This window comes from Peromyscus californicus, unplaced genomic scaffold, assembly GCF_007827085.1.
Source record: "Peromyscus californicus insignis strain IS unplaced genomic scaffold, ASM782708v3 Scaffold_15__1_contigs__length_86483966, whole genome shotgun sequence".
Lineage (NCBI taxonomy): Eukaryota > Metazoa > Chordata > Mammalia > Rodentia > Cricetidae > Peromyscus > Peromyscus californicus.
In genome coordinates this window covers 79,072,008-79,202,007 of record NW_026294447.1, presented here as the reverse complement: position 1 = coordinate 79,202,007, position 130,000 = coordinate 79,072,008, and the positions used below count along the sequence as shown (strand labels likewise).

The 130,000-nt window shown below is 45.6% G+C and overlaps 6 protein-coding genes and 1 long non-coding RNA gene across 26 annotated transcripts in view; 5 read left to right on the top strand and 2 right to left on the bottom strand.

Annotated features, from left to right (window-relative positions):
* Mthfd1 (methylenetetrahydrofolate dehydrogenase, cyclohydrolase and formyltetrahydrofolate synthetase 1) overlaps window positions 1-27,756 on the top strand; it is a 74,128-nt gene extending 46,372 nt beyond the window's left edge. For all 3 annotated transcript variants that reach the window (XM_052739549.1, XM_052739550.1, XM_052739551.1), the window contains 13 exons: window positions 2,535-2,637; window positions 5,699-5,775; window positions 6,767-6,907; window positions 8,591-8,659; window positions 9,732-9,843; window positions 9,943-10,082; window positions 12,831-12,872; window positions 17,414-17,514; window positions 18,342-18,519; window positions 21,032-21,139; window positions 21,596-21,748; window positions 25,507-25,600; window positions 27,525-27,756. In XM_052739549.1, coding sequence (XP_052595509.1) covers window positions 2,535-2,637; window positions 5,699-5,775; window positions 6,767-6,907; window positions 8,591-8,659; window positions 9,732-9,843; window positions 9,943-10,082; window positions 12,831-12,872; window positions 17,414-17,514; window positions 18,342-18,519; window positions 21,032-21,139; window positions 21,596-21,748; window positions 25,507-25,596 — 1,314 coding nt within the window. In that variant the 3' untranslated portion in view covers window positions 25,597-25,600; window positions 27,525-27,756. The remainder of the gene's footprint in view (window positions 1-2,534; window positions 2,638-5,698; window positions 5,776-6,766; window positions 6,908-8,590; window positions 8,660-9,731; window positions 9,844-9,942; window positions 10,083-12,830; window positions 12,873-17,413; window positions 17,515-18,341; window positions 18,520-21,031; window positions 21,140-21,595; window positions 21,749-25,506; window positions 25,601-27,524) is intronic.
* A 6,610-nt stretch (window positions 27,757-34,366) lies between these two features.
* Akap5 (A-kinase anchoring protein 5) lies at window positions 34,367-42,940 on the top strand. Of its 3 annotated transcripts, none has more exons than XM_052739558.1 (2): window positions 34,367-34,511; window positions 36,918-42,940. In XM_052739558.1, exon 2 carries the CDS (start codon window positions 37,147-37,149, stop codon window positions 39,148-39,150), a length of 2,004 nt encoding a protein of 667 aa, XP_052595518.1. In that variant the 5' UTR covers window positions 34,367-34,511; window positions 36,918-37,146; the 3' UTR covers window positions 39,151-42,940. The 3 variants fall into 3 exon arrangements, with proteins under 3 accessions (XP_052595518.1, XP_052595519.1, XP_052595520.1); XM_052739559.1 differs by lacking the exon at window positions 34,367-34,511 and adding an exon at window positions 34,528-34,658; XM_052739560.1 differs by lacking the exon at window positions 34,367-34,511 and adding an exon at window positions 34,924-35,252.
* Window positions 42,941-52,674: 9,734 nt separating this feature from the next.
* On the bottom strand, window positions 52,675-78,974 carry Zbtb25 (zinc finger and BTB domain containing 25). Of its 7 annotated transcripts, none has more exons than XM_052739565.1 (4): window positions 78,882-78,900; window positions 77,737-77,988; window positions 63,566-63,745; window positions 52,675-59,083 (listed from the first exon to the last, which is right to left on the bottom strand). In XM_052739565.1, exons 2-4 carry the CDS (start codon window positions 77,772-77,774, stop codon window positions 57,937-57,939), a joined length of 1,365 nt encoding a protein of 454 aa, XP_052595525.1. In that variant the 5' UTR covers window positions 77,775-77,988; window positions 78,882-78,900; the 3' UTR covers window positions 52,675-57,936. The 7 variants fall into 7 exon arrangements, with proteins under 7 accessions (XP_052595525.1, XP_052595524.1, XP_052595529.1 ...); XM_052739564.1 differs by lacking the exon at window positions 78,882-78,900 and adding an exon at window positions 78,401-78,755; XM_052739569.1 differs by lacking the exon at window positions 78,882-78,900 and having other exon boundaries at window positions 52,675-57,664; window positions 58,128-59,083; window positions 77,737-78,375.
* Window positions 78,975-79,985: 1,011 nt separating this feature from the next.
* On the top strand, window positions 79,986-111,665 carry Zbtb1 (zinc finger and BTB domain containing 1). 6 transcript variants are annotated; one of them, XM_052739557.1, is made up of 3 exons: window positions 79,986-80,200; window positions 94,652-96,565; window positions 104,355-111,665. In XM_052739557.1, exons 2-3 carry the CDS (start codon window positions 94,668-94,670, stop codon window positions 104,389-104,391), a joined length of 1,935 nt encoding a protein of 644 aa, XP_052595517.1. In that variant the 5' UTR covers window positions 79,986-80,200; window positions 94,652-94,667; the 3' UTR covers window positions 104,392-111,665. The 6 variants fall into 6 exon arrangements, with proteins under 6 accessions (XP_052595517.1, XP_052595512.1, XP_052595516.1 ...); XM_052739552.1 differs by having other exon boundaries at window positions 94,652-106,555; XM_052739556.1 differs by lacking the exon at window positions 79,986-80,200 and adding an exon at window positions 80,323-80,719 and having other exon boundaries at window positions 94,652-106,555.
* On the bottom strand, window positions 81,016-94,665 carry LOC128111205 (uncharacterized). Of its 2 annotated transcripts, none has more exons than XR_008218526.1 (4): window positions 87,959-94,665; window positions 85,617-86,246; window positions 83,830-83,909; window positions 81,016-81,688 (listed from the first exon to the last, which is right to left on the bottom strand). It is a non-coding gene; the product is annotated as an uncharacterized LOC128111205 (long non-coding RNA). The 2 variants fall into 2 exon arrangements; XR_008218527.1 differs by having other exon boundaries at window positions 81,016-81,670.
* A 1,402-nt stretch (window positions 111,666-113,067) lies between the features above and the next one.
* Hspa2 (heat shock protein family A (Hsp70) member 2) lies at window positions 113,068-116,700 on the top strand. 2 transcript variants are annotated; one of them, XM_052739563.1, is made up of 2 exons: window positions 113,068-113,374; window positions 114,303-116,700. In XM_052739563.1, exon 2 carries the CDS (start codon window positions 114,308-114,310, stop codon window positions 116,213-116,215), a length of 1,908 nt encoding a protein of 635 aa, XP_052595523.1. In that variant the 5' UTR covers window positions 113,068-113,374; window positions 114,303-114,307; the 3' UTR covers window positions 116,216-116,700. The 2 variants fall into 2 exon arrangements, with proteins under 2 accessions (XP_052595523.1, XP_052595521.1); XM_052739561.1 differs by lacking the exon at window positions 113,068-113,374 and adding an exon at window positions 113,886-114,015.
* A 9,266-nt stretch (window positions 116,701-125,966) lies between these two features.
* The window catches only part of Ppp1r36 (protein phosphatase 1 regulatory subunit 36), a 20,700-nt gene continuing 16,666 nt past the window's right edge, over window positions 125,967-130,000 (top strand). Inside the window, exons 1-2 of one of the 3 annotated variants that reach the window (XM_052739547.1) lie at window positions 125,970-126,105; window positions 127,618-127,682. In XM_052739547.1, the coding sequence (XP_052595507.1) occupies window positions 126,037-126,105; window positions 127,618-127,682 (134 nt within the window). In that variant the 5' untranslated portion in view covers window positions 125,970-126,036. Of the gene's footprint in view, window positions 126,106-127,617; window positions 127,683-130,000 lie in introns of all 3 variants that reach the window. The other 2 variants (XM_052739545.1, XM_052739546.1) reach the window with 2 other exon arrangements.

Here is a 130,000-nt window from a genome sequence, read left to right as displayed (position 1 = left end):
GCTGCCATATGGGTGCTGGGAACTGAACCTGGGTCCTCTGTAAGAACAGCAAGTATTCTTAACCTGAGCCGTCTATCCAGCCCTGAGCAACTCTGTATTTTGATGCTGCAAGAGTAACCCATGGAGAGATCTTTAGCATATGTGTTGTTTACATGTTGCTCTACTTACAGTTCTGTTGATAGTTCATTATCAGGGTTTTTGTTTGTTGCTTTTGTTTTGCTGACCACTGAGAATATACTAAGTAGCTTTTAAGCAGTTTGATATTCCTTAGCTGTTTGCCTCCCCAGAAACCTGGCCATCAGGTACATCAAGTGTTACATGTTACTCCATCACAGCATATATCATGTGAGGTGGTGGGGTACTATGGAAAGAGCAGATGACTTGTTACCTTACCTTTCCTAATGGGACCTCCTGTCAGAGAGAGGGGACAATTCACTCAAGGATTTTTTTTTTTTTTTTTTTTTTTTTTTTTTTTTTTTTTTTTTTTTTGGTTTTTCGAGACAGGGTTTCTCTGTGTAGTTTTGGGCCTTTCCTGGAACTTACTCTGTAGCCCAGGCTGGCCTCAAACTCACAGAGATCCGCCGCCTACCTCTGCCTCCCGAGTGCTGTCACTCAAGGATTTTAAATCAGATTTGCCCAGTGTTACAGTTCCCTTTACAAGGATCAAACTAGGGCCCAGGTTCCTGTCCCTCTCTCCCAGGCACTCCCCACTGCATAGTACTTCGTTGGTGGTGGTGGAGTGTGTGTGTGTGTGTGTGTGTGTGTGTGTGTGTGTGTGTGTTTGAGATAGGGTCTCACCGTATAGCCCTGACTGACCTGGAACTCACTCTGTAGCCCAGGCTGGCCTCGAACTCACAGAGATCCACCTGGCTCTGCCTCCCGAGTGCTGGGATTAAAGGCGTGTGCCACCATACCCTGCTACCTAGTGTTTTCATAGTCTGCCCAGAGTGCTCAGTCAAAAGTGGGTTACTATGACTTAAAAAAAAATAAAATACCCAGACAAAAGCAAGTGAGGAGGGAAGGCTCTGTTTTGGCGCACAGTTGGAAATTACAGTCCAATCATGGTGGGAAAGTCACCGCAGGGGAGCATAGGCAGCTGGTCACCTTTTAGCCTCCTGGAGAAGCTAAGAAGGCTGTGGATGTTTGCCTGGCTCCCTTGTTCCTTTTTGTGCAATGCAGGGTCATAACTCAAAGTCTGTCACCCCCTCCATTAACTTAATCATGACAATTCCCCGTGGGCGTGCCATCTCCAGGATGGACGGTTGAGATGGACCATCGCCTCCAAGAGCCGGTTGTTGAGGGGTTTGTGGGTTTCTTTGAACAGTAGCAGGTTCTAGGCTCGTGGGGCACCTGACAACACCAGAGACCCACCTGACGTTTCCACGTTCTCATATGTAAGAAAAGAACCGTGGTGGCGCACGCCTTTAATCCCAACACTCGGGAGGCAGAGGCAGGGGGATCTCTGTGAGTTCGAGGCCAGCCTGGGCTACAGAGTGAGCTCCAGGACAGCCAGGAATGCACAGAGGAAACCCTGTCTCGGAAAACCAAAATAACAGTAATAACAATAACAATAAAAGGAAAAAGAAAAGGAAAGAGCCACAGGCAGAGTGGGTCCTGCTCGGGCTCACTGACTCATGACTGCCGCGAGGAAGAGGACAATTTTATAACCATTTTCCATTTTGAAAAGTGACCTGTGTAGACACTGTATGTAAATAAATTTTAAAAGTACCTAAATTCTGTAAGGAAGAAAATCTTTAAAAAGCCTTTTTTTTATGCCTTTTTAGAACAATAAGAAGTCAGCAAAATTATTGAGCCGTATAAAAACGTATAAAGGAGTTTTAATAGATTTTTTTTATTGATTGCTGCTCGTTTTTGCCTTTCCTAAAATTGGACTTCAACTGGGTTTCTCGGTAGTCTGATTTTTAAAGCTTTGCATGTTGCTTTTCATTTCAATAGATTTGATGAATCCAGAGGTGCCCTGATACTTCTCCACTGGGGCCGTTTTCTGCCATGTTGAGGGAAATCTCTGGAGTGGAGTTATAGGAGCAGAAATACCATTTGGGAATAGGAAAGACCCTCCAGGCTTAGCCAGAGAGTCGTGATCTTAAGATGCTGGCATTCCAAGGGTGTGCCACAGACTGGATTCATGGTCCTTATTTCCTAGGGGAGACCCTACCTCCAGATAAAGGTTGATTTTAAAAAACAAAGAGCATGCTTCTCTGTTTTTCTTTCTTTCTTTTTTTAAGGGAGAAAGCATTTATTTTAGCTTACAGTTCAAAGTATTGTCCCTTATAGTGGGGAAATGAGGGCGGCGGGGCTTGAAGCAAATGCTGACATCACATCCACAGTCAGGAAACAGCTCTCCTCCGAGTTTTGGTTTTGTTTTGTTTTGTTGATCAGGGTCTGGCTATACAGCCCTGGGTGTCTTGCAACATGCTGTGTAGACCAGACTGCCTCAGACTCAGAGATCTGTCTGCCTCTGCCTCCTCTGTCTCATTTTATGTTTTAATTTCCTTCCCCACCCCCACCCCCAGAGGTTAGGCATTGAAAAGACTGACCCCACGACACTGACGGATGATGAGATCAACAGATTTGCAAGACTGGATATTGATCCAGAAACCATTACGTGGCAGAGAGGTATGTACCCTGCCCAGGCTGCCAGCCTCCCATGCCCCCAGGATGCCCCACCCCCCATTCAGGTTGCTGTCCAGGATATCCTTGCCAACCTTAGCCACTGTGTAGATGTCCCTTTGTGGGGTTGGTTGAATGTCTTGCTGTCTGTTCGGTGTTGATTAAAATGAGGGTTTCAAGGAAGTTCATGCACAAACCAAAAATAACATTTTTTAAGTTTCAATTTTATGCAGAAAGTTTTGGTGTCGTGAAGTGGGAAAATGATGTTTAATCACTTGAATCATGTGTGCTCTTTATTCTCAGAACTCTTCTGGCACCGGTGACTTTATTTTTCATCTGTCTCTTCAGCCTGCTCATCATTCCTCATTTTATTAACTTGTCTTGTAACGCTCGTCAGCCTTCAGCTTTTCAGACGTCTGCCTGACTTTACCGCCATGTGTTGCCTTTCTCTGTGTACAATTAGCGGGCAGGGCTTGGGATTTTATTTTCTGCCCACCTCCTTTGTCTCCCTGCAGAGAAGAAATTCTCATCTGGTCATGCAGAATGCACTGTAAGGCCAACTTCTTTCTTGTTTTTATTGGCACAATAACTGTCAATGTCCTGTTGAGTTGGAGTTTCTGTTTGTTTTGATCATGTAGCCCAGGCTGGTCTTGAGTCCTCTCTGTAGCCAAGGTTGACTTTGAGCTAGCCCTCTTGTGTCCATGTCCCTGCTGGGATGACAGGTGTGGACCACCATCCTGGCATTTTAAAAATGACATTCTTTAAAAAAAATTTTTTTTTCTTTTTAAATTTGTATGTGTATGAGTGTTTTGGCCTTCATCTGTGTCTATGCATTACATGCATGTAGTGTCTACAGAGACCAGAAGAGGGCATCAGATACCCTGGAACTGAAGTTACCCACAGCTGTGAGCGCCCATGCCTGTTCTGGAACCCAGGTCTTCTGGATGAGCAACCAATGCTCTTGACCTCTGAGCTATCTCTCCAGCCCCCCAAAATGACATTCTTAATATGAAAAACGATACTGGCATTTCTCCTCTTGCCTCAAAAGCTTTAAGCAAATGCTGCGATGTTTTAAATTTCTTAGATATATTTTTATTTATCCTGCGTATGGGTGTTTTTCCTGTATGGATATATGATCACCGTGTCCATGTCTGGTACCCAAGGAGATTGGGAGGAAGCATCAGATCCCCTGGAACTGGAGTTACTCTGGATGCTGGGGAGCTGCCATTTGAGGCTAGGGACTCAGCCCCACTCCTCTGCAATAGCACAAAGTCCTCTGCACCACTGAACCATCTCTCTGGACCGACCCCATCGCAGTATTTTTAGAAGAAAACAAGCTCCCCATATGTTATGAGAATTTAACACGTTGTTTAATCATTTACTTTAGCATGTGTGTGTATGCGGGGGTTATTGGTGTGTAGAGAGAGTGTCTTACGATGTAGCCCACACTGACCTTGAACTCCTGATTCTCAGCCTCTCAAGTGCTAGGATTTACAGGCATGAGGCACCACCCCTGGCTATTTTTTCTTTCCTGATGCTCAGTGGCTTGTTAGAAAGGAAGCAATTAGGGAAGAGCCAGTTGGAGACCTACCTAATAAGATCTATATACCTCGTCTCCCTGTGCCTTCATGTGTTAACCAGCCTGGAAACTCATTGTTTTATACATGTAAATCTGCTGCTGCTGCTGCTGCTGATGATGGTGATGATGATGATGATGATGATGATGGTGGTGGTCGTGGTAATGATGCTGCTGCTGCTAAGGATAATGATGGTGGTGGTGGTGGTGATTTTTATAGGTCTTTACCTCCATCCCTCAATCCATGGGGTGGAGTCAGTTTCTCTGTAGATGGGGTTGAAAGTTCCATCCCTCCAATCGCTTGTCCTTACTGGTCACCGTACCCCTTCTGAGGTGCTCTGTCCCTTTAACATTCCAAGGGCTCTAGGAGACTTGTGCCACGAACCCATGGCAAAGATGAAATATGTTTCCTTGGATCCTGCACATAGGAAAATCAAATGTAGGAGCCCCCTAAATAGCACACAGTAACTAGTCCTGGGAAGTGAGGTTTGGATTGGTTGGTGGCCAACCTTTCCAGGTTCCCTGAAGTTATACAATTGGGTATATATTCTGTCATCACGAGAGAATGTGCTAAGAAGAGGCCAGGCCTGTGGCTTGGAGTGTTTCACAGGCATTTGCACTTGGTCTGAGTGGATGGCCCTTGTGTGGGCGTATGACCAGTGAGTCACCCCACAGAGCAATACACACCTTAGCCTTTTCAAAAACGGGGTTGCTCTGTTTTTGTTTTTCTGCTAATATAGAATGTGCTTTGAAATGGAGTCCAGAATTTATAGTTGTTTGAATTCTTTAGAAGGAATGAAGTTCAACCACTCCACATTCCTTTGCTTTAAGAACCGGAGCTCTACATTTCTGATGTGTGCTGTTTCTTACACTGTATTCCTCCAGCTCATCATCCACTTTGAAATCAAGTATTAATAGGCCATCGTTAGGTTAGATTTGTTATTTTAAAACTGTTGCTAAACTGCACACGCCTTTAATCCCAGCACTCAGGAGACAGAGGCAGGTGGATCTCTCTGAGTTTGAGGCCAGTGTGGTCTACAGAGCAAGTTCCAGGACAGCCAGGGCTACACAGAGCTACATAATAGAGAGACCGTGTCTCAAAATCAAAACAGTAACAGCACACACACACAAACACATACCAAACAAACAAAAACCCCTCTGCTGCTCCCTTTAGCTTTGTGGTCCCTCCATCTTTGTGCAATTATGTATTTACTTTTGAGATAGAGTCATACCATCTAGCCCAGGAAGGCCTTACATCTGAGGCCGTCCCGCCTCCGCCCTCAGCGTCCTGGCCCTACAGGCATATGCCATCTTCCCTAGCATTGTGTTTCTTCTTCTCTTCTTTCTTTCTTCCATTTTTTTTTGGCGGGGGGTGGGGGGCATCAACCCGGAGTCTCCCCGGTGCTAGCCGGCACTACCATCGCACTGGATCTCCATTTATTTACGTATCTTTTCTTAAAAGCCGTTCCTCGCCCTCCCTTTCCACTGTAGTGCTGGACACCAACGACAGATTCCTGAGGAAGATCACGATTGGACAGGCTCCCACGGAGAAAGGCCACACACGCACGGTAACTGTCGGCACCTTGTCTCGGTAATTGCTGGGCGGGAACTAGCTCTGGCCGCTTCCCTCCTCCTCCTTCTCCACCCCTCCTTTGCGACCACAGCGGCAGGTGCTCTTCTGCCTTCTCCTTTTTAAAATGGCAGTGAGTGGGTGTGGCAGTGAGTGCTCTTGACAGCGTTGGCAGCAAATCCATGTGTCACCTGTGTGGTTTTCCCCGCACGCACCGTTCTTTCCTGGAGGTGGAGAACCCCAACTGAATAGTCTTGCATGTAAATTAATCAGAATTGCTCCTCTTCTGTGGCCGTTGGGTAGTATGTATCTTCCGCATAAGAATGACTACCTGTGGTGTTCCTTTTACATACATTAGGGAAACTGTATCCTGTATGTAACCAACTGTAACCAATTCACAGGGATAAAATAATAGCAGATTGGTCGTGCTACAATTTGCAGAGGCAGTAGGAGTGCAGGAAGGGTCTCATGTAGCTCAGGCTGGTCTCAAACATATAGCTGAGGATGACTTTGAATCTGATCCTCCAGCCTCCACCTCCCAAGTTCTGGGATTATAAGCCTGTACTACCACACCCATTTTATGAGGTACTGGGGATCGAACCTGGGGCTTTGTGCATGCTAGGCAAGTTCTTTGCCCCAGTGCTACAACCCCTAAAACATTGAGCTTCTTCTTTTTTTTTTTTTTTTTTTGGTTTTCGAGACAGGGTTTCTCTATGTAGCTTTGGTGCCTGTCCAGGATCTCGCTCTTGTAGACCAGGCTGGCCTCGAACTCACAGAGATCTGCCTGGCTCTGCTTCCTGAATGCTGGGATTAAAGGTGTGTGCCACCACCACCGCCACCGGCTAAAACGTTGAGCTTTTGATTACTCTAGGCATCTGAACAATTACAAATTTTGACTGCTGAAAGATTATTTAGATAGTTCTGTTTCATCCTTGTTAGCTTCTGGTTTGACACAGACACTCTGCCTTTGTCTCTTTGACTGCCCACAGGCCCAGTTTGATATCTCTGTGGCCAGTGAAATCATGGCTGTTCTGGCCCTCACTAGTTCTCTGGAAGACATGAGAGAGAGATTGGGCAAAATGGTGGTGGCATCCAGTAAGAAAGGAGAGCCCATCAGTGCCGAGGATCTGGTAAGTGCCAGGCATGCTGGGGTCTCTCTGTGATTATTGAAAACAAAATTTACACTCTTCTTAAAATGTTATGATTAACTCATTAATTGATTTTGCTCATTGCAAAAGTTATGAAAATTTTTTTTAAGTTCTTCATAGTGAATGATGGCAGTGGTACTGAGCTTTGTAAGGGCCACAAGTGCAGGGTGATTTGAATGATGCTTTCACCCTGCAGGGGTCTTCCTGAGCAAGCTGCAGCTAGAGTTTGTATGGAACACCTATCATCCAAGTGTCGGGTGTTACCTCAGTGCCTCCCTGTACCACTTGGCCTGGAAGGACTCATTGGCCAGTTTGGTTGATGGTCTTCTGGTTAGGTCTTCTTCTGTTCTGTTTTGTTTTGTTGTTTGTTTGGTTTTTGGTGGGTGTTTTGGTTTGGTTTGGTCTTTTGTTGTTGTTGTTGTTGTTACCTTTTCTTTAGACAAGCTCTCTCTATGTATCTCTGATTGCCCTGGAACTCAGTGCAGACTAGGCTGGCGTCAAACTCACAGAAATCCTCCTGCCTCTGCTCCCAAAGTACTGAGATTAAAAGTGGTCGCCACTATGCCCAGCTCTCTATGTACATGATATAAAATTTGAAATAAAACTCCTTAAAGAAAATCTTTTTCCAAACAAGGTCTCAGCCTAACGCTAGCTTGCTTGGAACTCATCACGTGGCCCAGACTATTCTCCAGTCAATAGCAGTCCTCTTAGTTTAGCGCCTGCGTCCTGGGATTATAGCACAGGTTCTCGACCTCGCCAATGCTGCGACCCGTTAATACGGTTCCTCATGGTGTGGTGAGCCGAAACCACAAAATTATTTTCATTGCTACTTCATAACTGTAACTTTGCTACCGTAATGAATCGTAACATAAATATTTTTTTGGAGATAGAGGTTTGCCAGAGGGGTCACGACCCTCAGGTTGAGAACCACTGGATTACACTCACGCGCCACCACGCCTGCTTTAGATCAAAATTTGAAAGGCTTGTTTGTATCAGCACACACCAGCATAGTTGGTGTTATGGCAGACGGATTTAGAAAAGGGAGGAAAATATGAACTTTGTTTTCACAGTTGATAATGTGTTTTAAATTTTAACACCCAGACCGTAAATTTAGAAACACATTAATGTTGAATACAAATGAGAACCATCGCTTAGTTTTCCTTTGCTGGGGGTTTGTTCAGTGATGATAAGAGGGGGAGCTGGATTTAGGAGTCAGAATTAGGCTTCTGGCTAGTAGTTTAGCTTCCGCTCTGGGAAACATACATTGAATTCCATTTATGCCCATTTCTGCTCAGATACCAAAGTTATAAATAACTCATTGCTGTTGGAACTAACATATCTACTCTAAACTGGTCTAAATGGAGCCCCCACATCGGCCAGCCGCAGAGCCTGATTGAGACGCTTGTTTCCAGCGCCGCATGCGTTTTCAGAAATTGTATGAGAGTGCCATTTTCACTCTGCTTCCTCTCCCCGCCAAGATAACTGGTGCCTTCCTAGTGCAGCGGGGAAAAGTAAGCACTAAAGATGAATGGCTGAGATTAGGAGTAAGCTCTAATTGCTCCAAGATGGTCCAAATGAATGAGAAGCCCCGGAGTGCTGAATTTTGGTTTCAAGAGACTGGATTTCTGCTGGCACGAGTTGATGCTTCATGGGCTTGTCTTGCAGGGCGTGAGCGGGGCACTCACAGTGCTGATGAAGGATGCAATCAAGCCCAACCTCATGCAGACCTTAGAGGTGAGCTGGGTAACTCCTGGGGCCCAGAACTCACTTCCTCTGTTCAGAGCCAAGAGAGTAGAAAGCACACTTCCCTTGTAGAATCAGACACCTTTCATCTTTTTTTTGAAAGATTTTAAAAATCTGTTTGGTATAGGAGCGTTGTGTGTGCCCCAGTATGCACGTGGAAGTGAGGGGACGGCTTGGTGGGGTCAGTTCTCTCCTGGTACTTGTACTTGAGCTTTGGGATTTGAACTCAGGTCTCCAAGCCTGTAAGGCAATCACTTCTGCCCAGTGAGCCATATTGCCATCCCATAGAAGCCTTTTCTGTTGCTCATCTCTTTCCTTACTTCCTTTCTTACAGTTGTAGGGAGGGGGTGTTCTAAAATAATATAAAATAAATGGCTTTGGAGCTGGGGATATAGATCAGCGGCATAGCATTTACCCTGGTATGTAAGAGGCCCTGGGTTTGATTCCCAGCACAGCCACAGAAAAGGGGTGTAGCAGGCTTTCTTGGACCACCAGTCCCCAAATCATAACACGGAGACTAATTATTAATTTTGAATGCAGCCTTAGCTTAGGCTTGTTTCTAGCTAGCTCTTATAACTTAAATTAACTCATTTCTATTAATCTGTGTGCTGCCCTGAGGCTCCTTGACCTCATCTATGTACTGTTCATCCTGCTTTCCTGCTTCCTCTGTGGCTGGCTGGCTGATCCCCTGCAGTGGCCAGGGCTGACTGGCTCCCCTTTTCTCTCTGCCCACCAGCCCCACCTATCCTTCCTCTGCCTAGCTATTGGCCAATCAGGTGCCTTAGGCAGGCAAGGTGAAACAGCAACATATCTTTACATAGTTAAACAAATGCAGCATAAATAAATGCAACACATCTTTACACAGTTAAACAAATGCAGCATAAACAAATGCAACACATCTTTACATAGTTAAACAAATATTCTATTCCACAGCAAAGGGGGTGGCCTGGTGTTTTTCTTCCTGGAAGTCTTTTTTCAAACTCCAGCCCCTTCCAATTCCTGGCCCTTTGGCTACTGTGAAGCCGAGTTGGCGCGTTTGCTCACGATGTCTTGGTTTCCACAGGGCACACCAGTGTTTGTCCATGCTGGGCCCTTTGCCAACATTGCACATGGGAATTCCTCCATCATCGCAGACCGGATTGCGCTCAAGCTCGTTGGCCCCGAGGGCTTCGTAGGTGAGTTCTTGTGCCTCCTCCCTCGGTGGAGAGACTCGTGTTTCCTTTAATGTCATGGAGTGGCGGCGGTGATTTTACAGATGCTCGTCTTCCTTGCAGTGACTGAAGCAGGATTCGGCGCAGACATAGGAATGGAGAAGTTCTTCAACATCAAGTGCCGGTATTCTGGTCTCCAGCCACACGTGGTGGTGCTCGTGGCCACTGTCAGGGCTCTTAAGATGCACGGGGGCGGCCCTACGGTGAGGATCAAGGAACCGAGGGAGTGGTTGTCAGGAACGTTCTAGAGGCTCGCAGGAAATTCCAAGACTCGTCCCGGGGTCGGCATTCCATTACACACATTTATCCTCACGATGGATAGGGAGCCAAAGCCAGGGATGGCCAGATAACTCCTGTACAGGCCACCTCACCCTCAGGGGCAGATCCCCTAGCAGCATTTTAAGGGGACCCACACTGGTTTTGTCACCTGCCTATCTAAACCCCTCCAACGGCTTGTGCTTGGCCTTACGGACAGGAAACTCCCTGTCAACCTGTTCTTTATAAATCTGAATCCCATTTTGCTTCTTGATGTTGACACTGGCAGCCAGCCAGCCGACGCTGCGCAGAAGTCATTTGTGAGCCGCAGTTCTTGCTGACAGGGCCCTGATAGAGCCTGTGGTGAGCTGGTGGGACTGCCAGAGGCAGGTGAAAGAGAATGGCAGGTCGCTCAGGACCAGCCGCTGGTGAGGGAAAAGGTGGGCTCGCTCAGGGTCAGCTGCGTCCTGGACTTGATGTGTTTTCCTGAACTCCCATTGCTTAGAAACTAATACTTCTTAGTCTAGTATTTTCGCATCTCTGTTGGTTGGCTGGTTTGCTTTTTGAGGCAGGATCTCACACTGTAGCCCTGGCTGTCCTAGAACTCGCTCTGACTTAGAGAGACCCTCCTGCCTCTGCCTCCCGCGTGCTGGGAGTAAATGTCGCAGCACACCCGGCTGCTTCACACCTCTTCTTCTTCACACTAAAGTGTAAAGTTGCCTGTACTGGTCAGCGGCCATTGTAGTGTTAAATTTCTGTTCTTTAGGCATTGGTGTTGCAACTTGGGGAGCAAGAGCTTGACTCTGTCTCTTGGTGCAGCGACGCCCATTTGTCTAATAGAGCAGTTCTCGGATGTTTTGGATTGTTGTGTGTTTTCAGGATGGGGGTACACTGGGGATTGAACCCAGAGCTTTGCACACACCTGGCAAGTGTTTCACTACCAGGCCCTTAGAGCCTTTTGTACACTTACAAATTACTGAAGGCCTAAAACAGCTTTTCTTTATAGGAGTTACAGCTCTTAGCATTTAGTGTATTAGAACTGAGTTGCACAGTAACATACGTAGTTTTTTAAATGAGAAGTGGCTGTATTTTTCTGAAATAAAATACAGGCGCTGTCTATGTCCTCTCTCTTCAGTCTGGTTCACTAGAGACAGTGGATTGATTCTCTTCTGCACGTGACCTTGTGATGTCCCATGGCACGTAACCGTTGGAGATTTCATGGTCCACTCAGTGAGAGATCGAAGGCCCCATTAAGGAAATCATTTTGGCCTTGGGTGCCCTACCCCCCACCCCCCACCCCCAGGTTAGGTCCCCAGACTGCACAGGCTCTTTCCTAACTCACGTGGCCCCTCTCAGCCCATAGTCTAGTTGCCCCTGAGATAGGAAAGACTTTCCCAACCTTGGACACCCCTTCCTGCCAGGAATGCTAGCTAGGCTGTCTTCGTCCATGCTAGCCAGCATCCCCTGCTCACATGCCCTTCAGTCATTATCCTCACACCATAGCATGACCGACTTGCCTGTGGCCAGGATAGCTGCCAATAAAGCCCCACAAAGCCTTAAACTTACTAAAAATGTTGAGGGTTTTTTTTTGGGGGGGGGGGTGGGTAAGATTATTTTTCCCTTTTGTAACTCGATTGTGTAGTTCTTGAGTGAGAAGTTTGTAGGTGACAGCATAGTGGCAGTGTCAAAAGGTTGGACCGGCCTGGGAGCCTCACTGTGGTGACGCTGGGCCCCTCCCCTGGCAGTCCTGCGAGGAAGCTGTGCCTGTACAGCTCTGTCGGGGAGCCAGACCAGTGGGCAGCTGTGCAGAAGGTCACTGCTTCCTGCCTGTCGTCCACGTGGCCCTTCTAGGGTCATAGTACTGTAGACTGGACACGCAGACCTCGTCTTCCTGCAGAGTAGAAGACCCAGCGAGGGGCTTTTGAATCACTGTGTGTTGTCTACAGTGGCAGTGCATCAACCCTGAGCCCTCTGCATGTGTGTACCTCGCAGCAGAGCTGAGCCAGTTTCCAGATCAGGCCCCAGGCCCAGGCCCCTCCTCTAGTGACAGTGAGTTCATATACCGCTGTAGAGTTCATATACCTCTAAATCTACTATGTAGAGGGAGAAGGGCCTCCACTGTCACCCCTGATCTCCCCCTCCCCTCTTGACAGAGGGTCACATAGCCCAGGCTGGCCCCCACCCCCTATGTTGATGATGACCTTGAACTGATCCTCCTGCCTTTGTCTTCCAAGTGCTAGGGACCGAGACCTCGGGTACCCACTGGCTGTTATCTGCCTCTTATTTGTTCAGTCATCCTTGCTCAGCCCCCACCCACCCCTCCCCCCTCCTGCCAAGTCCTGAGCGGGTGGCGCTCTTCGCGGGCCTGACCTTAGGCATCCATAGTGACCTTGGCGGGGCTGGAGGCTCTCTTTCCCCCCTTTACTTCCATTCCACTGGTGTGAGCTTCCTTCAGTGGGATCACTGTCCTGCCACAGCGTATTCCTGTCCACCGTGGCCTTCATCCCTCGTCTCGGTTCACAAAGGACCACCCCTGGGCTCACAAGCAGCCATTGCCCTGTGCTTTACGGTCTCACGCTCCAAGTCCTTTGGGCGGGAAACAGCTTCACGTGGCCGGCGGCCGTTTATTCTCTGAAGCGTGCAGCCGCTGGCCTCTCAAAATGGAAGCACACCTGACTTTGTCTCCTTCCTTCCAGGTCACTGCTGGACTGCCTCTTCCCAAGGCTTACACAGAGGAGGTAACTATAATGATGTCTGAGCACTTGTCCTAGGAAACCACACCCCAAATCAGCATGTCTTAATCTGGCCATGGAGAATAAGTCACTCTGACCCTGGGCTGTTCCTTGGGATTGGGAATGGGGGGTGACAAAAAAAAAAACCCTTTGGTGCACTGGAAATCATACCAGAGAAGTAGCAATAAGTAGAATTGGCCCAACCAGGATGGCAGGAAGCCCTTGTCCTAGACCAGTGTCTGGTTCTCACCGCTTTACTCCCAGGGAACATTTGGCTGTATCTGGAAGCCTTTTTTGCTGTTTGTTAGAGATAGGGTCTTGCTATATAGATCAGGCTGACCTTGAACTCCAGCCCCGTAAGTGCTGGGATCACCCCATACCCAGCTAGAGAGAGTACGACTCCGGAGGTGTTGCTGGCATCTGATGTGTAGAAGCCAGGGATTGTTGTTAACAGCCCGGGGTGTGTAGCGCCCCCCCCACCCCCCCACCCCCTAGTGATTAAAATGACAGTAGTACCAGAGTTAAGTAGCCATGCCCTAGATGATGCACATTTCTTTCCTTCATTGTCTTTCCTGCACCGAATAAGTCCTAAATGCTATTTAAATCAAGCCAGGAGAGACCTTTAGAAGTAACATTTTCTCTACAAACGCAAAGCTGAGTTACAGACCCCAGACACAGCCACTAAATGCCTCGGTTGGCTTGGCAGGCACATCTTCCATAAGCTGATTTGGTCTACTGGGCAGGAGCTCAAAGAACAGTTCTGAGCTCTTTTTTTTTTCATACTGATATCATTTACCATCAAAGAAACATCCCCAGGGTCACTGTGAGTGCTTACGTAAGAGACGGGCCCATGGCTAAGATGCAGGGTCAGCCACTGTCACTGCTGATTCAATCTCTCTGTCCTTGTGGAGACTTCTCCGTTATCAGGCCGTGCAGGCTCAGTGTGCAGCCCCCAAATGAAGTTTGTGAAATTGCCCAGGAAAGAGCTGGTTGGTGCCTTGAGTCTGCCTGTCTCGGGAGCTGGGACTTGCCTTTTATGGTCATCTGTGATTCAGGCGTGGGAGGGGAATTCACAGTTCTGACCCTCCTGCCACCCCACAGCCTTTCCTGTATCTAATTGCAGTTGAGTGCCCTACACTAGCCCAGCTGGTGTCTTCATTTAAGACATTCAACTTATTTCAAACTGTTCTCGGTTGGTCTTATGTAGTAATTGGTTTTTATGTGGCTAAAGGTAAGAACAGTTAGAGGGCTCTTTAGACCATCAGATAATCCCGATCTCGGATTACAGTTAAGGGGGGCGGGGGAGGTCTCGAACAGTGTTTATAAGGTCTCACTTTATAACCTCCCTACTTTTCCTGCTGCTTTGGGCATCTAGAAACCGGGTAGGGGGGAGGGAGTGGGAGGAGAGGAGGGAGAGCAAACTGCAGTTAGGATGTGAAATAAATTAATTAATTTAATTAAAACAATAACAACAACAACAAGTAACAGTGCTAGGTTTTCCTAGTGATCGAGCATGTTTCTATGAAGACAACCACATTGATTGATTGATTGGTTGGTTGGTTGGTTGGTTGGTTTTTCCTGAGATGTCTTGCTTTATAGCTCTGGCTGACCTGGAACTCACTCTGTAACCCAGGCTGCTTTGAACTCACAAATATATGCTTACCTTTTTTCTCCTGAGTGCTGGGATTAAAGGTGTAGGCCACTACACCTGGCTACATGTTTTATTTTTAAGAGTTCTAATATTTTGAGGTTACAGTTATTTTATTTTGTTTTGCTTTAGTGCTGGGGTCAGGGCCAGGGTCTCATGCATGCTGCTGTGTAGTCTTACTGCCCTTAGTGCATTTTAAATGATATGCCCTTTCTTTACAAAAAGAAAATTAGACGCTATAAGAATAAAAAAAAAAATTGGGGCTGGAGAGATGACTCAGCGGTTAAGAACACTGACTGCTTTTCCAGAGGAGCGGGGTTCAATTCCCGGCACCCACACAGCAGCTCCTCACAGCTGTCTGTAACTCCAGGATCCGACAACTTCACACAAGACATACATGCAGGCAAAACACTATGTATATAAAAATAAGTAAATTATTTAAAAAAATGAAATAAAGAGTTATCCTCTCCCACCCACCCACCCCCAAAAAATTAGCTGGGAGGTGGCGGCACACATCTTTAATCCCAGCACTCGGGAGGCACAGGCAGGCGGATCTCTGTGAGTTTGAGGACAGCCTGGTCTACAGAGTGAGTTCCAGGACAGCCAGGACTGTTGCAGAGAAACCTCTGTCTCCTTGAAAAAACAAACAAACAAATGTAACAAAGTTGGAGTTTGTTGAACAGTTGTTACATATTCTCGTGACCGGAAGTAGCTTGGTTGGTAGTGTGGTTGCCATGCAAATACGAAGCTTTGGGTTTAATCCCTACTACCCCACCAGGCCAGGCATGCCAGTGCACTCCTATAATCCCAGCACTTGCAAAGTAGAAGCAAGAGAACCAGAAATTCAATGTCGTCCTTGACTATATCGCAAGTTTGAGGCAAATCTAGGCAACATGAGACCCTATGTCCATCCATCTATCTATATCTAGATAGTTTTAAATCCTTGGGATACACCTGGTGGGAGAAGAGAACTGACCCCTGCAAGTTGACCTTTGACCTCCACACTCATGCCATGGCACACACAAAGGGACACACACACACAAATAAATGTAATTGGGGGGGGGGGGGGAATTAGCTGGATTTGGTGGCCCATGCCTTTAATCCCAGCACTTGGGAGACAGAGGCAAGCAAATCTCTGTGAGTTCAAGGACAGCCTGGTCTACATAGTAAGTACCAGGCCAGCCAGAGATACATAGTGAGACCCTGTTTCAAAAAACAAAAGGAATTAAATAAATAATAATGTTTCCACAAGTATCTTTAAGTTTTAGATTTTATAGTATTTGTGGGGATGTGTATGGGAAGCGGGATATGAGAATGGAACAGTACACTACCCAGAACAAACTCTTATTTTTAAGATTGACTTATTTTATGTGTGGGACGGTTTTGCCTGCTTCTCTATCTTTTGGTCCCCTTGGGCTCCGTGTCCTCAAGTGCTGGGCTGTAGGTGTGAGCCACCACAGCTGGTTCATGTGGTGCTGAGGGTCCAGCCCGGGGCTTCATGTATGCTGAGCAAGCCTCTGCCAGCTGAACCAGAGCCTCAACCTCTACTGTCTGTTTTCAGGGTGGTTTTGTTGTTGTTTGTTTGGTTGTTTGTTTTTTGATCTGTTTGTATGTGTATGTGGGAGTGCCTACATGTATTTATGTGCACCACATGCATGTCTAGCCCCCTCAGAGGCAGAAGAGGACATCAGATCCCCTGGAACTGGAGTCACGGGTGGTTGTTAGGACCCTCTGCAAGAACAGCCAGTGCCCTTAACTGCTGAGCCATCTCTCCAGCCTTGGTTTTTCTTTTAGAGGCTTATTTTTATTCATGTGTGTCTGTGTGCATGCATGTGCATGGGGGGAGGGGATGCCTGAGGAGACCAGATGACGGTATTCCTTAAAGGTGGAGTTAAGGCTCTTATGAGCTTCCTGACTTGGATTCTAGATCCAGACTTATTTCCTCTGTATGAACAGGAAGTAGTACTCTTTTTATTTTTACTTACTGTTATTTTTTTTGAGACAGGGTTTCTCTGTGTAGCTCTGGCTGTCCTGGAACTCACTCTGTAGAATAGACTGGCCTCGAGCTCACAGATCCTCCTGCCTCTGCCTCCTGAGTGCTAGGATTAAAGGCATGTACCACCACACCTGACTGGAAGTAGTACTCCTAACCACTGAGCTATCTGTCCAGTCCAGTACTTGGGCTTTCCAACTAGTGTTTGCCTTATTTTATTAGCCTTGGGAAGGCTCGTAGTTGAGTTCATTAAATCCTCTGGAACTTCACTGACTTATTGCAGGACCGTATTTATGGCTGTTGGGTATTAAATGCCTTTAGGGTCAGGACCTGTGCCAGGCTCTGTCTTGTGATCCAATGGTTTGCACAGTACTGAGAAGAGTCTCATTGTCTTGTTGCATTACAGGAGTTAATCTGATGTGTCAACACACAATTATAAGTGTAATTTAAGTGGAGGCATCAAACTCATGCCCTTCAAACAATAAAGAGGACATTCATAGGCTGCATAATGATGTCCGATACCCCAGCTGTCCAATTTTCAAGGTGTAGGGAGACAGCACAGCTTCCCTCCAGGGCTGTACGGTCGATCCTCCCTCCGCCAGAAGCATTGTGGGGTGTGCATCAATGGCCTCCTGTTGGCCCACCTTCTTGCCCTCGCTGTGAATGTCTTCCGGCTCAGAGACATGCTGTCCTTTTTTATTTTATGCTGTTTGTTCATTTGAGACAAGGATTCACTGGGTACCCAGGCTGATCTCAACTTCTCCAGCCTCTACCTCCTGAGTGCCGGGGTGACAGATGTGCCCTGCCATGCATGCCCCGGGGAAAGCTTCTGTCTTCAAAAGAAGCAGCAGCTGTTTGCAGGTCTGCTGGCTTTGACCTTACAGGCCTTTTGCTGTTGTTTTACAGGACCTGGACCTGGTTGAGAAGGGCTTCAGTAACTTGAGGAAACAAATAGAAAATGCTAGGATGTTTGGAGTACCTGTAGTCGTGGCCATGAATGTATTCAAGTAAGTGTGAAATCTAGCTAAAGGGGGAGTGTAGAAAATGCTCCTGGGGCATTTAACTTCATTTTGTTCTTCACTTACTGCTGTTGGTTATAGCTTGTGGTTTGGCCTGTGACGAGACAGGCACCGTGTGTGTGTGTGTGTGTGTGTGTGTGTGTGTGTGTGTGTGTGCGCGCGCGTGCGTGCGTGCGTGCGTGCGTGTGCGTGTGTGTATGTGTCACGGCAGACGCTCTACCTCACCACTGAGGTCCGGAAATCAGAATTGCTCCTGAGCAACGGGAAGAACACCCGAGCTTGACAAGAAATGTTCTTTCTGGTCGTTCCAAGGCCTTTTGTCCTAACAGAAGAGCATAGCCTACAGCCTGTCTTTATTTCCCTGGGTCAGGTGGGATGTTGTGTTGAGGGAGTTGGATGTATTGAGCTAGAAAAGTGTTCATGCAAGCACTGTGTGGGCTGTTTGGCACTTTCGCCCTGTTTAAGGTTTCAGAATAATGGCCCTCTCCGCAGCGCAATGGGAAGAAGCAGTTTTTAAAGCTAGTATTTACTGATTCCCGGTGGTGCCCTGGGAATGTTCCAGATACTTTGCATGCATTGCTGTCTAAGCCTCATAATATCCCGGGGCAGCCCTGCCGTGATTCTTTCCAGTTTTTCCTTGTGGGAGCCAAATAAGTACAGATGAAGTAACTGGCCAGAAGTTAGCCCAGCCCATTGGTTACAGAGCTGAGCTTGAAACCAGTGTCCATTTTTTCAGGCGGCAATCCGTGTGGGGCTTCCTAAGCCAGATCTGTCTCCCTTCCCCACCCCCTTTAACATGAAGCTCTCCTGTATAGGACAGATACAGACGCTGAACTGGACCTCATCGGCCGCCTCTCCAGAGAACATGGGGCTTTTGATGCTGTCAAATGCACCCACTGGGCAGAAGGGGGCCGGGGGGCCTTAGCCCTGGCTCAGGCCGTTCAGAGAGCATCACAGGCCCCCAGCAGCTTCCAGCTCCTCTATGACCTCAAGGTGGGTTACTTGCTGTAGGTAACAAAGCCAGAATGGCGTTTGTGTGAAAATGAACTCGGTGTGGTAACTGGGGTGTAGTCAGCAGCATCTACCTCGTGGTCTGATTCCCTCCCGGGTGAGTCACCCCAGCCGCAGCCTGGACTCTCAGCTTGAGACATCTGTCTGACAAGCACAGGGGACTGCTCGTTTGCAAGCAGAACTGCCTGGAGAGCTTAGCTCACACCCCACCTTTTTAAAGCTTGCAGACTTCACTACGGCCTCAGCCAGGTAGGAACGAAGGGGCTGTGTCTGGCTCTGGAAATTTTTCTGACCACCTCTCAGTAATAGAGCAAAGAAGAGTGCTTGCTCCCAAGCCCACTTCCTGGTATAGTGTCGCCCCAAGTTCAGAGAAGCCTTCCAAGCCCAAACCAAAGGACCTCCACAGGCTTCGTCATATTCTCCATCATTGAGTCAGGTGACTTACATCTGGCCTGGCAGAAGCAGCTTATCCCAAGTTGCCTTGAAGAATGCTGTTCCCAGGGTTGAATTTCAGGGTGCGATTGGGTGTTAAGTCTGTGGACAGTGATTGGAAACTTGGTTTGGAACGCTGGGTGTACACTGTACTTCATTCTGCTTGCATGCTCTAGGCTCCTTTTTCCTTGGGTTCTCAAAGACGATCAGAGACTTTGGGAATTAGCCACAAAAAAAGAGTGAAGCCCGGATTCGATGGCTCAGTCAGGAAAGTGTCTGCCACAGAAGCATGAGGACCTGAGTTCAGGTCCACAGCACTGCGTAAGAGCCAGATATGGTAGTGCGTGTCTGCAAGCCCAGTGCTGGAGATGTGTGTGTCTCTAGAGTTGGTTTTCAGCCGGTGTAGCCAAGTCAACGAGCTGCAGGTTCAATAGAGACCCTGACTAAAAAAACAAAGGGAAGAGGGATTGAGGAAAGATACCCGAGGTTATCCTGTGGCCTCCACCTGCACGTGTGTGTGCACACGCACACACCCACCCACACCCACCCACCCACACACACACACACACACACACACACACACTCACTCACGAAAAAAGGAAACTATTATTTTAACTTAAAACATTTCTGCCTTTTCTCTTTGCACTGTGCAGATAGAATACATGGGGAGTTAATTAGCATTCTCCTGTTGAGCGTTGGTTTTGTAAATGGGTCTGAAAATCTGTTCGAACAATCACCCTTCTAGAAAAAGCCATAAACATAGGTGCACACAAATGAAAAGCACTTGTGGGGCCCTTCTCCAAGCCGCTGTCCACGGTGCCCGAGGCAGGAGCCCTAGACCTTCAGGGCCGGCAGGTGACCTGCAGTGAGGGAAGGACCTCAGAAGCCTTTCTCTTGCGGGAGCTCTTCCCTCCTCTGGCAAACAGGAGGCTGCCACTTCTTGTGTTATTCAGCATCTGTGAGTCTTAAATCGCCCCTCAACCAAAGTGTTTTTGCTTCTGAAGTTCTAAATGTGCCTTGGCATTTACCAAGCTCCAATTATAAGCTGCATATGACCGTCATCTGCAGCTTCCTAAAGCCGCTCCCGAGAGCGCTTTCACGTCTGTTTTACGAAGCGCCCTCGGAAGTGGTCACTGTTTAGTAAAAAGTCAAGTCTGTGTTTTTATAGGTAGAGCGTTGCACTTTTTAAAATCTGCCCAATATATTCATTTAGCCTTAGTTGCTAAGGAGGAGAAAACCCAGTATGTGTAGTGTTTATATGTGTGTGTGTGTGTGTGCACATCTACATATCTATATGCATACAGAGACAATAACTGTATCTGTGAGATATTTTCCACTTAACCAAATCTGGAACTTTGTATTAAAAGGGTTCGGTGTGTCAGAGTATTTGTGGCCAACCTGATGAGCTGAGTTCAGTCACCAGAACCCACGTTGCTGAAGGACATAGATGACTCTCTTAACTTGACCTTTGGTCTCCACCCAGAAACAATGAGAAATGCATGCCCATGTGCTATACACACACAATAAATAAATAAAGAGGCTCTTTTAATTCCAAGAAAATGTTTCTAACCCAGGGCTGGAGGTGTAGCTTAGGGGGAGAGTGTTTGCCTAGAACAGTTGCTCTCAACCTGTGGGTCTTGACCCCTTGGGGGTTGAATGACTCTTTAATGGGGGTCACCTAAGACCGTCAGAAAACGCAGATATTTACATTATGATTCATAACAGTAGCAAAATTACAGTTATGAAGTAGCAACAAAAATAATTTTATGGTTGAGGGTCACTACAACATGAGGAACTGTATTAAAGGGTCACAGCATTAGGAAGCTTGAGAACCACTGGTCTAAATGATACAAGACCCTAGGTTTTATTCTCACCACTTCCAATAATCAAATTAAGTTAAATATTTGTGACCCCCCTCCCCCAAAAAAAACCTCAAGTTATTTGCATACCTGTAGTATATAAAATGCAACTTGTATCCCTTTTGGGGACACTGGCCTGGAATGTGCTTGCCAAGAATCCTCATATGTGCCCAGTCACAGTTCCGTTCTCTCTTGTACATCAGCTCTCCGTTGAGGATAAAATCAGGATCATCGCACAGAAGATCTACGGAGCAGATGACATCGAATTGCTCCCCGAAGCACAGAACAAAGCCGAGGTCTACACAAAGCAGGTAGGCGTTCGGAGTCTGAACCCTGAGCTTCCCCAGCCTCCTACACTGCACTCCTCCAGACAGCAGCCTCCGCTCCCAAGATACTGGGTTTGGGTTAAAAGTCGCAGCCCTAGATTCTGTATTTACTTATGGGTGAAGATCTAGACAAGCCAGGAGGAGTACGGAGTGTTTTGCTGGAATGCTGAGACGCCTCTGTAGTGCCTCATCTCTGCTCCAGATACTGTTTTGTTGCTTATAAGGACGCAAATCCAAGAGTCATTTGTAGAATATAGTTAGGTACTTTCCTCCTTCCCTTCCAGGGATTCTTTTTGGTTCTGGTCTGTGATAACTAGGCTGAAGGGGTAGTAAGGTAGAGGTGGCTATGTAGGGAGCTAGCCATCTCAGTCTCCTAATGGTGTCCAGATATGCTTCATTGCATAATCAGTGTTTCCTGTGTCACACCCTTTCTCCCCCCAGGGCTTTGGGAATCTACCCATCTGCATGGCCAAAACACACCTGTCTTTGTCTCACAACCCAGAGCAAAAAGGTGTGCCTACTGGCTTCATTCTGCCCATCCGTGACATCCGTGCCAGCGTTGGTGCCGGTTTTCTGTACCCCTTAGTGGGAACGGTAAGTAGAGGCTGTAAGTGGAGCGCGTGTAAGTGGTGACTGAAATGTGTCACCCGGGCTGTCAGAAAGTGCCAGGTTGCCGTAGTCTAGCAGAAAGTTGTGATTAGGCCTCTCTGGGTTAATCCTGGTACTGATATATATAGATCATGCAATACCCATTCAAGTCTAACACCGATCCTACCTCTGTTGAATGCAATTCTGTTTCCCAGGGGCAGTTTGCTCTTGATTGTGTCCAGAATGGATCTAACTGGCCTTGGGTGATGCCAATATTCAGTCTGCTCTCTGTGTCCATGAGTCAGCATTCACTGATTCAACCGTCTGTGGATTGACAGTAGTAGTTGGGTATGGTGGCACATACCTGTAACCCCAGCACTTGAGATGAGGTCTGTTGCCAGTTGGGAGCCAGCCTGGTCTACATAGTGGGTTGTGGTTCAGCCAGGCTACTTAGAGAGACCCTGTCTCCGTACCCACCGTTGGGTGTGTCCTACTTGCTGCTACTCTTTGGGAAGTCCACAGTCCATTTGACTTTCTCTCACCTCATCCTCCTTTTCCTGTTAATCTTCTTGCTTAGGCCTGTATTAAAATATCTTTAATGGGCTGAAGAGATGGCTCAGGAGTTAAGAGTACTGTGTGCTCTTTCAGAGGTCCTGAGTTAAATTCTCAGCACCCACATGGCAGCTCACAACCATCTGTAATGAGATCTGGTACCCTCTTTTGGCCTACAGGAATACATGCAAGCAGAACATTGTGTACACAATAAATAAATAAATCTTTAAAAATAAAATAAAATGTCTTTAATAAAATCCCTAACTCAGCTTCCAAAACAAAATTGCTAGAGGAAAAAAAAAAAAGTGTCTCTATTAAGTATGCATATCAGCATTAAAGTAATGTGTAACAGCTGTTTATATAGCTTTTAAATTGTATTAGATGTTAAAAGTTGTCAAGAGGTGATTTATAGGGGATGTGTGCATAGGTTATGTGCCATATTAGACCATCTTAAAAAGGACTGAGTACTCAGATTTGGAGATCTCTGGGGTCAGAGAAAGCAACCCCCCTGGGGAGAAACTGCCCTCACAGTTCTGTTGACTGAGCGTGTTCTATAAACCCAGTCTTCCCTGTAGCCCCAACAGCAGAGGCTCTCCCATCCCGTGTCTTGCTAATAGACTTAGAGCTTCTCCTTATGTCCATGTTATTTTGCCTGCAAGTACGTCTGTGCATCATTTATGTGCCTGGTGCCCAAGAAGACCAGTAATGTCGGATCCCCTGGAACCAGAGTTACAGGAGGTTGTGAGCCACCATGTGGGTGCTAGGAATCAAACCCAGGTCCTCTGGAAGAGTAGCCAATGCTCTTACCCACAGAGCAACCTCTCCATCCCATTAGAATTTCTTCTTGAAATTCTGTTAGGTCACTGTCCTTGAAATCAATTAAAATACCAATGGATAAAGCTAGGTGTGGTGTTAAGCTGTTGTAATCCCGCACTTGGGAGGTGGAAGCCGAGAATCAGGGTTTCACCGTGTGGCCCAGACTGGCCCCAAACTTGATATCCCCCTGCCTCAAGGGCTAAGACTGCAGATACATGCCAACCTAGTTTCTTAAGACAAGATTGCTCTGTGTAACCACTGTGGCTGTTCTGGAACTCGATTTGTTGACCAGGCTGGCCTTGAACTCACAGAGATCTGCCTGAGACTAAAGGCATGTGCCATCACCGCCCTGTAATCTTTTTTTTTTTTTAAGCAAAATTGACATTTATTAAAGAAAATGTTTTATTATAGATTTAAATGTGGACAGTAAGAGAAAGAAAGAAGTCAGGCAGTGGTGGCACACGCCTTTAATCCCAGCACTGCACTTGGTAGGCTGAGACAGGCAGATCTCTGAGTTGAGGCCAGCCTAGTCTACAGAGTGAGTTCTAGGACAGCCAGAGAGCTACACAGAGAAACGCTGTCTCGAAATGAATAAATAAATAAATAAATGGCAGAGAGAATAGGAAAAGGCAGTATTATGCACATCTGAGAGTAGGCAGGTTTTTCAAGAAAGTCACCTTAATTCTTTTTTTTTTTTTTGAGCTGAGGATCGAACCCAGGGCCTTGCTCTTGCTAGGCAAGCACTCTACCACTGAGCTAAATCCCCAACCCTCCTTAATTCTTCTTAATGATTGTATTCTAATACGTCCTGGTGTCCGTGGATGTAATTCAGTGGCTGAGCACTTGCCTGGCTAGCACACCCAAGGGCCTGGGCTCAGTCCCAGCACAGCACAACACAACCACCAAATCCAAACAATCTTAGCGATACCTTACTGCTATTGGAATTTCAGCATCTAGGTTTGCATGTGAGTACACGTGCCATCATGGGTTTGTTTTTTCTGATTATCAGTGACCCGTGTTTACAGGGGCAGATCTTCCTCTGAGAAAAAATAAAAGTTATGAAATTGCTGTTCTAAGGAACCATCTCGAGTTTTCTGTGAGCACACACATGCATGTCTGGGTCAGTGTCGTCCATCCTTTACCTTTCTAGTGCTGTCTGCTGGGTTGTTCTGAGCCTGAAGACCAGATCTCCCCTTCCCCTACTGCCCCCCCCCCCACGCACCCCTTTCTTACAGAATGCATTAGTGGAATCCAGTTGTCAGATCCCTAGAGCTTGCCTTGGAGACTATTGTTGGGTGCTCAGATGTCAGCATTTGGTTTTCCTCAAATATTGATGTTTTGTGTTATAGAAAATGACTCATCTAGTTTATGACATTTTTATAGTGAAGTTTTAGGACTTCAGTCTGAGCTGTCTTCCTTTCTGGGTCTGCTCTGGAACGTGTGTATATTCATTATAGAGGCAGTATGACGGGGGAAAAAATACCACATTTTCAGTTACAAACCATACAAATTTGCAGATAAGTGGCAAAGCCAAGTCTTCAGAAAAGGAGCAAGCACAAATATAGCGCCGAAGATTCGGGTTTAGCTTTAGAAAGCCTGAGATCGGTAAGAATAGAGACCGTAAACGCGTCTAGGCTATATACAGCAATGTCTTGGCCCGAGTTAAAGGATGTGGATTGTAATGCCATGTCACTGCAATCCCAGAAATCACATGGGCCTCTACGCGAGATTCACTGAAAGAAAATTGCACAACAGACGCCTCCTCTGGTTGCTTGGTTTAGCTGTCTTGAGAGATGGTTTTGCTAGGTAGCCCTGGTTTGTGTTCAACTCACTGTGTACCCCAGGCTGGTCTGAAGCTTTGACAAGTCCTACCTGAGCCCCCCCAGTGCTGGGGTTACAGGGTGTCCCACCTTCCTGTGGTCATGTGGTCCTCGCTCACTGCCTCAGCCATGAGCTGTTCAGCTCCAGCACCTGCCAAGGCAGGCTAGGGAAGGGACCGTGCTTCCCCTGCCTCTTCAGCTACAGCTGTCCTGCACAGGATCCGAATGAGGCCTTCGGCTTGCAGAGGGACATGAGGGTTTCTTGTTCATATCAGGAATCAATGGCTGGGTTTTTAATATGTACCAAGAACAGCACCTCTTTCATTGATAACTTAAAAGGTGTGTCTGGTTCTGTGGCTGCTGCAAGGCACAAAGGGGAGTGAGTCATTATATTGTGTGTGTATCACAGTAAGCATGTAGCGTTCAGAGGATCACTTGAACCAGCTGATTGTTGCCTTCCACCCTGTGGGTCCCGGGATCAAACTCAGGTCATCAGCTTTGGCGGCAAGCACCTCTACCCACTGAGGCATCTTGCTGGTCCCTGAAGTTCATTTGTACTGCTGTTTTATCTCTCAGATGAGCACAATGCCTGGACTCCCTACCCGGCCCTGTTTTTATGACATCGATTTGGACCCTGAAACCGAACAAGTGAATGGATTGTTTTAAACAGGTGAGCTGTTACTGGGCAAGAGTTTCCTTGTTTGCTTTTATTTTAAAATTACATTTATTTATTTGTTTACTTCATGGAGCAGGGAGGGATGTGTGACTGGTGTGTGTCAGGGTCAGAGGGGTCAGTATTCTCCCACCATATGGATCCTGGGTTTTCAGCTTCGGTAGCAAGTGCCTTTACCAGTTAAACTGTCTTGCCCTGCAAAAAGTTTGGGCTTTCTTTCTTTTTTTTTTTTTTAACTTTGAGATTATTCATGAATTTTTTTTTTTTTCCAAGACAGAGTTTCTCTGTGTGGCTTTGGAGCCTGTCCTGGAACTCACTCTGTAGCTCGGGCTGTATTCATGAATTTCTAAGGCTCGAACAAAGTCTACAAACACTCAAATTCTAGTGATTTCCAAATAATCCTTTCCATATTTCACTGAGAGGAGGTAGTCAGGAAAGAGAATTAACAGTAATCGATGAATGAAATGTTCCTCATCAGTCTGGAAGAGCAGGGCTCCATGCAGGAGGAAGGGCAGGGAGATAGGTGCAGCCTAGTCACCATAGAGCCTGCAGGGGTGTTAACTCCCCTCTGAAGGAGCCCCATGAGGCTTGGGGTTCAGAATTGATGACCTAGGAGAAGCAGGAGCAGCCCCAAGTCCGTTGTATAACTTGAAAAGACAGAAGCCAGGTGGTGGTGGTGCACACCTTTAATCCCAGTACTCAGGAGGCAGAGGCAGGCAAATCTCCAAGTTCAAGGCCAGCCTGGTCTATAGAGCAAGTTCCAGGACAGCAGGGCCACACAGATAAACCCTGTCTCGAAAAACCAAAAGAAAAAAGGAAAAGAAAAGATAGAAGGCAAGCATTGGCTGGGGTGTAGCTGATGGTGGAGCTAAGCCTGTGTGAGAGCCGTGTTTGGCCCCCAGGAAAGCACAGACATACACTCACAGAGACATTAATTGGGTAATCATTCAGAAAGCAGAGAAAAGAAGGAGCAGGACCAATTCTGGAGTTCTTGGGCCCTGCATAACAGGGCCCCAGGTACTCACCTGTGTGACGCATTCAATTCAGATCTCAAAAATGTCAAGCAGGAAAATCCTCAGCATCCCTCTCCAAGGAATTAAAAAGCAGCCTGCCTGTGAAAGAATGGCCTGTGGACTGCCTGTCTGGAGCAGCCAGGGTGTTGGTGCACTCAGGGCCATGGAATGAGAAGAGAACAGAATGCCTGTCTTATCAGCAATAAGGAGCTTTTAAGGAATGTCCCCAAGTATGTGAGGGGAAGATAGCTTTCATCCTGTGTTTATCCCTGGCCAAATCTGCCAAGGTATTTTCAGACGGCCAAGGGCTGCCGCCCCCACTTCTGCTAGGAAGGTATTTAACAATGTGGTGTACTCCAGCAAAATGAGGAACTAAACCAAGAGAGGGAAAGATGGGAGTTTTAGGGAACTGGATTTGGACAGTAGTGAAGGGGTTCTCACAAGAGCACACGACTGAGTTTCGGATCTAGTACAGAACATGGGGGGAGGCTGGAAAGAGCTGGGAGACCCTGGGGTGGTACCAGGTAGTAAAAAAGCAAACCTCCTGCCCTGAGAAAGTGAAGGTCCAGGTGGCAGGATGTCTTCATTCTGACCACTGTGAGGAGGCTTAGGGTTTGGGCGAGGGAAGAAGCACTTGCTGCAGAGTGGGAATGTGCTATGGGACTTGTCCTGGCTCCCTGCTCAGTGTGGCGTGGTATTCACACAACCATCGTGCTACGGGTTGTCTTTCAAGTTCATCTGTGGACAGACCCTAGAAGAAAGACTCACCCGGAGGGAAGGGTGTACGTGTGAACAGTTTTGGAGATGCAGCTGGACAATGATGAAGTGTGGAAGGGAAGAGGAAACCACAGTGCTTAGAGAAAACATTCATTCATTCATTCATTCATTCACCTTGCTTTTCTTTCCAGATTTCCTATCTCCAAGAGGCTACTCTGTCCGGCCAGTGTCTATTCAGGCCCATTGAGGAAGTGTGCAGAAATCCAGGAAGTCAGCCCCTGCCTGAAGAGCTTCAGAAATAGTGGGAGTTTCCCTAAAGCCTTTCACAGCCTTAATTCACATCGTGTGTATAAATTAACATAAATCATGTCTATTTACTTAGTGAAAGTCTAATGGATATTAATAAATGGAATAATTTTGCTACCTTGGTGTTGAAACGTGAATGTGTCTGTGACATTGATGGACCTCGGTAGAATGAGCCAGGCGGCGGTGGTGCGCATCTCTCTAATCCTAGCATGGATCCAGGAGGGTCTCTGTGAGTTCGAGGCCAGCCTCGTCTACAGAATGAGTTCCGGGACAGCCAGGGCTACACAGAGAACCTGTTTCAAGAAAACCAAAAATAAAGAGTACTAGAATGGCTGCCATCCATCCACCTTACAGGAGGCACTTTGTCGTCAGTTGTCGGGGTGGTGCTGGCTAGTGTAGTTATCTCCGTGAGAACGTAACTCAGGAAACCTGGGAGGGCGGGGGTAGGGTATGGAAGGAGACGTCCCTATTTGATACCTTCCTGGTCTGGCTGAGGTCCCCAGGGAAGCTGCTGCCTATATGGATGCTTGACATCTTTGGGATCCCATTTGAATCACTGCCTTAGTGCTGTTGTCTTTTGTTACTGTGTGTGTGTGTGTAGATAGGTAAGTGGGTAGATAGACAGATAGATACAATTTTTTAAGTTAGTATACAGATCAACAGATTTCTAAGTGGGGTTTTTATATACGTTATTTTGGTTGGTTCTCCCCGTCCCCTCTCCCCCAACCCTCACCTTTTCCCTCTGGTGTCCTCCCTTCCACTGTGTTCTGTTGGCATCCCTACCCCTCTCCCATGGACCCCTTTCTAGTTTCCTGACCTTTGCCCTTATTTACTCCCCACCCAGATACACGTATTTCACAGTTACAGGCTAGAATCTGCATGTAGCAGAGAAGAGGCTGCCATTTGTCTGCTGAGCATAGGATACCTCACTTAAATATAATGATCCATTTTCATGATTTCATTTTTCTTCATGGCTGGATAAAATTCTATTTTATGTATGTTCCACGTTTTAATTATCTGTTCTGGCGGCGGCGGCGGCGGCGGCGGCGGGCATCTACACTGATTCCATTTTGAGTCCTCAGGGACGACAGCACCAGCTTCCGGTGGGCCGTTTCTGCCCCGCTGGCTTAGCAAATGTTTGCTAGACTGCGGAGATGTGCCTGGGCTCCACCTCTCCGTGCGGAGTGTCTTGGGAGCATTGGTTCGTCTGAAGTTCCCAGCATGTCCTCCCTTCTCTTGTCCCGTGTCTTCTGTTCTCCTCTCTTCCCGCATTGGCTCCTTCCAGATGCTGCGTCCCCCTGGTGCCAAAGCTAAACACTGCAGATGTGGACGGAGCTCTGTTTTCCCAGGTGTCTTTGCTTCTGGTATACTTAATTCGATGGGTTCGCACCGGTGTTGTGATACGGATTCGTGGTCCGAAGAAACAATGGCAGCACTTTGGGAGGCCAATGACAAAGGAGTCATGAGCATGGGCCTCAGTGCCAGTCCTTATTGCCATGTCCACCTCTCTGTCCCCTCACCCCCTCCCTGTCCCCTCACACCCTCTCTGTCCCTCACCCATTTTATGGAGATAAAGGGGTTATTGCTGCTTCCTCACGGGTAGTTCTGAAGTCAAGCGAACAAGTCCTAGGTGCTCTGTACAGTGCCTGACACATTTGGAGTGCTCATTGCTGTCCCTGATAGGAAGCATCTTTCTGGTAAGCCTCAAAATAGTCTATAGAATACCATCTGGGATGGGATTTGCTAGGAATCAGTTTGTAAACAAGAAGGAAGCGATCTTACAAGACACAGTGACTGAGAGACCCTCTTAAAGGATGCAGGCTTCCTCCATACTGCCAAACTTTGGGGAAGTAGGTCCTCAGTACTGGGGAAAACAATGAATAAATGAATATAGTGGCAGGAGAGAGATTTAACATGATAAAACCCTAATGCAATAATAAATCAAGTTCCCTTTTTTAAAGATCGAGTAGTTTTTTAATTCATTTTATTTTCATATATGTGGGTGTAGGTACCTGTAGAAGCTAAAAGAGGGTGTTGGCTCCCCTGAAGCTGGAGTTATAGGTGTTTGTGAGCTTCCTGATGGGTGCTGAGAACCTAACTTGGGTTCTCTGAAAGAGTAATAAGTGCTTGGAACCACTGAGGAGCTCTTCAGCCCCTAAAGTTTCTTTTTGGTTTTTTGGAGGCAGGGTATATCTCTGACGGGCCTGGAGTTCACTATGAAGACCAGGCTGGCTTTGAACTCATAGAGATCCTCCTGCCTCTGCCTCCCAGAGTGACGGGATTTAAAGGCATAGAATTTGAGTGTTTGGGTTTGTTTTGTTTTAAGATTTTAAGGTAGACGTGGTGGTGCATGCATTTAATCCCAGCACTCAGGAGGTAGAGGCAAGGTGGGTCTCTTGAGTTCGAGGCCAGCCTGGTCTACAGAGCAAGTTCCAGGACAGCCAGGGCTACACAGAGCCCTGTCTTATAAAAAACAAACAAACAAACAGAAAAGAAAGAAAGACCAAAAGATTAATTTTTAATTATATGTCTGTATCAGTGTGGGAGAAGGTGCTGGTGCCCATGGAGGCCAGTGGCATTGGATCCCCTGGGACTGGAGTGACAGGTATTTACAGGTACCTGACATGGGTGCTGGAATCCTGACTCTGCTCTACATACTACAGCAGCAAACACTCTACACCCCTGAATCATCTCTCCAGCCCTGTGGTTTTTACTATCGCAGATAATGTAGCATAGGGCTTCAGGTGTAGCTCAGTGGTGGAGGGCTTGCCTAGCATGTGTGAGGCCCTGGGTTTGACCAGCAAAGCCACATGTAAATAAATAACACAATGGTGAGTGGAAAACCTGGGAAACTTTCATGTGTCTCCGCAACTTGTGTGCAAGCATCCACGTGTCGAACCCCTGCCAGTGAAACTCCGACTTCATGACAGGAGCTGACACCTGCTTGGAAATGTGTATGTGCATTGTAATTGCTTAGGCTTCCATCTCATTGTACGGAAAGGCATTTCGGGGTTCCAGTGCCAGTGTCTGCTGTCACCTTATTCCGAAGACTCTGCTCTCTGCTGCCTCTCAGCCATTCCAGGAAGGCAGCTCCTACCAACGTGTACAAAGTAGAAAACCGGGTCCTTTCCGCTTGCCTCCAGAAGGAAGAGGTAATTAAGTGTATGAAAGCTTAAAGGAGAGATGAGGTCATGGCGGCTGCTGAGCAATCCCGATGGGCAAGGGGTTTCATGCAACTGATTCTGGGATCTTGGCTCAAAGGTGCCACAAGTACAAGCCTGCAGAGGCTCTTTCCATAATGAAAGAGGCATAGGGTAGCTGCAGCCACACGTATAAAATACCTATAGAAGTACCAGTGCATGGGGGACGTGTCCACGTCACCAGTGCAAGTCCTACCCCTTCACCACGGACTAGCAGTCCCTCCAGGTCCATTGGTCCCCAGTCTTATCTTCTGGCCCTCCCCTCTCCATGTTGGTAGGAGAAGCAGACTGTGCCTCCTGATTGCACCTCAGATGCTGTACACTGAAGATGTATACACACATAATTTAAGAGCGACAGCAGTCCGTATGTGCTGCCAAGTAAGGCACTTGGGTTTGTGCTGGCTCCCTGCAGATCTCATGGTGCCCACAAATAGATCCAGCCACCCGGGACCTGGAGCCCTAGGTTCATTAGATGGTGTGCCCGAGGAAGGTACTGGGGAAGGCTTATTCCGAGAAAGGCTCAAGAACATAAAAACGGCTAACAAGGAGTAGGGACCACCTTGGTCCCTTAAAGTCTGGACTGTGTGGATGGGGACCAGAATGGAAGAGATGGTATAATTAATTCAGTGCTGTTCAGATGCATATGTAGGCTATTTTATTGGCCCGCTCTATCTGTGACATTAATAAGATTAGCTGTAAGGATAGTTCCTTGTCAGATTGGAGAGGTATTTATAGCTCATTTCCTAATTACATAATTCAAATGGAGTAGTAGGCAATAATACAGTAATAGCTTCAACAGTCTTGTCGCTTAAGTGTGTTTAGGAATGACAGGTTTCCTTTTCTCTCGTGCATGAGGTACGGGGTGCATTGTTCAAACATCTGGCATCGAGTTCTAATCGTATCCTACAGAAAAGCCACAAACGCAGAATTTTATTAATAGTAATATTCCCCTCCCTCTCTTCTGGGGGTGTGTGCATGCATGAGAGAGAGAGAGAGAGAGAGAGAGAGAGAGAGAGAGAGAGAGAGAGAGAGAGAGACAGAGAGAGAGAGAGAGAGAGAGAGAGAGAGGTTAGATAAATTATTGATCATATAAATTGTATTTTCCCTTAGAATAGAAGATAAATCCACCTTTTAGACTGTTCAGCTCCTTTTTAAGAGCAAAGCAAGCAGGAGATCTACAAGTTTCTAAGGTTCTCTTTATTGCTGGTGTTTCAACCTACATCTCTCATCCCCCCCCCCCCCCGCCCCTTTTTTTAAGTGGGTCTTGCTATGTAGCATAGCCTGGCTAGGGACTTGCCATCCTCCTGCTTCAGCTACTCAAGTCCTGGGATTGCACGGCCACATCTGGCTCCAGGTGCTTTCTAATGGCGTAGCTGTGCTACCCTATCCTCATCTGAATCAGCCTCCTTTTGCTTTTCCTAAAATGACTGCCAGCTCCCAGATCCGCTGGATTCGAAGGACCTCATGTCACAGCACAAGTCTGCTGCTTGAGTGGCATGGGTTTCTCCCAGCGTGTTTCAAGTTCAAAACAGCCAGAAGCAGGGTTAACATATAACCTACGTGGGGACAAAAAGACCATAGTCATTGGCCCATGTTTGCTGGGTGAACAAGGCTAAATCAAGTCCCTTTTGTTTTTGAGACAGGATCTCATGTAGTGTAGCCCAGGCTGGCCTTAGGCTCCCTACGTAGCCAAGGATGGCTTTTGAAACTCATCCTACCATCTCTCCCTCCTAAGTACTGAGATCACAGGCTTGTTTCACCGTGTGCAAAACCCAGGCTTTGTGCACCCTAGGCAAATGCTGTGTGTGTGTGTGTGTGTGTGTGTGTGTGTGTGTGTGTGTGTGTGTGTGTGTGTGTGTGTGTGTGTGTGTGTGTGTCTGTGTGTGTGTGTGTGTGTGTGTGTGTGTCTGTGTGTGTGTGTGTCTGTGTGTCTGTGCGTGCGCACATGCGCACGTGCGCCCTGTCACCAGTGCCTGTAGAGGCCAGAAGAGGATGGAGGATCGATCCCCTGGAGCTGGAGTTAAAGGTAGTCCTGAGTGATCTGAAGTGTGCTGGGAATTGAACTCTGCTCCTCTGCCGATCAGGAAGAGCTCTTAACCTCTGAGCATCCCTGCAGCTCCCCCCTTTGAACTGTTTGATTACTTTGACTGAACCTGGATTTCCTATTTCGCAGTTTTATCACTAACTTTTAATCTACAAACTTAGAATCATATCAGTTTTGTGTCCCAAGAGTTCATTCCTTATCAAGTCTTGGTGGAGTAAGTCTAGACTAGAAATCTTAGGGAGGGAAAATATATTCCTAGAAAAACCATCCCCAAGTGGACATCAGAGATTAGCCCTTCTAGAGATCATGGTCCACTCAGGAAAGGGAGGGGTCTTGTTCTTCCACACTACTGGGGTTCCTGAGCTCTGTGCTAGGAAAAGCCTGGAGGAGACCGGGATGTCATTTACAGGACCTTAGCTGAAGCTCTTGAAAACACCCCAAACCACTGGCCCTGAGCTGTGGAAGCCGCTTTTCACCCGACACGACACCTTTCTGCTCTGGTGTGGACTCTGCCAGCACCCTTTGCTCGAATGGCGCTGGAATGGCTAGTGCCCTTATCTCCGTCCCCGCTTTAGAGGAACCAGGTGAGCAGTCCCCAGGGGATGTCCTAAAGGAAGCAGTAATGACCTGCGATTCTGATGTTCTAAAGTGCGCTCCTCACCTGTGCTCTGTCCATGTGGATGACCACATCCGTCCAGCTGATCTCAGCTTGGCCTCTGCAGTTTGACAAAGTTGTTTTTGTTTCTGTTTTTGACCATATACGTAACTTCCTCTCTAGCCAGGTGTGGTTCCCGAGGCAGAGGTGGGTGGATCTCTGTGAGTTGGGTGACGTCCTGGTCTACATGGTGAGTTCCAGGTCTGCCGGAGCTACAGTAAAACCCTGTCTCAAAATATATTTTTTTTCCAGATGACCCCTTCTGACTGTACAGTTATAAATCTTACTTTTTAATTTTATTTTTAATTAGGCGGGGGGGGGGGGGGGGGCGGTCATGTGCATGTGAGTATTTTGCCCACAAGTAAGATATCTCTGTAGCGTTGGTTACAGGTGGTTCTGAGCCGCCTGATTTGGGTGCTGGGGATCGAACTCGCATCCTCTGGAAGAGGAAATACGTGCTGCTCACCGCTGAGCCATCTTTCCAACCCCATCAATCTTTCGTGGAAGATATGCTGTCTACCTTGTCTTTAATGTTGAGGGGAATTTATGGTGGGCGCCTTATCATTTCAAACAGGGTCTTTTGCGGCTGTGCGTCTCAGGAAATGAGGGGCCCTCTACCCTCTTCTCACGGTCCTCCTGCTCTGCCTTACTGGCCCCTCTACCCAGACCCTGATGTCATTATGCAGCGGGGATGCGTGCGGGGCGGGAGCACCAAGGTCTCTCCCGGGCGGCGGCGGGGCAGTCTGCTGGCAGGTGGCTTGCTGAGTTCGCCCCGCCCCTGGCCCTAGCCCCGCCCCGCTGCTCCACTCGCATTGGCGCGGCCAGCTGTCTCTCTCCGCATTGGGGAGGGGGCGCGAGGCTGCGGTCCCTCTGCAGAGGGCTGCGCGCTCCGCGGCCTCCGGAGCTCCTCGTTGTTTGGGCCTGTGCACCCCGACCCCAGGAGCAGGGTTGGCCCGAGACCGCGACGCTCTGGGTAAGTGGAGGCAGGACCAGAGGCTCTGGGTCAGGATCGGGTGTACTGAGCCCCTGGTGGGAAGGTGACGGCGACAGACCCGGGGTCCGGGTCACCAGACAGCGAGGGGCGCGGACTGCAAGGTCGCTGGTCCTCAGGCGTCTCCAGGTGGGTGACCCTGGGCAGTTCTGCTGCCCGCTCGCTTCGCACGCGGTGCAGCTGGTGCCTTAGCACCGGCTCCCTAACCCTTATCCTTCTTCAAGGCTTTTTGGGGAACTGTGATTTTCGGCTCCGGTCTATGATAATTCTGCAGATAGCTTGAAGCTGGGCTATCTGTTCCACGCCCCCGGTATTTTCCTTTCTGAGCCTTGTCTCCTGCCACAGGGGCGTCAAGCCTGGATAGAGTCCTTCCTCCAAGGAGGAAGCTTCGCGGTTCGTTTCTGGTTCTGGGAAAGGTCCTTGCTCTGCTTGGATAGTGATTGCTCTTTGCTGCTCAAGAGGGGGGAAAGGGAAGTGGTTGTTTTCTGTGGCCTTAGACATGAGATTCTGCCAGCGAAGGACAGCAGGGACGTTAGGGTTTCCAAGGCAATAGAGCTCCTCTCGAAGGTAAAGGCGAACCATTTGCAGTCTTTACACTCTGCAAAGTTTTAACGCCTGCTGGCTGCATCCTTTCTCCGGCTCGGCTACACTTGTTGGGGTGTTGATGTCTACAGTGATGTACATTCAAAGAAGCCCTCTCGTGCAAGCATCTGGGCCATTCAGGTTAGTTTCAGATACTTTTCGGAATACGATCGCTTTTGACTATTTCTTCTAACGATACATCCTCTGCTTAGAAGGAATGCTCGCTCGGGCTTGGAGCCATTAAGACTTGATTCTAGTGCTTATCAAAGGTGTGTGAGGAGAGACTGTGTTTTTTGGTTCCATCATTAGTCTAGAATTTATGTGTCTGTGTAGAAACATGAAACGTATAATACCTACCCTAAAAAAAAAATTCCCTTAGATCTTAAAATGATTTTTTCAGGGTTCTGATTCTACAGAGAATTAGGAACTGGTACCCAAATGGAAGTGCAGTGAAGGATTTACATGCAAGCAGAATAATTTGCCTAACTTAGGACACCTATCAACTAAAATCCACAAAACTGTTGGGGAATCACCCTATGCCCCCATTCTGTAAGCCATTCCATTCTGTAGATTGTTATTTTTTGGTGGCACTGAGGATCAAGTCCAGGAGGACCCTGTGGCATGCTAGGCCAGTGCTCTATCACTGAGCTATATGCACAGACCCAAAGCTGAGTTTTACTCTTTTTTTTTTTCTCTCTTGAGACAGGGTCTCATGTAGCCAGTGCTGACTCCAGCCACCCTAGATAGCTGCAGATGACCTTGGGTGATTCTCCTGCCTCCGCCTCCCACCTACCTGCTGGAATCGCAGTCCTGTACCTACCCCCACAACCAGCCTCGGATGAGGGTTTGAAAGCAATTCACTTTCTCACGGCATCCAAAGCACGGGCTTCAGACACAGGCAGCGTCGGGTTGAATCTGAGCACTGGGGCTGGCTACCTTTGTAATCTCAGGCAGGCTGCTTTAACTGCAGATGGAGATCTCACCACCTCCTCACTCCGGGATGCTGCGGTGCAGGTTAGAGACGGATGTGAGAGTGCTCGGCGGCGGTGCTTGCCTCGCACACACGAGGGTTGCACAACCGGGGCTGCTGGCTGTTGCCAGCACCGACTCACCTCCAGCTGTGTGCAGTTACAGTGGGAAAGTATGAGTAGCAGGCACTTCGGTGAAAATGCCACAGTTACGCAACGACTCTGAGACGGGAGACCGACAGCGACGCTGGGTTTTTCTGAGAGTGTGTATGGAAAGTAGCACCCCCTTGACGGAGTTTTTAGAACAGAAACCATATGCTACAATAGGAAGAACACCAGAGAGTCAGAATTTCTACTTCTGACTCTGGCTGGGGCCTCATCTAGCCCAAGGCTTTCTGCAAGACCACCCGCCCACTTGGGAGCTCAGTTTTGTCATTGGGCTGGACTTGGGGAATCTGGAGCCATCTCCTAAGGCCCTCACCGTGCCGCGGTTCTTCACTGTGTGTGATGAGAAAGTAGTCCAGCTGGCCTGTCACCTGCCCTCTGTTGTTCCGTTGTTGTTTGCCAAACTTTCTGTGTGGGGCCATAAACAACTCATGGAGAAGGCGACCAAGAGCAAGGGCACACTTGTAGAGCGACCACAAACGAAGCCTTAGCAAAAATAATAGAACAAAATGGGTTCGCACTGGGATCTTTTTTGCTAGGGTAAAGCAAGCCTCCCTGTGCAGCCCTAAGTTGTTTCAGTATGTCCTGTGGAACATACGCCCCATATGATGCAGTTTATATTAAAAATAAAAGGCTCGTGGTGAAATAAAACCTCACTCTTTTCTCTTATCAGGTTGGTCTTTGAATAAAGGAGAATTCTATCCAGGAGAGAGCTTCAATTCATAGAGAAAATTAAAGGAAGAAATCATAAGCAACAGATGAACAAGGCATTTGTGTCCTGAAGAAGCCATAGACACAACTGTGGAGCGAGAGCAGGGCGGACCCCCAGGAGAAACTGGACTTGGTGTGATATATTTGTCCCAAAAGGCTTCAAGAGGAAGAGAGAGGAGACTTTCCTGAGAATGAAAGAGTGTAGTGTGAAAATGGAGAGCAGAGTTTCTGAGATTCAGATAGAAACTAAGGAGGAGAAGGTGCCAGTAGCTGTTAGTCCTCAGGAAGAGAGGCAGGAGGGAAAAACAGGCACACTTTGCTTCAAGAGAAGGAAGAAAGCGAACAGGATGAAGCCTAAAGCTGGTTCCAAGACTGCCGAGGTCACAAAGAAGCGTCCCCCTGAAGCCGGGGACTCTGCTCAGCCACAGCCAGCGGGGGCCTGGGCCTCCATCAAACGCCTCGTGACACACAGGAAAAGGTCAGAGTCTTCGAAGAAGCAGAAGCCATCAGAGGCTGACGTGCAGCCTGAGGACGTGGCTCTTCCTAAGAAAAAGGCAAAATCCAGACTTAGGATTCCTTGCATAAGATTCTCAAGGGGGGCAAAGAGACGTCATCACTCTAAACTCACAGAAGACTCAGACTACAACAGCAGAGTCCAGGGAGGGGCTGATGATTTGGAGACAAAAACCCAGACCCAGTCAGCTGACCAGGCGATCCCGGCTAAGTCCACACAGGGCCGACAGGAAGGTGTGTTGGTGGAAGATGGTAAGGAGGTCCAAGAATCATGTGTGAGCAACAGTGTCACATCTAGAGAGAACGTGGTTTCCGTGGACCTGGAATTAGAAAATGAGTCTTCGGCTGTTCAGATGGGCACTCCGGTGCTGGAAAAGCAAAGCGTGCAAACGCAGCAAGCAAGTCCACTTGAGAGTTCGGAAGCAGGCAGCCCTCGTCCCGTGGCCTCTGACGCCCCTGCCTCACCAGCAACCGCGTATCAACGCAGTGTGGAAGAACCCAGTGGCGGCATCCAAGAAAGTGTTCCAAGGGGGAAAGATGACGGAATTAGACGGAGTGCAGCCCAAGAGAAGAAATCAGGAGAAATTACGCTGGGTCCAGCAGAAGAGACTACAGTGATCCAGGCAGAGGAGGCTGCTGTCAGCCAGACAGACAAGAGTGCAGTGGCCCAGGCCGAAGGAGGTAAACCGAGTCAGGCAGAGGAGGCTGCTGTCAGCCAGACAGACAAGAGTGCAGTGGCCCAGGCCGAAGGAGGTAAACCGAGTCAGGCAGAGGAGGCTGCTGTCAGCCAAAGAGACAAGAGTGCAGTGGCCCAGGCCGAAGGAGGTAAACCGAGTCAGGCAGAGGAGGCTGCTGTCAGCCAGAGAGACAAGAGTGCAGTGGCCCAGGCCGAAGGAGGTAAACCGAGTCAGGCAGAGGAAACTGTCAGCCAGACAGACAAGAGTGCAGTGGCCCAGGCCGAAGAAAGTAAACTGAGTCAGGCACAGGAAACTGTCAGACAGACCGAAAAGAGTGCAGTGGCCCAGGCAGTGGAAGCTACTGTGGCCCAGGCAGTGGAAGCCGCAGTGACCCAGGAAGAGGAAGCTGCAGTGACCCAGGCAGACAAAACTGCAGTGACCCAGGAAGAGGAAGCCGCAGTGGCTCGGAAAGAGGAAGCCGCAGTGTCCAGGGCAGATGAAGCCGCAGTGGCCCGGGAAGAGGAAGCCGCAGTGGCCCGGGAAGAGGAAATCGCAGTGGCCCGGGAAGAGGAAGCCGCAGTGGCCCAGGAAGAGGAAGCCGCAGTGTCCAGGGCAGATGAAGCCGCAGTGGCCCGGGAAGAGGAAATCGCAGTGGCCCAGGTACCAGATCTGAAAGAAAATGGAACTGATACAGAGAAACCCAGATCAGAAGAAAGCAAAAGAATGGAGCCAATTGCTATTATCATTACAGACACTGAAATCAGTGAATTTGATGCTAAGAAATCTAAAAATGTCCCTAAGCAATTCCTAATTTCAATGGAAAATGAGCAAGTAGGGGTTTTTGCTAATGATAGTGATTTCGAAGGGAGAACTTCAGAACAATATGAAACACTCTTAATAGAAACAGCCTCTTCTCTCGTCAAGAATGCTATCCAGTTGTCTGTAGAGCAGCTGGTTAATGAAATGGTTTCCGAGGATAATAAAATAAATACTCTGTTACAGTGACTTCATTTCCAGATCGCGGGAAAGGAAAAAAAAAAACTTAAAGATGAATTATTTTATACATCTGTGGCGCTTCTTTCTCAGTAATCAATTAGAGGCTTATTGTCTGTGGAATTTAAAGGTACAATTCCAGCCCGGAAGTGCTAAAGAATAAATGAAGTTTACGAAACTTGTTGAAACAGTCACTTCTGGACTGGAAGGAGTCAGCACACATCACAGGGCGCCGTGACGTACAGGAAGGTGCAGAGATGACAGGCGACGAGCTCAGTGCTCTGAGGAAGACTGTTTACTGAGCATGCGGCATGCTGTATGCTCCTTGCTGTTCCCTAGTATCACGAAGTCTGGGCTTTTTCTGATGGTTCAACCCTGTGTCTAGGCGAACGCTTTTCTTTACAGTATATTTTCCTGTTGTTTCTAATGGTGAATCAGGTGAGTGGGTTTCTAGCCCCGCACAGGTTCCTTACAAAAGCCATTCACAGGTTCCTTCAGCACAGGTTCCTTCGGCCAGGCAGGCAGTTGTCAAGGGTGTAAGCGTGGAAACGGGGAGTGCGTTTCCTTCCCTCCCTGTCTTCCTTCCGCCCAGCAGACCTGTATAGACCCATCTCCGTGTGGACCTATCTGCTGAGACGTGAGAAACAAACAAAGGGAATAGTAGTTTTCATCCAGAAGGCAAACTTCCCAGATAACAGAGAATTCCCTTAGCAGGAAAACCATAATATTCTTGTGAAAATACTTCTTGGCCAAACATGAACTATGTATACAACTGAATAAAAAAAAATCAAAATTCATGCTGATGCATAGATTTTCAACACCGGTGTTTTTTTTTTTTTTTTTTTCATTGTGTCTAGCCATGGTACTGTAACACCGTTCCCAGCCCCACGGGTCAGGGTTCCTATTGTACAGCACTCCCCACCCCGCTATCTAACCAAGTGATGATGTTACTACTTGTTACTGCTGAGGCAGGACAGCTGGTAGGATGGCTGTTGAAGAGCGCCCTCTGGAGGACGAGCACCAATGATGTTCATCCGCTCTGCATTTACAGTGTTTATGGACTGCGTATGTATACATTGCTTTTCCCTCTGCTTTCATTTTGAAAATACATATTGTGATCTCTTACAGAAGTAACTAACGTGGTTTTGGAATTTAACCAAATGGTGGATGTTTAGCAAGATTCTTGGCTGGAATGTGAAAATATTTTCTTCAGGCTTGCCTGTCTTCATGTTTTCAATGGGTGATGTGGGGCATCATTCACTTTAGCAAGATAAAAACACCCCCCCCAATACATTTCTTTTAATTGTGTACCTACCTTTTTAGACATAAAACCAAAATCACTGCTAAATCATCTTTGAGAGAATACTTTAACCCACAGTGTATGGTGCTAATAGGCTTGTATAGCTACCAGAAAATATGTTTAAAATGAACCGTTTTAAATGCCTGATTAAGGTTGAAGCACTTTGCAGTATTTTAAATAACCTTGTATCTATTTACTGTAAGAATGTTTCCAAGCCAATATACTTACATTAACGTTTCTAATAATATCTTATGAATGAGAGAGAGCTGTAAAATACACAGCATTTAGCAATTATCAAGGGTATTTTGGATTTGGGGATTTTGAAAAACAGACACAAAGTAAATATGTGATTTTGGGGGTAAGAAAGTAGCCCCAAGTTTCAAGTTTTGGAGTGTGTGTGTGTGTGTGTGTGTGTGTGTGTGTGTGTGTGTGTGTATTCCCTATACTGCTGTTTGATAAATACACCTTTGGTTAGAATGCATTAAGATTGATTGTTTTTATAAGAAAATATATTCTCCTTCATTCTTCATTGGTTTCTCTGGCTTTTCTAAGGACTTAAATAAAGAGAATTTCCATCTGGAAATAGAATACAGAAATTTATCAGTGGGTTGCAATCTGATATATCTGCTATATGGCCAAATTATAGAGAAATTTAGGGTGATCCAAACAATTCTGTTGTTATAAAAATAAGCAGGAATCAGAGAGATGGCTTGGAAGTCTACCATAAAATATTTAATAATGATAGGATATATTTCAAGCAGTTTGACCTATGAAAGATTCTGATTCAATTTACACTCTTTTGGTCTTAAACTGACCAGTTTAAAGGCATCGATTTAGGCATCATTAACCACTCACTTTAATTTTAATTGAAATCTGCCTTTAATGAACACTTGTCAGCTACGAACAAATTTCTTTTTGAACTCAGAATTTTCGAAGGCTGAGGGGTCTATCAGATACTCGATAATTTTTCAATATATTATCTTCACCCTCTTAAGAGTCAAGTATTATTCACTCACTCCACGTCTTATAACACAGAGGATATAAGTACTTGCTGTGATTATGTGTGTGTGTGTGTGTGTGTGTGTGTGTGTGTGTGTGTGTGTGTGTGTGGTGTGTCACTATTCACTTAACATTTTTTCACAGCACTTTTTAGGATATTAAAAATAGTACCTGGTAACATTTAAGTAAAGGTAGCAGAAAACAAAAGAACTTCCAGCAGAAATCATGCTCCCTGCCACCCCCTCCACCTCCAGGAATGAGAAGCATGTGGCTCAATCAGAGCTCCTCACAGAAGCTGTCTGCATGATGTTCCTCCCAGGCAGTGGGTTTGACAGCATGGAGCTGGTGATGATCTTAATCAGTCTACTATTTAGTGGGTCTTCGTTTCTGAGAGACAATGTCAGGCTCTTCGCTGTGTGGCCTGTGAGAAGGCCCTGGGCCAGCCTTGCCTAGACTCAGAGCCCAGAGTTTGTGTCATCTGCAAATGTCTAACTTCAATTCGCCTTATTTTTTATCGTTGAGAATTTTTTAGGGGGTCGTGGCAGGATTTTTAAAATGATTCTTAGACTTTAGAGCCCTGTTGTTTGAAAAGATCTTTATATTGGCTTTACTGAGTAAGCATTCTACTTTCTAGCTTAATACTAACCACGCCAGGATCTGACTTTTCTGCCTGCCCTTTTTGGATTTTTTTTTTTTAATATCTTCATGTAAGTTGTAGAGCTTCTTTAGGTTCAAATTCCTGTCTTACTGTGTAATAAGGTTTCTTATAGATCACTGAAATTTTCAATCCATACTGCATTTTATTGCACATTTTTTAAAAGAATTTTTTGTAATGATCCTTGAGACAAAAATTTATTAGAATGAATCTGCATAAAGTATAAATGCCCCGATTAAGTTAGATCCAACAGAGATTAGGCTTAATGCCCGTCAATACCCTGATAATAGGACCTCCCACAGCTCATCCTGGGCAGGGTGTGTGTGTGTGTGTGTGTACATGTGTGCATGAGTGTGTACATGTGTACACGTGCGTGCATGTGTGTGTGCGTGAGTCTGTGTGTGTGTGTGTGTGTGTGTGTGTGTGTGTGTGTGTGTAGGGGGGAAGGACGTAGCAACAGAAACCAGGACGTAGGGAAAGACAGAGCCACAGACAATGCAGAAAGAGAAATGCCCAACAGGGAAGTAGAAAGAGTGATTTTGTCTGGAATGGGGGAGCTGGGACCTGAATATGGCGGTCTGGACACAGTGTGTTCATTCTGATTTGTGACCAGGTGCAGAAAAAAAAAAAGGCCTGTAAAATGCCACACATGTCAGTTCTTGGCCTGGAGAAATGTTAAATGGATGAGCCGTTATAAAAGTAAGAGTACCACTTTGTATCCTCCTTAACGTTAGTGTTACTGTGGATCAGAGACTCATATTAAAGAAATAATACTCTGTAGAGAAAAAGTTTTCAAGCTGAATTAATACATGTACTGACTAATACAGAATAAATGTTATATTAGCTTATTTATTTTGCCTGTGTTTTTTAAAAAGGAATATGGTGCTGGGTGGTGGTGGCACACGCCTTTAATCCCAGCACTCGGGAGGCAGAGGCAGGTGGATCTCTGTGAGCTCGAGGCCAGCCTGGTCTACAGAGCAAAATCCAGAACAGGCACCAAAACTACACAGAGAAACCCTGTCTCAGAAAAAAACCAAAAAAAAAAGTAAAAAAAGGAATATGGTAAGTTATCTGCTCGGGATCGCACAGATGTTACAACACAGGCAGGAAGGAGTCCACCTTCAGCAAAGGCATGCACACAGAACTCTGAACCGATGCAACCGTAAGAACAAGCAGTTCTGAACTTGATGCCATCGGAACTTTGGGCTCTGGAGCCCAGTGACACAGTCCTTACTACATGCTCAGTCCCCAAGACCTCAAAACCAAACCAAGTCAAACAAAAAGGAAGTTTCATTGTTTCTTACCAATTGCATGAGTTGCTTTTCTGGTTTTTTTCAGGGTCAGGGGGCTGGGGTTTGTTGTTTTTTTGAGACAGGGTTTCTCTGTGTAGCCCTGACTGTTCTGGAACTCACTCTGTAGACCAGGCTGGCCTCAAACTCCATATCCACTGCCTCCGCCTCCCAAGTGCAATTAAAGGCATGGGCCACTACCACCCAGCCTGTCTTTTCTGTATTATATTAGTCTATGAATTGTTAATAATCCCTATGGTTTCATAAAAAAAGCCACGAAGTGGAAGGCCTTACACTATTCACATGATATCAACCGTAGTTGGTTTCACAAGTTTGATTTCCTAAAGCCCTCATTTCATTCAGCTCCTACTACTGCTTTGGTTGTACTGTGAGGTAGGCTAGCCTGGAACATCTATCTGATCCTCCCGCCTCAGTCTCCCAAGTGCTGGAATTACAGGCACGCACCTGCTAGGCTTGGTCTCTGCTATTTTCTAACTACAACTCAGTAGTAATAATCGGGTCCAATGAGACTGTATTTTCCAAATCTCAGGACCCACTGAAAAGTTGGTAGCATCTTCAAGATCCTGAAACTACATCTGGCTGTGTGCCTCACTTCCTGCCTGATGTTATACAAGCAGTGGGCATACACCGTGAATTTCACATTCTTCAGAATTTTGCCTTATTATTACTACTATTTTAGTTTTGGAGGCAGAGTCTCTCTATGGTCCTGCTGTCCTGGAACTCACTACGTAGACCAGGCTGGCCTCAGAATCACAGAGATTCACCTGCCTCTCTTTCCTGAATGCTGGGATTAAAGCTGTTTGTAACACTGGGCTCTTGAGAATTTTTTTTTTTTTTTTTTTTTTTTTTTTGGTTTTTCGAGACAGGGTTTCTCTGTGTAGCTTTGCGCCTTTCCTGGAACTCACTTGGTAGTCCAGGCTGGCCTCGAACTCACAGAGATCCGCCTGGCTCTGCCTCCCGAGTGCTGGGATTAAAAGATTATTTTTGTTATATGAGACAGGGTCTGTGTAGCTCAGGTTGGCCCCAAACTCGAGATCCTCCTGCCTCTGCCTGCACCTCATGAGTTCTGGGGTTTCAAGAATGTCACCACACTCGGGATAAAGCTTTTTGATATCAATTTTCCTAATAGCAGGAGCACACTACCCTTTACAGACTGTGCTCACCACCAAGTATGCTAGTTCCTTACAGACCCACATTTAAACCTCAAGTCTAGAGTCCCGATGCCTCTCTCGATTTGGTTTCCTGGGGGCTTTTCATGAGTTTGGGGGATGGAGTAAATATATGTGTATACTTCACAATCAAGTTGGCTCAAGCTTCATGAACAATTAAGGAAAATGCAGGAAGGGAGGGGCTGGGACTGCCAGCCTTGGCCTGGCCTCTGTAAATGTCAGCCAGTCAGAATGGTGCAGAGTTACCCCATGTTAGCAAGATTCCTCATCCATTGTTTTGTGGCTAAACCCAAGACTTTTAGCTTTGGCTTTCATCTGGGTCTTAAGGAATAAGTTCAAGGAGACAGGTGGGGGCAAGGGCACCTTGTCCAGGAGCTTCTGAAGTTCTGTAGATAATCAATGACCCTCATCTGAGCCAGAGAATGGAGTGGAGGGATCAGGTTAGATTTGTAATGGTGCTGGGAATCACACTCAGGGCCTTATTCGTGCTAGGCAAGTGCTCTGCCACTGAGCCACATTCCCAGCATCTGTGACCTTCATGACCAGGCAGTTAGTGAGCAGGATTAACTTCTCATGCACTTTTCACAGTAACACTTATACACCGGAACCTTCCACTCCTGCTTTCCTGGGACTTGAAGAGCCCAGGAGGACACTTGAAATGGATGCCATCACTTGTAAATGTACAAGTCTTTGTTTTGAGGGGAGGATATGCTGGACACTGGATCCTGGAATTTGTGCATGTTCACCACGGACTTTACCACTCTAAGCCCACATCCTAATCTTTCTTACCAAATTCCTGCACTGACATCTCTACCTTCATGTGAGAGGAAGGTCTGGTCAGTATCGGTCATCAGTGGTTCTCTGGGCCACACCCGGCAACAGACAAGATCCTAGGATGGCTCTACGTGGAATTGGTGCACAGAATAGAGGCTTTAGTCAGCAAGAAGGCCACCTGTCTAACAGAAGTATCTCTAGCCTGTCAGAGATTGCCCTTGGACCCTGGAGTGCTGAAACGCAGCACTCATCACACAGACGCAGGACCGCACAGACAGAATGCCAGAACAACTGGCCACTGCTCAGTGCAGGGGGAGCAAGCCAGCCTGGTGTGGCACTCTCAACCAAATGTGGCATAGCCAGCCACGAGCCATAATTTCAGAGGAAACTTAGAATTCTTAATTTTCTGGGCTCTCCTTAATCCCTGAATATTTTGGCTATTATTTTTCCTAAAAGATTAAACATTTGGACTCATTAAACCTTAAACCTTTTCTATATTTGTCTGGGTATCACTGAGGCATAATTCACAAATAGTGAAGTCTACCTTCCCCCACCCCTGCGCCCCCAAGGCCCTGTGTAAAAGCTCTGGCTGTCCCGGAACTCGCTCTGTAGACCAGGCTGGCCTCAAACTCACAGAGATCTGCTTGCCTCTGCCTCCCGAGTGCTGAGAATGAAGGCGTGGGCCACCATTGGCCAGCCATTTTTATTTAATTATTATTTTATGTGTGAGGTTTTGGCCTGCATATATGTATGTATATATGTGTATGTGTTTATGTGTGTGTGTGCGTGCACGCGCGCACGCATCACTTGCACACCTGGTGCCTGCGGAGGTCAGAAGAGGGTGTCGGAGTCCCCAGAACTAGAGTTACAGACGGCTGTGAGCTTCCATAGGAGTGCTGAGAATCGAACCCAGGTCCTCTGCAAGAGCAATAAGTGCTCTTGACACTGAGCCATCTCTCCAGCCTGAACTTCTGGGGTTATAGGTGTGTGCCACCACACCATGTTGTGATGCTGGGGATCCAGCCAGGGCTTTATGCATGCTAAGCAAGTACTCTATAAACTGACCCACAACCCCAGTCCCACGTTTATATATTTTTACATATAAATATTATAGATATATATAGATTTATATATTGCATTCGAGTTCTTGTCACTGTGACAAGATGCCCTGGCAGAAGCCACTCGAGGGAGGATTTATTTTGGTTCGTGCTTTGAGGGTACGAGCCATAGGCTTCTGCGGACAGCTGGTCACACCGGGTCCACCTTCAGGAAATAGAGAGGATGAACACTAGCGCTCAGCTAATTTTCTTCTGTCTATTCAGTACAGGACTCCAGCTCATGGAAGGGTGCTGCCTTAATTAAAATGGGTCTTCCCACTCAGGTAAGCTGATCCAGACAAGCTCTCACAGACATGCCTAGAAGCTGTCTCCGAGGTATTTCTTGATCCTGTTGACAATCAGAATTAGCCAGCCGGGTGTGGTGGCACATGTCTTTAATCCCAGACAGAGGCAGGAGGATCTCTGTGAGTTTTTGAGGTCAGCCTGGTCTACATAACAGTTCCAAGACACTCAGGGTTACAAAGAGAGACCCTTTAAAATAAACAAACAAAGGGGGCTGGAGAGATGGCTCAGAGGTTAAGAGCACTGCTTGCTCTTCCAAAGGTCCTGAGTTCAATTCCCAGCAACCACATGGGGGCTCACAACCATCTGTAATGAGATCTGGTGCCCTCTTCTGGCTTGCAGGGATATGTGCAGACAGAACACTGTATACATAATAAATAAATCTTAAAAAAAATAAAATAAAATAAACAAACAAAAACAAAAACAAGTAACCTTTGCAGATACTAAGTATGTTTAGTTTAATATAATTTCCCGTGTTTGTAAAAATTGCTACTTGTACAGAAATTCAAAGTAACAGTTTTTTAAAATCTCAGTGTTTAAACTAGGAGATCCAGCTAGTGGGAACTCATGAACTCTAGACCAACAGCTGTGGAGCCTGCAAGGTACTGGACTAGGTAGGCCCTCTGCATGAGTGAGACAGTTGTGTAGCTTGGTCTGTTTAAGGGGCTCCTGGCAGTGGGATCAGGATCCATCCCTGGTGCACGAGTTGGCTTTTTGGAGCCCACTACCTATGGTGGGTCATCTTGCACAGCCTTGATGCAGGGGGGAGGGACCTGGACCTGCCTCAACTGAATGTAACTGACTTTGCTGACATGGGAGGCCTTACCTTTTTGGTAAGGGGATGGGGAGTGGGTTGGTGGGGGGGGGGCAGGAGGAGGGATGAAAGGGGGATCTATGGTTGGTATGAAAAATGAACAAAAAAATTTAATAAAGAAAAAAAACCTATGAAAACCAGGCCTGTGGCACAGCCTGCAGCCACTAATAAATTAGTAACCAAAAAATTACCAGGAGAAGCAAGGCAAGGCTGGCACACATCCACTGTACAGCTGTACAGCCAACCTCAAAAGTTGTGTTCCCCAAGTGGTACTGAGCAGAATCTCTGGCCATTGTGGGGGTTTTGAGTGTAGCCAGCAGAGCAGGATACGTCACACAGGTGCTGAAGATTGTGTTTTCTCTAATTATGCTTTTTTTCTGGTTTAAAACTCATTGAAATGGGGAGCAAGAAGGACTGTGTATCCATGTTGGAGTGCTTGCCCAGAGTGTGTGAGACCAAAAAGCACTGCATGTGTGTGTGCGTGTGTGTGTGTGTGTGTGTGTGTGTGTGTGTGTGTGTGTGTGTGTGATGAAAGCTAGGCAGCCCCAGTTCTTCATGAGGGTGGTTTGTGTGTGTGTGTGTGTGTGTGTGTGTGTGTGTGTGTGTGTGTGTGTGTGTGTAGGAGAGGCAAGATGAAATCTAGGCAGCCACAGTTCTGCATGAGGGTGTGTGTGTGTGTGTGTGTGTGTGTGTGTGTGTGTGTGTGTGTGTAGGAGAGGCAAGATGAAATCTAGGCAGCCACAGTTCTGCATGAGGGTGTGTGTGTGTGTGTGTGTGTGTGTGTGTGTGTGTGTGTGTGTGATGAAAGCTAGGCAGCCCCAGTTCTGCATGAGGGTTTTGTGTGTGTGTGTGTGTGTGTGTGTGTGTGTGTGTGTGTGTGTGGTGTGTGTGTGTGTGTGTGTGTGTGTAGGAGAGGCAAGATGAAATCTAGGCAGCCACAGTTCTGCATGAGGGTGTGTGTGTGTGTGTGTGTGTGTGTGTGTGTGTGTGTGTGTGATGAAAGTTAGGCAGCCCCAGTTCTAGCTTCTTTTAGGAAGCTCCACACTGGGTTCCTGAGGCTGTGCCAATCTGTGCACCCACCCACAGTTTATGAGTCCTTTTCTCTCCTTTTCTTTTCTTGATGCAGCCTCTCTGACTGCAGAGATGGAGTCTCCACGTGGCTTTAATCTGTACCTCAGTGGTGGCTAAGGATGCTGAGCATGTTTTAATGTTTCCTTGCCATTTGGACTCCATCTTCTGAGAACTGGCTGTTTAGTCCTTTAGCCCGTGTAGTGACTGGATTGTTTTTGGTTTGGGGTAAGTGTGTTCAGCTCTTTGAGTTCTTTATATACTCTAGATAGCAATCCCGTCAGATGCACAGCTAGGAAAGGTCTTCTTCTCTTTTGCGTGTTGCCATTTACTCTTTCCTTTGTTACTGGAGCTACTCCTGTTTTTGAGACAGGGTTTCACTGGGTAGCCTGGGCAGTCCTGGAACTCACTCTGTAGACCACGCTGACCTCAAACTCAGAGAGACCCTCCTGACCCTGTCTGGGATTAACGAGGCGCGACACTATGCCTGGGCTGTGTAGGAGCTTTTAAATCTCACACAATCCCACCTGTCAGCCCTTGGTACTGTTTCCTAGTTGCACCTCTTCTGGGTACACACCTGAATAGTTCCACGTCAACACAGCACAGAGATACTTCCACATCTGTGCTTGCTACAGCACAATTCACAACAGCCAAGTTAGGGTATAAAGAAAATATGGTAGGCATACACAGAAGTGTCATCCAGCCACAAGAACGAGACAGTCATTTGCCAGGAAATGGAAGTCACTGGAGACGATGCTAAGACAACTGAGGTGGATGCTGAAAGGAGACGCATGCTTTTATTGCTCGTTTTCCTGCCTCATACAGACGACATAAAAGGGAGGAGGGAGGAGCGCCGGGCACGGTGGCGCATGCCTTTAATGCCAGCGGTGGGAGGTAGAGGCAGATGGATTTCTGTATGTTTGAAGCCAGCCTGGTCTACATAGTGCATTCCAGAATAGCCAGAGCTTCATAACTGAGAGATCCAAACAAATAAAAAAAATGCATACATACATACATACATACATGCATGCATGCATACATGCATGCATACATACAAAACAACAACAACATTTTAAAAGGGAGACCCAGAGCAACAAATGGGTGGGGGAAGGGAATGGGGGAGGACGGCTATGGTCAAAGCACACGATATGCTTGAAACTGGCTTATGAAATCCAACACTCTGTGCATGAATATTTGTCATTGAAAGAATGAGAGGGAAGGACCAAGCAAAGCAGGATTTCCTTGAATGACTCCATTTACTTCTCAGGCACGTAAAACATTAACTGAGTTTGATATATGATTAGGAGAGTCCATGTCATTGGAATAAAATCCCACGGCTCTGCTCTTAACGACATGCGAACATCCTCAGACTAGTTCAGGAGTCCAACCATAAGTGTGCTGCTATCTGCTGATGCGTTTCTTGTAAGTCAGATGCAGAGGGATGTCAAGACGCTATTACCTTCCATAGAATGGACTGTAAAGTAAGGGAAGGTCCAGATGCAGCTCATCGAACACCTAATAAGCTGAAGAGTAATGTCAAAAGTGAGCAGAAGACCCATTTTTATGGTACACTGGTGCCATCTTTTGGCCAGATTAAAATTCGCACAGATTATAAACTACGACCACATTTTTCTTTTCTTTTTCTCTTTCTTTTTTTTTTGTTGTTTTGTTGTTGTTTTTTTGTTTTCCGAGACAGGGTTTCTCTGTGTAGCTTTGTGACTTTCCTGGAACTCACTTTGTAGACTAGGCTGGCCTCGAACTCACAGAGATCGCCTGCCTCTGCCTCCTGAGTGCTGGGATTAAAGGGGTGCGACACCACCGCCCGGCCACATTTTTCTTTTAACAGACTTTAGAGGTATAATTACTTACTTTAAACACAAATAGATTTAAAACTGTCTTGACCTGAAAGTGGAAGCATGTGTCTATAATCCCAAATGTGAGCAGCTGGGGTCAAAGGATTATGAATCTGAGGCCATCCTGGGCTCCAGAACAAAATGACTGTTTTTTGTTGTTGTCGTTGTTGATGAATGTATCTGATTTTATTTTGTTTGTGTTTGTAGTGTGTTGTGTGTATGTACTCGGGTGGGCGCGTGTGCACACGAGGCTGTATATGGGTCTTCCTTCCATAGCTCTCCATCTTTCTATTTGGAGACAAGGTTTCTCACTGAAACAATGAACTTCAGGAACCCACCTGTCCCCCCGTGGGCCCCCATCTTCACCACATACTGTAGTTACAGACGGTGCAACAGCGCAGGCCTTATATGTGGGCTCTGGGGATACAAACCCAGGTCCCGAAGCTGCGCAGGTGGCACGTTACCTACTCAGCATTTCTGCAGCTCTACTTCTGACTTTAGTAACCCAATTTAAAATCTTCTAAAAGCCGAGTTAAAGGACACCACAAATAGAACTGACTTTGGAACAAACACATCATACATTCCATTAGATCAGTCTTAACTCCAAAACAACTAGATAGAAATCCCCAGCTTCTGTGCCCTTATGCACAATCACAAGATTTAATGCTTTTAGACAGGAGTTCATCAACCACAACTCTACGGACACCTTGAGTGGGCAACTGAGTGGGGGAGGAATGAGAGATACCCTTTTTATTACGGCACGTTCAGTAACTCCCGCGGTCTCCACCCACTAGATGCCAATGGCAACCTTATTATGCCCTCCACACCAGACATAGCTACCCCAAACATCTCCACATTGCCAAGACAGTTTTTAGTCAGTTGATTTTGTGTTGGCTGAACTATGGGATATATTTTTGTGTATTTATTGTTTTGCAAGATTGAACTCGAGGCCTTGTATATACCAGGCAAGCAGTCTACTGAGCCACATTCCCATCCCCTACTCCAAGTGTGCGTGAAGGTGCTTTTTGTTCGGTTTTGTTTTTGAGACAAAGTCTCCTGCTCAGGCTGGTCTCCCACGTCAGCCTAACTTACTGGAACTTCAATGTCAGCCATCATATCTGGCTTTGCTATGGCGCCTGGGGATGAGAGCATTAGCAGACTGGGTAAAAGAGACTGCCTTCATTTAACAGCTGAAGGCCTGAACAGAAAGGTGACCTTCCCCTGCCTGACAGACCCATCTTTTCCTAACTTTGGGCAAAAATTCAAACATCAGATCATTCCAGGTCTCTTAGTTTTTGGACTGGAATTTATTTCAATAACTCTCTGGCTATACGTCTTTTTTGGCCTTAACAACAGAATTACATCACTTAGTTCCCCAGCACTCAGCTTGTAGAATAGAGCTTTTCATAATTCTGTCACCATAAAGGCATGAATCAAGGTCACATCTACTAATTTTTTTTTTGAGATAGGCTCTTACTGTGTAGCCCCAACTGGCCTGGCACTCACTAAGTAGACCTGGCTGGCTTGAACTCATGGTGTTTTTCTTGCCATTTTCTCCCAAGTGCACCACCACATTAGCCATAAGTTCATGTAACATCTACCTGCCTCTCTTCCTCTTCCTCTTCTTTCCTGGGAATCTTAATATACCCTGAGAATCACCGCTGTAGATTATGTTGAGGGGGCAGAGAACAGAGTATAAGGCAGGAAGGAAAAGTAAGAAGCCTCTGAGAAACTACTAAATATCACCTTTCTTCCCAGTTGGAACTTTGATTCGAACAGCACTTTTCTCTTGTCACAGGCTATGGTTGGGAAGAATTGGGCCCATTCATAGTTTTTGAATCATGCTTTAAAATGTAAGAGGAGATGGAGAGGTGGCTCAGTGGTTAAGAGCACCCCTGCTCTTACAGAAGACACAAATTCAGTTTCCAGCACATGCATAGTGGCTCGTAGCCACCTGTAACTCTGATGAGGTGACGGTGATCAGTACATAGCATAGGAGCTTCGCTGAAGCAGCATCTAAGGAATCAAGTGAACATAAGAACACACACACACACACACACACACACACACTGAAGCATAATGGATTCCCCCAATCTAGGATGAGAGTCAGTTTGGGATACTTGCATTTAAGACCTCCACGTTTAGGACCGACCACGTGACAGACCAGAGTCAAAAGAAAGACCAATTACACGAATGCGGTTCAGCACAGAAGCATTTACAGGGTGCACTCCTAGGAATTTAACAACTTATTATAATGAAACGCCACAGACATATATATTTAGTTTAAGTGCACAAAAACACACAAGTTACATTAAAGTTCTCCACATGACCGATTTTTAGCACAGTCACCACAAAAATACCCATCAAGTATTCGTCAGGAATCCAGGTTTCAATATCAAGAGTCTGCCTGTACAAACGGGCGTCAGAACTGTCTGCTCTCCACACTCTTCTCGTCACGACTGTGGTCTGTGAACGCTTCTCCAGCTTTCCCTCGGAAGAACACTGAAGAGGTCCTATGGACTGTCCTCATGCCATTGCTTTTCTCCATTTACTACTTAGACCATCTTCATCCAAGGAATGATGGGACTCCCCCCAGCCCCCATTTTCTTTGTTCCTTTTCTAATATGAACATAGTGTATTTGGGGAAGTTTCATTAATGCTGAAATCGGTGTACTTTATTCCCAATAATGCTACGTCCTGTTTTCCTTGCCGAAGGGTACAAACAGTAGAGTAAAAAGTCGAGTAACACCGCTATTTCCAAAGTACTTCTGTAAAAACGAGTTTTCTCAGTTAACTGTCTACTAAGTAGTGCACGATTGCATCACACATTCTAATCTACAGGATGGACTTCTGAATTTCCTCCTAGGTTGGCTTTTATCAGTACACTAACACAATTTTAGTACAAGCCTCACAGCACCCCTGTGAGGTAGGAGCTGTTGACGGCCACTTTACCCGGGGATGGGGGGGGGGGGGTCTCAGAGAGGTAAGTAACCGGCTCAAGGTTACAAATTAAAAAATAACATCGGTTTTAAGGCAGACTGCATTTACTGGGCTCTCCTTCTAAGAATAAATACTGAGACAGACTCTTCTTTTCTTCAGGAAACAGCACTATGCAGGATCTAGAAAGAAGGGGCGATTTAAAGCCAACCCAGCCGACCCAAACGGAGAAGAGTTATTTAGTATCTGCCCAATACAGGGATTCTGCTAAAAACTGGGGCTTTTTTTCCCCAGCCATGTCTTCAAAAATGTTACCCAGCAGAGACCACTTACCTCAACACAAGAGGGCGACATTTGGCAACAAAGTATATCCTGCAACTCCTGGTTCAGCTTGGCAACCATCACACAAACCTCACTGCTTAAGGCAGAGACCAAGCTCCATTTTGCAGATGTGGCAAAAAGTAAAGTTGTTGTTCTTGTTCTGGAAAAACTTTTAATATATGAAGACTTTTTTTTTTCCCAAATGAAGAATCATGTCCTTAAACACCAAAAGCAAAACCAAAACTATCCAGGCTGCAGGTACAATCGTGCCCATCTGCCATCCCAGCACTTAGGAGGTTGACAGGGGACTGTTTCAAGTTCCAGGCCGGCATGGGCCACACAGTGAGACCTCACCTCGACACACCAAACCAGGTTGCAGAGATGGCTCAGTGCTTAAGGGCACTTGCTGCTCGGGCAGAGGACCTGGGTTCAGTTCCCACACCTCCATGAGTTCCAGAGGATCTGATGTCCTTTCCTGGTCTCCATGGACGCTGCATGCATGATGTGCACAGACACACATGCAGCTAAAACACCCAAACACGGAACATGAAGATAAACAGATCTTTTAAAAATCAAAACCAAGTAACAGCAGGTCCCATACCACTTACTACATGCCTCTCAGAACACTAGCTTTGGGGAACTTTTTGCATAAAATGAAACTAACATTTCTCCACTTCCTAAAACAATGTTATTGTGGACTGAGAAAAATTAATTTTTTTTTCTTCTCTCGAGTCACGGTCTTGCCATGTAGCTCCAGGCTAGTCCCGAATTTACAGTCCTGCCTGTCTACTGACAGCTGGGGTTACAGATGGGCAAGACCCAGCATTTTGTCTTTTTGGTTTAATATTAAAAGAAACTTTATAGATAAGGGGAAGAATCAAGTGAAGTGCTTAGCACTAAGGAACTTTGAGAACGATAGGAGTCAGGTGAACTAATATCTTTTTAAAGCTTACAGAGATAGAGTCCCTCTTATTTATTCTGTATGTGTCGGGGGGGGGGGGGGGGACCTGCATGCATGTATATGGGTGTGCGTACTCATGTGGACATGTGTTGAGGCCAGAGACTGGTAACACAACGTCTCCCCCAATCACTTCTCTACCTCAGTTTTTTGAGACAAGAGTCTCACTGAACCTGGAGCTCCTTTCTGCAGGGCTGGCCTGAGAGCACCTGCCATCTTCCTGCCTCTGCCCCACCACCACCAGCATGGGGACTACAGACTCCACACCTAGCTCTCACTTCACGTTCAAATTTGTGAGCAGCAATCATGTTACTGAGCGATCTCCCCAGACTCCACGCATGGCTCCATTTTATTTACCGATATATGTTTATTAACTCTTTGAGAACTTTACACATATAGTTCCACTTTAAATAGACATGAGCTGTAGGCATGTCTTCTGGCACCTCTCCAGATGGTCTTGAGCTGCTACACCCACTTACCTACCCGCAAAGTAAATCTCTGTTCCTACCCTTTAGCTCTAAAAGGGCTTCTTGTGTGTAAGACTAATGACTTGGTACGCAGGGAAGATTATAGAGAAGTTGAAAAGTTTTAAATGGGAATTGTTAGGTTCTTTTATATCTGTGAAGGCTAGGGAGAGCTGGGCATGGGGAGCACACCTATAATGCCAGTGCTTGGAGGTAGAGCAGGCAGATCATGAGTTTAAGGCCATCTTCAGCTATACAGTGTTTGGGGCCAGCCTGGGCTAAATGTGACTCTCTATCTCAAAAAAAAAAAAAAAAATTAAAAGTAGGGAATATATCCTAAATAGCTTAAAAATACATGAAATCAGGATTCAAGTTTCTATAAGGTTAAATCATTGAAGGTAGTATGGCTGAATACTGCTTTGATAAATTACTAGTTTAAGATTACATATAATTGTAACCCTCTCCCCAAACAGCATACTTGTTTAACCAACACCCCAATACAATAGGTCCTACCACTAGCTCAATTTTGCTCTCAACACATAGGTCTTGACCCTAGAGGCTAATTCTCTAAGTGAGAAATTCAACTTCCTTAAGGCAGTGCCCACTAGGGTTCTTCACCTGGCCCTCCTAAGTCACCACTTGGAAGCCTAGCTGGTGGTGCAGCCCAGAATCCCAGCACTAAGGAGGCAGGAGAGGAAGGTGGCGAGTCCAAGGACGGCATGGGCCGTAGAGCAAGAATGTCTCAAAAGACTAAGAACAATGGAGCTGCCACTTTGGTGTGGTGTGTGGTGTGCATGTGTGGGGTTTTGTCTGTTTGAGACAGGGCCCCACTATGTAGCTCTAACTGGCCGAGAACTCACTATGTAAACCAGACTGGCCTTGAACTCACAAGAGATCAGCCTCATGAGTTCTGGGACTAGAGGACCCTAAAACTACTACTTTGTTATTCACCTGAACTTACTATTTACCCAGGGAAAAACTTGTTTCAGAATTAGCTGGATTACTCTGGGCTCCTCACAGCCAGAGGTGGTGGGACCTCTAAGCAATGTCTTCAGGGGTGTTCTATGGGGGGGGGGGTAGCTTAGACACTGCATGTGGCTAAAGTCTAAGCACGACAACAACATTTATTAGATGTACTCAAGTATCTGTGGGATGGCACACGCCCACGGTCCTGGCCACTCGGGAAGCTGAAACAGAGCTTAAGGCCGACCTGGGCAAGACTCTTGTTTCCAGGCTGGGGGGTGAGGGGACAGGACCATCTCAAATGCCCCTCAAATGCCTGTTGAAGCTCAGACTCTAAAAGGGAAAGGAAGAGGAGGGGGCTGTTCCGCAGTCTTTCTTGCCTTCTTATCCTTGAGTACGAGCTTCAGATTTAAACACTTCAGAAACAATGAAATGTGATGGGCTATTTTCTAGGTACAGAAAATCCATCACTTAGTCCATCAACTTCAATATTCCTGGGGTTTTAGGTTTCTAAATGGCACCGCTGTAGAAGGGATGATAAGTATATTCACAGAAGGAGAGCTGCCAGCGTGGATTTAAATAGGTCTGGAATCTGAATGGATCTACTTCACTGGTTCTACTAACAAAAAAGTGAAAGCCACTGCAAAATTACCTTTAAGAGTGACTTTCAGAGAACTACCGTCAGCCCAGACAGCCCAGAAGATTCTGCTACGTTAAGGTAGAGAGAGGATTTGTACCTGTTATTTTCCTCTTTAAACTCAGGTAAACCTCGTTATAAAATCTGAAACTGTTCTTCCGGTGTCTAAGGACACACTGTGGATGTGGTTACCCGGCCCAGGGTTAGTTCACGGACCTGCCTCTGTGCTTAGTTATGTGGATGGACCGGTTTCTCTGTTCACGACTTCTTTACCACTGACTTCTCCAGCCCTTTATTTTAGCTGACATATTTTTATCAAAAATGAGGTATACTTGATGTTAAGTAAATAAAAGGCCATGTAAGAGGTTGGGATGCCAGGAAGTAGAGAGTTAAAACTACTTGTGATTTGGTATAGCCATGTCTTAAAACAAACTTTTTATACATTATAATATATAGTTATACATTGAAATAACTACTGATTTCCTATATGGCAGAAAATATTTAAAAATCATTTTCTTTTTCTTTTTCTTTTTGGTTTTTTCGAGACAGGGTTTCTCTGTGTAGCTTTGCGCTTTTCCTGGAACTCGCTCTGTAGACCAGGCTGGCCTTGAACTCACAGAGATCCGCCTGGCTCTGCCTCCCAAGTGCTGGGATTAAAGGCGTGCGCCACCACCGCCTGGCTAAAAATCATTTTCTTAAGGACATATTCCTATGAAACATGAGACAAGAGTAACAGCTTAGAAGTGGGTTTGTGTGTACGTGTGTGTGCTCTGGAGACTGAACCTAGGGTCTCACCCATTCTAGAAAGCCCTCTATGGATGACCTTCATTGCCAGTCTCTAAAATATTCTTTAACACAGATCTCATCTGCTTCATAGTCAAGTTCATTTTACTGATTCTGCAACCTGGAAAAACAAGAGATTTTATAAACAATCAGTCACTCTAAAGTTTCTACATTAACTTCTGGTTTTCAAATTATAATTTATAAAAAAGCTTATGGGATAATTTGAAAGTCATGTTTAATATCCATGTCTTATAAGAACTGGTATGCACAACCTCAAAACCAGGGACAGATTATTTTAAGTCAACAGACCATGAGAAGGTAAATAATTTATGAATTAAAAGCGGTGTATGAATCTTTTCCAAGACTGGTATAAAAACTCTAAAGGAGAAGCTGCTACCCCACAAGGATGGCGTCCACACTCCCTTGTGTGAGCTCCGACTCTAAGGCACAAGGCAAGTCTAAATGTTCTTGTGACAATCGAGAACCTTTCGGGGGGACATCAGGCCAGCTGTCACAATACTGCTGAAACCTCTGGGCCAATGAATTTCCAAACCTTTGGCATCTGTTATATCTGTAAGATTTACCTTTATGTGTATACATGTGTTCCAGTAACTGGCTTTTTCGAAGAAATTTATGGCCACAGATGGTACAACTGATTTTTCTTTTTCTTGAAAAAGAAAAATTACAGTTTAATTCTACTGGCTCGGTGTCTTTGGAGATCAAAGATACTTGACTGATCTGTAAAGGCTCTGCAGTAGCTCGGCTGGAGTGCTCAGGCGGCGGCGGCTGCTGCTGCTCATTCTCCTTGACGATGAAGGAGCTAAGCCTCCGGCATTCAAGGGCCTCACTGCCATCACTAAGTGGATGCACTTCACCAAGGTCATTACTTTCCAAAATGGAAGCAGGGACACCAAATGGGAGAGATCCAGACACATGTGTGTGGAGGTGCTGTCTCAGGCTACTACGAGATTCAAAACGCTCCCCACAGTAATGGCACAAGTGGACCCTGATACTGTTTTCTGTAAAAGAGGGGCCAGTCACTTCTGACGAGGACGAGGAGTGGCCCTGGGAGATCCCAGACTCCGGATCACATCTCTCCTGTTTGATGGACACTGGGGGCTTCTGGTGCTCTTCCAAGGCCTGGGCAGCAGGATGGGCCCTCTGCTGCTCTGCACTTCCGTCATCTAGGCCAATCGCAAGAGAGAGCTGCAGCTGGGGGTGGTCACTGTGGACAGCAGCTCTGTTTCCACTGCTACTGGGAGGAGTCTCTTTGATCTCCGGCCCTTGTTTGACAGCTGGTTTCTGGGTTGTGGAAATCTGAATACCGTACAGATTTGAGGTCTGCACGGTCTCTGGAGAGAACACTTGATTCATTTCAGTTGCAATGTGGGAAAGGTAGTCAGCATGGAGAAATCGGATCCCTTCCTCCAAACGACTATGATCCACAATCTGTTTTGGCCCTTTTCCTGTGTACATAATATGTAACAAGTAGCTGAATATATCGGGCTGGATGTCAGTTGGTTGTATTTTTATGCATTCACTGTTAAAAAAAAAACAAAAACCCAACACAAAATGAAACACAGCCTAGTTGGCCTTTTGGTTTCTAGCAATCTTAGGTTAAAACAAATTCTTCCTCAGATGTTTAAATCTGGCAATCTGCCTTGATGAAATACAATAGGAAAAAATCAGTCTCTGATTTTAACTACTTTTATGGGCCACTCACAAACCTTTGTGCATCCAATCTACTGCCCAGCACCAGGAAACACAGACAGATATTCAGATTAGTTCAACACTAAGCAGTGCCATCTATTATTCTAGGTGACAGAGGATAGAAAAACCAGTGACTAGACTAGGTGCTTGCTTTTATATTGAACATACAACTCGAGGAACTAAACACAGAAACTCAAAAGGATACCTAAGTGCTGGGGTTCACTGCAGAACTGTGCACAGTAGCTAAAAGCTGGAAACGACTAAATATCCATTAAAAGACGAACAGAGCCGGGTGTGGTGGTGCAACCTTTACCCCAACACTTGAAAGGTCAAGACAGGCTTGAGTTTGAGAATGGCCTGATCTAAGTCGGGAGTTCCAGAACAGCTAAGGCTACTAGACAGACCCTGTCTCGAAAAAGAAAGAATGAATAAACAAAATGGGGCTGTAAATACAATGCTATGTTTTTCTACCATAAAAAAACAATAAAGTTCTGGTGTGTGTTATAACAAGGCTGAACTCTAGAAAACATGCTAAATAAAAAAGCTAGACAAAAAAGTCCAAAAATTGTATGTATGGTACCATGTCCATGAAATAGTTAAAACAAAGCTGGGTACGGTGGCACATGCCTTCAATCCCAGCACTCACCTACAGCCAGGGATACAAAAAGAAGCCCTGTCTCAACAAAACAAACAAACAAACAAAGAAATACTGAAGACAAACACATTTCAAGAGACAGAACTGGGCTGGAGAAATGCCTCAGTGGTAAAAACAACACTCGCTCTTCTTTCAGAAGACCTAGTTTTATCCCCAGCACCCACATGCGGCTCACAGTTGTCTGTAACTCCAGTTCCAGGGGACCCAATGCCCTCTTCTGGCTTAGTGGGCATCAGGCATGCAAGTGGAACACAGACATACATGCAGGCCAAACCCCCATATACAAGGGACGGGGCAGAGCCATGCGGGGTGGGGAAAACCCACAGGTGGCTGAAGGAGAATGGAAAGCTAGCGCTTAACAGGTGCAATGTCTCTGTTGAGGGTGATGGGAGTGTTTTGGAAACAAAGATAGCTGCAGGTATAACACTATGAATGTAATCACTGCCATTAAGTTGGATGGTTTAAAATTGTTAATTATAATGAGACCCTATCTCAGAAACCAAAGCCAGGGGGGCTGGAGAGATGGCTCAGTGGTTAAGAGCATTTACTGTTCTGGCAGAGAACCTAGCTTCAGCTTCCAGCACCCATATAGCAGCTCACAGCATGCAGGCAAAACAATCATATACATAAACAAACAAAACGGCAATCAAACAACCAAAAGCAAACCAAACCAAACAAAAATATTCATGTTTTTAAAGGAATCTAGTAAAATTATTAACATTTAAAATGTAAATGATGCTAAGTTTATTTGGCTTCTAAATCGTTAAATCACAAATGAATACAGGTATAAATTTTGAAAAGAAACACAATTTGGTTACTAAATAGAATAACAGAGTAAATCTCTGTAAAACTGGAGTAGAAACAGCCAAAGGAAAATAATGCCCATGAAGAAACAGTGGACAGCATCAATGGACTCAGTTTCCCTGAGCAGAGAAGCCTGTTCTCCGAGTCAGAATGCCTGGGATCCAGCATACTGCAGTCTAGTTCCTCTAGTCCTAGACTTTGGGATCCTTGCTGCCTTCCTCAGGTTTTACTCTCTTTGCTCGGCGCTGTCTGTTCACTGGTATGTCCTGTGACAGGCATTTTTGGGGGTATAAATTCGGAGGAGTTTAGCTGCTCAATACAAACACAACCCAGGGCAGGCCTCACTTTCACAATGCCTATGTTTGGACAGCACCTAGCTCACCACAGGGGCTTTAGAAGCTCACAGATTCTAAACTCACAAGTCACAGTCCAGAGGCTGAGGGGACATAGCATTTGTAATGCGGTGAATGTGATCGTCAGTGTCGCATCACAGACAAACCTTCTCTAGCAGAAAAGACTTCCCACTGCCTGGCTGACATTCCAACCCATCTTTGTACCATGCTACTTTTTTTTTTTTTTTTGGTTTTTCGAGACAGGGTTTCTCTGTGTAGCTTTGCGCCTTTCCTGGAACTCACTTGGTAGTCCAGGCTGGCCTCGAACTCACAGAGATCCGCCTGGCTCTGCCTCCCGAGTGCTGGGATTAAAGGCGTGCGCCACCACCGCCCGGCCTGTACCATGCTACTTTCTAGTCACCTCATCTACTCTGTCGTCTGGGGGCCAAGTCCGCTTCATACCCACAATGTTTTTACAGCACTTTTGTTTCATTTGGGGTTTTTTGAGACAAGGTCTTACTATGTGGCCCGGGCCTGACACTTGCAATATAGCCCACAGTAATCCCCCTGACTCTGTTCCTCAAGTGTTGGGATTACAAGCATTGGCTAGTAAACCCTGATCCATGCCACCGCCCCTCTGACTGCAATACACCTCCTTATATTCCTCTGCAACACCTGAAGGACTCCTGATTTTTCAGACTTGTAAACTCTGTTCCAACTTCTCAAAACAGGCCTGTGAGAACTCTTCTACTTTGAATACACTCTGACGTTACCACCACATTAATAACAGCAAAGCTCTATTCCTAACGTTTTTGTTTTCCAAGACAGGGTTTCTCTGTGTAGCCCTGCCTGTCCTGGAACTTGCTCTGTAGATCAGGCTGGCCTCAAACTCGGAGATCTGCCTGCCTCTGCCTCCTGAGTGCTGGGATTAAAGGCCTCTGCCACCACACCTGGCTGTTCTAGGCATTTTAATGTTACTAATCCATTTAATCTCTCAGTACCCAAAGGAGAGTACACTATTCTGGCATTTAACAGCTAAGAAAGCCAAGAGTTAGGGTGTGGATCTGAACCATCCTCTGAAAGCTCCTTGTCACAGACTTGGTAGCCAGCGGATGGGCTTTGAGGAAGTGACTGAGTCGTGAGGACTCGGGCTTCATCAGTGTGTTAGTCCACTCACGAGTCACACTGTGACGGCATTACTGGCAGGTGGACGAGGACTATTCACCTCGTCCCTGACCTGTCTGCACTGCCACTGCTGTCTTCCTGCCTATTATGGAGTGGGCAGATTTTCTGTCATGCCCTTCTTCCATGGTATCTCTGCCTTCCTCATCTTAAAAGCAAAGCAGCCAGCCAGTCACGGTGGACTGAAGCCTGAGACTGCAGAGACTGCAGCCCAAACAGTCCTTGTTTTCGTAAGCCTTTTGTCACAGCACTGAAACGTGACTCACACAAGAGAGGCCAATTATTTGCTTTATATTTAATTCTCTATCAGACTACCGATTTCCTGAAGACAGCGAAATTACTATGGTCTAGCTCAATCTCTTAACATATGTACTTAGAAAATATTTAAATGACTGAACAATTAAATAAAAATTATGTAATTAAGGTTTGACACCTCAATTTCATGTAAGGTCCTTTAAAAACAAACAAAACAACAACACAACAAATATACATGGAACCAAGTCTGGTGGCTTGGGCCGATAGCCACAGCTACTCAGAAGGCTGAGGCAGGAGGACCTTAGTGAGACCCTATCTCAAAACTTGGATAAATAAATAGATAAATAAATAAATAATGGGTGTTCTAGGATGGACTAAAGCCAGACTAAAATTAATCTTTTCCCAGAGCTAAGAATTTGAATTCCCATGTTACTTAAATTTTAAAAAATGCAAAGGAATTAAAAGCAACAAAACAAAACGAACACGCGAAAGCAGTGACCTCTGACTGGTGGTGTGGAACACGGGAAGGTACAATGTGGTACCGCAACACTGCTACACTAGCAATCAATAACCTGGCACTTCAGACAGCTCCATCTGAGCCCACCTCATCAGCTGTTTACTCCTGGATGGACCAGTCAGTAGCTCAGGCTCAGTTTCCTTTCCCCTAAGACCCGGACAACAGTGGAATTTACACTATTGGATTGGGTACTGGTTAAACCTTTTTTGCTGGTGATGTTTTTTCAAGACAGGGTCTCACTAGGTAGCCTTGGCTGGCCTGGAACTCACTCTGTAGACAAGGAGGCCTCAAACTCTAAGATCCATTTGCCTTTCCCTCCCAAGCAGTATGATTAAAGGTGTGCACCACCACACCTGGCTGGGCTAAGTCTTAGTCAATTTTAGTTATACTGTTGTCATTAATATGTTCTACCATAAATACTACGTACTGAGTTTAATTACTCATATACAAAAATTAATTAAAATTTTGTATTAGGATAACCCCACAACAACCCCTTAAATGATTTTATAGTAAGACATATACATCACGATATTAGAAATTCTTCCATCTACAAGAACGCCTTCTTACCTTGTTTGGTGAATAAATATCATCTTGAAGTAGTTGGAAAAAGCAGCAAGCACTGCTCTGTGGGCTTTGAAGTAAACATCTCCAATTGCAACTGTGCAGTCGCACAGGAAACCAAACTCTCGCTGCATGTTCAGCTGCTGCAGAAGGACAAGGCTGTGGCTGGCAGTATCCATTGTGGCTCTGAGAAAAACCAACAAAAATACGTATGCTTTGGATGTATAGATAGGTCTATCCATATATAAATGTTTACACACACACACACACACACACACACACACACACACACACACTATGTGTACAGTGTTCTGCCTGTACACCAGAAGAGGGCACCAGATCTCATTATAGATGGTTGTGAGTCACCGTGTGGCTGCTGGGAATTGAACTCAGGACCTCTAGAAAAACAGCCAGGGCTCTTAACCGCTGAGCCGTCTCTCCAGGCAGGCCCCTAAGGCCTAATTTGAAATGAAGATACTCACCACTGTTAACTTCACCCCCTATCTAACATTAAAGCCTTCCATTATGACACCTGAGAGAAACTCTACCAAACAGTAAGACACGGTCATTTTTACCCAAGTAAGAAGGTAGCTTTGCGTGAGTGATACATGAGTGAAAGAACCGCTCATCCCTTTCTGTGTAACCATGTCTCTTTTCTGTGTATATGTACTTGATCAGACCCAGGGCCTTGCACAGGCTAGGCAAGCCCCACCCTACTTTCCTCATGGTTCTGGAGATGAGCCTAGGACCTCATCTACACCAGGTGAACACTCCACTACTGAGTTCTACCCCATCTTGTGATCCTTCCTTCTTTCTCTCTTTTTTGGTTTTCTGTGTAGCTCTGGCTGTCCTGGAACTCTTTTGTAGACCAAGCTGGCCTCAAAACTCACAGATCTGCTTGACTCTGCCTCCCGAGTGCTGGATTAAAGGCATGTGCCACCAATGGCCAGCATGATCATATTTCTAATGATGTTTCCTCACTGGAGAGATGGAAATGAGATACTGATGTGTGGCCCAGAGTTAGAGGAGGTAAGTGAAAATTGGGTTGCAATAGAAACTGCTACTCAAATATTACTTGTAAGTGGGAATAACAGGGCATCCTACCTGGCTGCATCCTAACCTATCTCTCCAGCCTAGTGGGCATCCATCCTACCTGGACTAGAACTGTTTCTTTGGAGATCCTCTGGCATTCAGGAGACACTGGCCTGCTGGCTGTCATAAAATGTGTGAAACTTAGCCATACCCCAATTTATACGGGGCCTGGGAGCTCATGAGAAAGAACCTATAACCTGATCTCATCTAAGCTAGACTCAGAGATATACCTGGATGCAGATTCTCCATGGTAAGAAAATGGAGATACAGCAAATGAGCCTCAAGGGGAAACTGCATGAGGATGTGCAAGCCAGTTCTGGCCAAGACAGACTGTGTGACTGTGAGCAGCAAGGACACAGCCAAGTTAGTTTCAGGCAGACTGTATTTCATCACCACCTCCACCCTAGCTATACCAACAGTCTTGGTGCCATGTACCACTCATGTACACACATATGCAAACACTAAATAAACTACAGGAAAATTTTTAATATGTGGTATGTGTGTTTGGGTACAAGCATGCCACAGCACACAGGTGGAGATGAGTGAGAGCTAGGAGAAGTGTCATGGTTCTTTAATTCCAGCATGTAGATCCAGGGGTTCAAGCTCAGGTTGTCAGAAGCATCCTACTGCTAGGTCATCTCAGTTAAAAATGCATTATTATTATTATCATCATTATCATTATTATTATTATTATTACTCTGTATGGGGGCATGCACAGCAGGGGTGCGCATGTGAAGGTCAGAGCACCATGTTGTAGAATTGGCTCTCTATTACGTGGGTTCCAGGGCTCAAACTCAAGCCATCAGACTTGTACAGCAAGTGCCTTTATATGCCAAGCCATCTTGCTGGTCCTTCCTCATGTCACAAAAAAAAAAACAAACAAAACTTTCAGCATCACTGAAATAATTAAACAGGAGCTACAGAACCTTGAGCCTATGCTCTAAATAAAAACACAACTGCAAACTGTGGGCATTATTCTAAGAGGTTATTTGAGCAAAAGTTACTACTTACAATCACCACATTTGGTTCGAAAACACCACCAATTTACAAGCTGTTTTTAAAAGCTCTATATTTGAAGTTTCAGCATACAAAAACTCTTTAGAATCAATAAAAGGACTCCAAGTGTAATACTTTAACTCAGATGGAAGGGGAAAAAAAGCTTCACAGAAACTGCCACCAAATTCTTGGATCAGGCATTTGTACCAGTTTTTCATATACATACATACATATATATATATATATATATATATACACACACACACACATACACATATGTATATACACACATATATGTGTGTGTACATACATATATATACACACACACATATGTATATACACACACATATATGTGTGTATATACATACATATACATATACACACACACACATATATATACACACACACATATGTATATATATATACACATATATGTGTGTGTATATACATACATATATGGTGCATTGGCAATGACTAGCTATTGAGCCGTACAGAAATGAGAAACAGCACAAAAAAGCTGCAATGCAAAGATCTCGTGGTTAAAGGCTGAGTGACAGTTAGAATTTTCATTTCTTCAGTAGATACTCACTGAAACACACACACACACACACACACACACACACACGCACGCACGCACGCACGCACGCACGCATGTTTTGTATTAGGCTACAGACAGAAAAAAATGACAGTCATAAATGCCAAGTCAAGAATACAGGCTATCGAAAAACCAAAAAAAAAAAAAAAAAAAAGAATACAGGCTAAGCAAGGAGCTAAAACACAGAATCATCATCATATTACGAGAGTACTGAAGTGCCACCAGGGCAGCTGGAGATAAGTCCAGAGAACACGGTGAAAGTTAAGATGTTCACACTGGTCTTACTTCAACAGGCAGACAGATAAAACAGTAACTTTACTGGGAGGGGTGTGATATTCTGCTATCAGAATTCAATTCAGTCTAGGTGGGGGAAATAACGGGCTGGCTCGGCTCACTGCGGACACCAAGTACAAGCATACCCCAGCTGTACCTGAAGCTGCCCCGGCTGCGGGAAGGAGCTACGGCAGACACTCCTGGAGGACACCACTGTCAGCTACTCATTCTGCGGCAGGAAGAGCAGAGTACTGAAAGCCTCTGAAATCCAGTGACTTAAAGAGTTTCAGCTCTGCCACCAGGTCTGTGGTCTTGACAGGACACTCAACTTCCTGGGCCTCAGTTTTACTGACAGAATACGGAAAATGGCAGCATCTTCCTGAGAGCTGTCATGTGAAGACAGGTGTGGAGGCACACACCTGTAAGCACTCAGGAGACTGAGGCAGAAGGGTCTGGAGTTTAACGCCAGCCTGAGCTACATAGTGAGACTTTGTCACTGAGGGTGTGTAGGGGGAACAAGAGGCTGAATAGAATTTTTTTTTTTTTTTTTGGAGTTAACTTACTTTTTTTTTTTTCTGGAGCTGAGGACTGAACCCAGGGCCTTGCGTTTGCTAGGCAAGCTCTCTACCACTGAGAGGCTGAATAAATAAATTTAATAGTGGAACCCATAGTAAGTGTTCAGTAAGTACTAGACCAACAGTTCTCAACATGTGGGTCGTGACCCCCTTTTTTGGGGGGCTCAACACCCCTTTCATAGGATTCACCTAAGACCACCGGCAAACACAGATATTTGCATTGTGATTCATAACAGCAGGAAAATTAGTTATGAAGTAGCAATGAAAATAACTTTATGGCTGGGGCTCACCACAACATGAGGAACGGTATTAAAAGCTCACAGTGTTAGGAAGGTTGAGAACCTCTGGAGCAGACAGATCATCACCAGGTCTGTCAGTCAAGGAGCCAACTAGGAACCACGGAATGGCAGTGAGAAGAAAGAGAGAACACAGGAGACAGAGCAGCAGCCACAGAGCTGACACAGCTTGGCGGCAGACCGGATGCAGTCAACCACAGGCTGTGAGGTAAAGGTGAGTCTCAGAACTCTAGGCCGGGTTACTAGAAGATGTCATTTACTTCCTCAGAAAACATTTTCAGAGTAACTGCCATGTTCTCGGTGTTGACAGAAAGGTACAGCACCAGAGCTAGCCACAGGCACTGGCTTAGTAGAGGTTTCTTAGCCGGTGAGTTCAAAGCGTCTGCTCCAGGAAAAGGAAGTAGAACTGTTAGGGTGAGGAGTGGAGGCAACTCTAGAAGCAGCAGCGTCAAGAGGGGGAGGCCTCTTTGACAAGACTGAAGTTTCTAAATGCGTATGGAGCTATACAGTGAGACCAAATTGAGAAGGAAAAAAAAAAAAAGTCTTAAAAAGCTCAGTATGAGTCGGGCCCGGTGGCAGAGGCCTGCTGTGATCAAAGCTACCCTGGATACCAGGGCATGGAGGTCACAGGGTGTTCAAGGCTCACCTGGGATAGAACATAAGCTTAAGGCCAATTTGGGAAACTTAGACCTTCCTTGTGCCAAAATAAAAAATAATTTTTAAAAAGGGGTCTAGATAGTGGTAGAGGACTTGTCTAGCATGCATGAGTTTCTAGGTTCACTCTAATACAAAAAAAAAAAAGTATGACTCCTTGGAAAACAGACAATAAAACAAAATAGAGACCCAGCGGTGACAGCAGAAACTTTAAATCCTAGCACTTGGGAGGCAGAGGCAGGAGGATCTCTGAGTTCAGGGCTAGCCTGGTCTACAGAGTGAGTTCCAGGACAGCCAGGGCTGCACAGAGAAACCCTGCCTCCAAAACAAACCAAAGAGGAAAACACCGGAACTGAGGGAAGGCAAAGGAGGTGAGGAAGAGAAGGCAAGACCCTTGGGAGAGGAGGGCACAGTGTGACCGGGAGAGCATGTGACCTCCCACAAGCGCAGGCAGTGGCCAAGGCAAACTTTCTGATTCAAGAGTAGAGACAAGAAGGAGACAGTCAGGAGGACTCTGAGCAAGCTGCAGATCTGAGCTCTGGGTGGAAGGAAGGCAGGCCCCAGAGGAACCTGGAGTTAGCTGGAGGGAGCTCTTTCCAATAGCAGAGATGACTGAGGTTGGAGGGTCTGAGCATTTAGTTCACAATGAAGTTGGGCCATATGGGAAGGGAAAGGGGACCTGAAATACTAATAGAGGATTAGACTGCATGAGGAACTTCCATACATGGTCATTTCTACATTATCGTCCATTAACTTACCCTCAACATCACTGACCCGTCTTTTCTAATTGGTTAAACCTACTCCATGAGATCCCAGATCTTTTTTCAGGTCTAAACATTTGTTTAACTTTGCCCTGCTCTTCTCCAAGCATGTTACCTCTCCTCTACCTTTGAGTACCTTTGCCAGAATCTCAGGAAGGTGCTGAACCCCCAACCTGGCAACCATGCCCTCCTAGGCCTTGGTGTTGTTTGTTTGTTTCTTTGTTTGTTTGTTTCTTTCTTTTCTTTCTCTCTCTCTCTCTCTCTCTCTCTCTCTCTCTCTCTCTCTCTTCTTTCTGAAGTCTTTTTGGGCTGTGAGTCTTCCTATTTGCTTATAACCTTTTATATCTTTGATCTGCTAACTTTTGTGTTACTGTGGGGTCTAATCTTTGTTTTTGGTTTTTCGAGACAGGGTTTCTCTGTGTAGCTTTGTGCCTTTCCTGAAACTCATTCTGTAGACCAGGCTGGCCTCGAACTCACAGAGATCCGCCTGCCTCTGCCTCCCGAGTGCTGGGATTAAAGGCGTGCGCCACCACCGCCCGGCATCTCTGTGTAGTTTTAGTGCCTGTCCTGGATCTTGTTCTGTAGACCAGGCTGGCCTCAGACTCTCAGAGATCCGCCTGGCTCTGCCTCCCAAGTACTGGAATTAAAGGCGTGTGCCACCACCGCCTGGCTCGTGGGGTCTAATCTTTATTGATCAGGGTGATGGTCTCCTTTCCCCCCACCTCACGTCTAGTCATTTATATCCTAAAAACCATGATTAGGGTCTGGAGAGATGGAGCAGTGGCTACTGCTCTTGTAAAAAAACTCGGGTTCAGTTCCCAGCACCCACACGGCAACTCACAAACTTTTGTGACTCCAGTTCCAGGGGGGATTAAATACCCTCTTCTGGACTTCATGGGGACCAGGCATGCTCATAGTATACACACATATAGGCAAAGCACTCATACATGTAAAATAAACTGTTATTAATGTAAGAGACTCTAGATTCAGAAATACTCCTCCAAAGAGTCATGCTTTTATTTTAGTAATTAAATTGGCTGAACTTAACACTCCCAGGGTCTACCCCCTCGACTGTGAGCAGCAACTGAAAGCCATGTTTTTGGCCTTAGGAACACTGTTTGGAGACTGCTGTGAACATGTCCAGTTCCGTGGCGACAAGATTCAGAGTATATACATATCACTCCAACATACTGTCTCTTGGCTATCCCCCTCAATTTCCATCTCTATGTTCTGTTCTACTGCCCCCCTTTTTTCTTCAAGCAATAGTTACCCCAGTTTTAGACAGTCACTGTACCACCAAAGCCATAAAAACAAACATCCACTGCTAACCCTTCTGCTGACTCAATCCTCACAGTCACACACAGTGTCAAGACATATATGCAGGCAAAACACCCACATACCTAAGATAATAAAAATAAAAATAAAAAAATCTAAGCCAGGTGGTGGTACACGCCTTTAGTCCCAGAACTCTGGGGGCAGAAGTAGGATCTCTGAGTTCAAGGCCAGCCTGGTCTACTGAGTTCCAAGACAGCCAGGGCTACACAGACACGACAGTCCACATTTGTAGTCCAGGATTGAGAAGCTTAAGCAGGAGGTTCGGTGTTAAACAGGGCTACGCAGAGTTCAAGGCTGGCTGGCTCGGGCCGATCTTTAAAAAAAAATTAACAAAAAAGATTTTTGTAGGAAAAAAAAAGATGTAAAATAGGTTGTAGAAAAATGATTTACCCTTCATTATGTATTTATTTTGAGAAGCAAAGAGTGGCTCATTTAAAAAACTTTTATTAACAAATTAGTATTTTAATATTTTATTCTTTGAGAATTTCATACATGCATACAAAATATTTTAATCATATTCACCCCAATCCTCCCCATCCAAGCATTAACCCCTCATCCCCAAAGTAATATTTATTAAACAATAGGCTTAGCCCTGATAGTTATGAGACTATAAAAGCCTTCTCTACTTTCTAGAGTGTAGTAACTTAGTTCTGGGTTAGTTCAAACTAAGATAAGCAAGTGCACACTAGTCTGTTTATAACTCAGTTAGCACGCTAGTCACTATCTGTTTAGAAGGATCTCTGGCTGGACTGCACTCTCAGATCAGCAAGGGCAGAATGACCTCGACTACTCAGCTCTTCATTCTCTCAGGCTGTAAGAATCTCTAACAGACTTTAATCAATGATAACTAAAAGATAGGAGAGTTGGCAGAGAACGACAAGCTTTTCTGAGCTACTTACTCATGGCTATAAATACAAAGGTTAAAAAAAATCTCTAGCACTCCATGATAAAAGGCTTTCTACGCTGATTGTAACTTGGTAATTGTAAAATGGTAATCATTTTTAGATTGTGAGAGTGTAACATTTGATTATTTAAGAAATGAGTGAACTCATCCGGCTTTATTTGTGAGACAAGATCTCACTATAGCCTAGACTGACCTGGAATTTACAATGTAGCCCAGGCTAACCTTGAACTCTATATTCTCTTGCCTCAAGCTCTGGAATGGTGGGATCATAAGCACATACCATTATTCTCAGCAAGAATGAGAGAATGTACAGAAATCATTTCCCCTGGAACAGTGCACCCTATCACTGACTACACAGTACAGCTATGCAGAACTGTACAGATGCTGAAGTCCCACCACAAAATAACCTGAAGAATTGCTGGGGCTGGGCTCTAGGACTTTTATTTCATTTTATTCAAGATGGAGGCTTTTGTGCACAGACCCGATGATCTGTGTCCACTCTCCATATCCCACAAGGTGGTAGGAGAACTAACTCCAGAGAGCTGTCCTCAGACCACTCACATAGTTTTAAAAATAAATAATTAAAAGCTGGGCGGTGGTGGTGCACACCTTTAATCCCAGCACTCGGGAGGCAGAGCCAGGTGGATCTCTGTGAGTTCAAGGCCAGCCTGGTCTACAGAGTGAGATCCAGGACAGGCTCCAAAACTACCCAGAGAAACTCTTATCTCAAAAAACCAAAATAAATAAATAAATAAATAAATAAATAAATAAATAAATAAATAAATACTGCTATTATTTGAGATGGCTCAGCTAGGTTTGATTTCCAGCACTTATATGGCAGCTAACAATCGTCCGTAACTCCAGTCCAATGGGATGGATCCAATGATTTCTTCTGGCCTCCATCGGCACTATACACACATGGTGCAGACTTACATGTAGGCTAAACACCCATACACATAAATTTAAAAACCTTTATTGTATGTATGACCTGTGTGAGTACAAACTCACACATACATGCTACAGCATGCATGCAGATGTCAGAATAGAATCATTTTTCTCCTTCCATGGGGGTTCTAAGGACCAAATTCAGGCCATCTGGCTTGTCTGGCAAATGCTTTTACCTGCTGAGCCATAGCACGCGCACGCGCGCACACACACACACATACACACAGAGTCCCTGCAGGCCCCCTTTTTTTTTTTTAAGAAACTTCCCAGAAGATTCTAACAGACACCTTAGTTAAGAACCTCTGCTTTAGAAGAACAAGAAAATAAAGAAACCCAAAAGAGCGTCTTACACTCTAACACTGCACTTGATATTTTACAGACTACAAAACCCAATTTACACAGTAACTCTGCATTAGTTCAAACTACAGAAATGGGACAATTTTATACTTATTTATAAAGAAATAATTTCAAGGGGCTGAAGAGATGGTTCAGCAGTTAGAAGTATTGCTGCTCCTGCTGAGGACTTGGGTTTGGTTCCCAGGACCCATATTAGGCAACTTATAACCAATCACAACTCCTGGAAATCTGATGCCCTCTTCTGGTCTCCAAGGGCACGTGCACACATGTAGTGCACACACATAGGAACATGCACATACACATAAGTAAAATAAGAAAATTAAAACTATTGCACATAAGTTTTCAAAGAATTATACTGATTACATTAGGTAAATAAGTACCAACAATTATTCTAAATGTGACCTCAAACTAAAAACTTGGGTAGTTTCAGGAAGCTAGACATGCTGTGCACACTGTAACTCTAGCTCATGGAAGTCTGAGGCCTGAATTTAGGAAACCTATCTCAAAATGAAAACAAGCAGGGGATCTGAGGAAATAGCTCAGTCAGTAAAGTTTCTGCCACTCAAATATGAGGACCTGGGTTCAGATCCCCAGGACCCTTATTTAAAAATAAAGTGTGTGTGTGTGTGTGTGTGTGTGTGTGTGTGTGTGTGTGTGTGTGTGTATGTGTTAGGAATTTAGCAGTCACTGAATCGGGGTAGATATTAGAATGAACAGCTGTTTTTTTTTTTTTTTAAGAAGTATTTTGACCTTGAAGAATCCTTGTGGAAAACAGTAATTGTTTTCCATGATTGGTAAAATTGTTATGCTGAAGGGTCGTTGTAGCCATCCCATGACTTTGGTCAAAAGAAGCCTCAGACATACCTGAGGCTCTTGTATTACTGTGCATTGCAAAAGATACATAATAAAGGACCAGAGTCATGGGGGCCTGTGATGCTCTCTCTTAGTTTAGTAAGACATGTATATTAAATTAGGGACCTTGGTGTGAATAAATACTTTGTGTAACAATCAGTAAATATGTCTTTGTATGGCTGTTCTGGGTTCAGTCCATCAGAAAGTTGGCTCTTTCTGCTGCCACAAAGTCCTTAAAATTTCGTCTGGGAGTGCCTTATTTCTTCAGCCGACCAGCACTGCACAGTGTACCCCAACATTCATGCACGCGTGGGTGGGTGCGTGCGTGAGTGCATGTGTGTGTGGTGCTGGGGCTGGAAAGATGGCTTAGTGGTTAAGAGCATGTGTTCCTTTCATAGAGGACATGAGTTTAGTTCCCAGCACCCACACTGTGTATCTCAACCATGTTACTCCAGTTCCAGAGGATCTAACAGTTTTCTGGCCTCAGCAGGCACCAAGCACACTTGTGATACACATCCACATAGACGAAACATCCATACACATAAAATTTTAAAAAGCCTTTTTAAAAACTTAAAAATGTGTTTGGTGAGGCCTGGGGAGATGGCTCAGCAGTTAAGAGACAGTACTGTTCCTCCAGAGGACCCAGGTTGATTCCCAGCACCCACACCAGGAGGCTTACAACTGCCTGTAATATCAGCTCCAGGGGATCTCACTGCTTCCTCTACTCAAGGGCACTGGGCTCACATGTACAGCCGCCTCCCACACACATACTTAGAATAGAAATAATCTTTCTGTAAAATGTGTGCTGCAGTGATGTACAGGCGGACTAGTGCTCTAGGGGCTGACAGGCAGACCCCTGAAGCTCACTAGCCAGCCAGCTTACATAAGTCAGCGAGCTTCAAGATCAGTGAGACATTGCCTCAGAAACCTAAGAGTTCTGAAGAAACCAAGGAAGACACCAACATCCACCTTTGCCCTCACATGCACTCACCCAGACATATACACCCCAGGAAAAGAAACAGAAATGATCTCAACTAAACAGTAGGAAGGTGGGAGACAGGAAAGGCCACACCATTTCCAAATTTTTTGTTGAAAAGTATTTCTAGGAAAAGGAAGCATTTCTTCTCATACTCCTTTAAATTTATTTCCATAGTGTCTAAAAATGAACCAGACCTGCTGAATCTGAAAATGTAGTCCCAGATAAAAATCTGCCATGAACTGCTGTGGGATGTTCTGTATGGCAAATGTGTTGCTCTGATTGGTTGGTAAATAAATCACTGATTGGCCAGTAGTCAGGCAGGAGGAAGTATAGGCGGGACAAGGAGGAGAATAAAGCTGGGAAGTGAAAGGCCGAGTCACTGCCAGCCGCCATGATGACAAACTGCATGTGAAGATGCCGGTAAGCCACGAGCCATGTGGCAAGGTATAGATTTATAGAAATGGATTAATTTAAGATGTAAGAACAGTTAGTAAGAAGCCTGCCACGGCCATACAGTTTGTAACCAATATAAGTCTCTGTGTTTACTTGGTCGGGTCTGAGCGGCTGTGGGACTGGCAGGTGAGAGATTTGTCCTGACTGTGGGCCAGGCAGGAAAACTCTAGCTACACTGAACCCTACATATCTACTTACAACAATTTTCAGAGAATGTTAGGGAAGGAGGCATCGTGGCTGACAGGAAGGGCAGCTACACTCTAGAACCCTTCAACAGGACAGGTCGGGGCTCCTGGCAGACGGCAGTCTTTCCCATCTCTTACCACCATGGTGTGTATGTGCCTGATAAAGCACCAAGCCAACAGACCTCGGAAATAAAAATCTTAATAAAGGAAGAAAAGGACATGACTCTTCCTGATTTATTCTAAAGACCCATTCGAACAGAACAGAAGAAAGTCCTCCGCGAGCAGGGATGACGAAAGTAAACAGACCTGGAATACGGGCACAAGGGCAACTACAGCCCCTGGGAGTACTCACACCAGCACTTCCTGTCAGGGAACTACAGCCCCTGGGAGTACTCACCCCAGCACTTCCTGTCAGGGAACTACAGCCCCTGGGAGTACTCACACCAGCACTTCCTGTCAGGGAACAACAGCCCCTGGGAGTACTCACACCAGCACTTCCTGTCAGGGAACTACAGCCCCTGGGAGTACTCACACCAGCACTTCCTGTCAGGGAACTACAGCCCCTGGGAGTACTCACACCAGCACTTCCTGTCAGGGAACTACAGCCCCTGGGAGCACTCACACCAGCACTTCCTGTCAGGGAACTACAGCTTTGTGAGCACGCTACCCACATGGCCCCGCAGAGGTCAATAAGACCCTCTGCCTAAAAAGCCTGGTGTTTCAGAATAAAACATTGGTTTTCATCCTTAACTAGGAAAGCAATGAACTAGAAAAATCTCAAAAACTTAACAATATAGAAACATTTTTCCTAAATAAGTTTGTTTTTTGTTTGTTTTTTTTTTTTCTTTAAGACAGGGTTTCTCTACTTGGCTGTCCTGGAACTCACTCTGTATACCAGGCTGGCCTTGAACTCACAGAGTTCCACCTGCTTCTGCCTCTTGAGTGCTGGGATTAAAAGCATGCATCACTCACAGCTTAGTTTATATATATATATATATATATAAATATATATATATATATTTATATATATATATATATATTTTTATTTTTTTTTTTGAGGGAGAAGAAAAAGGCTTAATAAAATGAAACCAGAAGCCTGGCAAAGGGTTGGGGATATAATACAGCTCAGTAGCAGAGGCCTTGACTAGCATTCACAAGATGCCAGGTTTGCTCCCCAGAGCATAACCAAGAATAAATAAAATCAACTAGTAATCAAAACTCATACTAGCTTTAAACACTTCTTCCTCTACGTTTTTTGGGGTAGGGGGTGGGGGTAGTGAAACAGGGCCTACTATGTACCTCTGGCTGCCCTGGCACTCACTATGTAGACCAGGCTGGCCTCACACTCAGAGATCCACCTGCCTCTATCTCCCAAGTGTGGGAATTAAAAAAGTGTGCATCACTTTTTATGTGCACCAGTCCTGGCAAAACATTATTTTATGCATGTGCTTGCATGAATTCAGGTGCACCATGTGTGCACAGAAACCAGAAGGAATCAGATTCCCTGGATATCCCAGATAGTGCTGGGAACCAAACCTGGGTCTTCTCCAAGCACAGTCAGAGCTCCTACCTGACAGACCATCTCGAGAGCCTGAAGGAAAAACCATTGAGGGACCTAACTAACTGACAGCACAGAGATCAAAGGACCTCAGTCCACAGCCGGGTCAGGCACCTATCCACTGCAGCAGGGTTTTCTCTTCGGCCTTCTCTCAAAGGACTCAGGTTCGCATGCTCTGTGGAGTAACTAAGCAGAAAGGGGGCACAGGAAGTGGTGTGGAACTACTTCACCATTCATCAAGATAAGAACACCTGTACTGCTTTTCTAAGAGACATCGACACTAATACAGCCCTCCAACTCTTGTCTAGCTGTTACTACCAAAAAAAATGGACAAACTGGTCAAATACTACCTACAGCTGGCACAGACTAAATCACTGTGGGTGGGGGTGGGGGGCATTACACAACACTTCCCAGCAGCACAGCCACGCTCAGGGTATTTGACTGCCAAGCCACTTGGGCCCCTCCTCCCCAGCTAGACAGCCTGGCTCCTTTGCATTCCCCTCAGGAGATAGGGTGGAAGTACATAGCTCCACTTTGTAAGGCATAGAGGGCAGCTGAAAGTCCTGCTTGGCCTCTCTGGGCAACCACAGGCGCCAATAAATCAGCCACAGGCGATTCTCTCATCCCCTTCCCGGCTTGAAGTGGGAGCAAGACATAATGGACAGGAGCACTGACTAGACTTGGGAGATAAGTGATCTCGGCTTCCATTCCTCTGTGAGCGACTGTCACCACAGCCAGGTATCTCTCTCGGCTTCACTCCTGCAGGCTTAGAACCTATTTGTAGCATGGAGACCAGGTTACCTTTTTAAGGGAATTCACCTGTGAAAACAGCTGGCAAGAGGGCAGCACATAAAACTAAACACACATCGACAAAAACCCGAGTGGAAACTCTTTATAGCTTAAAAAAAAAAAAAAAAAAAGGCACAGCGGTGGGCACAAATGTCTAGTGTGTGTGAGAGTGTATGTGTGTGGGGAGCTCTTCTTGCTGGCCACCCCCATCCCTGATGTTTCGCAGCTTCCCAACTGCATCCCAGCCATCTGAACTATTTCATGTCTATCCCACTCTCTGGCAGCGGCTGTTTACTCTTCACTAAAACATACCCAGGTTGTTAAGGCTGATGCCTAAGCCGAAAGAAGAAACAGTGGCCAGACAAGGTGGCGTAAGCCTGTAGTCCCTGAACCCAGGAACCTGATGTAAGATCGATCCCTAATTCTACGATAGCCTGGACTAAACTTAGAGCAAGACTCTTGTCTCAAAAAAAACCAAGCGTCAATGCCTAGCCCTGTGAGTATAAGGTTGACTTGGAGTTGGGGGTGTGGGAAAGGAAATGAGCTTTCGGCTCCAAGATATGCTGTGCACAACTCACCCAGAAAGAGTGCCGTGCCTACGACTCTCTAGAGTCATCCCAAGGGCCAGGCCTAACTTCTCACTCAACCTGAGAAGTCCTGCAAGCCAAGTGTCATCCCGTCTGGTGGATACATGGTCCGGAGCAGGCTGAACTGACACGGCAGATCTGGTACAAATTCAGTGGCAAAAAAGTGTCTGCAGCTCTAAACCTAACCAGGAAAGGTGCGGGATCTTCATCAAGCAACACTACGCTCTTTAGGTCCGGTGTCTTCTGTGAAATGAATGAGAGATGAACTCGATTTTACCCAAGGTCCTTCTCAGTTCTGAAAAACCCAGATTCCGAGATGTACTTTAATCCTGTCAACCAATAGCTCTGCAGCTTTTAAAGGACTTGCTCGAGGCTCTAGAGGAAGAACGGCAAGTTTTAATCCCTGAGAGGGATATGGGAGTTAATTTATAAAACACAACTCCAGCTGCTATCAGGTTCCAGGTACCGCGCCGTGCGTTTCCTAAGCAACTGATAACGGCTTGATATCTCCAAATGAGTGCTAGGGAGACAGACGGTGATGAGATGGGGGCGGACTTCAAAAAGAAAAACCATTTGGCTGTGATAAAACACGTGGGGGAAAATGAATTATTAGGGTTGGGGGGGGGTCTACCTGCCTTAGGAACTAGGTACTCACACACTGGATGGGGGAGGGGACAGTGATGGTAGCGCCGCCTGATCTGGACACCCGCCCACTAGCTAGAGCCGCAGGCCTGGCGCGGTCGCCCGGAGCCAGCAGCCACCGACCGACTGAGACTTCTGCGCCCGATCGGGAGCCCGGCCCGCGGCGGGATGGGCTCCAAGGCTGTGCAGGGCCCGCGCCCGCGCGCGCGCTCGCGCCATCCCGCCTGCGTTAGGAGGCCCCGGCGGCCCACGGCCAAGGGCGGGCGGCTCCAGGCGCCGCGCGCCCCAGCACTCGCCCGCCGTTGCTCATTTCCTTCCAGGGCCCCGACTGACAGCTCCAACGGACCAAAAACACCCCCTCTCCCCGGCTACTTGCATCTGTCCCGCGACGGGTGCAGCTGCAGCCGCCGCCCCGGGGCGGCTCGCGGCGGGAGGGACTGAGCCCGGAGCAGCCCACGGGGGGGGGGGGGGGGGGGAAGGGCCGCGTTGCTTACCCAGACTCCGCCGCGGCGGACGGGCTGGCGGGCTGGCGGGCGGGCGGGCCGGCTTCTCCGTGCGGGAGGGGCGGGCTCCCGCGCGGCGCACGGCACGCGGCAGCGCCCGCTCACGCACCCGGCGGGCTGCTCTCGCGCGGCTTCCCGCGCCGGGCCCACGTGACCCGGCTGCTGGGGTGCCAGCGGCACCCGGGCGGGTTGTGCCCGCCTGCGTGCGTGCCTGCGTGCGTGCCTGCGTACGTGCGCGCTTGCCTGCCTGCCTGCCTGCCTGCCTGCTTGCCGGAGTGGCCAGGCGGGGGTCGGCCGGCGTTCCGGGCGCCTCCGCCAAGGTCCCCAAGTCGTGACTGGAGGCGGAAGTGTGGGGACAAGCCTGAGCGTCACAGGCTCCCCACACACCTCCGCGTGACCCGGGACTTTCCCCCCGCGTGTGCAAAAAAAAAAAAAAAAAGAAAGAAAGGAAAAAAAGCACGGGTGCCCCCCTCGGCCCTGGGTGGGGACGGGCAAGGATGCACCCGCGCATGGAGCGGGAGCGGGGTGAGGGCGCGGGGCAGGCGGTGGCACGCGGCGGGAGCCAGGGAAGGAGGCGGGCCGGGCGGGGCATGGCGGGGGAAGTGACTCAGGCCAGAGGCCGACGGGCCCGCGCGAGGAGGGGTGGAGGGGGCGCGGGGAACGGGCGACCCCGAGCGGACAAGCTTCGGGCGGGACGGGACGAGGGTGTCAGCGCTCCCTGAGCGTCCAGGGTGGAGCGCGGGGGCGGGTCCAACTGCGGGGCCCTGCGGGGCAGGGGTCTGAAGATCCGGGCAGAGGGCGAGCAGCATCCAGCCCCCCACCAGTGGCGTCCAGCTGTGCAAACAGGAGGAGGGCCAAACCGACCCCGGGGGAGAGGGGCGACAGTGCTGCTCAAGCCGCCGCCCGGGCGCCCGCGCTGCGGGCAGTGCCAACCTCCTCGGCCCGACGCAGAAACTTGTTGCAACCAACAGGCGACCGCGGGTGCCCCTAGCCGCCAGCGGCGGAGTGGGTGGGCGGGCGAGAGGGAGGGGAAGGCTGGCGGACGCCGCGGCGAACTGGTGGGCAGACCCGGAGTCGCCGCGTAAGCGGGGCCGGCTCAGTGCGGTGCGGCAGGCGCGGCTGTGCGGCAGCGGAAGTCCTTTGTTGCAGCGCAGTCCCTGGCAGAGCCCGAGTGTCTCGGCGCAGCCCAGCCGAGCGCCGCGCGCCGTCAACTGCAGCCCCGCGGCCCCGCTGCCTCCGCCCGCCGGCCCCGCGGCCCCGCTGCCCTAAACTCCCGAAAACCTCCGAAGCCGCGCGTCCCGCCGCGCCCGGTGAGTTATCTGCCAGTCGTCGGGGCTATTTGCGCAACTTTGACCGGGGCCGGGCCACGGGCCTGGCGGAGTGCGTGGCCGCCGCCGCGGCACCGCCGCCGACCGGTGCGGGGAGCCGGAGCGCGGAGGGCGCGCGGCGAGGAGCCGGTGGCGGGGGGACTGCTGAGCCGCCTGCTCGGTGCCGGCGATCAGTCCGGTGCGCGCGGCCTCCCCGGGTCCGGGACGGATTCCCCCTCTCCAGACGACTTCCCAAATTACTTCTTTTCCCTTTATTTTATTTTCTGGTGGGGGGAGGGGGGAGGGGAGGCGGGAGGCCGCGCTTGATTGACGGGCCCGGAGCGCGCTTCGCTAACTTCCAGCTGCGGCTGGGCGGCCGGTGGGAGGGGAGCGTCCCGGAGCCGGAGGCCGCAGACTTGGGCGCGCTCCGAGGGAGGAGGCGGCTGGGCCGCGCGGATTCCTGCTTCGCTCTTTCCCACCCCCTCTCATCAGCACACACGCTTTTTGTTCGGGTCAAAAGTGGTAGGTCTCGGGCGTTGGGCGATTTTTCTGTGTACGGGATTGGTTTTTCTCCCCACCCCGCACTCCCCCGAGTCCCGAGAAGAAAGTGCTTTTTGCCTCCAGTGGTGGGCGCTTCCAAGTAGAAGTTCTGGGAGAGGCGGTGAGCGAGTTGGGTGGCGATCGAGAGTCCCTGCGGCTGAAGCGTGCAGGCGTGGGTCTGAGCTCAGCCGCCGCTCCCAGGCTGCCTTTTTCCACCTGAGCCACCCGTCCACGTGATCTGAGGGGTTGACAAGACATTTTCCAACTCGGACGGGTCAGGAACAGGTTAATGAAAGTCCTTGTTTTCGGGGACTGGGGTGTTTTGTGTGTGTGTGATCGTGTTCCGGAATCGAGTGTGGCTGTGAAGGTACACGTAGATTCTCCACGGATCAGAATGTATTTCCGTACAGTATGTACCGCTGCGGCAACATCTTTCCCTTTGACACTGGAATCCACAAAGCGTTCCGAGCAATTTTTTTTTTTCTCTTTCTTTCCTGAGACAAGGTTTGGTTTGGCAAGGTAGCCCCAGGATCGCTTGGATGTAATTCTCCTGCCTTAGGGAATCCTAAATTCTAGGGAGATAGGCATGAGCCACCAAGCCTGGTTTTGTGTTCTGAAGACCACTTAGAATGAATTTCTTGAGCTGAAGTTCGAGGCACCCTGAAGCAGATTTGGGGAAGCCATGTAGTTCTTATGGTAACTTTAAAGCAATCATGGTTTTAAAAAGTGTAAAATAGATTCTCTGGAACTTGGTCACCTCAAGTGGATGTGATCTGGAGAAATGGAGAAGGTGGAGGTGCAGGAGTCTGAGGCCTGAATGATGGCTGGTCGGTTGCCCAGAAGTGTAAAACTTCCCTTTTAATCACTTGCTGTTATCTCCTGAAGTCTCAGTAATACTGAGTGGCATTAGGAGCTGCGTGCGGTTCCTTCCTCCTAAAGAAATAGGTGGAACTAAAGCAGAAACTAAGTAGAAATTCTCCAGCAGTGTTGGTTACAGCAACCCACTTTAACAACAGCATATCTCCATTGACACCAGAGTTTTACAGGGTGTGGTTGTGCCGGCCTATAATCCCAGCACTTCAGAGGCTGGATCAGGAGTTGGAGGCTAATCGGGACCTGGTCTGCAAAGCAAGACCCTTTTTTCAAAAATCAAAAGTCGGGGCTACAGAGAGATGGCTGGGTGGTTAAGGGCACTTGCTTTTCTTGCAGAGGAACTGAATTTGGCGCCCAGCACCCATATCAGGCAGCCCACAACTGCCTGTAACTCCAGTTTCAGGGAACTCATGTGCACATACCCCTCCCCCCACATAAACACGTAATTAGAAATTAAAAAAAAAAAAAACCATCCAGAGTCTCAGTTTTCATGATTCTTAATTCCTCCAATTTCTAACATCATGCCTACTGTTTTGAACATGCAGGTGGTGGGTGCATCATTGTCAGAAAAAGAGACCCATTTTTAACCAGGGCATAAGCACAGCTTCTTGACCGTGTGTGTGTGTGTGTGTGTGTGTGTGTGTGTGTGTGTGTGTGTGTGTGTGTGTGTGTGTGTATGAGAGAGAGAGAGAGAGAGAGAGAGAGAGAGAGAGAGAGAGAGAGAGAGAGAGAGACTGAGACTCAGAGATCTGCCTGCCTCTGCCTCTTGAGTGCTAGAATTAATGGCAAGCATCACCATGCCGGCTCTTTTTTTTGTTTTGTTTTGTTTTGAAAGCTAGACTCCCGCTTTCTGGTCCAGGGCTGGCCTTAGCTTTCTACCCTCCTGCTCCAACCTCTCAACCCGTGTTGGGATTCCAGGCCTGTGACACCACACCGGGTTTTTGACCTTGTGGGTTTTGTTTGTTTGTTTGTTCGTTCTCTGAAACAGGATCTGACCATGTAGCACGGGCTGACCTAGAACTCTAGACCAGGCTGGCCTCGAACCCTTAGAGGTGTGCCCACCTCTGTCTCTACAGTGCTAGGATTAAAGGTTTGTGCTGCCACGCCTGCTCATGACCTTGTGTTTTGATTTCATGGTAGCTGGGAAGTGTTTGTACCGAACCTTCTGCTTCCTCATTCCCCACGTCTGTCGGTGTCTGGTACAACCAGGGCCCCTTTTCAAAGTGTCCAGTGTGCCTTGCAACACCATTTTTTATTTTTCTAACATCCAGGAAAAAAATGCTGCTGTCATTTTTTGGGGGGAGTTCTTCTCTAGCCAGGACAAACTATATATCTTTGCCTAAAGGAGTGTGTGTGAGGCATTTGTGATAGAAATGCTAAAAAAATATATATATATATATATATATTTTTAGGCTGCAATCTTTTGCCTTGGGGAGTGAATATATGAAACATCTGCTTCAGAGTTCACTTCGGTCTCTATAGTATTTTTGTGATAATTTCTTGTGGTAGTGTCTCTGGTAATAAAATAGGAAAAATGCTTTGCTATTCATTCATATGTTCTTTGTGAGCCTAATTTCCTTTTCTTTCTTCTTTTTTATTTAAATTTTTTTATTTTTTATTTTATTTTATTTTATTTTATTTTATTTTATTTTTTTGACACAGGGTTTCTCTTTTCTCTGTGTAGCCCTGGCCGTCCTGGAACTCAGCTCTGTAAACTAAACTCAGAGATTTCACCTGCCTCTGTTCCCTGAGTGGTGGGTGGCATGCCATTTCAATGATAAAAATGCAACCTATACTAAAGTACATACAATATAAATCTGAAAAGTTATTCTGACTCCCACTCCCCCAGAGGTAATCACTGTGAACAATCAATTCCTCATTTTCAAAATGGGAAGGCAGCACCTGACCATCTTGCTGCTGTGTGAGCCTCACTCTGGCCTGCTCCCGCTCATACCCTTGGGTTCTCTTTTCATAACTCAGATAGGTGAGAACTGCCAGGTGCAGGGAAAGCGGGGAGGGTTTTGCATTGAGCTGATAGGCGTGTAAGTTTTTGGTCTAGTTCAGCCCTCCTGAAGTTTACCTTGGTGGGCTTCTCATCCTTTGCAAATGTTGCAGTCCGTTATCTGACAGATTAATGCAGGCTAAACTCATTAAAACAAGCCCTTCAAAAAAACAAACAAAAAACAAGCCCTTCATGTGTAGAGAGCTTGCTAGCTTACCATTGGGAAGGAGTGGGTAGACTTGCCTCTAAAACCACTGCCAAGATGTCCCTGTGCCTTTTTGTGTGGTGTGGGTTCCTCTTGATCAGCATCCAAAGCAGCCAGGGAAACATGATAGGAAGGAAAGCAGAAGGGAGGGGCCATTAATGACCGTCTTGTTTTAAGTTAGGGCATGGGGAGGGCTACCAGTGGGGGGCGGGGGGGGGGGGGGGATGCAAGGACTCTGGCCTGAACTTTGCTCCCATTTGGCATCTCATCTATTTAAGGTAGGTTTCTAAGTATTCTGATATTTTGTCCTGTGTAGTCATTATGAAGTTCCTTAGCCTAGTGTATTCAAGAAGGATGAGCTGTGAAGTTAATTTTCTAATGAAGCCCCAAAACAATACATACAAATTGAATCACGGTAGTCACTTGAGGGTACTGAGGACATGCTCCCCCCCCCCCCCCCCCCCCCCCCCCCGACAGGGTTTCTCTGTGTAGCTTTGCGCCTTTCCTTGATCTCGCTCTGTAGACCAGGCTGGCCTCGAACTCACAAAGATCCGCCTGCCTCTGCCTCCCCAGTGCTGGGATTAAAGGCGTGCGCCACCACCGCCCGGCGAGGACATGCTTTTTTAAAACACTGCTATGTGAATATAAATTGTTCTCAATCATATTTGAGGGCTGGAGGTATAACTCAGTGGTAAGAGTGCTTGCCTGTCATGCCTGAGGTCCTAGGTTTCAACCCTCAGCGCTGCAAAATATAATAATGAGTATTAAAAATTAAAGAATAGCGGAGTGCAGGCTGCATGTCTTTAATTCTAACACTCAGAAGGCAGAGGCAAGTGGGCTTCCCTTAGGTTCAAGGCCAGTCTGACATACACAGTTCCGGGCCGGCCAAGGCTGCGTAGTGAGACCCTGTCCCCCCCAAAAAAAACACAAAATATTAAATAATAAATTACTAATTATTATTTCCTTTTAGTTTTCTGTGTGAGATGCATGTTGTCCTTTTTAGAGCTAACTGAAGAGCTCCTTCCCACTTGAAATTGCCAGCAGTGAGGGGTGGGGGTGGTCAGCAGATGGAGGAGGAGATAGGGGAAGGGGGTGCTTTCTGCCTGCCTGCAAGATAAGACAGTGCAAGAATGATGGGAGCTTTTACAGTGACGGAAAGTGTGACTGTGGGAGGCTTAGAATGTTCCAGAGGGGCGCTTCACTTACTTAATAATCATACCCAGAAAGTGTTGTCTGCAACACAAAAACAGAAACGCTGCGTTTTGAATCAAGAGTTAGGGTTTCAGCCCCAGCTTCTGTTTACGGGATGAGTAGTCAACTACCTCACCTGTTTTCTTCATTCACAGAATAAGGGTAATTTGAAACCTGTCTCAGGGTGCTGTGAGCATCAGTTGGCTAATGTATGGAAAAGGCCCTGTAAATTGCCAACAACTCTATAAAAGTTCTGGTGACGATATCAGCTGAATGTCAGGAAACTACCAGAAGCCAGATGTTGTGATCACGACTGAGATGACACCTTGGTCTCCAGTGCTGGGCTTTTGCAGTACAGAAGAGAGATGCCTGCCTCGTCGTGGGTCAGAAAGGGTTCCCCAAAGGGGTGTGTGTGTGTGTGTGTGTGTGTGTGTGTATAATAAGGAAAGCTTTTACTTTTCGAGTGTTTGGGGTTGGGGAAAATCTTAAGAGATTGAAGGTTAAAGAATGGGATTGTGCTTAGAATAGATACTTTTTATTGGTTTTATTTCATCTATTTTAATTAGATAAAAATTTGGAGTTTTGCCAGGTGGGGTGGTAGCACACACCTTTAATTCCAGCACTCAGGAGGCAGAAGCAGGCAGATCTCTGGAGGACAGCCTGATCTAATAGATAGTCCCTGTCTCCAAGAAAAAAAAAAATTAGAGTTTACACGATTTTGGTTAGAACTAAACAGAACCGGCTTGAGCTGCAGAACTGGAAGCAGTACACTTTATAAGAAGGAAACTGACTGATCTCTGTGGGAAGAGCTGCCTGCCTGCAAGATACTCAGCAGCACTTACTGAATAAAGTTCTCAAATGAAGAGTAGGCCAATGGCCTGTGTCGAGCTGCTCACAATTACAGCAGACAGTGTGAGTGCACAGAGGGAATACTTTGGAATAACTAGAGTCCTGCGCCCCAAACCCTAACAACACAAATGCCATGTGCCAAGGGGGACCAGCTTTAGATCAGAGGCACCTACAGTGCCCTCTGGTGTTCAGGAGAAGGCTATACTGCCTCTAGGATAGGGGTTAAAAATGGAGGCATAGAGTACCTTTCCTCTTGTACTGGAGAGAAAAGAGCGTTCAAAAGTCCCCATTTTTCCTCCAGTGTGGATGAATTCCTTGTCTGGGATCCAGTTGGAACTGCAGCAGTGGTTCATTCATGTTACTTGTTGTAACATTTATTATTCATTGTCCTGTCAAGAAGTCAAAGAAGGCAGTTTGCTTGCCTGCTGTCATAGTACATAGGATCTCAAAGAATTAAAGTATGTAGCTTGTTTCCCTGAGTTTTTGTCTAGTCTCACAACCTATGGGGTTAAAATGGTGGACAGCCGATCAGCATACCTTTTAGAAGTGACAGCTGTTGGCTTGACCAGGCAACAGAAACACCAACCAACAAACAAGCTACAGTCTACCACAGAAGAGTGGCAGCGTGAGGCTGTCCGGAGTGCAGACGGTTCCTGTATTTCGGCAGTGCTTAGTGGAGAGAAGTCCTGGGAGCTGTTAGCACTGGGAAGAGCCTAGGCAGGAGGCTGGAGACCCTGACAGCCACTGAGACCCCATGTGCTGAGCATATGACTTAACCCCTGACACTTCTCATCTGCAGAACAGTAAGTTGAACTTGATTTTTCATGGGATTTTATAAATCGTGTTCAGTGTGATGACATTAACTTTAAGTACTGGATTGTGGGCTGGAGAGATGGCTTAGCAGTTATGAGCACTGGCTGCTCTTCCAGAAGTCCTGAGTTCAATTCCCAGCAACCACATGGTGGCTCACAACCATCTGTAATGAGGTCTGGTGCCCTCTTCTGGCCTGCAGGCAGAATGCTGTACACATAGTAAGTAAATAAATCTTAAAAAACAAAACAAAAGCAAAAAAAAAAAAAAAAAAAAAACCAGGATTGCCCAAAATATTGTCATACCTAGTTTCTACAAGAACCCTTTGCAGGGTGTGACTGTCCTGCTTTGACGGTTGAGAAGGAGGGTACAAGGGATGGAAAGGTTTCCAGGCAGCTACCAAGCGGGTAGAACTGGTACCCATATCTAGCAGTGCCTGTTTCCAGAACTTTTTTTTTTTCTCCCGTAACAAACATGTGCTAAGTGCCAGCCATGTGGGAAGACTGTGCTGGGCACAAGAACACTAAGGCCTTTAAGTGTGTCCCTGTCCCTGAGGGCTCAGCATAGTGGGCATCACTGTGCTATAGTGCGGCTCACTTAGATCAGTGAGTGCTCATGACAGGGGCAGTACTTCAGCACTGTTCGGATTCACACGGGCACGTGATGGCTTTCACAGACTGTTGGGTGTGAGCAGCAAACTGAGCCTCCATTTATAGCATTGTTTCTATGGGAATGTGTGTTTCAGGTTCCAAATAACTTAAAAATACGTTTTGGAACATTATCCCATTATAAATTCAGAACTTCCTGTACTAAGTACTGAATTTAATAGCTAGCCAGAATGCCTGGTTTAAATAGTGAATTTTTTTTTTTTCTGCATTTTCTCTTATATGGCTCAAAGTAAAACCCTTTTATCTTTAGGAATCTCTACAACTGGTTAAACAGAGAACCTAGAAATATTTGTTCCTTTTAGAAATTGGACTGTGTACTCTGGAAAACGGCATGTGAGGGATTGTGTGTGTGTGTGTGTGTGTGTGTGTGTGTGTGTGGCTGTCTTTCCTGTCTCTGTATACCCCTAGCTGTGTGTGGAACTACTGGAATTAAAGATGTGTGCCATCCCTGCTTTATGTGCATATTTACAGACCCTTATGTAATCAGATCAAAGCTGTTATTTACCATTTAAGAAATTTGGCCATAGAATGAATCGTTCCTGAAAATTTACTATGTCAGTGAGAACTTTACTAAAAATAGCTTCTACAAGGCTGGGGGTGTAGCTCATTGACAGAGTGCTTACCTAGCATTCAGGAAGCCCTGGGTTCGGTCCCAAGCACTTAGTAAACCAGGTATGGTGGTGCAGGCCTGTAATTCCAGAACTTGGAAGGTAGAAGGAGGAGGATCAGAAGTTCAAGGACTTCCTCTACTACAAATCGAGGCCAGGCTAGCCTACAAGAGACCCTGTCTTTAAAAGAAAAAAGAAAAAAAAAAGCCACATAGTATACTTAGGGAACATATCAATAAAGACAGATAAAACCACATTACAGCTATCATTCAGATGAGGCTCATCACTTACAGGATAGTACCTGAATTCAGGACCTGAAACCAGTTCTTAGTTGATGGTCTTTGCAGAAGACCACACTAGATTGTGCCGAGGAAGTTTTAGTACCATCTGAGGTACATAGGAGTTCTTGTCTGTAGTCCCAGTACCTGGGTTTCACAGTTAGCTAGATGTTGATATAATGTTTAATCATCATAAAAGTTTGCTTTTTATGAAATAAGACTCTTGGACTCCTAAGATCTATGCTCTATAGGTTTATGACTGTTTGAATTGCTTAATACAGTTGGTGTGTTTCGTGACCATTTTTTACTTTTAACATAAACTGGTAAGCACTTTCAAAGTAATTTGTAGTTATGGTGTAAGATGTACTGGATTGGTGCCTCCTTATTGCTGGAGTACTTTCCTGGGTGTAGACCTTCGAATGCAACTAGAAGGTTTTGCTTTCTGTCCCAGACCAACTGCCAGCTGTGATGAATGTGATCTTCCGGTGATAGCTGGTAACACAAACAAACATGGTCACAGATTTTAATCTCAAACCAGAGCAGGTGAAATAGAGGGACTCTGTTTATGGAAATAAACTTCTTGATAAGCTACGTAATATAAAGCTTACTAAATTTTGGTGACATTTTTGTTTGTTTTGAGTCTAGGTCTCAACTGTGCAGCCACGATTGGTCTGGAATTCACCAATTTCCCCATCTGCCTCCTAGTGCTGGGATTAAAGCCACACCCAGGAACATTTCTTTTCGATCTGTTTATTTTATTATTTTGTGTGTATGAGTGTTTTCTCTCTGTGTAAGTTTGTACACCACGCGTGTGCCGGCTGAGGTCTGAAGAGGGCATCAGATCCCCTGGGACTGGAGTTAGAGACAGACAAGTATGAGCCTCCATGTGAGTGCTAGGAACTGAACCGGGGTCCTCTGCAAGACCAAACACTAGTGATCTTAACTACTGAGCCTTCTCCCTGGTCCCAACAGTTTTTTAAATTAGAAATAAAAAATTGAAAAGAAAGCAAACTTTTTGGAATTTGAGTGAAATTGTTTAATAAAAGTAAATGCTTTATACTATTTTTTTTAGAGGGGAGACAGAATTAGGGGTTTGAGACAGCAGTTTCTCTGTGTTGCTCTGGCTACCCTGGAACTTACTCTGTAGATCAGGGTGGCCTGAAATGCAGGGATCCTCCTTTCTCTGCCTCCCTAGTGCTTGGATTAAAGGAATGTGCTACCACACCCAGCTGCTTTACACAAGTGTAGTGCAAAACTTAACCTTAAAGAGATAAGCTAAAAGTCTTTCAGGAACTTAGATCCTCCTTCCCCTCCACTATCTGGGTAAAATCATCTTTATCCAGTAGAAGATAAAGTTGTATAATAAATGCTAACATTGCTTAAACTGGAATCGTAGGTCTGCCTGGAGACTGTAGGGTAGCACTGAGAACTGCCTTAGCCCTTGTTCAGCATCTCCCAGTAGGATGGGAAGACGGAAGGATGTGACACAGAGGCAGTGGGGTTTACATCCGCCATTTGGACACAGTGCTTATTCTCCAGCACGGCGTGATGCCTTCTGTGGAGCAGACACTTCCTGACTTCATGCTGAGTGAAGTGACTGGTCTAGGGAAGAAACCCTCTCCAGGTGTCCTTGGGCTTTGGGGACAGCTCTGCCTTCCGTCGCTGGGCTCAGTCCAGTATACACTGACGATGTATTGAATGAAAGAATGTGCATCCATGCGCTTTAGAGGCTGTCCTAATTGGTGTAGCGCTTGGTTAGGTTCATGTAAAATACGGATTTTAACTCATTGAATGTGTGGAGTTGACTTTAGTTAGTGGCCGAATCACTGTTTTTCATTTTAGATAAGAAGGGGTCTTGGAATTTTTTGACCATCATTTGGAGCTTACTTGGAAGGAAGCTTAAAATTACCTAGTTAGATTTACTTCCTGGTGCTCAAATAAACATGCCACCATTACAGCCGCAGCCAGTGTTGTTCCCCTTACTATCACATGGCAAACCCCACATTTTACACATCGGCTGTGTGATTCCTTGTGTCTGTTATTTGAGTCGTTATTCCCACCTTAATGCTGGGGCGAATGATCGATCGTAAACAGATTGCAGGTTGGGAGAGCAGGACGGGGACCCAGCTCTCTGCCCTGCCTCACTGGTTTCTGCCCCACTGTGTGTGGGCATCGCTAGGTTCTGCTCAGGTTTGTTTCAGTTTCTAACAACTGTTAGTTCTAGAAAGTCTTTTTTTAGAGCTATCGGCCCTCTTTGCTTCTTTCTCTTTTTCATTAAAAGTTTCTGTGAATCATACAGTAGGATGACTGGTTACCTCCAAATCTCCCCCTACTTAAAGTGGGCTTGGGTCACGGTTTTTGTGTACTTTTTAACCTCTTGCATTCAGTTGTATTATCGTGTAGATTTGTTTTATAGAATTTTAATTGTAAAAATTTTGTTTCTGCACCTGCATTTTCTGCCTTCACATATGAATATATTTATCTTTAAGATTTACTTAATTTTATGAGTATGAGTGTGTTGCCCACATGTGTGTCTGTGTGGCACATGCGTTCCTGATGCTCTTGGAGGACAGAAGAGAGCATTGGATACCATGGAACTGGAGTTATGGATGGTTGGGAGTCACCATGTAGGTGCTGGGAATTGAACCTGGGTCTTCTAATAAGAGTGACAAGTGCTCTTAATTGCTAGACCATCTCTCCAGGCCTTTTCATCAATATATTTCTAAAGGCTAGTAGATTAACCTTAGTGTAGTTAACTCTTAGGAGTAACATGAATGATGTCTTTGAACATCCATTGCTTTTATATTTAGGCATATCCTCCCTCAGTTTAGCTGTAGACATCCGTGACGCAGGTTTGAAATTTATTACCTTCTTGAAACACTTGATTTGGCTTCCAGGAGACACAGTGGCTTCTCCACTCCACAGGCCCCATCTCTTCCTAGGGAACTCTGTTGACATTTAGGTAGGGAAATAGGGAGGTAGTATGAGACTGCATGTAGCAGGATAGCATGGAGCGACAGGGTGTGTGACCTAGAGTCGATCTGTGAGGACAGATGGAAGTAAGGAGAGATGAATGTACTCAGTACTCTCTTGATAACTACTGCCGAGATAGAAATGTTTTAATAGTACTACAATTTGGCAGAATGTGGCTCACCCCTTTAGTCTCAGCACTCTGAAGGGAGAAGTAAGAATCTCTGTGAGTTCAAGGCCAGGCTGGTCTACAGAGCAAGTGCCAGAACAGCCAGGGCTGAATAGAGGGACCCTGTCTTTAAGAAAAAGAAAGAGAGAAAAGAATGAACATTTTAGTTCACTGAACAGCTTGTTAAGGTTGTCTTTTGTTTTCTCAGTAAACAGTATAGGAATGTGGGTTTTTTTTCCTAATAGAGAGTAGATTACAAAGTTTTATGTATACAGATTAAAATTTGAGACTAAAGTCAGAAAACTGCATTATTTATTTATTTTTTATTTTTAGAGACAAGGTTTCTCTGTGAAGCAGTCCTAGCTGTCCTGGAACTCACGCTATAGACCAGGCAGGCCTCGAGATCACAAAGATCCGCCTGCCACTGCCTCTACCTCCTGAGTGCTGGGATTAAAGGCATGCACCACCACCACCCGGCAGAAAACTGTCTTTTTTATACTTCTTTAAAATACACATATATACACACACACACACACACTAAAACAAAGAACAGGGTTTCTCTCTCTCTCTCTCTCTCTCTCTCTCTCTCTCTCTCTCTCTCTCTCTCTTTCTCTCTCTGTGTGTGTGTGTGTGTGTGTGTGTGTGTGTGTGTGTGTATCCCTGACTCACCTGGAACTCTCTGTGTAACCTAGGCTGGCCTTGAACTCAAAATCCTCCTGTTTCAGCCTTTGATTAGTGGTATATGTTGTGTCCACCTTTAAGTTGGATTTTAGTTTTGTAATGTTAAGCACCTCTAAGATTTTAATGTTTCCCTCTCCTACCCCAAGGTAACTCACTACATTAATAATTTCACTGCCCATCAATGTTGAAGGAACAGGTTACAGAGAGGTCTACATACTATGATACCATTTGAGTTAGAAAAACATAAAAGCCAAAATAGATGGCTGGCATATTAGTACTCAGTATTACGGACCATGTGTGAGCATAGACAGATGTGAAGGTTATATGATCCAGAATGCTTAGATGATCACCTGAGAAGAGGTGTGCCATTCAAGGTGTGTTTTTACTCTGTTTAAACTCTTACAATGAGCATGTGTTATTTTTAGTGTTTTGTTTGTTTGTTGTTTTGGTTTTTCGAGACAGGGTTTCTGTGTGTAGTTTTGGTGCCTGTCCTGGATCTTGCTCTGTAGACCAGACAGGTCTCAAACTCATAGAGATCTGCTGGGATTAAAGGCGTATGCCACCACCACCCTGCCTTTTTTTTTTTTTTTTTTTTTTTTTTAAAATGTTCATTGGTGTTTTGCCTGCATGTGTATCTGTGTGAAGGTGTCAGATTCCCTGGAACTGGAGTTACAGACAGTTGCGAACTGCCATGTGGGTGCTGGGAGCTGAATCTGGGTCCTCTGGAAGAGCAGTCAGTGCTCTTAACTGCAGAGCCATCTCTCCAGCCCCTAAACAAAATTTTTTAACGGAAGGGGAAAAAAATTATGATATAAAGATAGATACTTTTTTCCCAAATAAATTCACTGCTTCTTTTTCCCTTAGGTACATGGTGAACAATAAAAGATGTATTCTGACTACAAAACCATTGTTTCCCCAATAATTCAAGAAAAGAAAAAAATGCCAGTCAAACTATTGGTGTGATTTCTATACAACCTAATAAAGTTTGTTTCCTGTTTTTTGAGACAAGGTCTCACTATATATCCTGGCTGGCCTGGAATTCACAGAGACCTGCTTGCCTCTGCCTCCCAAGTGCTAGGATTAAAGACTTATTTAAGGTCACCAAACCGAGCAGATTTTCTAATAGAATTTTTTTTTTATTTTAGAAGATTTTTTTTTAATTAATGTATATTTAGTCTTTTGCTTGCGTGTATGTTTGTGCACCGAGTGTGTGCAGTGCCCATGGAGACCCGGAAAAAGGGCAGAGTCCCCTGGAACTGGAGTTAGTTACAAAGGGTTGTTAGCCGCCATGTAGGAACTGTGAATCGAACATGGGTCCTCTGTAGGAATGCTCTTGACTACTAAGCCATTCTCCAGGCCTAATAAATTTTTTTCTGTGGAAAGTTTCAAGCAAATAACAAAATGAGACTCTATGGCCCGGCTTCGGTAGTTAACACAGCCGGTTTTGTATTTTCTGTAGCTTTCATCCCCTCCTCGTTGGTTTTGAAGGTTCATCTGTAGATACATCAGTACCTTCATCTAAAGGATAAGGGTTCTTAGCCCGATGTGGTGGCTCACACATGTAATCCTGTGTTCAGGAGGCTGAAGTAGGGTTCTGAGTCTGAGGTTAGACTGGGCTACATAGAGAGAATTCCGGGCTCTCTCAACTATATGGCTGAACCCTGTTTCAAAAGCCCAAAGTAGAGGGCTAGAGAGATGGCTCAGCAGTTAAACACTTAGTGCCCTTGCAGATGACCCTGGTTGGCTTCCCAGCATTCACAGGTACTTCATCTATCTGACCTCCACAGGCTCCACAGGCATGTATGTAGTCCACATACATATACACATAAAATGATTTTTTTAAACCCCAAAGTAAATTTGGAAAAGGAAAGAAAACATTTTAGCACACTTTAAAAATGAGCAACAATTCCTTAATATCAAATCATTCAAAAGGCTGTTAATGCTTTGCACTCAAATTAGTGACTTTTAGTTTAAGTTGCTGCTTTATTTACTTTTGTTGTTTGTATTGGTATGTGTTTTCCCTGTAGGATGAAAAGTTTTTGTGTGTATATGTTCGTTTGTGTACAGAGGCTTGTGTGTTTGGTGCATGTGGAGACCAGAGGTCAGCCTTGGGCGGGCATTGTTCCTTGGCTGCTGTCTACTTTGTTTTGAGATTTGTTTTGGGATTTCACAAGTAGGCTAGCTGGCTGGCTCACCACAAGTCTCACGGGTGCAGACATGAGCACCCCATGTCCAGCTTTTTAAAGATAGGATTTCTGGGGGGTCCTCATGCTCCCTTACATGTCTGTTTGTATACAAGGTCTCACTGTGTAGCCTTGGCTGGCATGGAACTTACTGTGTAGACTAGGCTGGTCTGGAGTTCATAGGGATCTGCCTGCCTCTGCCTCGTTTTTAACTTTAAAAATATTAAGGTTTTTGCTTTTGGTGTCTTTTGTTCAATATGAGAAAACAATACATGGCTAGATATTTTCATCTTCAAACTTCAAAAGATTTAGGCATATTACTGGCTTTTGCTTCATTAGCATAGAAAACTGCTTTGATGCTGAAAGTGTCCTTTTTTTAAAAAAGTGTCTTTCTGGTACCTGACTGTCATATTTTTGTTTTCCATAGGTCTAATTAATAGAAGATGGCAAGGCCCAGTCACAGCAGCTATGTCCTCCAGCAGCTAAACAACCAAAGAGAGTGGGGTTTTCTCTGTGACTGCTGCATTGCTATCGACGACATCTACTTCCAAGCACACAAGGCAGTCTTGGCTGCCTGTAGCTCCTATTTTAGAATGTTTTTCATGAACCATCAGCACAGTACTGCACAACTGAATCTCAGCAACATGAAAATAAGCGCCGAGTGTTTTGATCTCATTCTGCAGTTCATGTATTTGGGAAAGATTATGACCGCTCCTTCCAGTTTCGAGCAGTTCAAAGTGGCAATGAACCACCTACAGCTGTACAATGTCCCTGACTGCTTAGAAGACATACAGGACGCAGACTGCTCTAGTTCCAAATGCTCGTCCTCGGCTTCCAGTAAGCAGAACAGCAAGATGATTTTTGGGGTAAGAATGTATGAAGACACCGTGGCTAGAAATGGCAGTGAAGCCAACAGGTGGTGTGCAGAGCCCAGTTCAACAGTGAACACACCACACAATAGAGAGCCTGATGAGGAACCGTTACAGTTAGCTCACTTTCCGGAGCCACTGTTTGATGTGTGTAAAAAAAGTTCCGTGTCCAAATTATCGACTCCCAAAGAACGTGTGTCTCGACGCTTTGGACGGAGTTTTACCTGTGATAGCTGTGGCTTTGGCTTCAGCTGTGAAAAATTACTAGATGAACATGTGCTGACCTGCACTAACAGACATTCATACCAAAACACAACAAGAGCTTACCACCGAATAGTGGATATTAGAGATGGAAAAGATAGTAACATCAAAGCTGAACTTGGTGAAAAGGATTCTTCTAAAACATTTTCTGCGCAGACAGACAAATACAGAGAAGACGCCAGCCAGGCGCCTGATGATTCAGCTTCGACCACTGGAAGCAGAAAGGGCACAGCGGAGCCTGGACTGGCTGGGGAAGAAAAGGGTAGAGCTGCTGAGACGAAAAGAATTATCATCAAGATGGAACCAGAAGATATTCCTACGGATGAAATGAAAGACTTCAACATTATTAAAGTTGCTGATAAGGACTGCAATGAGTCCACTGACAATGACGAGTTAGAAGATGAACCGGAAGAGCCATTTTATAGATACTATGTTGAGGAAGATGTCGGCATTAAAAAGAGTGGTAGGAAAACCCTGAAACCTCGGATGTCCATGAGTGTGGATGAAAGAAGTGGTATAGAGAGCGTGAGACCCCCTAACAACAGCAGTCCGGTACAGGAGGATGCAGAAAATGCATCCTGTGAGCTGTGCGGACTCACCATAACTGAGGAGGACCTGTCATCTCATTACTTAGCCAAACACATCGAAAATATCTGCGCGTGTGGGAAATGTGGACAAATACTCGTCAAGGGCAGACAGCTTCAGGAACACGCTCAGAGATGTGGAGAACCTCAGGATCTGACGATGAATGGGCTAGGAAATGCTGACGAGAAGATGGACATGGAAGAGAACCCTGATGAGCAGTCTGAGATAAGAGACATGTTTGTTGAAATGCTAGATGATTTCAGGGACAATCATTACCAAATAAACAGTCTCCAGAAAAAGCAGTTATTTAAACATTCCGCTTGTCCTTTTCGGTGTCCCAATTGTGGCCAGCGTTTTGAAACTGAAAATTTAGTGGTCGAACATATGTCTAGCTGCCTAGACCAGGATATGTTTAAGAGTGCCATCATGGAAGAAAATGAGAGAGATCACAGACGGAAACACTTCTGTAATCTCTGTGGGAAAGGATTTTATCAGCGGTGTCATTTGAGAGAACACTATACTGTTCATACTAAGGAAAAGCAGTTTGTTTGTCAGACATGTGGGAAGCAGTTCCTAAGGGAGCGGCAGTTGCGTCTGCACAATGATATGCACAAAGGCATGGCCAGGTATGTCTGTTCCATTTGTGATCAAGGAAACTTCCGAAAACATGACCATGTACGGCATATGATTTCTCATCTCTCTGCTGGTGAGACGATATGCCAGGTCTGCTTTCAGATATTCCCCAATAATGAACAGTTGGAGCAGCATATGGATGTTCATCTGTATACGTGTGGAATATGTGGAGCAAAGTTTAATTTGAGGAAAGATATGAGATCACATTATAATGCCAAGCATTTGAAAAGAACCTGAGGGCCTTTCTGCGGTATGAATGTTTAGTTGATAGGCAGAACACCAAAGCAAAAGGATATGAGCTATTTAGACACTGATTTTATAAGAAGTGTTGGGAAAATTTTTCCAAGGCCCTTTACTTTAACATTTTTGTTTAGGACCTTACGTATATTTTAGGCATTAAATGTTTATCACTTTTGATGTTTCTAAGAGCATCCTTTGTTCCTAGTTTTCTTAACTACCATTAAAAGTACTTTTCAATGTAGACTCAGTGCTGGCATCCCTTCAATGACTATTAACTAGTTGGTTTTTTTTTTAATCAATAAGGTAATGATTTCACTATTTCTCTGTACTTTCTTCATTTTAAGGTTATCCTATGAAATTTTAAACCCAGGATCATTGACCATTCCTGCTTAAATTTTTTAAGAATTTTTAAATAATTATTTAAAACTATCTTATTCTTTTTTGGTTTTGCTTTTTGGGGTTTTTTTGTTTTATTTTTTTTGCTGTTTGTCAGTTGTATAGTGGGGTAGCTGCTGTTCATTCTCCCTTATCAATGAAATCCATATTCTTAAATTGACAAACTTAGGCAAGTGAGGTACACTGAATCTAACCTTTAAGGTGGACATGGGCTCAATCTTGGCCTAAGATTGATGGACCTAAGGAAATTCCTATAAATGAACATTTCCTATAATTGATAAAATGTTATCATTTAATAATCACATTTAAAACTTATATTAAGTGTAAATCCCAATGACTTTCCCTCACTTGAGAAATTAGTGGGGATAAGCCATTTTGTTTTGTGATACTGAATTTAACTATGATAGTTAATTAAAAAGACATCTTGTATTCATTAAAATATTTTAATTTAAAAATATTCTGATTTCTAAAGTGTGTTAGTTTATCAATTATTTTGTTTATAAATAGACTTTAATAGCTCTTTAGGAATATGACATCTAAGGAAAAATGATTTTTCATTTTTAAAATTACTTTGGAACTGAGATTTGAAAAAGCTGCCATGTATATTGATAAATCTAATAAAATAAAGAAATCGATTATAAATCTGGTTGTTCTATAAAAGTAGAGTGCACAAAAGTGTGTTGTGTTTTACACTAAGATTTGGAGGAAGTGTGTTGTGGAAAATTGCTATGCTTTATATATCATTTTCTGTAAAAGATACAAGATTTGAGGACTATAAAATAATCACAGCATATAAATGGAAAGAGCTTCTACTTGTCAGGGAAAGTCATATTGTTAGTTGTTGACAGGGTCTATACTATATCAGTTACATGTGAACTAAAACACTGGCAAAACACCCACCAATAAACACATCTGCCGAATAGAATGCCTTTTAATGTGAATTACTTGGAACAGCCTTCTTATATTGAAAGGGATTTTAGTTAACATATTTAAGAGTATGGCTTTGATTATGGATGGTAGTTTTAAAAGCATTGCTCTTTCTTGCTCTTGATATTTTTAAGATATGCAAATCATATTCTCACATGCTATTTACATAATGTCACAGGTTGCCATGAGACCTGAGAGACGTGTTGGCTAGTACAGGGTTAGTGGAAAGTACTGGATAGAGCACAGTGTGAACACAGCTCGATGGGCATGTGCTGGAATGTTAGTGAGGACAAGCAGTGCGGGCAGGAGCCAAGACAGTTAAAACCCGATCCTGAGAAAAGGCACAACAACAAGAGTGAGATCTGGGGAAGTTTTTCAAGTTGTTAACAGAAAAAGCTGAGAAAGTCATTCATTTTAAAATGTCTTAGATATAATAGTTTAACACGTACTTAAAACTGAAAAGAAAATATAAGATGTGTATGTAGCTTACTGGTAAGCACCTGAGAAATGTTCTCTAACAAAGCCAGACGTCGAAGAGTAGTGGAAAGAAAGAGAAGACAAAAATCAAACGAAATGCTCAAGTTATACCATATCTGAGGGGACCCCATTTTTTTTGAGGGGTCACTTTTCCCCGTCAGAGTTTCTGTTGCAAAGGCTTTCCCATAGTTAAAGGCATTTTTTAAATATTTTCCCTCTTTGAAGAAGGAATCCTCTTTTTACGAGGAAGAGAGGTTTGATTTAGTGGGTTTAGTGTGTGCTAATAACAAATTAGCAAGCAAACGTAATCTGACTTTACCCAACTGTGACAGTTTGAAAAAGGCATGTTTGATGGTGTTTTCTGTTTCATACTACATAGTATGCGTGGTTTGGGGGAATTTAGCTATGGGTAGCACAGGTTTCTCCAAGTAGAATGTACAGTTAATTGTATTTAACAAGACAGGGTTCAGGTGAAAGTTCCTTAGCTTGGGCTGGAGAGATGGCTCAGAGGTTAAGAGCACTGGCTACTCTTCCAGAGGTCCTGAGTTCTATTCCCAGCAACCACATGGCGGCTCACAATAATGAGATCTGATGCCCTCTTCTGACATGCAGACAGAACACTGTATACATAATAAATAAATAAATCCTAGAGGAAAAATAAAGAAAAAAAAGACAAAAAAGTTACTTAGCTTGTAAAATTAAAGGGGATGAAAAACATCCACCACTCCTCTGCCTCCGCTCCCTCTCGCCCTTCCTTGGGCTGTGAGGACAATGGCTCAGGCCGGAATATTTGCCTGCTGCTTCTGTCTTTGAAAGTTCACACATTTAGGATCGAGGTTTTTTCCAGATCTGGAGAGGAAAAGAGAAACCAGAGGAGTAGCATCTTTTCCCACTATTAATGACACTTTTCATTTGAAGTCCCATTTCTGGGATTTCTTGAAAAACAATAGTCCAATTGGATTTTTCTCTCTGGCACTCCAGATCAAACCCAGAGCCTCAACGTGCTAGGCAGCCATTATTTCCCTGAACTGTGTATTAAGTTTCCCTTTTATCAGAGAGAAAATCATGGAGAAAATCATCCATTTCTAACATGGTTGATGCTCCAACATGGATCTATAATTTGTCATAAAGACTGGACCTCAGAACTTAATAAAGTAGAACCAAGGCAGCAAAAGTCTAGCACTCAACTGGTTTTAACCCCTCTTCCCTTCACTTTTCTTTCTCCCTTGTAGCCCAGGCTGGCCTGTCATTCACTGCCTAACCCAGGCTTGCCTCATGATCATGCTGATCCTGTTTCAGCCTCCCAGGTTCAAGAGTTACCAGATGGGAGCTGAAGCGATCAGCTTCTCGTGTCCCTTCAGGTTCTTTCGTTTTTTGAGTCAGGGGCTTGCTCTGTAGCCCAGGAAAGGTTGGACTGGAAGTCACCATTCCACTACTGCTCTTAGGGAGTGTTGGGATCATTACATAATGCTCCACCATATCCAGCTAATTTCCCATTTTTTTTTTTTTTTTTTTTTTTTTGGTTTTTCGAGACAGGGTTTCTCTGTGTAGCTTTGCGCCTTTCCTGGAACTCACTTGGTAGCCCAGGCTGGCCTCGAACTCACAGAGATCCGCCTGGCTCTGCCTCCCGAGTGCTGGGATTAAAGGCGTGCGCCACCACCGCCCGGCATAATTTCCCATATTTTTTAAAGTGAAATTTTTCAGAGAAATGACCCCACATGGGTAACAGCAAATGTGTAATTAATATAAAGTAATGAACAATTTGACTTTAAGCAAAATAGTAGGTCAGAAGGATTCCAGAGGGTACTCTTAAAAGAATTAAGCTGAGTATGATAGTTTATGCCTGTAATCCCAGCATGCAAGAGGCTAGGCTAGGTTCAAGGCTACCCCTTGAGTTCAGGGCTACCCTGGTCTTTACATAATAAGACCCCGTCTCAGAAAAAGGAAAAATACTGTTGAGGACAGCTTGCTAAGACAGAGCAGCAGTGGGCTTGAAATCCATGTTCCAGCTTGAAGCAAAAATATGATGTAAAATTGTTGGAAGAGGAGGTGCAGGATTTCAAGTCTTGATGAGGCTAACCCAGCTGTACCTGTGAAATACCCAATGGGAGAGTGGTTCTAAGCATGGCAGGCATGTGCCCCCAGAGAGCCAGTGGTGGTGGTTGGCGGTAACTTTCCCACTGGTTAAGCAATGTTCCTTTAGATCACTAATAAAGTTCTCTATTTACTAAAGCTCTGAAAAGTCTTCCTACGAGCCGGTGTAATGTTGAAGAGAAAAACTGTTATTGTTAACAAAAATGGGTAAATCAGGACGAAAAGAAAAGGACTTGAATATGTACATACAGCTGAAAAGCTCAAAATTTGACATACCTAATTTGAACTGGGTTTATCATTAACTTAAGGGCTGGATATGATGGCACATACTTGTAAAGCCAGCATTCGGGAGGCTGAACCAGGACAGCAAGAATTCAAGGCCAGCCTGGACTACATGATACCATGTAACAAGTTGTTTTAAAAAAAAAAAAAAGCCCCCCCCCCCCCCCATTGATCTGTTTTGATCAGTTCCTCAACTTTGCTCACCGTCTTTTCCTACCTAAGTGCTTCCCAGTGGTAAAATGCCAGTCCTCTACCATTAACCAGGATTGCAGAGTAGCCAGCCGAAGGTGAGGGGAGCATGTTTTCTTTCTTTCTTTTTGTTTTTCCCCAGTTTTTTGAGACAGGGTTTCTCTGTGTAGTTTTGGTGCCTGTCCTGGATCTCGCTCTGTAGACTAGGTTAGCCTGGAACTCACAGAGATCCACCTGGCTCTGCCTCCCGAGTGCTGGGACTAAAGGTGTGCGCCACCACCGCCCTGCAGGAGCATATTTTCATAAAATCCTGTCCTCGGTGCTTGATAGCTCAGCTCAGTAAACTTGGTGTGATGGTATGGCCGCTACGACACTAACACAAGTGAAGCCATCCTTCGTGTTAATTTGAATAATTTGAAGTTTACATCCCAGCTCAGGAAACCCATAGTCTGCCCAAAGTAGGGCTCCCTACAGTCTGAACATCCATTTCTTCAGCACTCTATATGCGGATGTTTTGCCCACTTAACTTTAATTTGCCCTCCTCCTCTTTGAGGTAAGTATACTAATTTTCCAGGGGACCAAGGTCCTAAGCCACACAGAAACTATATGTTAGACCTGGAATTTGAACTCAGTCTTTGACGTAGGCTACATTCTTGTACTTACTCATGAAGACACGAGTTCCATCTACAAAGAAGTGCCTTTTCAGCTTAGGATACACATGATAAAGGTCGTGTGAGGCGGTGCTCCTTCGTCATCCGTCATCTGTGACGCCTGGTAAGGTGACTGGTAATAGTGGGTACATAGGGAACAACCTGCGGTAAGACCTGCAAGTAGAAAGCACAACTGGATTTAAATGTGTCATTCAGAATGCTGTTTTAGACTGGAAATGCTGAGGAATGTTTTGACTATGCTTCATTTAAACTTAAAACATTCGGTGGGATAGTTAGTTAGTTGAGGGCCCAATAATCATTTGAAAGTTAGTTTGAATTCAGACTGCATGTCTGTGCTGAGGCTTCCTCTCCATCTGTTCCTGCTCTTTGTGTTTCATTTACTCCACCAACCTCTGTTCCCCTGTTTTAGTCCTGGAACTAGTGAGTTGTTGAAGAAGTCAGAGTACTTGAGCAAATCTCCCCGAGCGGGGGGTGGGGGTGGGGGGGGATAATAACCAGTTTCCTCTTGTTTGCATGAATAGATGTGGATAGGAAACTCAGGATTCCTTTGGCTAGCAAACATTCCCCTCTCCCAATGGTATAGTGTGGTTGCTTTAATAAAGGAATCCGCTTAAAACCAAAAGTTGGTTATTCTAACAGTGTATAACTCCACTGATGAAAATATCTAGGTTTCTAGGTGAGCTCTTCAACGGCGGTCTTACAGAAGTGAAAGGTGACCCCGGGAGGTCGCAGCTTCATAACCCCCCCAGTGTGGCAGCACTCAACACAGAAAGTTAACTAGTGCTTTAAGGAGAGCAAGATTCAGACCTTTGAGCTCCTAGTTAATGTCTCTACAACAGATCCTATGCTAAAGCTACCACTTTGGTAATTTGCCTACCATATGTCAATGACATTTTGAAATAAAGGAATGAAATGGAGAATGTTCTGTGACTGGAAACAATGTAGACATTTAAATGGCCTGCTCTTACCTGGCTCGCTCTCTAACTCTAGGACACATTACTTGGTAATGGGTATAGTCTCAAAAAACATGAAACTTAGCTCTTTATATGTTTATATTCTGGCAAAGGCAAAAAGTTAGCATTGAGATTAAATCTTTAACTTCCTTATGATAGTCAAGAGAACCAAATCACTGAGGCAAATTAGTAATGAGAGATTTTCTTTGTATCAAAGCCCACACAGATCGATGGAGGGCAGAAGGGCATTAAAACTGAAAGGTGATATGAAGAATACAGTTCAATCTTGGTTTCATTTTAATGTGTCTGTGCTAATCACTGAGCTAAGTAGAAAATCATAGGAAAGGCTAGCACCCGAGGAAGATGATAAAAGACATTTCGGAGCCAAGAATAAAAATTTGCATTAAAAAAAGCTGGTCATGGTAGCATGTGCCTTTAATCCCAGCACTCATCCCAGCACTCCGGGAGACAGAGGCAGGCGGACCTGAGTTCAAGGACAGCCTAGTCTACAGAGCAAGTTCCAGGACAGCCAGGGCTGCACAAATAAACCATCTCAGAAAACCAACCAAACAAACAAACAAGAAAATTGCATAGTAGTCTGTAATGACCCATTTGAAAAAGGACTAGAGTTAAACTTACAGCCTTTAAGCCATACTTAAAACATTGCTTTTACTCTGCTTAAGCCAATAGTGCTACCTGCGTATGCACTCTATCAAGTGAATAGACAGGGTTTGGTTTGGTTGTGTTCTGAAGATGGGGTCATGTAGCCCAGTCTGGCCTTGAACAGGGTGATCCTCCTGCCTCTACCTCCCAAGTGCCATATCACAGGCATGTATCACCATGCACAGCTACAGGGCTGTTTCTGATTAAACAAATAAATCTAAGCACCCACATTATGAAAATCACCTTTTCCTTCAAATGCTTATGTTCCCTAATGTGAGAAAAATATTTTAAGGGACTTTTTTTTTTAAAGGATATGAGTATTAGAGCAAAACATTCTTGCAAAAATACCACTTTGCCCAATGTCAGGGGATGGGTGAAGAGAATTTCAAACCCAGGACTATTCCCGGCCATATTTGTACTTGGTTTTTCATTTGCAAAGTACACGCCTGATATCTGAAGAAAGTAGTTCGTGTGATGGTTGAAGACTGAAAAAATGAACTTTCAAATTCATCGCATCTGTATTTCAGTCAGATATTTGTCATTAGCAAACACATTGTGAAACTAGCTCGTTTGAAAGGAAGCACCTCTTGCTCAGCTCCCCTGCTTCTGAAACCCCATCTTGTCTTTTGTTACATACTTACGTAAGCAGCCATGCTTGCTTAGACCATACAAAAGCAAAACTAGAGAGGTGCCCTGTATCCAAAGACTTAGACCAGGAATAACAGTTTATAAGTAAGTTCTGGGAGCTACTCTCTTGTTCCTACTCTGTTCCTTCAACAGTGTGCCTTTGCCAAAGCTAAAATATTCTGACCTAAGCATGATGTTGTCTTGTAGAGCGGTTTGCCTTGTGCTGTTATTTTTCTTGAGTTTTGTCTTTTTCTGTGTGGCAGTGGTGAAATAGGGCCCTCCCAGCCTCTGGAGAAGTGACATGTGGCTCTGGAGAGGACATGGGGAAGAATCATTCTTCAGCAGATAACCTTTAAGTGCAGACCCAGGAAATCAGATCTGACGAGGCACCATCTCTTTCTGTCTTCCTGCCACACGCCATCAGCCCCCAAGTTCCAGTTGCAGAGATCCAAGAGAACTCAGTAATGATCACTTTGGAATCACATTGTTGTAACAAAGCTGATTCACAGTGACTCTCCTAGTACTTATGGAAAACCTGCTCAAGAAAAGTGACTGTAAAAGTCATGTGATACCAATGATTAAGCTACAGTAAAATGAAAGTTTACGCCATGTATCTCCACGGTGCCCTTCTAGGATGAAGGGCTTGCTAGGCTACTGTAAATGCATTATAAAGGGAGATACATAGTTCCACAAACACATCATTCTAAACTTAACCAGAATTGTAGCTTATATACTATGAGATGTAGTTAAACAATTTAAAAGAATATTAAAAAATATCTGTAGAGTGTAAGTAAAAAGAAATGGGTACAGAAAAGAAAACCCAAGACCAGTTCTTTAACAAGATAATGTAGCTATTATGGAAGTGGAACACTAATCTTCCTTTCTCACTATGTACCAGTCACACACTTGCTTATGAATACCAGTGAAGCTTCTTTCTAAAAGTCTCCTGACAGAGGAGCATTATTCAGTAGTGATAGATTTCCACAAACTGTACATTATTTTCTTCTTCTGAACTTATCGATATGGTCTCATAGTGTAGAATAAGTTTTTGTTAATCTCAGAACTATTGTATAGTGTCCTGCTCAGCTTCAAGTTTCAAAACAAAATTAAGTATTAAATGAAATGGTAATATGTTTATTAAAAAAACCTTTCTTGAGGTGAGATTTAGTGAGATTTGAGCCAGGCTATGACTATAAATGCTTTGCTACACATACACTCTTTAACCATTTGAATCTTATAACCATATTATTTCCTTATTGTGGATATACTTTTTATTTTTACTTTTTGTTAACTATGTGACTAATTCCTTATTGCTTCTTGTTTGTGTGTGTGTGTGATTTCAAATGTTTAAATGCTTACTTTGTTTTTATGCAAAATTCTTCAAGTATTTTAATAAGTTACACAAAGAAATCTGTCCAAAGAAATGGAAAGTGTGGGTAGTGCACACCTTTAATCACAGTACTTGAGAGGCAGAGGCAGGCTGATCTCTGAGTTTATGGCTATCCTAGTCTACATAATGAGTTCCAGGCTAGCCAAGGCTATATAATGAGACCTTGTCTAAAAAAAATATTTTAATTAAAAAAAGAAGCCAGGCGGTGGTGGCGCACGCCTTTAATCCCAGCACTCGGGAGGCAGAGCCAGTATATCTCTGAGTTCGAGGCCAGCCTGATCTACAGAGCGAGATCCAGGACAGGCACCAAAACTACACAAAGAAACCCTGTCTCGAAAAACCAAAAAAAAGAAAGAAAGAAAGAAAATCCTAACTTTAAGGTAGTAATAACTTGAATCTCATTCTGGAAACTAATTGGCCGAAAAATCAGAGAAAGTCCACCAGAAGGGATAATGGGGATAGAGAAGGAAAGAGCAAAGGAGAGTCCACCCAAGTTCAGCTTTGGAGCTGATGTGTGAACTCCACCTGAGTGGACAGAACACTATCCTAGCACTTGAAGGGGAGGTGGGAGGATCAAGAAAAGGTCAAGGCCAGCCTTGGCTACAGAGTGAATTCAAAGCCAGCCTGGGCTACATGAGACCCATCTCGAACAAACAGACAAAAGCATTCCAAGTATATGACCGCTGCAAGATAAAGAGTCTAGACCAGTGTTGGACTTTACAGACCACTGAGTTAATCTCTTTGGGGAACGTAAGCATATAGGCTGCAGGCTTCTTACAATACATAGAAAATTTTAAAAATCCCCATAACGAAAGGAACCAGAGCAGGATAGAAAAGATTCAAACAATTTTTGACTAAGTTTTTATTGCGCTAGATTTACTAAAGAAAATGGTTTGAATTTTGACTGAACTAACTACACGTGTAATGAAATATGATAATTACAAGTGGCATAAGTACATACTATAATGTGATTATTTTCTGTACATTACTTTAAGTGGAATTCTTGGATTACATACAGTATTTTTGTTACATTCTGATATCCATTGCTTTTACCTAATAAAATGTCCTCCTCTACATTCAGAAGTTAAACTGTCTGTACATTACTTTCATTTGTATTGGATTGTTTTACAATGTAATTGTATTGCAGCCTGTTCTTTTTAAAACGTAACTAGTTGGTCATCAATTCCTACCCTCTAGTGTCACAATGTCACCAGAGGTGGTCATGTGTGGCCCAAAGAGAACTAACTCAAATTTTACTGCTGAATCCTGTTTTTTGTTTATCTGGTTTTGATACAGGAGAATGATAAGAAAATACTGTTTCAAGGCGCACATGAAAACAAATTAATTAAGTTTATTCCTGACACAAAAGAATTACTTATTTAAAAAAAATCTGATAGGAGAATCAGCTTTCTCACGGACTTCCTTACTCAAAAATAGCAAACATAATTTACTATTCAAAGAAATGACTTAGCTAATATAATTCGCTTTGCTTATTTTCAGGTAAGGAATTTTTTATGTGTTGACAATAATGAAATATTTGGTCTGCCTGTCCCCTCGACAGGGCAGCCTCGCTTTGCCGCATTGTTTCAAACTGTTCCCCAAGGAACATGATTTGGGGTAGCACTCAAGGTGAAGAAGGCAGATTGCCCCCAGCTTCCAGCCATCTCTCTCTCGGAAAGCATCCCTTCTAGGGCCAGGTGCTTAGGCTTAGCTGTCCCCAAGGGCATGGCAGTCTCCCTGTCATCTTACTATGTATCTTCAATTTAGTTGAACTTAAGACTACGTTTTGTTTTGTTGTTTTTTGAGACAGGGTCTCAACTCTAGCCCAGGCTGCCCTAAACTGGTGGTGATCTTCCTGCCTCTGCCTTCAGAGTTCAGGAATTACAGGTTTAAATCACCATACCAAATGACAAATTTTTAAGACTCGAAGAAAACAAGTGATTTTTTCCCCCTATAGGGACAGAGAATTGGAGAGTTACTTTAAGACCATGCACTTTAGGGCTGACGAGGTAGCTCACCAGGTTAAGGCACTTGCCGCCAAACCTGAAGGCCTGAGTTTGATCCCCCAGAACCGTGTGAACACTCACTCTCTCAAGTTGTCCTCTGACCTCCATGTGCACTAGGACACGTGTGCATGTGTGCTCACACAAGTATGTCTTAGGAAAGCAGAAACAGGACACTAGAGATGGGGATCAAGGCTAGCCAGTGTCTGTGGCAAGACCCTGTCACAAAACAGGGTAAAATGCGTACTGGCGCACACCTTTGATGCCAGCACCAGGGAAGCAGAAGCAGGCCAATCTCTGTGAGTTCAAGGCTAGCCTGATCTACAAAGGGAGTTCCAGGAAAGCCAGGGCTGTTACACAGAGAAACCTCGTTTTGAAAAACAAAAACAAAAAAGGAAAATAATTACAAAATGGCACTGTTTATAGAGATCTTAAATATATATATTAATATATATATAGTATATATTAATATATATATTTATATATATATATATAAAATCATTAGTTGAACTCCAGTCTGCTCACGCATCTTCAAATTAGAAGCTGTTACTTATTCTGCTTTCTCTTCAAGCCTCCTCAAAACAATCCCAGCCCTCATGAAGGCTGCCCCTGGGTGGGATTAAGAGGACAGGCTAGCCTTGCCCTGGACTATCAGCTAACATTCGCACACATCATCTTGGGCCTCATATTAGCTCTGGATCGCTAGTGCAGATATTTTCGCATGTTAATCTGTAGTCTCTGCAATGTCATTTAATACAGAAATGTGTAAGAGGATTTTCTTCTTACACAGGAGAAAGATTAATTTGTTTGCGGATTGAAATATTGTGCTTTGGGTAACTTGTAATAAACAATGAATGGGCTGGGAACATGGCCTAGAGGTAAGGTGCATTATAGGCTTTGTGTACATGAAACCTTGTGTTTAATCCCCAACACCAAGCCAAAAACCAAAACCCACCAGGCTAAGAATTACTCCTGTGTTCCAGATACTCTTCTGGGTACCAGGCATTAATTGAAGAGTGTTTACAGTATGTTAAAGCTCTTGATTCTTTAACCAATCTATGAAAATTTAGTCTTTGGATTAAAAAATATTTTGGAAACTGTCTAGTATGTATGATCTATCTGGTAAAGAGATTTTACCTGTTGGAAATCAGTACGGATTTATATGTAAGTAATGGGACTGGCGGTGAACTTTGTTTCAGTTTAAGGTTAACTGCTATATTAAAAATCAATTGGAGGGGTTGGCGAGGTAGCGCGGTTGTCAGAGTTCTTGCCTAGCGTGCATGAAGCCCTGAGTTTGATCCTTACATGAATGTGCTTATAATGTTAGCACTTGGGGCTGGAGAGATGGCTCAGAGGTTAAGAGCACCAACTGCTCTTCCAGAGGTCCTGAGTTCAATTCCCAGCAACCACATGGTGGCTCACAACCATCTGTAATGAGATCTGGTGCCCTCTTCTGGCCTGCAGAGATACGTGCAGACAGAATACTGTATACATAATAAATAAATCTTTAAAAAAAAAAATGTTAGCACTTGGAGGGTAAGGCAAGAAAATCAGGAGTTTTGAGGTCATGTTTGACCACATAGTGAGTTTGAGGTCTGCCTGGGCTACATAAGACCCTGTCTCAAAAAAAAAAAAAATCACTGTAAAACTCTAATAAAACAATCACTGATAACCGTGCCATCTAAATTCTGGTGTTGTTTTCATATACATAGAATTATTCTACTAATAAAATAAGATACAGAAGCTGGTAGGATAGCTCATTGTTTAAGAACAGTTGCTGCAGAAGTTGGAGAGATGGCTCAGCAGTTAAGAACACTGGCTGCTCTTCCAGAGGACCCCAGTTCAATTCCCAGCACCCACATGACAGCTCACAACTGTCTGTACCTCCTGTTCCAGGAGATCCAACACCCTCACACAGACGTAATTTCAGGCAAAACACCAATGTACGTAAAATAAAAACAAATACATTATATATATTTAAAAAAGAACAGTTGCTGCATAATCAAGAGTACCAGAGTTCAGATCCCAGCATGAATATAACAGGATGGGTGCACCCCACACACCTGTAACTCCAGCTCTGAGTGGGTGTCAGAAAGGGGCAATGGCTGGGGCTTGCTGGCTTCCAGCCTACACAAACAACCGAAAGCCTCAGGTTCAGCAAGAGAGCCTGTCTCAAAGGACTAGGAGGAGATGCTAGAGAAAGACAGTTTGCACTGTCTTCTGGACTTGTGCAAGCGAATGGGTATGCATTCAGGTGCATGTATGTTGCTGGCATACGCACACACAAACAATAAAACAATAAAAGCATACAGAAGTTGACTATCTCCTTTTTCAATTCATTATATCAAGGGTGATTTTGTGTGTCATTAAAAATCTTGTAAACGGGCCTGGAGAGATAATTTAGCAGTTATGAGCACCTGCAGACTTTCTCCAATTCCAGAGAATCTGAGTTCAGTTCCCAGCATCTACCTCCAGTGGCTCAGGACTACCTGTAACCCCAGCTCCATGTGATCCAGTGCCCTCTTTGACCTCTGTGGGTACTGGCATACACATGCCACAGAATCACAGACACACATTAAGAAACATCTTAAAAAAATAAAAGGGGGGTGGGAGCTGGAGAGATGGCTCAGAGGTTATGAACACTGGCTGCTCTTCCAAAGGTCCTGAGTTCAATTCCCAGCAACCACATGGTGGCTCATAACCATCTGTAATGAGATCTGGTCCCTCTTCTGGCATGCAGGCAAACATGCAGACAGAACACTATATACATAATAAATAAATATTAAAATAAAAATAAAAAGGGATGTGATGGTAAATGTGTATGTTTCCAAATGTTAATGCTAGTGTAGCATTATTTTTTAAAATCTTGTGAATAGTTGAGCATGGCGACACACACCTTTAATCTCAGCACTCGGGAGGCAGAGGCAGGCAGATCTCTGTGAGTTCAAGGCTGGCCTGGTCTACATAGTTGAGTTCTGGGATAGCCAGGGCTATGAGAAAAGACCCTGTCTCAAACAAACAAACAAAACTGTAAATACTTTTGTAACTACATAATTCATCATGTGCATATATGTAATTGATTTTTTTGTGTTCAATATTTAAACCATTTTCGATTCATTGTTGCCACCATAAATAATAGCCCAGGTGTTTTCTATTATCTCCTTAGGATGAACCCACACAAATTAATATTAGATCAAGGATATGGTCTCTTCCAGGTGAAAACAAATGATGCCACGTAGTCCTCCAGAAAAGCTGCGGCAGTGAGCAGTCTTGGGACGGCTTGCCTATTTTGCTACACCACTGATAACACGGCTATTACCTGGTCCAAAACTTGATGATTTAATCACGTTTAATGGACTGCGATTTTAATTATTTATTTACTTTGGGTTTACTATTTCAATCTATAGCTCATGCTGGCCTGCAACTATGTAATAATAATCCTCCTGCCTCTTCGTCCTGAGATTATAGGTGTGTGCCGCCACACCCACTTAAACTGTGTTTTTAATGAATTCTGAGGTCTAATTGTCAAAAAAGGAAAAAAAAAACCCACCTGTTTTAAAATGTAATACAAACAAGGGAAATGTAAAAGATATCCACAAAATGAATGTCTGCTAATGTTCTGAAGAAGTGTCACATAAAATAAAAATGTTATTATTGTATCTTTGTGGGAAAGATCAAGATACGATGAAACATGTAAACATCAACTTATCAGAAAAAAAGTAAAAGCAGAAAAACACAGCTAATAAAAATGCAAGATAACTGCTGTTGTCATTTCAGAAGACTGTTAAAGATGAATGTGGTGAGAAACTGCAAGACTGGTCTGCAGTGACTGCATCCATAGGACACAGTTACTTCCCAAAAGAACCTGTCCCTTTGGGAGAGGTTCGGGCCTGCTGGCTGGGAGTCTTGTTTTGCTTAAGATGTGTGGAGAGACGGAAATGTGTCATGTGTGATGCCCTCGGAGGCCAGGAGAGGGTGTTAGTTAGAACTGGAGATTCAGATGGTCCTTAGCCCCCATGTGGATGCCGGCCACCGAACCTAAGCCCTCTACAAGAGCAAGTCCTTTTAACTGCTGTGACATCGCTCCAGCCCACTAACCCCCTTATTTTTTTTTTAAGATTTATTTTAAAAATATTTTCTAATAAGACTATAATAAAGGTGTTTCTCTGCGTGTCTGTGTACTTAAGGTTTCTTTTTTACTTATGAGTATGTGTTTGCCTTTGTGAGTTTATGTGTGTTTGAGTACAAGAGCCCAAGGATGTCAGAAAAGGGTGACAGTCCCTAGAACTGGAGTTAAGGGTGGTTGTGAGCCACCGTGTGTGTGCGGCGGCGGGGTGGGGTGGGGGATGGGGTCCAGGAGACTAAACCCCGGGCCCTGCAAGAGTAAGCAGGACTCTTAACTGCTGAGCTGTCTCTCCAGCGCCCTCCCCTTTGGTTGAGCCTCCCCTCCCCAGTGCTGGGTATGTAAGCATTTACCGCCATGCCTGGTCTGATTTTTTTTTAAATTCTTTTCCTATTTCAAATTTTTCTTTAATTTCTTTCATGGAAAGTAAAGAACTGTAATTAAACTAGCTAAATCAATGGAGATGAAGAAATCAGTGGCAAATGTGTTTTTTTTTGTTTGTTTGTTTATTTGTTTTTGGTTTTTCGAGACAGGGTTTCTCTGTGTAGCTTTGCGCCTTTCCTGGATCTTGCTCTGTAGACCAGGCTGGCCTCGAACTCACAGAGATCCGCCTGGCTCTGCCTCCCGAGTGCTGGGATTAAAGGCGTGCGCCACCACCGCCCGGCGGCAAATGTGTTTTTTTAAACTAGAAATTATATATAGAGATAAATAAAAGAACCTTTAAAAAAATTTTCCTGATTAAGTTTTATAGAATTCTGAGCTAGAGAGATGGCTCAGAGGTTAAGAGCATTTACTGCTCTACCAGAGGACTGGGGTTCAATTCCCACCACCTATGTCAGGTGGCTGGTGACCATATTTAACTCCAGCTCTAGGGGCTGTCACAGCTCTGGCCTCTGCTGGCCACATTGCACAAGCCCCAATACACACACATACACACACATAGAGTTTAAAAAAAAAATCTTTTGAAAGTTTTATAGAAGTCTGTCAACATTACCTTTTGGACAGCTCACAGCTTCCAGAGGATCTGACACCTTCACAGCAATGCATTTAAAATAAATTTGAATAACTTACTTAAAAACAATAGAAGAAGGCCGCCTTTCTTACCCTCCTCGGCAGGACTTAGGCCATGTCACTTCCTCCGGGATGCACGCATCTGACACTCTCCCTAGGTCTGTGTGTGCCCCTTCCCTGTGTTCTCCTTGCCCTTCTCCCAGCACTTCTCTTGAGTTACGTCTACCCCACACTACGGCCTAAGAACGGACCATTTCCTTTTTTCTTTTCATCTCATGTCAAAGTTTTCGGGGATGACGGCTCAGCTTCCCATTCCGTAAGGCGAAGCGGTGCCTCTACATGACAGCTCTCCGTTTTCCTCCAGGAGTCCTTTTACAGAGGAGCCAGCTTCTCACCCACCCCCTCGCGCCAGAGAGTACTTTCCAGAATTACTCTCATATCCCGTCTACACAAGAGCGAAAAGAGGTTGACGCTTTTTCATCTACCTTCTCCCACGAGTCTGTGCTGCCAACCTAACTTCTTCGTAGGAAAAAGACAATCGCATTCAACCGGGCACAGCCGCAAAGACCAGTTCCTAAACCTGATCTCCTGTGCGGAGATGGGAGGCAGAGGGTGACATTGGCTCAGTTCACCGTACCGGCGAAGAAAGCCAAAACCGCCGATAAGGGAGCTGGAAAGAGAAAACGAGAAAAGCCGAGTGGGGACAGCGGGGCCGAGCAAGCAGGCCCGCGGGCCGTGAAGCCGCGCGCCTCCCGGGTAAGCACCGTGCATGCAGCCTTGCCCCGCCGCGCACCGGCCGAGGCGCGCGTGGAAAAAGTCGCATCGGCCCGACTTCGCAGTCCCCCCCCCCCCTCCCTGGAACCGCCCCACACCCATCCCCGGTCCCCGCTGCTGAAACGGCAAGGGGCGGGGAGAACAAAAGCCGGACCCAGCCGTTCTTTATTCCATGCAACCGCCCCGGAGAGAATTCGGTCCCGGGGAGCTGGGTCCGCGGCGGCCCCTGGCACCGGACCGCACTTAAACCTCCCGGGAGACCCGCTCTCCTTCCACGCTGCCTCCGCGCGCCCAGCGCCCCGCGCCCCGCCGCCGCCGCCGCCGCCACCGCCCGCTTAGGCTTCCGCGCTTCTGATTGGGCATCTGCCCTGCCAATCTGAAAGCTGTCAACGAATCACGCTTTCGGAAAGGCCAACTGAGAACGGGGGGACGGGGGGGTGGGTTTCCACCCTGGCTCCCCCCCCCCCCCCCGGCGCGAGCCTAACGCCCCCCAGCGGCCGGAGGCACTGGGCGGGGCCTCATTTGCATAACGGCCGCCCCTCGGTCTCCCCGCCCGGGGCCGGAGTCCCGCCCCTCACCCATCTAGATTATCTGTTGGACCACCGGCTGGTCACTCCGACCAGGCAAGCCTGTAGGGGAGCTGGACGGGTCGGTGCGGGCGGTCCCGGGGGCGGATTGGCTCGGGGAGTTTGCAGAAAGCAGCTGGGGGGGAGGCGACTATAAGAGCGGGGACCCAGCCTCGGGAGCCCCGGGAGACGCTGGTCGCGCTCGTGGGTAGTTGTGCGCGGCGGCGACCGTTGGCTGGGGGTCCGGGCTTGCCTCTCCTGACTCTCGTCCTAACGTCGCTGTGCCTGGTTTTATATATATATATATTTTTTTTGGGGGGGGTTTTGATTTTTGTTTTTCTCAGTCAGGATGTCCGCCCGCGGCCCGGCTATCGGCATCGACCTGGGCACCACCTACTCCTGCGTGGGGGTCTTCCAACATGGCAAGGTGGAGATCATCGCCAACGACCAGGGCAACCGCACCACCCCCAGCTACGTGGCCTTCACCGACACCGAGCGCCTCATCGGCGACGCCGCCAAGAACCAAGTGGCCATGAACCCCACGAACACCATCTTCGACGCCAAGAGGCTGATCGGGCGGAAGTTCGAGGACGCCACGGTGCAGTCGGACATGAAGCACTGGCCGTTCCGAGTGGTGAGCGAGGGTGGGAAGCCCAAAGTGCAGGTGGAGTATAAAGGGGAGATGAAGACCTTCTTCCCCGAGGAGATTTCCTCCATGGTCCTCACGAAGATGAAGGAGATCGCCGAAGCCTACCTGGGGGGCAAGGTGCAGAGCGCGGTCATCACGGTCCCCGCCTATTTCAACGACTCGCAGCGCCAGGCCACCAAAGACGCGGGCACCATCACGGGCCTCAACGTGCTGCGCATCATCAACGAGCCCACGGCGGCGGCCATCGCCTACGGCCTGGATAAGAAGGGCTGCGCCGGCGGCGAGAAGAACGTGCTCATCTTTGACCTGGGCGGTGGCACCTTCGACGTGTCCATCCTGACCATCGAGGACGGCATCTTCGAGGTGAAGTCCACGGCCGGCGACACCCACCTGGGCGGCGAAGACTTCGACAACCGTATGGTCAGCCACCTGGCGGAGGAGTTCAAGCGCAAACACAAGAAGGACATTGGGCCCAACAAGCGCGCCGTGCGCCGGCTGCGCACCGCCTGCGAGCGCGCCAAGCGCACCCTGAGCTCGTCCACGCAGGCCAGCATCGAGATCGACTCGCTCTACGAGGGCGTGGACTTCTACACGTCCATCACCCGCGCCCGCTTCGAGGAGCTCAACGCCGACCTCTTCCGAGGGACCCTGGAGCCGGTGGAAAAGGCTCTGCGCGATGCCAAGCTGGACAAGGGCCAGATCCAGGAGATAGTGCTGGTGGGCGGCTCCACCCGCATCCCTAAGATCCAGAAGCTCCTGCAGGATTTCTTCAACGGCAAGGAGCTGAACAAGAGCATCAACCCCGACGAGGCGGTGGCCTATGGCGCCGCAGTGCAGGCGGCTATCCTCATCGGCGACAAGTCGGAGAATGTGCAGGATCTGCTGCTACTCGACGTGACTCCGTTGTCGCTTGGCATCGAAACAGCTGGCGGTGTCATGACCCCACTCATCAAGAGGAACACCACGATCCCCACCAAGCAGACGCAGACCTTCACTACCTACTCAGACAACCAGAGCAGCGTGCTGGTGCAAGTGTACGAGGGCGAACGGGCCATGACCAAGGACAATAACCTCTTGGGCAAGTTCGACCTGACTGGGATCCCCCCAGCACCCCGTGGGGTCCCCCAGATCGAGGTCACCTTCGACATCGATGCCAACGGCATCCTTAACGTCACCGCTGCCGACAAGAGCACCGGTAAAGAAAATAAAATCACCATCACCAACGACAAGGGTCGTCTGAGCAAGGACGACATCGACCGTATGGTGCAGGAGGCAGAGCGGTACAAGTCGGAAGATGAAGCTAACCGCGATCGCGTGGCAGCCAAAAACGCAGTTGAGTCCTATACCTACAACATCAAGCAGACGGTGGAAGACGAGAAACTGAGGGGCAAGATTAGCGAGCAGGACAAAAACAGGATCCTCGACAAGTGTCAGGAGGTGATCAGCTGGCTCGACCGAAACCAGATGGCCGAGAAAGATGAGTACGAACACAAACAGAAAGAGCTTGAGCGAGTGTGCAACCCCATCATCAGCAAACTTTACCAAGGCGGGCCTGGCGGCGGAGGCGGCGGCTCCTCTGGAGGACCCACCATCGAGGAAGTGGACTAACTAAGCTCGCGCTGCAGTCCGCGTAAACCTCTTTTCCTTTCTCCCCCGCCCCCTTCCCCTTTTGTTTTGGTTTCTTTGAAATGTCCTCGTGCCAAGTGAGATCTGTTGTTGGAAGTCTTTGGCCTGGTGAATACATGCCAGAGGAAAGGTGCAACAACTTAGTTTAGTTGCAAAAGGTTAGTTCTCAAGTTTGATGGGGGGGGAAAATGAGGTTTCTCTTTAATGCATTTTAAGCGATTGCTGATTTGAGCTTTTTTTTTTGGTTAAGCTTAGTTTGTACATGGAGATTTGCTCGAAATGGGAAACCTGATGTTTGCACACCTGTCCTATGGAAGCTTGGTAACACTAAATACAGAGGAGCTTGAATTCTTTATTTTTATGTACTACTTTGAGAATAAAGTAAACATTGCAGTAATTTTAAAGACAGGTATATTCTGTAAACACATAAATGCAAATTTAAAGTAAAGCTGAAATTGATCTCAAAATTGCTGTCTGGAGTTTTCAGTTTCTTCTTCCCATGTTTTACTCACATTGATCTTTAATCTAGTATGATGTGAAATTTATCTAATCCAATTTTCTCTAATTCTCAGATGAAGTTCCTGCCTCGAATCACCAACAATTTAAGGGGTGAAGAATCTTGGTAACCGTGCCCTCCCCCATTTAGTATACAGAAACCTGATGGGATCTTCAAGTGCATCTTAACTCCTAAGCCCCAGACTTAGTATCCAAGTTTAAAACAATAACAAAAAACTTACCTAATGTTGCAGGAAAGTACAAACTGTGTTCCAGAGTCCTGTATAAAAGAGTTTCTCTAGAGTAACAAAAATGACAGCATCTTTTCTTATAGCCAAAGGGAGGATAGAAACCTGCACCCTGTGACATACAGGTTCCTGGAACAAGAGCCAGCAGGCAAGTTTAAAAGTGTTTAATGTTGAGTCCAAGTCTGGTCAAGCTTGTTTTAACTTCCTATAAAACAGCTCAACTGCCAAGCTTATGACAAATTCTGTAAGAGCTGGTTTGGCAGCTGTAATTACTTGGGACGTGGTTCCTTTTCTGATTTGAAGATCTTAAGAGCTTTTATATTTGTCTCCGATCACTACTATAGCTAAATGGTTTCATCACATTTGTTTATTTGGGGGTGGGCACTTGTGTAAGTGGTTCTCTTCACCATGTGTGTCCCCAGGATTGACCTCAGGTTTTCAGGTTGGTGGTAAGTGCCTTTACCGGCTGAGCCATTTAGATTTTAATGGAATTATGTTTAAAAGTTCCTTTAAGGGGAACTTGGAAGAAATTTAGTAGTTTGATTTGAAATGCATAGTTTTAACAGCACATAGACATTTTAATATCTTCCTAACATGATAAAAATTTTCTTCATGTTATTTTTAAAATACTAGTGAGTTTTAGAAGCTATATTTTCAGGTTAATAGAGGATCCTTCATTATTCACAGAGGTTTATTTTTGGATTAATAGTATAAGTTAATTTAAAAATTAGGAAACAAGTTAATCTAAGGCTATTGGGTTTGGTAATGACCTTCACATTATAGGTGACCCTTAGGTATAGATAGATCTTGTAGCAAGCCTCACTTAGGTGGAAGAAGGAAGATAAATGGGCAATTGTGAAATTGCTTCAAAAATCAGAAAATTTTCAAAGATTATGCCATACTCTGTAAATGTAAAGGCGGTTTAATTTATGAGTATAACACTAGTGAAAGTTTCCGGCAATGAGCATTAAAAGATGCTGTGAAACAAGGCTACACAGACCATCACATACACATTTGATAAAGTACTTGGATGCTAATAGATTTAGAATGCTTTGTTTTTGAGACGGTGTCTTAAGTAGCCCAGGCTAACCTGAAGCTCTGTGTAGCTGAGAATGACCTTGTAATCTTGATCCTGCTTTCACCTCCCAAATGATGGGATTACAAGTCTTAAAGTGACTTTTTTTTTTTTTTTTTGAGGCAGCCCTGGCTGTCCTGCAACTCATATGGAAACAAGGCTGGTCTCACTGGGATCCACCCACCTCTGCCTTCCAAATGCTGGGATTAAAGGTTTACCAGGACAGTATTCATTATATATTGTGCTTTTATTAGATCTTTATGAATCCAAGGACTTTGTTGTTTTTATTTTTATTTACCTGTCCTGGGGAGTGGGGGACCGGAAGGCGATATTGGACTCAGCACCTTGTTCATGCTAGCTGAGCATTCAATATCCCCAGACCTCTGATGAAAATACCCCTGCTCTAATTTCAAATAATAAGGCCTTTCTACAACTGCGAGTTGGTATGATTGATTTCAGGCCTCACTTTAGAAGAGATTTCTAAGGTCTCAATGACCAAAGTTACTGTGGTCTGACCTCCAGCCACTCACTACTACACTAGCCTCCCTGTGTTAGGTACCTCATTTACTGGTATTTGGAAAAGTAAACTAGCCTTTTTGTGTAGGCTTTTAAATTTTTAATTCTATCTTCTCAAATTTATCTAGATTTGAATATTACTAAGATAATGCCACTAAAAGTAGCCATTTAGTGTTTCCAAGAGTTAATTGAAACTGGTAACTCAAGAGCACCTGGGAGCTCCTTACCACGTGTTAGGCTAGCCCTGGTCATATAACAGTGGAAACAATGCTTGCTCTTAGGGGGCATTAAATTACAGTTCAGGGAATAACTAACATCATTTGAACTTCCAGCTAGTAGCTGGGGTGACTAACACAAATGCCCTATGCTTACAAATAGAAAGCTAAAGGCTAAAACAAGAATTTATTAAAACAGGCACATTTGTATCTGAACATCTGATTACTTTGTCTCTGTTTTGAGGTGATAAAATGGAGATACTCTGTCCAAATAAGATATAATGATGTTTACAGTATTTGAGATAGATGACGTTTTGAAACACTCTGACTTTAAATTTCTTATACAGTTTTATATGTGTAATGGAAAGGCATTAAAACTTACAGGTACCTTAGGAGATATTGTTACTTACATAAAACTTAACATAATAGAATTTTTAATGTATCACACATTAAATGTTCAATGGAGGCTTAAGGAGAAGAGTTTTTGAGAATTATTGATCGTCTAATATTTTTATATTTAAAAATTTTTATGTGGGTATTTTGCTACACCATGTGTGTACCCACTGAGGCTAGAAGAGGGCATGGGATCTGGACCTGCAGTTATAGACAGATGTGAGCTGCCATGTGGGTGCTGGGCATTGAACCTGGATCCTCTGCCAGAGCAACAAGTGCTCTTACCCACTGGGCCATCTCTCCAGCCTCGGTCTTTTTTCAAAATGACAGTTGTATTATGTGCGTCTGTGTTTACATTCCTGTCATGGCGCACATGTGGAGGTCAGAAGACAACTTGAGAGGGCTCGCCTTCCACCACAGGAGTCAGTCCTAGGGACTGAGCTCAGGCTTGTCAGCCAGCACCCTACCCCCTGAGCCTTCACACCAGCCCCTCACTTTTTTTTTCAGTATTGTGCTGAGGATCTAACCAGGGCTTTGTGCATCCTAGGCAAGCACTCCAACTGAGCTACATCCTCAACCCCATAGCTGTCAATCTTACATCTTAAACAGGAGTACAATCTGAACATGTGGAGGAAATAAAAAGATCATTTATGAAGCTAAGGGGACAGGCACAGAAGACATCCCACTTTATCTTTCTGGGTTTTTTTTTTGTTGTTGTTGTTGTTGTTTTTGTCTTTTGTTTTTTCGAGACAGGGTTTCTCTGTGTAGTTTTGGTACCTGTCCTGGATCTCGCTCTGTAGACCAGGCTGGCCTCGAACTCACAGAGATCCGCCTGGCTCTGCTTCCTAAGTCTGGGATTAAAGGAAGGCGTGCGCCACCACTGCCTAGTTAACATTCCCACTTTAAACTGTAGGTGTAGAAGTTGTGTTGTAAAGCATATTCCCCTTGCCTTTGGATACTGGGAATAAAAAACAAGCCAACCTTGAGCACCCAAGCTCCATCCTCAGGCTCTGCATCACAGGAGAGAACTCCCACAAGTTGTCCCTGACACTCCACCTGTCTATTAGAACACGTACACACATGTACACATAAATGAATGTGAGTAAAGATTTAAACTCATAACCATATGTTAAGACCATTGCTAAGGGAATATGCATGTTAAGATTAAGAAGTAAGAGAAAGAGGGGCAGCCCGGCAGTGGTGGCGCACGCCTTTAATCCCAGCACTTGGGAGACAGAGGCAAGTGGATCTCCATGAGTTCCAGGACAGTCTGGTCTACAGAGTGAGTTCCAGGACAGCCAGGGCTACACAGAGAAACCCTGTCTCAAAAAAAACAAAAACAAAAGAGTAGGAGGGGTTGGAGAGATGGCTCAGTAGTTAAAAGCACATACTGACCTTCCTGAGGACCTGAGTCCAATTTCCAGCACCGAAACCATGTGGATTACCACGGCCTGTAACTTCAGCTCCAAGGTATCTGACACCTCTGACCTTGATGGGCCCTTGTATTCATGTGCATATAACATACACACACACACATAATTAAAATAACAAAATGAATCTTTAAGGGGCTGGAGCGATGGCTCAGTGGTTAAGAGCACTGACTGCTCTTCCAGAGGACATGGGTTCAGTTCCCAGCACCCACATGGCAGTTCACAGCTGTTTGTGACTCCAGTTCCAGGGGACCTGACACCCGTGGCACATAAAATAAAAAATAAAATTTTAAAAAGAAAGAAATGAATCTTTTAAAAAAATGAGTAGGAATGTTCAATTGTTTCTGTATGCTTAATGCATAAATAGGCATGAGTAAATGTTCTCAACTGGAAATCATATACAAAGTTTCATTCCTGAGTAAAAATTACAGGGTATTGAAAGAATCCAGTTTTATCCTTTTGTTTTTGTTTTGTTTTTGAGACAGGGTTTCTCTGCATAGCCTTGGCCATTCTGGAACTCACTCTGTAGACCAGGCTAGCCTCAAACTCACAGAGATCTGCCTGCCTCTGCCTCCCAAGTGCTGGGATTAAAGGTGTTCGCCATCACTGCCCGGCCAGTTTTGTTCTTGGTATGACTCTTGGAATGCAGCCATTTTTAGAATATTTGTAGCCGGGCGATGGTGGCACACACCTTTAATCCCAGCACTCGGGAGGCAGAGCCAGCCGATCTCTGTGAGTTCGAGGCCAGTCTGGGCTACCAAGTGAGTTCCAGGACAGGCACCAAAGCTACACAGAGAAACCTTGTCTCGAAAAACGAAAACCAAAACAAACAAACAAACAAAAAAAAAAAACATTTGCATTTCTTGTTTCGTGGGACCGAACTTAGTTTTAAAATGTCTTGTCTTTAGAAAGAATCAGGATGCCATGGGCACTCTTCCACTGTCAGTGCAGGGAAAGCTGGCTGCAAAGTGAAGTTCAGGAAAACAAGCAGGAATGTTTATGCACTATTTGACATCACAAGTGTTTTGTTTCTCGATTCTAACCTGCTATGTAGCCCAGGCAGGCTTTGAACTCTTGGTCTTCCTGCCCCAGTATCTCCAGCGCTGGGAATACAGGCATGCACCCCCATGGTCATCTCAAGCATTGTTCTTTTCTTTCATGACAGAATTACAACACTGGAAATCTATCTTTATGATTTTTTTCACTAAATAAGAATATGAATTTTTTTGAGACAGTGTCTATATAGCCCTGGCTGTCCTGGGTTGGCCTGGAATTCACAGAGATCTGCCTGCCTCTGCCCCCTAAGTCTTAGTGGCACTAAAGGCATGTGCCACCATGCCCAACACAAGTATATGTTTACATCCAGTTAATGCCTGGTCTTAAATTCTGAGACCAGAAACTTTGTTCTGTGTTACATGCTCTTAGTTGCTTTTTTTAATTAAAAAATGTATTATGAGTGTTTTGTGTGTATGTATGTATGTATATAGTGTGTGTACCTACTGCTCTTGGAGGTCAGAAGAGGAGGTTTTATTGCTGGAAATCCCCAGAGTCTGTATAAAACACAAAGGAATTTATTAGAAGATAAAACTCACTTGCTGTGGGATGTTCTGTATGGCAAATGTGTTGCTAATTAGTCAATAAATAAAACACTGATTGGCCATTGGCTAGGCAGGAAGTGTAGGCGGGACAAGGAGGAGAATAAAGCTGGGAAGTGGAAGGCTGAGTCAGAGAGACACTGTCAGCCGCCATGATGAGAAACAGCATGTGAAGATGCCGGTAAGCCACGAGCCATGTGGCAAGGTATAGATTAATGGAAATGGATTAATTTAAGCTGTAAGAACAGTTAGCAAGAAGCCTGCCACGGCCATACAGTTTGTAAGCAATATAAGTCTCTGTGTTTACTTGGTCGGGTTTGAGCAGCTGTGGGGCTGGCAGGTGAGAGAGATTTGTCCTGACTGTGGGCCAGGCAGGAAAACTCAAGCTACACTCACTACAGCCTGAAAAACCGAACTATGGTCCACACTGATCTTCCTGGTCCAAGATCTGCCTGGTTCGTCTCCGCATCCAAACTACGAGGCAGTGAAGAGAGCGACACTTACGTGCATCCCAGGTCTTAAGGGTCCTGAGAGGCCACACCTCAGGAGCATGTACTTCAAGGTCAGAGGCAGGTGTAGCAGTTACCTGCTGCTTCTCTGGGGGCAGTGCTTCAAGGTCATAATCAGAACAGCTATCCACTACAAGGTTTGATCCCTGAAGCTAGAGATGGAGTTATAAGCTACCATGTGGGTGCTGGGAACCAAATCCAGGTCCTCTGCAAGAATGACATTAACCTCTTACCCATCTCTTCAAACCCTGCTTTTTAGTTTCAATAAGATCTTAAGGAGTTTCTCTTGATTAGGCACAAACAACTCTTTCTCTTGCAGGGTACTTAGGAGTATTAAATACTTAGAAAGTAACTATATATTTCCTTTTTTATAACAGTATGAACTTTAGGAAGCTTGTTCCTTTCTATTGCAGGTGTGTGCAGGCATGTGCTTCCCTGTGCAGATGGATGGTGGGGGATGAGTGAGCTCTCACCTCTACCATGTGGGCCCCAGGCTGGCCTCCAGCTTACCTCCAGAGGGCGGGTATTCCAGACATGCACCGCCATGCCTGCCTATGCATGTTGATCTTATATGTTTTAACTTCGCAGGAACTTCCTTTCACCTTAGTTTAGACTGAGGTTAGAGATGGTGAGGTCTACAAAACCTTTGGTGTTCCATTAGCACTGAATGCATTGAGTGGGCTATCTGAAGAACGTTATCCTTACATTCTCTACTGATTGTGGAATAATAGATTCCTTGGTCTTAGTCTTTCCTGGAACTTTATCTCATTTTCTCCCAGTTCGCTCCACTCCGGGTTGTAAGTACTGGTTGTTAAATAATTCTTGGAATCTGGGATATTCTCTTTCCCTTTCAGTAAGTAAGCCCATTTGGCCCTTAGCCTCAGACTAGCACTGGAGGTGTACAGGTGGGTGTAGCTGAAGTTTTCTCTGGTCCTGCCCAGCCCCACAGACCTCGCAACCACTTATAAAATAATCACTCAGAAGCTTATATTAATTAAAACTGCTTGGGCATTAGTTCAGGCCTACCACTGACTAGCTCTTACACTTAAATTCAGCCCATTTCTGTTAATCTATATGTCACCACATGTTCCATGACTTTACCTGTGTGTCATTACATGCTGCTCCCTGGACGGCAGGCTTGCATCCCCCTGACTCAGCCTTCCTTTACCCAGAATTCTCCTCATCTGCTTGTCCTGCCTGGCTACTGGCCAATCAGTTTTAATTACTAGAGGCCTCTGTGTGTTTACTTGGGTTTGAGAGGCTGTGGACCAGGTGGAACACAGGAAAACTTCTAGCTATAGGTGAGTTTCCATGCATTTAAATTAACCTCATCAACAAGTAGAACTGATTCAGTGAACAGGACAGGGATTTATTGATTACAGTTTTAGACTGCCATAACCAGTGACTGGGAGACTAGGGCGGGCAGTGACGTGCCAGTTGCTGTAACTGTAAAGTTTATGGGCATATTTACTGCGCTTCTCATTCCCATTCAGCTGTGGGGATACAAAAGCAGACTCATTAGGCATTCCCAATCGCCTGCCTCTTCATCTAGCATTGCTTATATAGGAGGGGGAACATAACCCAGTCTTCCTTTCAATTCAACTGCAGAGAGAAAGAACAGGCTGGTGACCTGAAGTGAACATAAACTCACTTGAATATCCATCAACTCTGAGCAAGTCATTCTTGCTTTTGTTATGAGCAACACTAATTTTTAGTACTTATTAAGGCTAATGTTTATATACTGTACTGGGTAGGTTTTGGTTTTTGTTGTTTTGGTTTTTTGGGTTTTTTTTGAGACATGGTCTCTCTCTATATCAGAGACAGCTCAAGTTAACTAGGAACTCACCTTGAAGGCCAGGCTGGCCTCTAACTCACTGAGATCCACCTGCCTCTGCCTCCTGTCTCTGCCTCCCGAGTGCTGGGATTAAAGGCTTGTGCCACCACCACCTGGCTTGTACTAGTTAGTTTTATGTCAACATGACAAGCTAGAGTCATCTGAGAGGAGGGGGCCTCAACTGAGAAAATGCCTCCATAAGATTGGGCTATAGGTAAGTCTTCAGAGCATTTTCTTAATTAGTGTTTAATGGAGGAGGGCCCAGTCCATTGTGAGTGGGGTCAGCCCTAGCTGGCGGTCCTGAGCTTTTTTTTTTTTTTTTTTCTTTCGAGACAGGGTTTCTCTGTGTAGCTTTGGAGCCTGTCCTGGAACTCACTCTATAGACCAGGCAGGCCTTGAACTCACAGAGATCCTCCTGCCTCTGCCTCCTGAGTGCTGGGATTAAAGGCGTGCGCCACCACCTCCTAGTATTCTTTTAAAACTTATTTATTATATATACAGTGTTCTTTTTTTTAATAAGTGAATTTTTTTAAACTTTATTTTATGCACATTGGTGTGAAGGTGTCAGATCCCTTGGAACTGGGTTACAGACAGTTGTGAGCTGCCATGTGGGTGCTGGGAATTGAACCCAGGTCCTCTGGAAGAACATCCAGTGCTCTTAACTCCTGAGCCATCTCTCCAGCCCTATATACAGTAGTCTAACTACAGGAATGCCTGCACACCAGAAGAGGGCTCCAGATCTCATTACAGATGGTTGTGAGCCACTGTGTGGTTGCTGGGAATTGAACTCAGCGTCTCTGGAAGAGCAGCCACTGGGGTTCTATAAGAAACAGGATGAGTAAGCCGTGAGGCACAAGCCAGGAAGCAGCACCCCTCACGGCCTCAGCATCAGCGCCTGCCTCCAGGTTCCAGCCTTGTTTGAGTTCCTGTCCTGACTTCCTTTGCTGATGAATTGTGATGTGGAAGTACAAGCTGAATAAACCCTTTCCTCTCCAAGTTGCTTTGGTCATGGTTTCTCATCATAGCAGCAGTAACCCTAACTTACACATACACATACACACACACACACACGTTAATCAAAAATTCCCATGACCTCTGGCTTTTCAGAAGTGGGTTAAAGCCAACTTTCACTAGTTAAAAGAACTATTCAGAATACTTTATTTCCGTGCCCGTAGTCCCTTCCGCTAAACGAACTCTCCAAATCAACCTAGGTCCAACAGTGTTTCAGCTTCATCGCGCTAGCCATGGCAGTTTGGACCAGGTCTTTACTATATGACCGTTTTCTAGTTATTCCGATTAAAGCATAGGGTGGTTGGTGATGGTTTTCATCCCGGCACCGCAGTAAATGTCAAGTCCGGCAGCCGGGAGGTGGGGGGCTGGTGGAGCACTCCCGGCCCTCCGTCCGGCGGAAGCCCCGCCCCTCGGGCGCCAGCCCGCCCACGGCGTGGCCGTATCCTTGGTGACCGCTGTAGGGTGCTCACTGAGGTGACACCATGTTATCGGTGCCGGAGTTTTATTCCCGGAGGAAGCAGTTCGACGGGCAATCCTCCACCCGGCTGGACGTAAGTGAGGCCTGGGAGCACTTTCTCGGGGCCGGTGACAGGCGGGCAGTGCTGACCGGGAACCGCCCTCGACGGGGCGGGAGGTGTAGCAGGCACCGTGGGAGCCCAGCGGGGCTGGACGGGGAGGCCGGGACGCTCCTGTGGCCACGGTTCTCAAGAACAGCGGGGGCATATTTGCCTCCAAACGCAGAAGTAAAGAGGTGTGTTGTCAGAACTGAATTGCTGGGTCTGACGTTCCACGCAGATATGTAGAATATTATGAAAGCCCACTCCTCTCTGTTAGGTCGTGAGATAGGTAGTCCTGCTGCATTAGAAGCATGCCTGCTCTGGACTGGGGGGCGGGGGGGGGGGAGGCTGGTTGTTTGTCCCCAACTACTGTGCGAAATTCTGTCCCTGAAGGTCAGGGACAACTTTAGAGCGGGCTGTCTCCCCTCGCCTCTTATTGCCCCCTCCCACGAGACAGGGTTTCTCTGTGTAGCTCTGGCTATCCAGGAACTCACACTGTAGACCAGGCTGGCCTCGAACTCAGAGATCCTCCTGCCTATGCCCCCGGAGTGCAGGGATATTAAAGGTTTGCACCATCACCACTCCCTGGCTTATTTATTTGTTTATTATTATTATTTTTTAATGGGAGTTTAATTTAAAGGTGTAGATTAATGGTTACTGTATGGCATCTTTGAGCTACACTTCTTTCCACCTTTTCCCTTCCCTTCTAACCCTTTCCTGTTCTCCTACTTTCCATCTTTCATCCTCTCTCCCTTTCCTTATTGAAACAAAAAGGATGACACCAAGTAGAAACACAGAACAATAAAGAGATGGCTCAGCGATTAGGAGCACTGGCTGCTTTTCCAAAGGAGCCAGGTTCAATTCCCAGCACCCACAAATTGCCTCATGACCGTTGGTAACTGGAACTCGAGATCCAATGCCCTCTTATGATCTCTTCCAGCATGACACACACGTGGTGTACAGATAGACGCACAAGCAAAACACCCACACACACAAAATAAAATTAAGAAACGCTGGTGTCACTTGGTTGGTTGAATACTTGCCTAGCGTGCACCCACCCCTGTCTTGGATACGGATCACCCAGCATCACATAAAACAGGTATAACGGTGCTTGTCTGTAATCCCAGTGGAGAGGTAGAGACACGAGGATCAGAAACTCAAGGTCCACCTGGCAGTGGTGGCTCAAGGTCCACCTGGCAGTGGCGGCGCGCAGGCCTTTAATCCTATCAGAGACAGCAGAGCGCTGTAAGTTCGAGGCCAGCCTGGTCTAGAGATGGAGTTCCAGGACAGCTAGAGCTGTTACACAGAGAAAACCTGTCTCAAAAAACCAAAAAAAAAAAAAAAAAAAAAAAAAAAAGAAAGAAAGAAAGAAACCCAAGGTCATCTTCAACGAAGTTAATTCGGTAGAATTCACAAAGGAATAACAGAAAGTAGTAAAGGTTATGGGGACCTGTGGGTTGTAAAGTGAATTTTTGTTATATTTGATGCAATCATTTCATTTTACAGCAATGTGGATTACGATTAGGAATGTGGTACTGGAAAGATGAAACCAAAACTCTGGAATTTAGAAGGTAAAGTTTAACCAAAAAAAAATTTTAAGGCATTTTTATGACAATTACATGTGCTGGGGCTTGGGGGAGGGGGGAGGAATAAGCCATACAGAGAAGTCTAAAAGCTAAAATTAACCCACATTCTGAAAATGATTTTGCTGAATAGCTTTAATGATGTTGTTTTCTTTTTTTCCTTTTTTTTTTCTTCTTCTTTGTATAGCCATGGCTGTCCTGGAACTTGCTCTGTAGACCAGGCTGGCCTCGAACTCACACAGAGATCCGCCTCTGCCTCCCAGGTGCTGAGATTAAAGGTGTGCGCCACCACTGCCTGGTCAACAAAACAAGCATTTAACAAATGTTTATGGAGCACGTCCAGTTACCCAGCTGTTCACTGGGGACCCAAACAAAAGGGCAGTGACAGGGGAGGGGAATTGTGGAGAGTGATACAAGTGGAGAATCAGAATTAACTGTGCTGGTACCTAGAGAGGTGAGTGGAAGACATTCAACAGGATGTGAAGGGAGAAAGAGGAGTAGGCGTCGAGGCTGCTCCCCAGGTAACTGGGTGGCTAGCATTGCCATTCCCCCACAGACAGAGTATAAGAGGAGAAAAATGCGTGTTTAAGGTTGCTATGACAGGCTCCCATGAAAACATCTGTTACGATGTTGGACAGATGAGGCTGGAGGTCAGGAAAAGAGTTGGCTAAGCACATGCAGTTCGTACTTAAATTATAGAAATATAAAGGCATCAGATGTATTGTCAGATAATCCAAAGACCACATCAGAGTCAAAAATCAACAGTTTCTATTTTATTTTTGTCTTGCAGTCCTGGAGCTTGAGCCCAGGGCCCTGTACACATCAGGCAAGCCTTCTACCGCTAAACCACATTTCCAGCACGCATTTACGTTTCATAGATTTATTTCAGCATCTCCGAGTAGCTTGCTATTTCCAAAGCAGTCATTTCAGTTTTGTTTGTTTTTTTTTCTACCGAGATGTCACAAAAGATCCTGTTCGGTAGCTCCTGTAGCATCACATACAGTGAGTGTGAGCTAGATAATGAGGATGTGTGGGCGTTAGACGGGCTAGCTGCAGGAGGGTGAATAGTTGCAGCACAAGAGGACACGGGTGGACTCTTATGTGGCAGCACTGGTATTGAAGACCAGCCTGACCATGCTTGCCATGGACTATATTTCTGTGTAAATGAGGTTAATTGGAAGTACTTTTCAAACTACGTTTTAGTGTTAATCATATAACATTTCAGTTAAGATTACTAATAAGTTTAAAAGTAAAAGTTTAATTTTTTTCATATTCATGAAATAAGTTAATAAACTAAAGGTTTTAAGTTTTGCCTTTTTTTTTTTTTTTTTTTTTTTTTTTTTTTTTTTTGGTTTTCTTGAGACAGGGTTTCTCTGTGTAGCTTTGGCTGTCCTGGAACTCACTTTGTAGACCAGTTGGCCTCGAACTCACAGAGATCCGCCCAGCTCTGTCTCCTGAGTATTGGGATTAAAGGTGTGCACCACTACCGCCCAGTTTACGTTTTACTTTTAATTATGTGTATGTGGGTGAGGTGCCCATGGAAGCCAGATGAGTCCCGAGTTTTTATTAGCTTGTTACCAAATTGTTCTGAACATACGGTTTGGTTGGACTGACACTAATTTTGGAGAATATTGATTGTTATGACTTCAAATGTAGGTTGTAGAGCTTGAGATGTGGTTCAGTTGGTAGAGCGCTTGCCTCATATACCCAGGTCCCTGGGTTCAGTCTCCAGCATACAGCTGGGCATAGTGGTAGATGTCAGTTAACTCTGCTCTGGGGAGAAAGAGGCAGGAAGATGGTAAGTTCAAGGTCTTCCTGGTTGAGTCTGAGCTATCAAATAAATAAATAAATAACAACAAAATAAAATGGAGGTTATCTTAGTTAGGGTTTCTATTGCTGTAAAGAGACACCGTGACCATGGCAAGTTTTATAAAAGAAAATATTTAATTGGGGTGGCTTACAGTTTCAGAGGTTTAGTCCATTATCGTCATGGTGGAACGTGATGGTGTTCAGGCAGACATGGTGCTGGTAAAGGAGCTGAGAGTTAGATCTTGATCCACAGGCCTACACGCTGTTGTTGTTGTTTCTGGGTATATACGTGTTAAAAACGTCATCAAACTGTGCACTTAGCATTTATATGTGCAGTGTAGGGGATGCCAACCTAACGAGTAACCCCTCCACTCCCAGTCCTCAAACTGTGGAGAATACACACACCAGGGACAGCTCGGGGACCCTTGGGAGCTACCATGAAGAAACAGAGCTAACCCTATATACCATCCACCTTACCTCTCCGTTTGTTTTTTTTT

What these genes read in the sequence shown, in the direction of transcription:
- Akap5 (XM_052739558.1), top strand. Translation starts at nt 37,147, where the DNA reads ATGAAAGAGTGTAGTGTGAAAATGGAGAGCAGAGTTTCTGAGATTCAG.
- Zbtb25 (XM_052739565.1), bottom strand. Translation starts at nt 77,774, where the DNA reads ATGACTCTAGAGAGTCGTAGGCACGGCACTCTTTCTGG. An exon ending in AGGCACGGCACTCTTTCTGG is followed by an intron (nt 63,746 to 77,736) that starts GTGAGTTGTGCA and finishes GGTTTTTCTCAG; the next exon opens with AGCCACAATGGATACTGCCA. An exon ending in ATATTTATTCACCAAACAAG is followed by an intron (nt 59,084 to 63,565) that starts GTAAGAAGGCGT and finishes TTTTTTTAACAG; the next exon opens with TGAATGCATAAAAATACAAC.
- Zbtb1 (XM_052739552.1), top strand. Translation starts at nt 94,668, where the DNA reads ATGGCAAGGCCCAGTCACAGCAGCTATGTCCTCCAGCAGCTAAACAAC.
- Hspa2 (XM_052739563.1), top strand. Translation starts at nt 114,308, where the DNA reads ATGTCCGCCCGCGGCCCGGCTATCGGCATCGACCTGGGCACCACCTAC.